The following is a 143,030-nucleotide window of genomic DNA, read 5'->3' on the forward strand; positions in this document are numbered from 1 at the left end:
ATTGACAGATCTCATGTTACTGTCTGTTAACATGGAGGAGGCAGGGTTTCTGCTGAGGAGGTGAAATGCTTTGTCTCTTTACATGCAGTCCATGTGTAAACCATGCAGACAGCTGTGACTTACTTCTGACGTGGTTTTCAGCACAGTACAACATGTCCGCAGCGTGGATGAACTGGTAACCAGAGCCTCGGACCCTCAGCTCTGCCTCGGTGTATCCCAGGACTATTTTACCCCTAAAACCAGGTCAGATCAGTGGATACACATGTGAGTTACAAGCTTAATACCAGAGCAGTAATATCACGAGTTGTAAATGTGAAGCACTTTGCGTCGCAGGCCATGGGAGTGAAATCGAGCTTGTGCTTGGTCCTGAAGATCATGTTCCTCGTTCTGATTCCCAGGATGGCTGGAGGCTGGATGGGCGTGGCGATGGCGAAGAGAGCGAGCTGAGGCGGCGTCCCGGCCTCGCTGCCACTCTGCTGACGGCTCTGACCGTGGAGGAACTTCAACCGACCCTGGATGTTCAGCGCCTGGAAGGACAAACGAACCATCACAGAGAACAAATACGATGTCGAGACTTCTCTTGGTCTGATTTGACCTCTGAGACGACCGGACTTCGTCCCCTCACCCCTCTCGTCTGTATGTGTTTGACTTTAAAAACAGAAACCTCAGGGTTCAAGTTGTGTCAAGTTCTGGATCAACAACGCCCAGCAGCTCAAAAGGAGCCGAAAAGAACTTTCTCCTGTGAGCCGCCCTCCTCTCGCCCTGTGGCATCTCGTTTGAAGACCCCCCCCTCTGCTCTGTTAGCTCTGGTTAATTGACTTTGGTGGGTTTAAGAGCCTGCAGCCATGATGTCAGGAATCTAGCCCTGAATAGCAGGAGGGATTACGAAAAAAAAAAGCCACAGCGACCAGTAGACACAAGTACAAACCTGGCTTACTGCTCACGCACAGAGATGCAGGTTTTCAAAGTCCTCAACGAGCCCTGCCGGAGTGTCCTCGAGCAAGAAAACCAACCTCCTTACGTTCCAGACTTCGACCTCTGACCTCTTTGTAAACATCTTCAGCAGCAGCAGCACCTGCAGAATCCTGCGTGTGGCCTGGGAAGTGCCTTGCTCGTGGGGGGGCCCTGCCTCTTTTTTCCCGGGCAGGTTTCAGGGATTTGCGCCGCTGCTGAACCGCGACATGATTTTCTCCATCGCAGCTAATTGTCTTAGTGAGAGCAGAAGTGGCCGGTCTGGAGCTACCAACCCTGACTAAGCAAGTTCCCCCACTTCTCTGGGCTGTCCTGAGCGGGGGGGATTAAGACCTTTACCCACGACCCTGAGGCTCTCTTAAGGCGGATTACAAGAGTAAATGGTGGCTTCTGATCCCGGAGGGACTCTGAGGTGGCACGCCATACCGCCTCAAAACATTACACAACAACTGGTGTCTGAGTGTGGACGTGGACAGGAGTCAGTCTCGGTTATAGAACTAGTTTTTCTGCTAAATAAGTCGGCGTGAGAGATGCTCCAGTAACGACTCTCTCTTCCCGGTACATGGACGAGGCAAAACCTGCCATTTGCTTTTTAGGAAATACATTTAACTTCCTCTTACCAGGAAGCCGGAGGAGTTGTCCAGCAGACAGCGGAAGCGGCAGATGAAGCCTCGCTCCAGAAAGGAGGAGTTCTCAGGTGGGAGCTGGTCGGGGTTGTAGCTCACGAGGCAAGGAGAGGTCGACTCCGACTCCCCATCTGAGGATATTAAACACTTTATTACTATTTTACTGATTTAATGTAGATACACAGCAAAATCTGTAGTGTTGTTTTTTCAGTGTTAATATTTTTGAGTTGGTGGGTGTTGATTTTGGAGTTGTTTTAACACCACTAGTGTTAAAAAAGCTCTGCAAGCGTTGTCAATCAAGCGAGTTAAATGTTAACACCTGTGACTGAGTTAGATTCACTTCAGGGGGAGTTGATCATAAAATATGGGAGGAGCTTCACCACAAATCTCTGCACCCAATGAACCATAACAAAATCCCTCGGCTCTCTTTATCAGGACAGGTGTGAGACTGACCCTCGGTCTCATTTTAGTGTTAAAAATACACTTTAATGAGTCATAAAATAACACTATGTATGTTAAAAATGAACACTCACAGTGAAAGGGAATAACACAATTTAGAGTTATAGGTGCACTTATGTGGTGTCATAAAATAACACCAAGGGTGTCAAATATTTATCACTGTTACAGAGTTAAAATTTTAACACTTTTCAAAGTGTTATTTTAACTCAGAATCTGTGAGGATTATATAGACTCAGAAAAAGTGTTAAATTTAACACTCTGTGAGTTGAATTAACACTCACGATTTTGCTGTGTATGGGAGTGTGTGTGTGTTTGTGTGTGTGTGTGCAGTTTGTGTGTGTGTTTGTGTGTGTGTTTGTGTGTGCAGTTTGTACACTCCACTGCATCTGCAGATGTGTCGGCTGCTGCTCTACAGTTTGTCCAGTGTGACCTGTTCCATTCAGACCAGATCTCAGCATCCTGCAGTTGAAGGTCACCTCTCGCTGTGACCTCAGTTTAGATTATTATTTTAGAACAGGAGAAGAAACTGTCCGCCAGGCTATTTATCTATCTACATGCACGATCGTTCAATATGTTGGGTTTGATATCCTCACATGGATAAATGTTCCATAACATCGAGACTCATTAGAGTGTCTGCAGGTTTCAACAGGTTCAATGTGAGACCTTTAAAGACCCTGATGAAGAAGTGAAGGACTGGGAGCGGGTGCAGTAAACCCACCTGTAGAGGGGTCTGTGGGGGGTCCGGGGCCGGCAGGGGGGTCGAGGGCCCAGTGCAGGTTCCTCCTGAACTCCTGCTGGTCTTCAGTGTGAATCAGCTCAAACACACTCTGATGCATCACGTCGGTCTAGCAGGAGAATAACAGACTCTTTGTATGAATGTACAGTTTAAACAGTGCAGGGTTGGCACAGATACATTCAGAGGGAAAACGTGACGCTTGAAATGAGATGATGTGAGTGAAGGTGGTTGTTTTGATGAAGCCGTCGCTGCCAGCAGGTCCCCTCAGGGTTGCGTTTGATTCCGTTTGCCTTGAAGTGGAGCCAAGAGAAATCAAGTGTCGCTAAACGTTTAATTCAAATAGCTGAAACGGAGCCAAAGACCTGCTGTGACCCCGATATCTGCCGTCCAGACCCAGCGTGAACCGGCTGAGGACGAGAGTGGAAACACCTTCCCACCGCGGGCCTGGACAGAATGACCCAGAAGGAATTCTGACAGGTTCGAACGACAAGAAGACAAACTCAGCCCTGAAGCAAGAGAGATGAATCACTGTACATCCTGAGATTAGTGCGGCTCCTGTCTTTCATGGTGTTTTTCTGTTTTTGTAAATCTGCTTTATCACAGAGTTTTATCAATAAACAACATAATAAAATCACCTCAAATGATTCCTCTAAAGCAGCGGTCTAAGTTCTCACGTCCTCATTTCAATCTGTTATCGACAGAATACAACAAATCCAAAATACAGATAAAACTGTGACGATGAATCCTTCTTGTCTGAGTCCCTCCTGTCACTCCTCCTGTCTTTCATGGTGTTTTTCTGTTTTTGTCTCATTTAAATCTGCTTTATCACAGAGTTTTATCAATAAACAACATAATAATAATAATTAATAATAATAAAAATGATTCCTCTAAAGCAGCGGTCTAAGTTCTCACGTCCTCATTTCAATCTGTTAACGACAAACTACAACAAATCCAAAAAATACAGATAAAACTGTGACGATGAATCCTTCTTGTCTGAGTCCCTCCTGTCACTCCTCCTGTCTTTCTCGACTTGTCCCACTGTTGTGTCTTCTCTCACGGGTGTAACAACAGCTGTCGACACCTTTTTTGTGTCTTTGTGTTCCGGAGGTGTCCTGCTGTGCCGTGTTGTTTCCAAACACGCCACGCGAGCGGAGACGGACGCTTCACCGAGGATTTAGGTCTGTTTGGTAAATGGGAGGAGACACGCCTCAGGTGGACGAGGATGTGGGGGGGGGGCGAGAGGTGATGGTCGCACCCTTGCCAGCAGCGACAGAGGAGGGGGGGGGGAAAGATGTGTGAATGTGTCCGAGGTTGTCGAGTGTGTTGTTGCGTCTGTATTTAGTTTGTGTGCGTCTGTGTGTAAGTGTGTGTCACAGAAACGCTCAGGCAGACTTTGGATAATTTGATAATCACATTCTCCAAATAGAGATTAGACTGGAGCCTATGGTGCTTTGTTGTGAAGCCAATTGGATTAAACCTCTCGCTCCATATGTGCGTTTGTTTCAGTCCACTGGGCGCTGGGGACGATGCGTTCGTTAACTCCACCCGCCTCAGAGACACCTGCCTCCTCAGGCTCGCCTCTCTGCCGGGCTAAACTAATTCCTCATAATCCAAAACATGTTTATAGTCCAGGCAAAGTAGCCCATTTTGGAGACAAAAATAGAAGTAATTGTAAAATAATTTTTTTGAGCATAGATTATTTCTGTGAGGTGTCCAGAACGACATACTAAAAGTCCTAAGAAATCCTAGTTGAGGAAATATGTTTAATTCTCATCAATGTGTGCATATAAGGCAACAATACACCCCAAAAAGACTATTTTTTTCCTTTACTCCAATCAAAATGAAACTTTACACAATGAAAGTAGCCATGAAACGTAACATTTTTTGTATTACAAGTTTCTTTGAAAATGAATTTATGTATGTATTTGTAATACATATGAATGGTGTTACGCCTATGCAAATTAGGACATATTCAATAAGTGTGGAGCTCATGTGCTTGTCAAATTCATATCAAAAGAAACTTGTAATACAAAAAATGTTACGTTTCATGGTTACTTTCATTGTGTAAAGTTTTATTTTGATTGGAGTAAAGGAAAAAAATAGTCTTTTTGGGGTGTATTGTTGCCTTATTGGCACATTGATGAGAATTAAACATATTTCCTCAACTAGGATTTCTTAGGACTTTTAGTATGTTGTTCTGGACACCTCATACAAATGATCTATGCTGAAAAAAATTCTTTTACAATTAGTCGGTCGTAAAACGCTACTTTGCCTGGACTAGTGTAACGGCCCGACAGTGAGACTATAAAGGGACATGTGTGGTGGAGGAGCAGCATTCGAGAACGAGACAGATATGTGACATGAAAGTTCTCCAGGAGTTTCTACCTGATGGAAACCCAGGAAGTCCTGGATGGTGTGAGAGCAGAAGAAGACGATTCCCTCGGCCGTCACCACCAGGACGAAGCCGTTCAGAGCCTGAGGACAGAAAACACACGGGTCTGTTTGGGAGATGAAGTTTTGTGATCAGGACTTAAACCCAAATGTCACCCGACAACAAGTCACTTCACACTCTGTAAATGCAAACATGGTATTTAATTAAAAATAGTAAATTGACCTAAATCAGTTTTATCAAAATGCTATTAACACTCGCTTTTAGTAAGTTTCTTGTAATTTGTGGTTGGAAATCTCACCAGCTCAGTCTGCTTGAGCTGGATTCATTTAGAAAAAGTACGTTTTTGATAATTGTGCTTTTTTTCTGTGTTGGAATGTAGCTAAGTACATTTATTCAATACTGCACTTAAGTACAAAGTACTTTAAGTACTTGAGGGTTTTTTTCATATTACTTTCTACTTTTACTCCACTACATTTCAGAGGGAAAAATTATATGTTTTACATCACTGCATATGTAATTATATTAGGGCTGGGCAAGTTAACTCGTTTCAATCAAGTTAACTCAAGTGATGAGTTAACTCGATTAATTATTTTATCTCGCATTAACTCAGTTTGATTATTTATTGTTTTATTGTGAAAGTCAGGCTTTTATTTTGTGAAAGTCTGTTGCTGACTGCTGCAGAACAGGAAAAAAGAAAATAATTGGCGGATAAATAATCGAGTTAACTCATCACTTGAGTTAACTCGATTAAAACGAGTTAACTTGCCCAGCCCTAAATTATATACGTGATATATAATAATAATCACAAGAGCCATTTTCCTCTATTGAGTATGCTACGTTTTACTTTTAATATTTCAAGTATTTCTTTTTGTGTTCATATGTTTTTACTTAATTGAAATTTTCACTCCAGGACATGTACTTGTATTCAGTGTTGGGAAGGATACTTTCAAAACGTATTCCGTTACAGAATACAGAATACATGCACAAAAATGTTATCTGTAACGTATTCCATTACATTAACTAATCTGAGTAACGTATTCTGAATACTTGGAATACTTCCGGTTTGTATTGCATTTTTTAAGTGTATGATTGCGGCGTTGTTATAGTCAGTGGAGCAGCAGCAGTTTAAAATCTCTCTCCGCCGATGCTGCGGGCCCGCTGGATGTCCGGCTCCCATCCACTCCCACCTCTGTGCCGGTCCCACCGGAGGCTGAAGCCCCGCCCTGCGCCAAGGCTGCCTCGCGCCGTGCAGCGATCGTTTCGGCGTCGAGTCTATTTTTTGCGCTTGACGCGAGCATATCGCTCCAGGAAACACACTGAAAAATGATTTTAAACGATATTGATGACATATTTTATATGATATAAATGATAAAGCATGCATCCCATAGTTTGTATTCCCCTTCTGTTGTCCTGGAGTTTTAAATTTACCAATTTGACCGATCACATTATTAAATGCCCCCCTCCATACAGACACACAAGCAGTCATAAAGATAAAAAGAGAGGGGGGGGGGGGGGGCGGAGAATACGTCATTTACATTGAACGGAGCAAACAGCGGAGAAGTTCTTGAAGATAGATGACATTAAATTGGGACGCTGATGCAGTTAATGTTGGAGCAACAAGTGACCATATGCTTTTATACTACTGGGTCAACGGGTGATATTATTTTAGCGTCGCTTCAGCGTCCGGTGTGAACCCGGCGTGCCTCGCTGGTCTCCTGCAGAGCCATGACAGCGGAGCTCTGGAAGCGCAGGTCGGTCTTCTCTCACCAGGCGCTGGAAGGGCAGCTTGCGGATCAGCAGCTCCGTAGATTTCTGGTAGTGACGGAACTCTCTCAGAGCCAAGGTCCCGGGCCTGTAACGGTCCCGAGCCGGTCGCGGTGAGGCTCCTTCACGCCGCCGGGGGCCCGGGCGATCTTACGGCAGCCCTGGTCTCCAGCTGCTTCCTGGGGGCTTTGCCTCCGGTGGATTTACGAGACAGTGATTAAACTCGTGAAACAGAGAAGTACCGTCATGTAATCCACTGATTTCAACAATGTAACTGTATTCTGAATACCATCTATTTAATTTGTAACTGTAACGGAATACAGTTACTCATAATTTGTATTCTAAATACGTAACGCCGTTACATGTATTCCGTTACTCCCCAACACTGCTTGTATTGTAACAGAGTAATTTCACAAAGGGGTATTAAAGGACAAATTTAGAAATGCCCCACCCAGCTCCACATGTCACATTGTGTTATGGTAACGTAGAACAATCTGCTGGAGATGTCCTGCGTTGAACCGGAAGCTGGAGAAATGAGTAGAAAGGCTTTAAAACAGGAAAGGAAGGAAGAGAAGGAGTGAAAGCTGGAACCCAGCGTACGTCAGTTCAACGAGAAGTCATGTGGAGGAGGAGACGGGAGGCGAAGGAGGTCACTAATGTATGACTAACACCTCCATCATCTCTCCTCCTCCTCCTCCTCTCCCCTTGTTTCCCTCCGGCCTCGGGGCCCAGCGAGGAGGTGATGACACTTAGTCCCGCCGCCGCCATGAGTCACAGCGGCGTCCTGCCAGCATCCGCCCACACCTCGCTGATGATGATGATGCTGATGATGATAATGATGGTGACCTCTGGAGGAACACACTCTTCATCTAAACAGACACACGCTCTAATACACTGTCCTGAGATTCCACGCACAGGCTGGGTCAAAACTTTACATTTCCATTTGAAACCTCTTTCAAAATCCATTACATGATGTCAAAAATGCATTAGCATCAGGCCTGAAACAAGACGGTTTCTCCGAGCTGCTGAATAATTCACAGTTCAGAGGAAGAGGGTCTCACCCGGTGGTGTGAAGGGAAAAAGCAAAACTGACTTCTTTGAACAAAACCTGAATTGACTTGTTCCCTGGTGCTTTTAACATCAGATGCTTAATGAACATACACACACACTCAATCCAGGATTCAGTGAGGAAGACAACATCTGAATTTAAAGATCCCCGAAAACACGTGTGGATGACGTGTTTCTAAATGAGGCGACGTCCACACTCATGTGCGGATTTCACACACATCTGTCCACAGGAGCCACAGCACAGATTTCAACTCAAATACGTCCGGCAGCGTTTTAGTGGCTCCACAACTCGTAACCGTAGCAGCAGTGATGGTATTAAAACTAACCACGGATTTGAATCAGTGCGTTGATAAATGTATTGATCCCAGAGGAGCAGGTGAAGAGTCAAAGATGAGTCGGTGTGGAGAGCAGCAGCTTCCTGCCTTCAGCTGCTCTGTCCCATTACACACCGGCCCATGAATTATACACAGCCGGTGAACACATGCATTATAGAAGGGAGGGGGGTTTGGATGTGTGTGTGTGTGTGTGTGTGTGTGTGTGTGTGTGTGTGCCGGGTCAGACTAAAACACGTCGACCTCTGCTGCTCTGCAGAAAACACACGGACCAGCTACTTTAATTCAAAATGACTGGTGAGAGAGAAACAGTTTCCCTGTGCTTCCTGGAAGTGTTTCCTGTCACTGGATTGTCATCTTCCAGCGAACACACACACACACACAAACAGACACACAAACAGACACACACACTCACTCACTCTCAGTCCCAGGAGAGAGAGGTTGACCAAACATGAGAGCGAGAGAGAGGGATGCGTTTTCTCCAGACGGATGAAGCTACAGTAAATATTTATACACGCAGCTTGTATCTGTGTGTAGTGTGTGTAGTGTGTGTAGTGTGTGTAGCGTGTGTCGTGGTGTGTGTGTTGGACAGTTCTGGGCGTGGTCCCTCACTGTCTGTGGCATCTACCTTACAGTTTTTGAAGCTTAAATCTTTAATCCAAGACTAATTTGATTATGTATATGTGCAGGAATATCCTTTAACTGTTTGATAAATACAAACCATACAAATACCTGATGGGCAGAAAACATCAGTTAAGATAGATTTGAACTCTTCAGTCTCTGCTCAATAGTTTAAAAGACATTATAATTTGTTGTTGAATTTAAATCAATCAATTTATTATTTATACTGTGCAGGTGGGGGGGGGGGCTCTCCCAGCCGTCACACACAGAGGAACTGAGGACCAATCAGCTAACAGCTCTCACCTGCGCTGATTGGTTGTCTGTGGTGCAGGTGAGGGGGCTCTCCCTCTCAATAAATAATATATTGATTGATATTAATTCAACAACAAATTATAATGTCTTTTAATCTATTGAGCAGAGACTGAAGAGTACAAATCTATGTTAGTTTGTATAACTGATGTTTTCTGCCCATCAGGTATTTGCATGGTTTGTATTTATCAATCAAACAGTTAAAGGATATTCTATTAATGCTGAAATATCACTTCATCCACACAAGCCATCACGACGTTTGTGTGTGTGTTTGTTTGTGTACCTGCAGCAGCAGCTCCCCCTCAGGTAGGTGTGTGTCTGCTGAACCCGGCGTCTTGCTGCACTTGTTGGAGCCGTTGCACAGCCGGCTCTTCAGCGCCACTGCAGGAAGAGACACGGAGACGTTAGTGAAGTGAAGTGGTGGGAAGTAACGAGGTAGAAATACTTTGTCTCTGTACTTAAGTAGATTTTTCACATATCTGTACTTTACTTGAGTATTTCTTTTCCTCACGACTTTTTACTTTTACTCGTTACATTTGAACAAAAATATGTGTACTTTCTACTTCTTACATTCTCAAACTGGCTCGTTACTTGAGCAGCGGAGGTTGGTTCTCTCTCTCTCTCTCTCTCTCTCTCTCTCATCTAGGGTTCAAAATTACACATTTTTCAGTCAGTTGAAATAAATCTTGAGGAGAAACATTTTGGTTAGTTTTGTGTCTTTATAGGCCTACTATAAAAAGCACTTTGCATTTTTAATTTTGGTACTTTGTACTTTTACTTTTGATACTTAAGTACATTTCAACACCAGATACTTTTTATTCTTAAGTACTTTTAATATGAGCTACTTTAAGACTTTTATTAAAGTCATTTTCTGACGGGTGACTTCTACTTTTACCGAAGTCCCTTTCAGGTAAGATATCTGTACTTTTACTCAAGTATGGCTTTCAAGTACTTTATACACCACTGGTGAAGCACCACCGGCCATTTGCAGACGTCTGTGCTGCACCCTGCACTGGATCGAACATAGTGACGGGTGGAGAGTGTTTTCAGGAGACCAGAGGGAGTAACACGTCTCCACAAAGAGACGGAGAGCGACACAGAGGGGACGTCAGGACACAAGATGGAGTAACACCCACAGAGGTGAGAGGAGGGACAGAGAAGCAAAGGGCAAACAAAATGCACACAGAAAAATACACAGAGACAGACGGATTTTCACTGATATTTTACGTTTTTACTCTCACAGATAAATACTGGTGTTTGAAGGGTTCCAGGTTGTTTATCAGTTTCTGTGAAGGCAGACAGAACTCGGGCCCGGAGACCAACACAGAGAGGCCAGCGCTGCTCCTCTGACCCCGAGGACAGAAATCTATTTGAGTGTGTTGAGTCTGAGCGGAACAAAGAGCTTTTCTCAAGCAGCAGTGCTGACGTTAATGGAAGAGGAAACCTCAGACAATGCAGAGGCCGAAGGTTCGACCGGTTAAACTGCTTCTTCTGATCCTGACCCACATTCCCCAGAGGGATCAATACAGCTCCTATCTCGGTGATTATTGTGAAAGTTGTCTTTTGTCCAATTGGCTTGTGGATAAATGGGGCTTCTTTACTCATTTTTAGAGTCATGTATTTGATCCCTCGTATACATTTAATTTAAAAAACAGACTGCTGCCGTTCTCCCTGGTGTCCTCCAGTGTCTGTGGGACGCTGGGACTCGGACTGAGCTCAGGCAGCATCAGGACACCTGACTAGCAACAGCCAATAGGGAATCGCTCAGGAAAAAGGACAAATGGTGACATGGAAATGACCTTTCTATCTTTTTGTCAATTTCTACCACACCTCCGTCAGCACCTGAGCCAACAGAAGTTCACTCTGTGGTGAAATGTGTGTGTTTTCCACCAACGACCTGAACGACAGAACGAAATCAGCCTCACAACGTGTCCGACGAAGGTTTAATACGAACGCTGCTTCACCGTGTGGCGGCTCGCGGCTCGGAGCTCTGTTGGTGTCGGAGCTCAGTGTGGTGGAAGCTGCCGAGAGAAGCAGAACAAGCATGTCGACTATTAATAATGGAGACAGGAGGGGTGGAGGGGGAGGTATCCTGCGCCCTGACGTCATGACCGGGAGGGGCGGGACAAGGGGGGGGGGGGGGGGGGCATCTGTTGGCACAACAAGGACACCAACAGCCGATAAAAACATCACAACACAGACACTCGGCAGGCGTCCGAGTCACGTGTCTCCTGGCGTCTGGTCAGCGTGCGGCGACACAAACCCTGACCCGTCCAATCCGGCGTCTCCTCCCCCCCCCTCTCACCACCCCCCCCTCACCGCCTCCCACTTTTTAAAAGGTCTGTGACCGAAATTAATTTTTCAAAGGTTCAGCCGAGTGGCAGCGGCCGGGGGGGGGGGGGCAACAGAGGGCGATCTGCAGACAACAGAGTGTTTGAGGGCGTTGGGGCGACACAGAGATTTGAGTTAAATATTAATGATAAAACCTGCAATATTTATCTTATTGTTATAATTATCTTTATCTACCCATAAAATTCAAGCTTGTATGTTAAAACCAACGAAAATGACAGAAACTGTCTCGAACAAAAATGTTTTTTTACATTTACTTTCCCTTTTTTAGTTGGGTCCATGTCCCATCTGCTAACATGGGGGAGAAGGTGACTGATACAGTCTATGGTGTGAACAGATATTTAAGTGTCCACAACATGAGTCGTACACGCACACACACACACACACACACACACACACACACACACACACACACACACACACACACACACACACACACACACACACACACACACACAGATTGTCTCCGTGGGTATAAACAACAAGGAAGCAGCATGTGACGGTGATAAAGAACAATAGATACTCGGTGCTGTTACATAAGTACACACTAATCTGCTCTGAGCACTTGGCAGATGGCTTCACATGGAGACAGATGTGGACCAGCACACACACACAGACACACACACACACACACACACACACACACACGCTGGAATGACTTTCAAATATCTGCGATATGAATAAACTTCTCGGCTGAAGTGTAGTTTGTTTTTCGACCAGGCGACCTGAACCACTTGACCTCCACAGAAACGTTCTCCTGCATTTGTCGCCTCACGAGGCAGAAAGAACGTCTGACACCGACTTCACTCAACATCTGTGGCTTGTAATGGATTCACGACCTTAAAGCGAACGGGGTCAACGCGAAGCAGCTTTGTAAAGATCAAAAAGCAACTAGAACAATCTGCTGCGTTCTCAAAAACTCCGGAGAAGGACGGACTCCTCCAGCGAGCCTCGGAGTCTCCTGCCTAACGCCGACCGAGGTGGAAAGGAATCGGTTGCAGGAGTCAAAAGTTAAAAAGTGGGTTCCTGTGTCTCCCAATGCCTTAACTGCCCTGTTTGGTGTATGGCCTTTCCCACTTACTCTTTCCCCAGCTGATAAGGACTTGATAGCATTCACAACTCTGCTGGCCAGGAGGTTGATACTGCTAAAATGGAAATCCCCAGTCCCACCCACCTATACTCACTGGGTTAAGGAGGTGCTTTATTTTCTTAAATTAGAAAAAATTTGACTGACTCTGATTGGTAAGGCTGTTTCTTTTGAGAAGTCCTGGAATCCCTTTTTGTCTTATGTCAATAGCACAAGCTGTCTGGCTGCACTTGTGTTTCTTTTCTTTTATTTCTTTTATTTATTCTCTTTTCTTTTTTTTTTTTTATTGATCGTATGTATCTATTTATTTATTCATTCATTTATTTTTAGTATTACTATTATATTGTTATTATTATTATTATTATTATGATTTATGTCATCTATTCTTTTATTAATGTATTTACTTGCTCATTTATTTATCCTTTCTCTCTCTTCCTCTATCAACCCATCTTTTTATGTTTTTCTTTTGTTTGTTTTTCTTTATTTTTCAACTATATGTGCTCATCTGTTGGGGCTAGGTGCCGGGGGGGGATGTGTGTGGATGTGGTGGTTTTCTGCAAGGTCAGCGATTTTGAGTCACAGGTGATGTTCAGTCTAAGTGAGATCTATATCTGTGTGTTTTCTTCTTATTTACATATTATTCCTATAATGAAGTTTATGGTTAAACTGTTGAATATCAAGCTTGAGTTTCTTGACGCTGCAGATCCTCACAGATAAACCTGCTTTCAGCTTCTATTCACCTGAGACTAAACAGATCTGTAGCTGCTGTTCTCACCTGAGCTCCCCCCCCCCACATGCACTGATTCTCTGTGACTGTCCACAGCTGAACTCTACCCCCCCCCTGTCCAGCCCAGCCTGCAGCATCTTGTTGTCCTTTCTCCAGAAGACCACCGCCCAGCGTCCCCTGTTTGACCTGAGCACTCGTGTGGGACAGAAGCTTCTTGAGGAGACGGAGGTTTTTTGCAGCTTCACCTGAGAAGAAGCTGCTGCTGCGGAGGAAGCTGACGCTGAGCCTCAGGATGGACAGCTTGTCCAGGCTGGAGACCACGTCCTCGGGGAACGGCAGCAGGCCGGCCAGCCGCTCCAGCTCCGAGTTCAGCCGGTCACGGTGGCGTTTGGACGGGTTGGACTTGGCGCCTTCAGCCGGGCTCGGCTTCACTCTGGTTACCAAGGGAACACTGTGAGATTTAACTTGGTTATCGAGGGGAAAAAACATCCAGTTCAAAAAAAGGTGATTGACGATTAATATCAGTCGACTGGAAAACCTTAATGAAGGATGTTAACATCAGCTGGATAAGAATCATCAGGATTAAATTAACCACACATACAATAACACTTTGTTTAGTTATGTTACAAGTGTGTGATATTAAACGATATACACTCATAGTATATTATATTATCTATTATAAAGTCAAATACTTATATTTATACCTCTACTATATATCATATATTATATCATACTCTCTGTATATTCTTTGTATATATAAGTCTATATACATATATTTATACATGTGTACATGTTATAATTATTATTATTATATTACTATTATTATTATATATACTGTTGCTGCCATTATTACTATATACTGCTATTATATTGGTATAATTACTATCATCTATAAATATATATTATGTTATATTATATACTATATATACTGTACTATTTTTATATACTGTCTAACAATAACATTACCATCATATCATCAGTTCTATTAACATCATCTTGCCACTGCACCTTATCTACCTATTTATCTTGTGTTTCTGTTTTTATTCTTTCTACCTCAGTATTTTTTATTTTATTCTATTGTATTGTATTTTATTGTATTCAAAAATACCGGCTGCTATGACGACTTAATTTCCCTTCGGGGATGAATAAAGTAATCTATCTATCTATCTATCTATCTATCTATCTATCTATCTATCTATCTATCTATCTATCTATCTATCTATCTATCTATCTATCTATCTATCTATCTATCTATCTATCTATCTATATAATTGTGTTTATTGGTGCAGCTGTTTGTACATTTATTGATTTCATACTCATTTCTTTTCAATGCAAACTAAACATATATGTAATAACTGATTTAACACAATAATGCCTGTAAGTGACTCATGTTTAAGACCCTTACTCAGCATTTATAAGCTCTAACATGTAAATAATCCTATGATACATGTTTAACAGCCATAAGCACATTGAAGTGTTGAGTGATTTTACATTTGTCTGTTGTAAATGAATATTTCACTGCACCAGTCAAACATGAATATACATCAACACGTGTATCAACAGGAGGTTTAGTTGATTTGCAATGAAAGATTAACACGTCATAGTAATAAGATGATGGAATGAAGTATTAACTCCTTGTTTACTGGTTTTAAAAGTGTGAGAGGAGCCGGACTCACCCCTTCTGAGCAGGTTTCCTTCTCTTCCTCCCCGCGTACATGATTCACTGATTCACACAAGCTGCTCAGCAGAATCCAGTAGAATCCAGAAGTGACTCCGGATCGTGAAGTTAGATTCAGATCCGCTCCAGCGGCTCCTGCTCCATCTCAGCGTCTCTGCCTCCGAGCCCGACCCGTCCACGACGCTCCGCAGCCGGGGCCGAGGCTCCTCCTCCTCTCTGTCCCGGCTCCTCCTCCTCTCTGTCCCCGGCTCCTCCTCCTCTCTGTCCCCGGCTCCTCCTCCTCTCCTGCCCTATCCACGGGAGCGCGCAGTGCGGTCAAAGGTCATGTCAAATAAATTATATTTAAAATAACACTTTAATTTGAACGACAACACATTTACTCACAACTTGTCATGTTACAAGCATAATTACTCGTAGTTATTTATTAATTAATTATATAATAAATTAATCAGTACTATAATGTATTTATTTGATATAGTATTTATAACTTTATGCTTACTATTCGCTTCACTTTTTACTTCACAGAATATAACTTGACATTGTTTTTAATATTTTTTCTGTGTTTTTCAATTAATGTATAGTTTTTAAGATACTTCATAACCTTGTTTAGAAAAGTATGATGGAAATAAAGTTGTATTCATAAGATATTATTTTCTGCAGCACAAGTACTTTTACTTTAGCTCAAAGTACTTCCCTTCACTTAAGTAAGAACTTGATTTGTACTTTGGTTTGTAATGGAGTATTTTTTATGGCTTTTTAATACTTGTCTGTGTTGAATTAATCTTTTTCACGTTATTGTAGTTTTATTTAAAATCTTCAGATTTCTCTACATTTATTCAACAGATTATTACAAATCAAATCTCAGCTCAGCAGTAAAAACTGTTTCCTTCTTTAAACTCAAACTGTCACGCCACTGTTTATTTAACTGAAGGGGAACTTTCTGTGTTTCAAAGTTTGTCAAGTCGAGAGGCAGCGTTTATTCCTTTGTGGCCAAGTTTGCTGCTGAATTAAAAACCATTAAAGGCTTAACTGGGAGCAGAAAAATCATTATTACATTATTACACTGAACGCATGGAGCAGCTGCCAACGGGCCGACAGCGGCATCTAGTGGCCACTGGACGCCATTACACCAACACTTTAGGATTATGAAGAATAAATGTAAAAATAAGATAATATGCTAAAGTGTTTGGATAATCCTGAAGAGTAGAAGACCAACAAGGGCAGATACAAAGAAAGAAAAGGTATATATATGTGACCTTGACACAAAAGTGGTCGAAACGTTAGCGTGTGATCACTTCACCTTTAATACGGTGAGCATGAACATATTGACTCAACATTCATACACTGTTAGAAGCAAAAATATTGAAGGCAAATCCACAAGATATAACAAGTTGAAAAGTTACAAAGTAAAAACCATCATAACAAGAGATTACATGTGAATATGCTGTGCAGACAATGTACAAAAAAAGGATAGTTGTGAGTCAGTAAGCCAATATGATGCTAAAATACACATTATATGATGTATTGGGGTTTTGAAAAAATTAAGAAGACAAATATAGATATTTATATACAAGGTACACAAAGATACTGCATTTTGGAGCCTTGAATTTAAAAAAAAAATAAAAGTACAATGGCTTTGTCTTATTTTTTTTAATCTAGAAGCAAGCAACAATATATATTTAAATTTCTATATGCAGAATATTTTGTGAGTGAAACAGAGAGAGAGAAGAGAAGAAACGAAACGCTTCATTTTGTACTGAGTCTTAAATATTCAGCCTCCGATGAGGAAACATCCACATGTGAAAGTTTACAAACTTTTGCTGAATCGACGACAAAGACGCTCAGTAACTTTTGTTGTAGTTGCTCGCTGCTGATGTTTAAAAAAATCACATGAATTTCACAAAAGAATCTCCAGATATTTGGGGGTTTGTGTGGCTTTATTTAAATTTCCTCTATTTTACAACTGCTTCGGCTCGGTTTTCGATTCTTATTCCAAATCCTTACTTTCAAATACCAAATCCAAATCTGCTTTTTGTGTCTTGAACACAAACAAACAAACTTTGCAGCCTTTTCAGGAGATTCACTGCAGATTTAGTTCATATACGTTTTTTAAAGAATAATAGATCTGAGCCAAAGCAACTTTAAAACTCAATCTGCCTCCAATGTTTTTCACTGCCAGTCCGAGCTTTACTACATTACCCATAATGCAGTTGAACGACCCTCAGAGAAAACAGACTCACGTCACATTTGACGATTTCCAACATGTAAACAGCGTCAACATCCACGACCGGATAATGAAGAGAAAACGCAGATTTTTAAATCGACTGTCAAACAAGTTGAGTATTTTTCAGCTCTTTTAAAAGGTTCAAAATAAAGTGCTATGATAATATAGAGATAAAAGTTCCGCTACATTAATTAAATTGTTTGATTCTTTGACAAACAGCTGGATAAAGTTCCCAGGTCCAAGTCTGACTTTGCATGTTGCTGTGAATTTACATGTTGGAAACCACCGATCACGAACTCCCTGTGTGACGTGAACGCAGCACGACGCTAGATTTTCTACGTGAAACTACAAATACAATCATTCTGGTCCATCTCTCGTCGTTCTCTGTGTTTCCACAAACTATAGAAATCAGTGAATCAGTAAATCTGAGTCTGATTTGTCCCTTTGGTATCCTCGAGTATCAAGCGTCACACATGGCTGCACTGACTTGTTTGGGGTTTTTAAGTCAAGTGTTCAAGTTGGTTGTGAGCACTCTGCTAACGACTGCTGCAAGTGACTCTTCACAACTAAGTGTTTGTTATCAAAGGTTCAGAAGTGCTAAAGAAGAAAAGTGATTTTACGGCTCAGTTCTGGATGAAGCGACCAGGAGTGACACAGCGTCTCTTTTCAATCTAAGTGCTGAGTAAAGATCCACAGACAATCAAGAAGAGCTCGTTTAAAAAGGCACTTGACGTTTCCAACCCTGTTGTGTGTGTTTTGTTTTACTTGCAAAGTGTTTTCCATTTTTTTTCCTCGTTTAAAATATACAATAGCTGCCTTTCACTGTTTTACTTCTGCGTTCTCGCCGCCGGACGATCAGCGATGCTCCCGGTCTGAGCAGGAGCGTTGATACATAAAGCACAAGACACAGAGGGAAGAAGAAGAAGAAGAAGAAGAAGAAGAAGAAGAAGAAGAAGAAGAAGAAGAAGAAGAAGAAGAAGAAGAAGAAGAAGAAGAAGAAGAAGAAGAAGAAGAAGAAGAAGAAGAAGAAGAAGAAGAAGAAGAAGAAGAAGAAGAAGACGGAAAGCTGAGAATAAAATACAAGTCCACTGTCGCGATCAGTATCGGAAACATTCTGGTTTTTCATTTTCAGGTTCTGCTATTTGAGGAAGTGTAGTTCGGCTTTAAATACAATATTATTGAAATAGATATTTATTATCCATTTAATTTGGGCTTTATTAAAATAATAAGTCATTAGAATTACTTTATAAGAGCATCTTGTTTTTTTTAAGCATCTATAAATCACCAAAACCTGTAGGAACTTTTCTCTGATAAAAGTCTTGTAGCCTCGTGTGAGACAAAGTATTTGTGAATTATTTTCACTATGCTTTGGCAATAAAGGGAATAGTGCAATAAATCTTTAAAAAAACTGGCGAGTGAAGTTAAGGCGAGGGCGAGTTTCACTTTGGTTTCAAACACCAATTTCCACCACACCTTTTCTCTGCTCATAGTCCGGATGGAAAGGCTTCTTTTTTAAATTGCAGTTAATTGACAGACTGTCCCTTAAAAGTTTCAAACAGTCTGTCGGGTTAAGGCACTGTCTACGTTTGTTTTTCCTCTATAACAAGAAAACAACGACACAGAAATATCGAAGAACAGAAGAAGAAGAACTGGCTCAGTGAAAAAGCTCCGACTGCTTTTAAAAAATCAGCTGGTTTCACTCAATCATCTTTTTAAAAAACGGTCTGTTAGTAGGATGATGCTGTGATTTTGTTGTGCGTTTCTTTTTTCTTTTTTTTATATATATATATATGTATATGTATATATATATATATATTTATACATACCCTGTCTGCAAAGCAAATCTCCCTCAGTGGGACAGTTAAGAGTTGAAATGAACTTAATCGAGACGCAATTTGAAAAACAGCAAAACAAGAAGACGTCAACACATTTCATCCTTCTGAGAGAGTAGAAAAGAGGAAGAGCAGGAGGTGGTCTCAGGGTCCGGCCTCGGACTCCACGTTGTTGATTTGATCCACTGTGTGAGGGACAGTGAAGCTCAGGGACCGGACCGGAGAAACATTCGCCCAAAGCAACCAGTTCTTAATCCTCCTTTGAGTCTTTTCTCATCTTTAAACATCTCCAATTTGCACAGAGAGTAGAAGGGGCTCACTGCTGCCCCCTTGTGGAGAGACACCACCCGCTGTTCACTCGGCAGAATTCGCTGCTTTTTTTCTCCACCACAGTGAAATTACTGAAGTTATTGTCTCATTGGTCAACACTGAGGACAAGTGGGACGATTCAGAAGTGCTGTGTGGTGATTGGCTGACACCAGCTGAGCTGCAGCCAATCCTGTGTCAGTGTTTTGCCAAAAGTACTATTTCTCAAACTTTGCACAAAACAAATCACTGATGAAGTTTTTTTTGGTACAATCCAATCAGCTCCAAGAAAAGAGTTCACTCTTCTTCCACGAAAACAAACTCTCCTCCTTCCTCTTGAGACGTCTCCTCCTCCTCGACCACAAACCAGACGTCCTCAGACAAACTTGCATTTTTAAAGCTTTCATCACTCGGTCCTAATTGGGAGAAGAAAGAAAAAGAGAGAGGGGGACGTGTCCTGTTTTCTCTCCTCATCCTTTTCAGGGGCACGTTTCTGTTCTTCAGTCTATTCCGTTTCATGTTTAGAGACAGGAGTCTTTTTGTTTTCCCCTCGGCCCTATTTGTTCTCGGAGTAGTACAAGGTGTCGTCGGGCAGCGAGGGGAACGGGAACCCTTTGTTCCCGAGGACTGGACGGCTGTTGATCTGTGAGGACGGACAATGACAGGTGAGGACGTCTGACAGCTTGAAGTGTGGAAACAAGAAGATGATAAAGAAACATCATAACTAAAAGTCAGTTGAAATGTTACGTGTTCATAACAACTACTACAAGCAGATGTTTTAATGATGAACGTACAGATCGGTGAGTTGTTTCTGGAGATTAAACCTTCTCCTTAAAAACAGATTCTTACCTGCGTCTGTTCGCTGAAGTTGAGATACTGCTGCTGCTGCACCAACAGGCCGTTCAGGTCCAGGCTGCCGGGCACTTGGCAGGACAGCGGCGCCTCACCGGGGTTTGGTAACGCCGGCATGCCCAGCACCGAGCCTCCTCCCTGGTAGAAACAGGCGGGATGGGAGAGGATCTGGTTGTTGCCGGTCGCGTTCATCTGCTTGCAGGCGCTCACCTGACCGAGGGGCAGGCCGTTCACAGGCACAGACACGGGGGCGTTACCGAACATACAACTGCTGGAAGGGGCCAGAGGAGGCGGCTCCAGGTTCTGCTGAACAGCAAACGGTACAGGGGGGGTCTCGGGACTCCTGAACACGGGTCTGCCGTTGACAGTGGTTTGTGGCGGATTCCTCTGAAGTCCTGACATGTGGTTGAGGCCGGCGCCCATTTGCTGGCGTCCACCGGACAAGAGCTGCTGCTGCTCCAAGAGCTGCTGCCAAGACTGTCTCTGATTCTCACTGCTGTGTGTGTGAAGTGCAAAGTGTCCCTGCAGGCAGCTGGACGGGGGGGCACCTGCAGGGAAACCGGGTTCCACTGAAATATTCTGGGTGTAACTCTGAGCAAAGTGGTTGACTTGGTTGGAGTTTTGGACGGAGGAGTTCCATCGGTTTCCCTGAAAGTTGAACACAGGGTTTAACTGTCCGTCTCCGCTTTGGTCCTGGAGGCCGATGGGCGCGCCGGGCATCATCATCTGAACGTGGTTCGGCACTTGGTTCGGGTGAAGCTGATTGGTCTGCCTGAACGCTCCCAGGTTGTTCTCCTTGGCAGCGACTTGGAAGCTCCTCAGTTCGTTGTGTGTCTGAACACAAGAGTCGGCCAGCGAGGGGTTGAAGGTCACCGGGGCGCCGACCATGCCGAGGCCGACAGCGGTGGGGAGCATCTGCTGGGAGGCGATCTGCTGGAGGGTGGGGCCGTTTAAAGCAGAAGACCCCAACTGAGGGAGATCCATGTGGGTGAGTTTCATCGTCTCCAGGACCGGCGCCGTTTGTCCGTTCATCATCGGACCTCCGTTTGAGATCAGCTGGCTCTGAGGCTCCAGGGGCCATCCGAAGTTCTGCTCCACAGCCGGGCTGGGGTTCTGGATCGGGTGGTCCAGGGCGGAGAGGGAGGCTGGGAGGTCCAGCTGACCCGGCAGCTTGAACCCGCCCTCCTTCTGCAGCTGCTCCTCCACGTACGACAGGATGTCGTTGTTGAGGATGTCGTTCAGGTCCTCGCTCATCTCGGACGTGTTGGAGCTCATCCTCAGCAGCATGGTCTCCCAGCTCTTGATCTCCTCCGGCTCCACGTCCAGCGTGCCGATCACGTTGCCGTCCCCGAGGATCTGCTGCAGCGTCTCCATCATGTCCTGAACCATGGCCTCCGACTTCACCAGATTCCCCGCAGGTTTGGGTGAAGCGTGCGGCCAGATGTCTCCGGGCACGCTGACGGTGGCGTGCGTGTCCTTGAAGGCGGCGTCGTTGAGGGAGCTCATTGTGATGCTGTTGTGTTCACAGTAGACGGACTGGTCCTGCCTCAGGATGCAGCCCAGCATGGAGTTGGGGCTGACGGAGAACTCGTCCATTTTCCTCTGCTTCGGGGTGGAGCGCATGTCGGGCATGTCGGGCATGTCCACGGTCGGGGTGTTGTCGTACAGCAGCGCCTCCCCGGTGGTGAAGCTGAACGGCAGCTGCAGGCGTCGTTTACGCAGCTGTTCTTCTCCTTCTTCATTTCTGCAGAAAATAGAAAAAAGACTGTTCAAGCAATCATTCAAATTGTATTTGTATAGCCCACATTCAGAAATCACAATTCGTCTCATAGGGCTTTAACATGGTGAGACATCCTCTGTTCTTAACCCTCAGCAAGAGAAAGAACAAACTACTAAAAACCCTTTTAACAGGTAAAAATATGTAGAAACCTCAGAGAGAGCCACATGAGAGGATCCGTCTCCCAGGGAAAGAAATGCAACAGATGTCAAGTGAAGGAAAACATCATCGGGATTAAAGTTTTTTAGCAGCATGGATGAGGGTAAACATTTTTGAAGGATAACTTCAATACTGTTAAAAGAAACAATAACAGAACGAGTCTTCTGCTGTTTATTATTTCAAACTGAATATTGTGGATTTCAGGAGACGTTACAAAACAATTAATCCCAAAAAGTTTGAATAAAAACTGATCAAGCGATTAGTGATTTGAACAAGTAATCATTGTGGTACATGATGGGAAGTTCCCTCCGGCTCTCTGGGTGTTCACTCACGTCAGAGCTCTCTGCCGGGCGATGATAAAGTCCGGTTTCGCTCCTTTGAACACCAGCCTGGCGTTGGCCTGGACCCACACCCACACCCCAGTTTTCTTCAGCAGTCTGAAGACGGTGAAGCCGCTTTCTCCGGTTTTTATCACTGGACAAGACACAGAAAAACAGTCAGAGATCATCACTGTCTATCCATGAAATCCTATTTTACATATGTATATCTTTAAAGAGGTGCCACTCACAGACGTGTGGCCGTTTTTGTGGGAACTTACTTTTTATGTGGTTATCAGCGCAGTACATCATGTCTGCAGCGTGGATGAAGTGGTAGCCTGAGCCCCTGGTGCACAGCTCTGTCTCACTGTATCCTAACACCACTTTACCCCTGTGGACGAGAAACACAACAACATGAGAGACTCATCTTGTTGACTGTCTTAGAGCTCAGATTCTCAGTGATGTGAATATAAATCCAGTAAAAAACTTTTTGCGCGGGTCACTGTGCTGTGTGTGTGTGTGTGTGTGTGTGTGTGTGTGTGTGTGTGTACCTGGGGTCGATGCCCATGGGTGTGAAGTCAAGCTGGTGCTTGGACTGGAAAATGAGCGTCTTGCTGCGGATCTCCAGGATGGACGGCGGCTGCAGCGGCGTGGCGATGGCGAACAGAGCGAGCTGCGGGGGCACCAGAGTCCCGTTCTCCGACACTCGGTTCTGACCGTGGAGGAACTTCAGGCGGCCGCGGAAGTTCAGGGCCTGAAGACGGACACGAGACAAGTTCACACACAAGCAGAGGCGAGGACGAAGGCGTGCGTTCATCTACGTAATCGACGGCGGTTACCAGGAAGCCGGAGGAGTTGTCGAGGAGGCAGCGGAACCGGCAGCAGAAGTTCCTCTCCAGGAAGGAGGAGTTCTCTGGCGGGATGGCCTGGGGGTCGTAGGTCATCACGCCGGTGGTGATCTCTGCAGAGTTCTCACCTGTAAATATGATATTCACATCGTTAGGGACCTGGCGTTGAAGCCGGGGCCGGCGTTCCTCTCATGGTCACTCACTGGGACTGTCGGCGCCGCTGTCCGATTGGCTGGCGTTGGGCTTGAGGGCGAAGTGAAGCTGTCGTCTGAACAGAGCTCGGTCGTCCGTGTGGATCAACTCGAAGACGCTCTGATGGACCACGTCCGACTGAAAACACAATTTACTTTTATTTTACAGAATCAAGCAGAAAGGAGGTAAATTTATGTAACGTTAAAATATTCTTATTTCAAGTTCCGTACGTTTTGTTTGGTTAAAATGTCAAATGCGCGTGTTTGCGTGAGTCTGACGATTCAAAGTCCCTCAAAACTTCACACAGAGGCTTTAAAAAATAAAAGAATCCAACTGTATTTACCCTTATCAAGTAGATGTGACCTTTGCATGTCAGAGGAAATCATGTGACTCCCCCCCCGAGAGGGTAAGTGACGTCTCTGTCTTTCACCACTGGCTCTTAACGGCGAGCACATGTGATCATAACAAATGTTAAATAATGGAACGGCAGCCCGTGTGTGTTGGTGCACATGTTTCAGACTGGCCCTCCTCCAGGCCGCCCTCGGCCCTCGGCCGGGTGGCGAGCTCCATCCCGACCGGTGTTTGCACTGGCGAGCTGCGTTCAGGACCGATGATGTGAGTGTAAACACGCCGCCGCGGGAACAATGCCCCGGCGGATGAATGCCACTGATTTAAGGCTGGAAAACACAGAGAGCCTGTTGTGCTCCAGGAGCGAGGTGCTGAGCGGACCACACCTCGCCGCTCGTTCTCTTACTCAACCGACGGCAAACAAACCAGAGACAAAGCCGCTTGTCGGCTGGAGCTGAGAAACGGCGTCTCCGAGTTCAAAACACGCCTCAGGTCTGGATTTGTCAGCACGAGAGGTTTGCGAGTTGTTGTTTTGAAATCACTGCAGAGACAGAATGAAGCGCCTCAAGTAACCTCAGAGCTAATTTCACGTTTCATCTCCTTGAAACTCAAAATAAAGTACAAACTGCACATTGGCAAATCGACAAATCGGTTTCATCAGTTTCCTCTGCTTCTATCTGCGGTGCGATCTCGCCCGTCTGCTCTTTATCTGCAGCTGGTTTCTTCTCGTCCCCGCTCTGTAGCTGCGCTCCGAGCCGCTCTATAAATAAAGTTTATAACAGTGGTAAACAGTCGAAGCAGCTGGGGAATCGTTTCCTTCCCTGATTAGCATCCTGACTTCAGATCGTCGTGGAAACGCTGCGACCTCTAGTTTTTTATTCTCCCACGTGTTACCATGAGTTATTTTAAAGGAGCAATAGAGTGTTTTTTTAAATGTTTTAGCTTTTTGGCCTCCATTTTTTGTCAATGCAACATTTATAAAATGTTTATATTGTCGTCTTCTCTGTTTTTTCTTTTTTCCTCTAGGTCTGAATCCCGGGAGGAGGAGCGTGGGTGTGTTTGGAGACGGTCACAGCCTCTAACGGACATAAGGAGAACAAAATGTTCACTGCGACAGACTCAAATCTGTGCGACTGTTATTGTGCAAGAACACGAAGTGAAAGTCGCTGCTTCACAGACGGTTGGAAACCTGCAATCTGTGCAGCGCTCAGATCTTTTGGAAAGGACGTTTTATGAGGAACAGCAGAGTTCAGGAGGTCGATGAAGTGAAAACACGAGGTTGTGCAGGGACGAGTTATTTCCGAGACCGGGCTCGTCCTCCTGCGGTCGGAGAGTTTTTTTAAAAAACATGCTCGACAGCATGTTTTCCTCCACGTGACCTCGAAGCCGACACAAGATTTCCATTCAAAACAAATCTCCCAAATATGCACGATCGATGTCCCACTCAGCGGAATCTCTGAGAAACAGACTCTCATGTGTTTCTTGTCCACAGGGGGAAGTGGGTTCAAGTTACAGTAAGACACGGCTGTACACAACTTCCTCAACCCTGAAGAAGAACTGCAGACTCGGACTGTTGGTGCTTCTACCTGGTGGAAGCCGAGGAAGTCCTGGATGGTCGGGGACATGTAGAAGACGTAACCTTCAGCCGTCGCCACCAGCACGAAGCCGCTCAGCGCCTGTGGACCAGAACACAACATCCTGTCAATTTAAAGATGAAGAAGAATGAAGCCAATTCGAGAAATTAAACTATAATAAAAGGCCCGTGTTGGATATCCAACTGCAACTAAAGTCAATAATGAGATTCAATTCCTTTAAGTCTATAAATGTCATCGATCCACAGACGGCGTTTACAGATCCCTGGTCGTCGCGCTGGAGCTCCTCCGATCCAAACACATTTATTTTGGTTTCATCTGACCAGAGAATGTGCTGCCAACATTCATCCGGCTGCTTTCATGGCTCTTTGGCAAAGCTGAATCTTGCAGTTTCGTGCGGCGTTGAGAGCTTTTCTCTTGTGATTGGTGGCACGGCTCCTCCTCCTCCCGCTGACCTCGGCTCCAGCTGCGTTTCAGCTCACGTTCGGGAGCCGACAGAAGCTTTGACACGTCTCACGTCCACTTTGTTATCATGTGGGGCCGTGTTGCATCGGACAAACCGTTATATGAGGTGTTACCTGGAGCAGCAGGTCGCCCTCGGAGAAGCTGACTCCGTCCATGGAGGTCATCTGGGAGCAGTAGGGCGTGGAGGAGGAGGAGGAGGAGGAGATGGTCGTGGAGGCTGGAGTCAGAGCATTCTGGACTTTCCCCCCAAACATCAGGTTCCCGTCACTCGTCCAGCTGGAGCCGCCCTGGCTTTTCTTCATGGTGGCTGGAGGTGAAGAGGAAGGAAACATGTCACACTTTGTACATTTGGAAAACGCAGAATAGGGAATTCATCACCATCATCATCATCACCATCATCATCATCACCAGAATCAATATTTATATCTCGTCTTTCTGCTGTTTTGCATTTTTTAATCTCACAGTTTATTTTCCATTTGCATGTCTCATCCACAACAAGAAAAACAGGAAGTGAAACAACTTTTACTCTTGTCCACAAATCTGTGAAACAAGCGGAAACTGTTTTGTGAGACTGCAACATCGACGCTGCAGCTGAGCGACTGATCTGTGGAAACCAAAAGTGTGAAGTGAGAACAGCAGAAATGAGGAACATCTCTTCTCTCTATCTGGGTGGAGCTGCCTGATGTTTCCTGTCACTGACACTGTAGCTGAACCTTTCCTCCTCTTCCTCCTCTTCCTCCTCTTCCTCCTCTTCCTCCTCTGCCACTAATCGAGCGCTTCTCATCACCGAGAGAGAAAAATAACTGACCCCAGCAGCCGAAAATATCCTCTGAGAGGAAGCAGGTGGATCTGAACAATTCAGGTGATGATGGAGAGATGAGGAGGAGGACGGACACATTTGTGGAACTAAATGATTTGTATGAACATTTCATTTTCGCTGTGCTCTTCTTTTCCAGCATTAGAGTCATTTTTTGATCAAATCTATTCTCAAAATGTCCGACTCTTTGGAAAGAAGTCAAAGGTACAAGTGTGAGGTATTTCAATCAGCTCCCAGGGTCACCGCGACCTTGAGCTTTGACCACAAACGTTCGATCATTCCATCCTAGCATCGCACTGAACGGTTTTACCAAATTTGAAGAATTTCCCTTGAAGCGTTTCTTGAGATATTGTGTTCACAAGACGTGGATGTGAGGACAGAAAACATACTGCCTCCGGCCACTGGGTGGCGCCAGCGTGGATGACGCACCATGACAATCTTGGTTTTTAAAGTTACCAAAACTAATACGCTGAGATGTGCAAAGTAAAACGTCTCTCTCTCGCTCTCACGCACACAAGCACATGCACACACACAAACACACATATACACACACACACACACACACACACACTGTCTCTTGGTGGAGGCTAAACAAGGATAACAGGCAGAGCCACAAAATTACCCGTTGGCCTTGGTGTTTTGTTTTTTTAGTTCTTCCTGTGGACTGAGCTCAGCGGGGAGCCGCAGATTCTGGAAGACGAGACTTCATGTGAAGTGGTCGACGGACGAGACTCCATCGATCTGGTTTTTACACGAGATCGTCGCCAGTCATTTTCAGAATACTGGACAATAACTGTCAGATTAAAAGTTATAGGAAGAATTGTTTGGAGCTGTTTCTGTAGGAAGCAAGTTATGAATGGTGCATTATGTTTGAATTTAGAACAACTGAGGTGAGGTTGATGTCACAAATAGATGTTTCATTTGGAGTAATTCTATTCTTAAATAAACTGAGGATGTTTTATTTAGAAGAACTTGATTTTATTCATGTCTCATGCAGAGAAGAAACAAAAAAAACAGTGTGAAATGCTTGTTCGTGGCTTTTTTTATTCTGAGAATGTTCTCTAATGACATTTTCAGTGATCATCACTAAAATTTGTACGATTTTTACATTTTACCTGCACTCTTGTCTGTTTCTTGTATTTTTTAGGTTCCTGGTCAGTAAGACTTTCTTAAACTGACAACTTAAAGCAGAGTTTGTGCTTTAAACTCTATCCAGTGCATGTGGAGTAGCGGCAGATTAAAAGGACACTAACTGGTCAAATATAAACGCAGAAGATTTATGGTTTTGCAAAAGACTGGTAAAGACATTTCTTCAGTCGATGTGGTTTTTTAATTTCTTCTCTTCCACTGCCGTTTCAAAACGATGGCTGACATGAGCCAGTGGAAAACGGTTTCATTTATTATTTATTTCAGTTTTGGAGCCTCTTTAATCAGCAGGGACAGATGGGAGACGTCAAGAAGTTTGACGTTTGAGAGCGAGAGCCTTTTATTTAGATTCGTGATTCAGAGAGAAACTGTCATTTCTAATCTTTCATGATCTCTGAGGTTTGTGTCGAGGCCCAAATGTTCCCTGTATTTTTTCTGCTCGCAGCTGCAGTGAAACAGAGGACAGGAATATTTATTTCCACATTTCTAGGCTGCAGAGATTCAGTATGAAGACACTTTCAATCCAAGGGCTTTATTTAAACCAAACAATCCTGGTCATTTAGGAGCCTTGACACAAATCAAACTTCTCTCTAAACCTCGCATGAACTCGCTCTCAGTAACGAGTGTGAAGCTCTGACGCTGCAAACCCTGAGGCTCTCACATACGCTTCAAGACTTTCTCTCTTTTACCAACATATGGAATCGACTGAGCGGAAACTGCAGCTGTTTCACACACAGCACCACGGAAAGAAGGATATTGAAAAGTCAAAGTTTAAAGCTGCAACTAATAATCATTTTCTCTGTTATTAAATAGTCTTGTTTGGTCTATAAAAAGAAATATATATAAAAACAAAGCAATGATGGTGATTTTACTGTGGTCTAAATATCATCCTTTTTATTTGAGATCGATTTAAACCGCATCGTGCAAACAACAGTCTCCTGGAGGCAGATGAGGGAAATGCTCTGGTGCCACCACACGCAACTTAAAGACGTCATCACAAGCGAATGTGATCAGGCGATAGACAGAGCCCACAACAAGAATGAATGTTCTAACTTATTTGGTTTTCATATTCAATCATTAGAGGCCAGTTAGGGGTCGGCTGCAGGACGAGTTAATCATATTTCCCAAAATGTCAAACTATTCTAATTGCGACATCCTGGTTGAGCCACATGAACGCAGCGACCACATGAACTGGTAAATATGATCAAAAACCAGTGACAGAAGAGAGTCTGTCGGGGCTGTAAAAGAACCAAGAGAATCTGGTAGAAAAAGACAGAAACATGCAACAGAGGAACAACTGAACCAGATGGGTCGGTTCGGACAAGAGAGCAGAGATGGAGGAACTTTAGCGCCGTGGTTAAAACCTGACACACGCTCTGTAACGCTGCTTCCTGCGTGAGGAGGACCAGGTGGAAATACGTTTCGAAAAGCATTTACACAACGGTTGATGTTAGAGGCCGTGCCAGGAAATGTAAATTCTGCGGCTGCTGGTTCAACGTTTGCAGAAGAATTACACAGAGCTGCTGGATTGATCATAAAAATATGAAGGGAACACGTAATCTGAGTTATGGAACCGTTGGAACAATTTCTGCTGGAGAAAGAAAAGAAGGACGAGGGTTTTGTTTTGGTGGGACACATAAATCCACCAGTTAAAGAGACGGAGAGAAAAAAACATTCAGTATTTTATTCTTTATTACACTGAGATGCCCTCTCGTGCTGATTTACACCGCTGTCTGTTTGATTTACTCTGATTAATGGTGCTGCATACCGCTCACATTCCCAAAGCTTTGTTTCACTGGTTCCACACATGTTGGCGGACGGCCACCCCGAGAGCTCAGGCTCCAGAAATCCTGTTACTGATGCAGCAGCAGCAGCCGTGAGTTAAATCCAAGAGAAAGAAGAGGAGATGAAATGACGAAAGTTGCTTTCATGTGATTCTCCGACTCTGGAGAATCGCCGGGAATTTTCCAGAGAAGCTCAATGTGAGGACAAAAATCAGTTGCTCCGGACATTTCCAGAACGTAACCTGCCAGCCCCCAAGGGAAATGTCCAGAAAAGTTGGAAAGATGATGAGCCAACTCTGCTCCTCAGATCTGGAGGCCATTTTCCTCCCAGACGTTATCACATAAGTTGCATGAATGTTGGTTTGATCCCTGAAAACACACAAACCAAGACAGAGGAGCACTCGCCCGACGCCTCTTTGCTTCTCAGCTGATGATCAACTCCTTAAGGGGCAGAATTTATCCCAAAAAGCTGCAGAGGGATCACATTTTACAGCTAAACTGTCAAATCAGTTTAAATAAGGAAGGACAACTCAGATTAATTTACACCTTTTTTGTTTTTTTGGGATGGAAACTTGACGATTATGATTTCAGTCGTATAAATGTCAAACATTCTTGCACCTGCTCTGAATTTTTCAACATTTATTTTTCATAAAACAAATGCAAATCTACATTCTAGGCCAGATCTTTGCTGAAAAGTCTGTTTCCTTACACACAGACAGGTTTTAAAAATCTGCTCAAAGCGTGCAAACCTCCCGTCTTTCAGATTCCGAACCTGTTGTGATTTCCCGTCTTGTGTTGTGCGTCAACATGCGAGCTTGAGTAACAGCTTCATGTTAAAACAGACTCATTGCCCCCCCGCGTGCTGCCAAATGTTTTACTGCTCCCACGACGCGCTCGGCTCAGACTTTAACGTGATTTATGGCAAAGCACAACAGAGCCAATAGATTTCATGCAGTCTCACATTTCAAATTTAAATACTGAATCCTCTTTTCTTCCGCCGGCCGACGGCAACACCACAACCTGGGCTGTTTGCTTAAGAGATCCCACGGCTAATAATAATAATTATCAACAGTAATGATACATCGTAAATGCAAAAGTCACTAACCAGAGCTCACAGATCCTGACAGCCTCTAATTACAGTGGAGAGAGAGATACAGTGTTTTATAACTAGAATGGCACCAAATACCACACATTCATAAATATCAGTCCTATTAATAGGCTGAGTTTTTATATTACATCTATTATTCCGTGGACAATCAATAAAAACGCTGATTCAGATCAATGCCTATATTTCATCTGCTTGCCCCGTGTTCCACCAGGTTTTGTGGAAATTTGTTTTCCGTACTTTTTGTATAATATGGTAATAATACCAAGATAGACTTGAAAAAATGTTTATCACCAATTTCTACTTCATTCTTATGAATTCTTACACATCATTTCCTCGAGGATCCGTTTACCTAGATCCTCTCTGACTAAACCTGTGAGATCACCTGGTGTGGTGATGTGCAGCCACACCTGGTGTGACATCTCTTCTGTAACCCGACCGCACACACACACACACACACAGACACACACACACACACTCATTGGAGATGCAGGAGTAACGGACAGCTCTTACACACAATATCATTCGTCAGCAGACGACACCTGGGGACGAGATTTTAAAAAACACTCCTCCACCGGAAGAAAAAGTGACATTTACGGTCATTAAAAGTGACGAAGGTCCCGACAGAGACCGAGCAGGACCCGACTTGCTCTAGATGAGACTCTTCAACACAGTTTGGATAATGATAACAAGTGCAAATACGAAACAGTCGTGCATATGCATAGAGAAACAACATGTGGTGTGTGGGTTGTTAACAAATATCGAGTTAAGATGTATGTTACCCAAAACTAGACACCAGGATTTTCAAGAGTGTACGTCTTTGTCTTCGGTTTCATTGTTGCCTTTCTGTGGTTTTGGTGTAAGTGTGTGATTGGGGGGGGGGTGTCTGTATGGGCATGCCCGGAGTTAGGCGTCTGACGCACACACTCGTATACACTCATAGCCGAGGGCGATCTGGTTTAGTGGTTGAGCATCACAGTGCAGGAACAATGAGATATTTCAGTACAGAGGGGAGATGGTGAGAAAGAAGTTTGATTGAGATAAGGCCGACGAAATGAAAGAGGCGTGGGAGGTATAAATAGAGAAAGTACGACACAAAGGGAGAACGAAGAGGCAAAAAAGACAAGATGGCTTCTGAAGGAAAAATCTTAATTATTCTGAAAACTACATAAACAGAGACAGAAAACCTGGGAGGACGGACTTGGTGCCCGGAGGGACTGAGGCTGCTCTCTGACAATACAAACCACTTCATTTACCCCCTCTACCACGAGTGTGGAGGTTTAACAGGGAACAGCTGACTCCTACCAGCCACCAGAGCCCTCATAAAACAGGAGAACCCCCCCCCCAGAACCACCACCACAGCCCCCTCCACCTCTTCTCCTCCCATGTCTTCACAACGAACACGAGGCCCTGGAGCGCTCAGTCCGTCCCACTCGCCTGTTTTGTTTTCTGATCAAAAAGCGTTGCCAACAAAGCCTGTTTATTCCAAATGCTCTTGTGGTTCCACGCTGGACTCTGATGGAGCTCAGATGTCCCGACAGTGAGTTTACAGGGTTGTAAAGGAGCTAAAAGTGCTTTAAGAGAGTTTGAATATTGACATGATGGAGACCTACCTAAACGTTAGAGTGCAGCTCGGGCCAAACCTTATAGTCCAGGCAAAGTAACCCATTTTGGAGCCAAAAATAGAAGTAATTGTAAAATAATATATAATTTTGAGCATAGATTATTTCTATGAGGTGTCCAGAACAACATACTAAAAGTCCTAAGAAATCCTAGTTGAGGAAATATGTTTAATTCTCATCAATGTGCTAATAAGGCCCGGCAACAATACACCTCAAAAAGACTATTTTTTTCATTTACTCCAATCAAAATAAAACTTTACACAATGAAAGTTACCATGAAACGTAACATTTTTTGTATTACAAGTTTCTTTTGAAGTGAATTTGACAAGCACATGAGCTCCACACTTATTGAATATGTCCTAATTTGCATAGGCAAACACCATTCATATGTATTACAAATACATACATAAATTCATTTTCAAAGAAACTTGTAATACAAAAAATGTTACGTTTCATGGTAACTTTCATTGTGTAAAGTTTTATTTTGATTGGAGTAAAGGAAAAAAATAGTCTTTTTGGGGTGTATTGTTGCCTTATATGCACACATTGATGAGAATTAAACATATTTCCTCAACTAGGATTTCTTCGGACTTTAAGTATGTTGTTCTGGACACCTCATAGAAATAATCTATTCTGAAAAAAATTCTTTTACAATTAGTCGGTCGGAAAACGCTACTTTGCCTGGACTATTTCCCGACTGAGCCCGAGGGAGAATGAGCCGAACCGGACCCGAGCCTGATGTTTTCCAAGATTACAGTTATGTGCAGATCCTGCCAACACGAGCTCGAATATTCATTAGCCCTGTTTTTAAGACCTAGTACATCATATTTGAACATATTTAGGGAACTATATTTCAGGTTATTGAACTTGAGATGTTTTAAGGCCCTTTGGAAACCCTGTTAAAACATTTGTAACAAAAACTTGCTGCTTCCCTCTGCAGTGATATGATAAGTTGATGCTTTTCTTTTTAATTTATATTCGGAGAAACTAGATCCTTAATGTTGGACCTTTTGATTCCTGGTAAGAACAAATAAAAGCGGTGGAACTGAAACCCACAACGTGGCAAATCCTCTCGGGCTGGTGCGAGCCCCTCAACCCGCCACCCCCCCCCCCCCCCGTCTCCTCTCTCTCTATCATATTTATCATATTTGCGAAAACACCCGCCCTCCTTCTCTCTCTCCTCCCCCTCCAATCCCTCCATCTCCCAACACCCGCTCTCCGAAGCACTTTGTGGTTTCTCTCCACTTTGAAACCCAAGAGCTGAATGGAGTCATTGTTCTTCATCGCTTTGGACTGCAGCAGGATGGAGGAGGAGGAGGGGGGAGGCGGGGGAATGTGTGTGTGTGACAGGAGATCAGCATCACAGACACTCATGCTCTCTCTCTCTCTCTCTCTCTCTCTCTCTCTCTCTCTCTCTCTCTCTCTCTCTCGCTGCAGGTTTGGACATGAGCGGTGAACAGGACGTCGAGCAGCACAGAAAAGGCCTTGTCTGCTTAGGAAATGGAGAACGGGTTTCGGGTTCGAGCGCTGCCTCCCTTTGCTCTCGGCCTTTAAATCATCTCTGTGTTTTTAACGTGTATCATCTGTTGTCTGAACTGTGTCGTTTCCTGTTTTTCTGCCGTGGCTTTGATCGGGGACATTTCGCTCAGTTTGGCTCCCACACAGCGCGGACCACATGTAATACACACTGGAAATAAATCACTCTTTATCCCCCGTAGTGGGCGCTATCGCACACTGTCGCCATGAAATACAACCCCCACATATTTACAACATTCTATATGTACAGATATAACAAAGATACGGAAAAATGAAATGATGTTTGTAATGATAAGTGTTTTATTAAATTCTGTGAAAGTATATTTTAGATGGAAATAGAATTTGAACTGATTATTTATGAATTAATCCCATCTGAGAATGACAGGACTCAATTAATTCCCTGTTACTCCACATATTTGAAATTAAAGCGTCGGATAAATGCAAGTAACATAAACTTTTATGAATTGATCCTTTCATTTAGTCTCCCCTTTATAAACTCACTCACAACCCCAGTCATCCGAAGCCTTGTTTTCTAATCTTTCTCATCGCACTTTGTTTTCTTCCTTCACTGTTGTTGTTACTGCAACTTCCTTACAAACCACAACTATTTCACCGATGGCCGCGCCCCGATGATGAGCCCACACAAAGACAACAACCTGACCACGGGAGAGTCAATAAAAACCATTATAACCTCGAAGCCTCAAGTTGCAGGAAACTTGTCCACAAACTGCTTGTGTTCACGAGTTGTGTGATAAGTTATGTCCAGAAAAGTGTTTTTTCTCTCTGCAGAACATCATGACGTCACAGTGACGTATAAATATATAAATAGATGTGTCATCACATTTTTGTCATAATTAGCGCATCAATTCTTGAGTTATAGCCAAATTAACCTGTTTCGTGAGGTCAGCGATCTTGAACTTTGAAGAAATTCCTTCGAGGCATTTCTGAGTCATCGAGTTCAACGGAGCAGACAGACAGACAGAGAGACAGAGAGAGAGACAGACAGACAGACAGACAGACAGACAGACAGACAGACAGACAGACAGACAGACAGACAGACAGACAGACAGACAGAGAGACAGACAGACGGACAGAGAGACAGACAGACAGACAGACAGACAGACAGACAGACAGACAGACAGACAGACAGACAGACAGACAGACAGACAGACAGACAGACAGACAGACAGACAGACAGACAGACAGACAGACAGACAGACAGACAGACAGACAGACAGACAGAGAGACGGACGGACGGACGGACGGACGGACGGACGGACGGACGGACGGACGGACGGACGGACGGACGGACGATGATTCCTGCTCTCAGGTGTTTTCTGGGATAATCTGCCGACTCACACAGTTGTCCCTGTCTCCTGTGAGGACACTCACTGAAAATGTGTTTTTAAAACAGCCAATTTGTCTTTTTAAACCTTACAGAGATATTCAGTTTAAACGTAGAGGACCAGGGTAAATACTATATATACTCTATATGACTGCCCCTAGTGGCTGACTACAGTACAGTGTGTTTATAAAACTCCTTTTAATGTAGAAAACAACTGTAATGAGAAAACTCCAACATGTGAAGATGCATATATTTTACAATGCATGGTGCTTGAACAGTTAACCCCCCCCCCCCCACCCACACACACACACTTTAACCTGCTGACCTCTGACCTCTCGCATGCAGCGATAAGGCAGAGTCTGGAGGAGACGTCTCAAAGTTTACATTCCTCTGTCTGAAGGGCAGGTTGCTCTGTAGTGATACTGCACACACAGCCCCCCCCCCCCGACACCCACACACACAGACACAGGGATCATACCAATCACTCATTAAATAGAAGGACAACCTGAGGAGTTCAGGGGAGAAAACACTGTCGTTCCGATGAAGCTCGATTAGACAGCTGTGGTAACGTTCCTCCGACTGGTGCAGTTTCACTTTCTACACGTGTCCCTGACATATTCAATTCACAATATGAAGAGCCTCTGACCTAGACCTTGACCTTGACCTTTGACCACCCAAAGTCTACTCAGTTCCCCCTTAAGGCCAATAAGCTCCTGTGACCATTAACAAAGATAGAAAGAAAGAAAGAAAGAAAGAAAGACAGAAAGACAGAAAGACAACAAAGTCTAGAAGCTCAGGAAGGTACTTTCTTTAACACAACAGATGGAAATACGGCTAATTTGCTGTAGCTGTTGCATACACACACGCACACGCACACGCACACACACACACGCACACACACACACACACACACACACACACACACACACACACACACACACACACAGACAGAGCGTCGTTGCGTGCAAACTTTCAACCTCTGGCATCCTGAGCTGAGAAAGGAGAGGAAGGAGGCCGGCGGAGGAAAAGACAAGGGGTGAGAGAGAGATAGAGAGAGAGAGAGAGAGAGAGAGGAGGGAAAACATTCAGCGTGATTATTGTGTGAAAGAACACACACACACACACACACACACACACACACAATGGCGATGGCTGCCAAAGCCTCTTGATGCCTTTACTGGGTTTTGGGAGGTTTGCATGATTACATGTTCTCCAATTTGGGACTGCTAAATGTCATTATACAGTAGATACTGATGAGGGGGGGAGGAGGACGGAGATGGAAAAAGAAAGGAGGTAAAGAGGGGAGGAGGGAAATTTAGTTAGAGGGGGATGGAAACAGGAGAGAGGTAGAGGGAGGAATAGGGGGTGAGGGGGTGTTGAGTAACAGCCAGTAATCTGTAATGGAGTTTGAAGCCTAATGTAGCTCCGGTGCTCTTATCGCTGTCGTGCCATGGACCCATTGAGGACAGGAAACCACTGCCCCCCCCCCCCCCCCCGACACACACACACACACACACACACACAGTAATCAAGCTGGAAGTAGTGGGAAAGGTTATCTTCGTATAAACAAGTAGCCATCTGCACCAAACCTGGTTTACAATGTTCAACGTACAGTTTAAATACACTCTAACATACACGTCAACAGGCTCCAGGTACAAGTTTCCACACAACAAGTACACAACTCTCTGCGGACACACCGAACACACAAACATGGTCAACGTGAACATTCTCCTCCTGCGTCTTCACCGCTCGTCTACACTGCACCGAAACAAAACCTCAGACACGTTTCAATCCTCCGTCCAAACCCACACGGCTCCTGTCCAGCCTCGGTATACTCACCCCCTCCCCCTCCCCCCACCCCCATCAAAAAGCAGCAGATAATTTGAAATAATAATGAGCTCATGCCCGGGAATTTGCAGGAGGGGCTCACACTTAACCTCCATTCATTAATTCTCTCCCTGCAGCCGTTTGTCTTGATCTAGAAAGAGGCGGCCCAGTGGGGCTGACTAGGGGGGGGAATTGGCAAAAATGTGACGATTCAATAGTATTGCGATATTTGAGCCACGATTCAATAGTATTGCGATTCTGCGATATATTGCGATGCTGCAAGTATTGCGATTCGATTCTGCGATATATTGCGATTCATGTCCCCCATATTATTCAAAGGCATTACACAAAATGAGGAAAATAAGACTGCTCAACTCACTTCAAATGTCACATTTAATTCTGTGAACAACATTGTCTTCTACACATTAACTGAAGTGCAAAAACTTTGTCCTTGAACCTTCAGGACACAGGACCTTTGTAATTATTTTCTGAATAGGAGACCTCTCACATGAACACTGAGCTCCCAGCACATAACTTACAATTATTTAAATACAATACAGTCACATAAAGCAGACATAATAGAGTAACATAAACCTGAGAATAATCATATAAATAAGAGTAACCTAGAGCTTCAATCAAATTGAGAAAAATAAACAAATGTGCACTGCTAGAGTCCAGTCCAGATGGCTGCAAGGTCATGACCCAAAATGTTAAATTCATTTGGGAATATTGGCATTTTTGTTCAGAAAAAGGAGTTGGTCAACATGCTCAGAAGTTAAAGTTCCTCTGGGCCGTTACTATATCTCCTGCAGTGGAGAACACCCTTTGAGCCATAGGAGAGACAGTTATCACAAGTTTAGTTCTGACTGATGCAGTAATCAGGTGATTCACTGTGATCTTCATCGGGTCAGTAACTTTTATAAACATGTGACCGAGTGCCAGCTTCTAAATAAACAAACTACGATACCTGGATACCAGTCAGTAAACCAGTACGAGGACTGCTGAGTCAATAACCAGTCAGTCAGTACCTGGCAGAGCCGCTGCCTGTAGCCCTGAGTGCTGACTGACAGGCGCGCTCAGCAGCAGACAAGCTCGGCAGGCAGCCAGTGGAGTTGCGTGTCAAGAGTTTATTTAGACAAGAAAGAGAGAGAGGGAGAGAGGGAGAGGGAGAGAGAAAGGGAGAGAGAGAGGGAGAGGGAGAGAGAAAGCAGTGTGGGGTGCGGGCTTGGGTTGGTGGCAGGCTGTTCAAAGATGTTTTGCTCAAACCTGAGAGGTCTCACTTCTGTCAGAAATCAAGATCTGAATGGACACAGCCGACGGAGCTGATCATCTGATCGGCCTGATGTAGAGTGTGGGTACAGGCCTGTCATTGGCCGTCGGCGTCACATGCACTATTCCCCCGCTGTTCCACTTCCTGTCTGTTACCGTTTTCAAAGCCGCCTTCGTTACGGGAAAGAACAACAACCTCCGAGCTGCAGCCTCCTCACTTAAAACGGCAAATAACTCATCAAAACCAAACTTAATAAACACTTACACGACTAAAAGTGTATTTGACGCCTACAATTAATTTAGTTTGACCCATGGCCCATCCAATAACATGGAGATAGTTGGTGTTTATGACCTATACTGCAACCTGCCACCAGGGGGCCATATTCAAACATTTTGGCATCACCATTCTCCAGCAGTGTCAAAGTCTGGATGCGAAAAACTCACCTTGTATAAACTGTGTGTGTCTGTGTGAGTGCGCAATAACACAGACACTTTATGCACGATATGCGCGCACACACACACACACACACACACACACACACACGCACACGCACACGCACACGCACGCAAGCCAAACCGTGTTAATTCATTCACACATGTGCATTGTCTCCACCTATAAACTGTAGATGTGCGAAAACATGCACAAAACACACACCTCAGAAACGACAGATGTGCTCTGTTCCTGGAAGAGGTGTGTGTGTGTGTGTGTGTGTGTGTGTGTGTGTGTGTGTGTGTGTGTGTGTGTGTGTGTGTGTGTGTGTGTGTGTGTGTGTGTGTGTGAACTTTACGTGGAAACACTATCAGTTTGATCAGAGGAGTTGGCTGGATCTGATGTGCTTTGTGCAGCGTGCGTGTGTGTGTGTGTGTGTGTGTGTGTGTCTCATCATGTCAGGTTTCTTCTGCCAAACATTCTCTCTTTTTTTTCTCTCTCCCTTCACCTTATTTTCGCTCTCTCCTCTTTTTTAAATTCATTTCTCATGGCTCTCGCCCACCTGCTCGCCCTGTGTGTTTTTAATGTTAAATTTAATAAAATATACATATATATATATATATATATAATATTATATGTACTGAACTTCTCAAGCATTAAGTGAACTTATTTCTTCTCTGTGATTGGACTTTGTCCCACAATATATCTTGGTAGTCGTAGATAATTTAAGTGTTTTGACGCCACTTGATTCATTTAAATATTCAATAAACTAACGTCAGATCAATCCTGATTTAGACGCTCGTTCACTGAGGTTTTCTCGGTATCGCTGAGGCCGTCATTTATCAGACGAGTGAATCAGAGGAAAACCCAGCCGACCTCAGCAGCTTCCTGCCTCGGGTCGGCGGTGAAACCAAGTGGAGCTTCCGTACGATGACATCAACGACGCCTGGTTCAGCCGTCCCCTCGACGGCAGGAGTCTTTAAGGTGGACGGAGAAGATACAGTATGACTCAGATTAAACAATAATTCATTCAAATCAGGATTCTCTGGAAATTTTGTTTACACAGAACTGACGTTATGGAAATTGTTCAAAATAAAAAAGTTCAAATATGCAAATCTTGGGTTTTTAGACTAAAACTGGCTGAATTTGAAATGTACTTCAGGTGGTATTTTTTGATTTATTTGCATTTTGCTCCTCTCGCTGCTTCTCAAGTCACTGGACGGAAATCTCAGAATAAAACAAAAAGAAATCAAATGAATCGTCATGTGAACAGACCTAAACCTTGAAAACCCTCGCAGGTGACGCCACGTGTTGCTGGTGCCACAAGGAGGAAGTGGTAGCACATGGCTGCCGCTGTGGTGAAACACACAGAAATGCAAGTGATGGTTCATTATTTCCATCGCTGGTGTCAGACAGTTTCCCCCTGAAAGAAGTGACCGCGTCTACAGCTCTACACCTGAAGAGGTTGTTGTTACAGCCGTTCAGCTTCTCTTTCTCAAATCCTCCTTAATGAAGTCTGAAATACCAAAGGGAAATACCAAAACCCATTAAAACCTCATCACTTCCTCTTTTATCTTCGCTTGAGGCAGAAACGGCACAAACTCTCAGGGTGTGTTTGCATTTTGGACAAATCTCATCACTTGAAAAACAAAACCCACAATAAACCGGTTAATGAAAAGCTGAAACTGAGCCAGTGTGATGGTGCAAATGAGGATTTCAGTGAATTTAAAAACACCTTGAGAACATTTTTTTCCAAAGCACAGAGTGAGTGAGAAGCTTCAGCTGCAGAACAGCAGAGAGAAACAGCGCACTGATTAGGGACCAGTGTTGTGTGTCTGCTGTTTGCTCCCTGCAGCCTCGCCACACAATCAACTCCAGACCGCACATCTGCACAGCTGTGAATGACACGAGGGAAACCTGACCCACAGAGTCAATATTGCTCTTTTATTAAATATTAGATACCATCCACCTCTGGTCACAGCTGGAGGAAAGCAGGCGGGATAACCTGAAACCAGACGCTCCACTTCTTATTGACCTAAAAAAGGTTTTCTATCAAATAACCAGTGAGCAGGACTTGAACAGCTCATGTTTCAGATTAAGGAAACACTGAATACGTGAACGTTTTGTTTTGCTGGGTATCAGTGGAGCATATGTGATGTCTGCAGCTTCAGTACAAACACAACGCTGCTGCTTTAAGCTCCAATAATCCAGTTAATCACAGCAGATTTCCATCCTTTGCTGAACATGTTCACTTCAACACAGAGCAGGTTTGCAGCAGACGTGCAGCAGCTCCCGGTCAAATGAACTTCTCTCAGAGTCCGTCTAGACGTCATCCTTCTGCAGCCTCCCTCACATCTCGCCTGTAGATCATCACAGAGCTCCACAGCTTTTTATATTTAAAAGATAATGTTTTAATAAGCAAAAGAAACGGCTGTTGATTTAAGATTGAACTCTTTCTCAAACTCAAAGGAAGGTTCTGTTGGGAAACAACTGGCAGATTGAAAAGGGAGAAAAAGAAGAGGAAGAAGTCTTCACCTCCGACAATATAATGTTTGAACCACAAGGACGTTCACTTGGTGCATTTGAACCAGTTCTGAAGGTGTTGATGCTGGTAGTGATACCATCATGTTACCACGGCAACCACCTGAAGTGCTTCATACCCCCAACTGAAAAAACGCCCACGTCAGACGGCATCTACAAACCAATCAGAGTCGAGCAGAGGTGGACGCAGCCCACGTAGGTGATGATGACAGGACGTATGCAAATATACATCATAGTTTTTGGTGATATACGCCCCCTGGTGATTCAGTGTATGTCTAGATCCATGATTCACTTCAAAGAGACGATATGAAGGAAACATTGAGTGAATACGACCGTTTCTCCCTTTATATGGAAACTTAATTTCTATGTTCTTTAAATGCAGGTTTTCAAAGGTCTTTACGCCTCTTTTCCCTTACAATAAAGATTCAGGCTGAACTGGAACCATCAACATGTTGTGTTGATTGTCGGTCACAGTGAAGCCTCGGACACACACAGACACACACAGACACACACAGAGACACACAGAGCTGCAGTACATCTCAGAGTTACACATGTGAATGCAGACAAACAGGCCGGGTGGGTTTGTTCCAGCACGTCTGCAGGAATGTTACTCAAGTCAAAGTACTCAGTGACTCAGTACTACACTCACTACTGATACCATCACTCCAAGGTCAGGCCAAGGTCCAAACCTGCCACTGAGCAAGGCAGCAACTATTTGTTCAGAAAAATACAGTCTTACAGTGTTTATTCTCTCTTAAATGTAAATTGAGTCATGCAGGTCATTGTTCATTCACTTAATCTTTCTTTTTCAGAGCGTGTTAGTTTCTTTACATAATGTTTGTCCTGTTTTATCTTTTAAAAGTGTGAAATATCCAGTTTTATTTGTCTTCAAGTTTCAATAATCATTGTATTAGTCTTTTTGGGCATCATACACAACGTGTTTTGTAATTTCTTATTCCGTCTCTTCAAGAATCTTTGCATTTAAAGATCTCATTCCAAGACACAGTTTGAAAGTTTAAAGTGACGGGCGATGAACTGTGTGAACTCTGATCCGACTCTGACAAGCATCTGAAGAGCAAAGACACTTTTTCTGTCGACATCAAAGTGAAATCCAAACACCCTGAAGCTCCTCACAAGACAGAACCAGAGCTTTCCTTTAATTATTATTGAGCAACGCACATTGGGAATTCATTTTCTTTTCCTAAATAGATTTATAGTGTTTTGGGAATGAAACTCTTCCAATGTAAACTCTGGCTCGGCCTCTTCACGGAGCTCTCCCAACCTAAACAGAGCAAAGTGGGACCGGAGGCGAGCCGCTCGTCCCCAGACGCAGGAGCAGAGCCTCTGGATGGCATCACAGCAGAATCAGGCTCAGGAAATCACCAGCCGAGCGTGACTCTGTGCCTGTGCGGTCAGTAAACACTGCTGGTTGAGGAGGGGAGGGGCCAGCACGTTGGCCGGGGATGGCATGGGAACGTTGCAGGAAAGTTTGTTTTCCATCAGCGAGTCACAGACTCTGGAGATCCGTCGAGGTTTCGCTCCGTACGTGCGGGACCACGTCCAAACCCACGTCACCGACTCCACCAACCACAGAGGAAAGAAGTCTCTTCAGCGGCGTGTCCATCAAACGCAGGCAGAGCCGTTTGTGGCTCTGATGCATCACGGTCCAAGATAAATGTGCTCGGCTCACATCACACGAGACAAATCACTTTGCATTATCCCTTAAGTGTCCGGCCAACAGCACAAAACTCACAAAACACAGAACAGCAGTAAATCCTTAAGCCTTCGAATTGTGGAGTCGGTCTGAAGTTCAGCGTGGGCGTGGTTTGTCTGTGAACAGGGCGGAGCCATCGTCCCCCTGTGGTTTGTCTGTGAACAGGGCGGAGCCATCGTCCCCATGTGGTTTGTCTGTGAACAGGGAGGAGCCATCGTCCCCATGTGGTTTGTCTGTGAACAGGGCGGAGCCATCGTCCCCATGTGGTTTGTCTGTGAACAGGGCGGAGCCATCGTCCCCCTGTGGTTAGTCTGTGAACAGGGAGGAGCAATCGTCCCCATGTGGTTTGTCTGTGAACAGGGCGGAGCCATCGTCCCCATGTGGTTAGTCTGTGAACAGGGCGGAGCTATCGTCCTCCTGACACGCCATGAGAGGAGTGAATGATTTCTGATTTGTATGTTAATCATCTGAGAGTCTGAACCAATCCTGCGATCCTGTTGAGCAGCGTGAACTCCTCCTCTTCCTCCTCCTCTTCCTCCTCCTCTTCCTCCTCATCTTCCTCCTCCTCCTCCAGTAGTTTGTCTCTCACCTGTTTCTGCTGCTTGAAATACACACTCTCAACATCAAGTTGATTATTGACACTTTTAACAGTTTGCATTGTGACTTATAAAATTGATTTAAAATTGAACTTCTCATCCCATGGTCTCCTCCACATCCTGATGCACGATTCCTCCCATGAAACGGTGAATCTGCGTCTGTTTGGTTTAGTTTCTGGGCGACACCTCGCGACACATGAGCCACAAATCTAATATGAGACACCGGATCAGTTGGTCTGAGCCGGGAATCTCTCACCTTCCCCTCCAGCGCGGCCGGGCAGGGCGACAGGTTTTTATTTGTCGATCCCGACAGGCTCTTAAAAATACACAACACATGGCTAAAAATATTTCTGTCGGAGTGGACTGCCGCACACACGGACGCTTTCTGCTTCGAGAGCTCCGTCAGCTGCTGCTACATGAAGCCCAACAGGAAACACATGATAAGCTACCTTTAAACAGTCGGGGGGGGGGGGGGGGGCGGACTGCTTCATGTGTGTAATTGCCCTGCAGCTTGTGTGCATGTACACAGCTGCTCGCTCCACGGTTTATTGTTGGTGAGTTAAGGTCACTTTGACTAATTCATGATTGAAGCCAGACTTTTCCTCTTCTGCTGCAAAGAAAAAACACCTGTGGCAGGTTTGAGATCCGAGTCCGAGCTGAAAAATACATTTGATCTGATCATTCGAAACAGGGGAAGTGTTCGAAAGGTCCTGTCCACACTGATGTGGAGATTTAACAAAATGTAATTCTGAGGTTGAGCCTCTCGTTCACACGCAAAGTCCCTAAAACTGAGATTCTTCTGTTTACCATGTTTAACATATCATTGATATTTGAGAGAAAATAAAAGATGTGCATTTAAGCTTATTTTCTGTCTTCAAGCTCCATATATATATAATTTAGGGCTGGGCAAGTTAACTCGTTTTAATCGAGTTAACTCAAGTGATGAGTTAACTCGATTGTTTATCCGCCAATTATTTTCTTTTTTCCTGTTCTGCAGCAGTCAGCAACAGACTTTCACAAAATAAAAGCCTGACTTTCACAATAAAACAATAAATAATCAAACCTGAGTGAATGCGAGATAAAATAATTAATCGAGTTAACTCATCACTTGAGTTAACTCGAGTTAACTCCATTGAAACGAGTTAACTTGCCCAGCCCTAATATATATATATATATTTGTTTGGATCTTTATTAACTTTTTATTTATAGTAAAGTTAATGATTAAACTGTAAAATAAAAAGCGTAGATTATATTTTTGTCATAAAGGTTCGATAATGTTACCTTAGAAATCATTGCTAATTATTTAACACTTGCATCAGAAATCTTTCGATCCCTTGAATCTGCATCAGCTCCCTAAAGCTCCAGGTTCAATGTGTTAATGACCAAACTGCTGCATCTGTGGCAACTTTCAGCTCGAACACAACATGTGGTTTTTGTTCAAATGTGGATAAAAACAGATTTAAAAAAACAGATCTGAAGCTCTTTGTGAGTTTCGTCCCTGATTGTGTTCTACTATTGATTTAATCATCTAAACTCAGGCTCTTGTTTTTCTGCCGTGTCATAACTGAAACAGAATCTCTGACCCCAGATGAGTTTCACATGTGTGTGAGTTGTGTGTGTCCTGCAGGGCCATGAGGGGGTTAAACCCTCCGCAGTGTGTAGAGTGATTACACAGACCCAGTCATTGTTTTGGTGTTTGGGCCCAACAGCGAGGACGGCCATGTTTGTCGACATGTCTGAACCAGCTGGAGGGAGGCGCCGGCTCCTCTTTCATCTGCACCGGTTAGGTATGTAAACACGAGGAGCAGCGCCGCACACAATCTACCTGGAGTCACCGAGAACTGAACGTGTAAAGACACAGGACCAACCCATTCATTGTATATTTCATTATTGATTGAATTGAAAGAATTTCCTCATCACATTTGATACACAGGGTTTCTGCAGGGGGATGTGGAGCCAGATCAGTGCCAGGAGATGGATGCATGGATGGTTCAAGCATGCAAGAGTAAAGAACAGATTATTAAATAAAATGTCACCACCCAGGAGGTGATGTTTTCGTCTGTATCTCTTATTTAGCAGGATTCTGCAAAAACTACAGGACAGAAGTCAGAGAAGAAGCATTTTGTATGTGTGGATCCGGACAAAGGACCAAATTAAACTTTTAAATAAAGTCTCTGCATAAAACAAGAACTACAGATTAAACAACTATTGTCTTTTTGCACCAATAATCCAAGTATCCACATTTCTACTTTTGAAACCTCTGAGTTTTGATTTAATCCATGCAACAAAATGACTTCATGTGTGAGACGCTGCTTGTCTTCTTGTCGTGATAAAGTTTGCAGCACTTGAACTAATCGTATGTGTGATCAGTGGCTTTTCAGGATCATTCATTTCACTGCGTTAATAGTTTCTTTCCATTAATTATAATCCCCTGATGTCCCGTGTTGATCGTATGTGTCATGGTGAATCCTGCAGCAACACGCCAACACCTACAGCCGGGGTTGTCGACTATAAACTGTCTCACACACACACACACACACACAGGTTTCAATTTCCTGCCGGAGCATTTGGATCGAACGGCTTCAGAAGTATGCAAACACACACACACATTTGTCACCAGGGAACTCAGCGGTAACAGCTGGTGCGTTTCAGTCAAGGCCGGCGGCTGCTGGTGTCACCACCAAATCAGTTTGTGCTTTCAGCCTCGTTAATATCGTGTCTAGTGTTTGGTCCATGTCCCATCGCCACCAGGGGTTAAGTGACTGAACGCAACCTTGATTGGACAGGAAAACACTTTGTCCAATTAGTAATCAATTATCTGTGCCCATGCCAACAATCGTCCAATTAGTAATCAATTCATTGTGGCCATTGCATCTTTTTCCGTGAGACAGTTTTCTGCTTTTCTTTGTTCTAAATGGTTGGAACGAGACATTTAAAGACGTGGCCTCAGACTTCAGGAAAGAGACAGAGCCTAATTTGATCTGGACAGACGAACTCCATCCTCCTGTGAGCGCTGGTGCTCTTTTATAGACTGTGACACCCGCTCCTATTCAGCGACGCTGCTGCTTAGTTACCAGTGAGCTAATCTGAACCTATGACACCGCAGCTGAGAAATGTCCACGGACATCGGGAGCATCCCCGGGTTGTTATGCTAATGAGGGACTGAAAACATTTAGTCATGGACGAGGCTGAAAACGCTTCAAAAAACACAAAAGAAGTAAAAACAGATTTGGATCAAAGTAAAAGCAGTGAGCTGGAGTTTGAGCGCTGCCGGCTGCGTGTTGTGAAACTGCACAATGTCAAAGGTCTCTGTGGAGATTTCACAAGACGTCTTCCTTTGTGTTGATTCACATGAAAGCGAAGCTGAGTCGTTCTCGCCGTGTCTCACACCTCCCAGCTCTCAGCTCCGGGGAGACAGTTACTTTTTGCTTGTATGTAGTTTTGGTTTCTGGCGTCCGATCACAGTCGGTGAAGAGACGCAGAAACACGAGAAAACCAACAAGACACTGGAAGGAAAGGAAAAGATCAGATGGTGACGCAGTCTTGGTCAAAGAGGCCTTTTTTTTTTTTAAACTGTAAACCATTGTGTCTTCTTTAGTGTTGCACATCTCTATCAATTACACATCTTTAATGTCAGAGATTACAAATATTCCCAGAAACGACAGCTGGGAAAGATACGGCGGGGGGGATCTGTTACAACAGGCTTTTTTCTTCAAGTGTTTCCAAAGAAAAGAGAAGAAGCAGACGATAGAAGCAGCGATGCAAACTGCTGATTACATTAACGCGGCTCAGGCTGGTGTCAGCGTGGCGTCGGCCTCGGAGCGGATCACATTTCCTGCTGCTGTCGCTCACATTCGTCCGTACGTGTTGAAAAGCTAAAATGAGCCGTGGGACGATGAGTGAGCAATAAAGAGCTGATGAGTTTCTCCCAGTTTGACTTGTTTCTGGTGGGTTTACTGCGTCGTTCACGATGTGCAGAACCTTGTTAGACGCCGAGTTTCACATCTGGAAACGCTTGAGCTGGAAATGTACATCTACGTGCACGTGTAAAAAAAAAAAAGTCTCTGGCTGAGTGAAACACAGACGCAGCGTCCTGTTGACTTTACTGGATCAGGACAGTGTTATTTTTATTTAGCCAAATTCTAACCTGGTTATTTTGAGTCAGAGTTTTAGACCACGTGACACATTATCATAGATCTATAACTAATAGTAATTCCAGAAGAAATCCCATCAGGCTCCAGGGTCTGTGTAACGTTGGAGTATAAGAATAAAGACTTTAATTCTCGTAGTATTTATGACCTGATTCTAATATGCTTGACTATTACAAAAGAAAGTTATATAAAATATAAAGCATTGTTAAATAACCATCTGCCACTCATCCTTCTTAACCCTCTAAAGACAACGAACTGATATTCTGTTCCTGCAGCAAGAAACCATGAATATTTCATCCGCTGCTCGATCTCTTGGGTTTCTCTTGTTTTTCTCCGGCCGACTTGAATCTATAATTTGAGATTAGTTGTCGGTGCAGGTATCGAGTTGTGTTGAACGGCAGCTCGAGTTCCCACTGCACCAAAGTGTCTCTTGGCATCTCCTTGATTCCTTAATGACCTGCACATAGTTGCCTCGCTGCCTGTGTAAACTCTCATTCATGGGGAGGAGGGGCGGGGCCCAGAGGCTGCCAGTAATTTTCCAACATAAAGATCCGACCCAACGCACTTCCCTGTTATTAAGAACAACAAGGGCCGCTGCAGCTCCAGACGTGCAGCGTGTGCAGGGAGACTCAGTATCTGACCTGCCTCGCTCCTGATTGGCTGCGTAACGAGTAGGAGAGATAGCTGATTGATGGATCACTCCACACAGTTTCAAATGGACAGAGAGAAGGGGGGGGGGTGCGTGGAGCGGAGGCAACAGGTGGACGGAGCGACCGAGGTTGAAACATGAAAAACGCAGCAGATCAGCGGCCGGCGGTTTCTGCACGTGGTGCCGCAGGATTTACAGCCGCGGAGAGACTCGAGCGCAGGAGAACCAAAAACACAGAGCGGAAAAACAGGTGGCGAGAGCCGACAGCTGCTGGAATCAAGACTGTGAGGAGTAAGAGCCCGGTTCTCTGGCCCCGTGTCGTCCTGTGCTCACTGAATAAAGTCTCTAACATTTCATAATTGATCTGCAAGTAGGTGGAGAGCAAGCAGGCGGCAGTAAAGCTGTGAAGAGCTGAGGTCACTAAACACGCAGATCTCAACACGTTCGAGCTTCTCAAACTAGAAAATAATCTAAACAAATAGAATATCGAGAGGGAATCAACACTTTTCTAACTTGAGTCTTATATTTTCATAGTTTGAAGCACAAAAAACACCTAAAAGGAGCATTTAGATAGATAGATAGATAGATAGATAGATAGATAGATAGATAGATAGATAGATAGATAGATAGATAGATAGATAGATAGATAGATAGATAGATAGATAGATAGATAGATAGATAGATAGATAGATAGATAGATAGATAGATAGATAGATAGATAGATAGATAGATAGATAGATAGATAGATAGATAGATAGATAGATAGATAGAGAGATTACTTTATTCATCCCCGAAGGGAAATTAAGTCGTCATATTATATATTATAATATAATAGATAGAATATTGAGGTAGAAAAAATAAAAACAGAAACACAAGATAAATAGGTAGATAAGGTGCAGTGGCAAGATGATGGTAATAGTACTGATGATATGATGGTAATGTTATTGTTAGACAGTATATACAAATAGTACAGTATATATAGTATATAATATAACATAATATATATTTATATATGATAGTAATTATACCAATATAATAGCAGTATATTGTAATAATTGCAGCAACAGTATATATAATAATAATAGTAAATATAATAATAATAATAATAATAATAACATGTACACATGTATAAATATGTGTATATAGACTCATATATACAAAGAATATACAGAGAGTATGATATAATATATGATATATAGTAGAGGTATAAATATAAGTATTTGACTATACAATAGATAATATAATATACTATGAGTGTAAGAATATGTAGACAGAGTGTGCAAAAGACAATATTATTGTATAAAATGATATATAATATCAATATGGTTTATATGAACACATATCACATATGATGTGAAGTAAGTGTATATGGAGCGGAGAGTAAAACACATGCTACGCTACAGTCTTCCTGGACAACTGCACACAAGACTCAGAAAACGCAGCTGAAATGCCTCAACTCAACTCGAAAGAAGCCTCAAGTCGGTGATTCCCAACATTTTATGTGTTGAAATCAAAGAATGTGCAGTTGTGAGCCCTCATCACATGTGTGCGGAGCAAAGAGGGATTTTCCTTTGGTTTGGAGGCTCGTTGGAGGCTTCAAGTGGTAAAAGTATCTGATTCTCAACGAGAAAAAGTCCAGAAACAAGAGAACAGTCAGACGGAGTAAACACACTTTGATGTCGCGGATCTCTTTAATCATATTTTCATCCCTGGCGTTTTTCTTGGGACCCATTTATTGGCTCTCTGCTCCCATGCTGCAAACCTTTGGCCCGGTTTCATTCCAGGTTATCCAGTTACATTCAGGGACAACAGCTGGTGGAAGAAACACTCGGAGGAAACCGATTTTCACATATTCCGAGCGAATGAAAGCTTTTACATGATTACTTATAGTTTGAGTATCTGCTGCTTTACCAGTCAGTGTGTTGTTTACTGCACCTCAGTGAAGTATAATATTTAAGTCTATTACCAACTCTTAACGTGTCTTTTCAGAAAGTCTTGTTGAACTTTCTTCCCGGAGTCTTATGGATACAAGTTTTCAGAAGACGAGCTCAAAGAGCACGAAGACTTCGTCCACTTCCAAATCCAACATGGGGCATAAAAGAGTCTTTAGGCTGCGCAGCAACATACCTGTCAATGAGCCTCACTAGGAAACATGATATTTGACAGGATAAATCATATGAGGAAGTTTCGTGGAGCACAATAATCACTTAAATCGCTTCAAGATGGACCAGTGAAATAAAAGAACTACACCAACATCGTCCAGAAGACAGTGAGTTTAAACCCATCAGATTAAAGATCATTTTTAATTCAAAACATTTGAGGTAAACAAAGAGATATTCTGGCTATAACGGCTCAACGAACGTCCAGCAGAGAAGAATCCAGATCGATAAAAAGTTCCCGTTTCTGCACAAACTGTCACTTTGTTAATTATCATCATTGTTCGACGGCGTCTCCGACAAATCAAACCGCTTGGCTGGAGCCTCCCGCTCCGTATCAGGGACCTTCACAAACAGCTCAGCAATTATCCAATGAAAGGAGAGACTAATTCTGAGGGACACATTTGGGTCGATAAAGAGGAAGTGGAGTCAGGAAGCAGCTTGTTCCTCTGAGGAAAATGAGATCATGACGGTTCGGTAACTGTATCCTGACTCTGGAAATATCTGAACCACCACACTCTCGTAAAAAAGGGTCCTGGGTAAAAACATGACCCTTTGAGAAGCTCCGAGGAGCCACGACACAGCTTCTCCTCCTTCTACACATCTGGAACTATCAGAAAATCCCCCCAAAATGCGTAATGATTCACAAACATGTGGTCGCAACAGCTTTTTATTTTAAACCAATATGAGATCATGCTAATTTCCTGGAGAGTCTTCAAACACTTAATATTTCTAAACTCTAAATACTTAAAATTTTAAGACTTTAGATTTGTTATCTCAAGTTTCTCAGTGATGAGGAGCCTCAATTTGTGGATGAAGATTGTGATTTTAAAGAAATACGATATTGAAATCCAGCTCGGGTGTTAGCCTGTATGCTAAGGTTTGGTTGTCTTCTTTAAATAAATCTCACTTAAATCAGATTCACGCAAACAGCACCGATTTTATACCGTTAATGAAACTGTTCTTGCAAGAATCAACTTGTTAACCATAATTCAGGAAAATTTAGCATGAAAATGTATTTTTTTTGTGGCTTGAGATTTACTTAACAGTAGAAAGAGCTGGAATTGCCCTTTAAAACCACTGTCAGCTACCTATAACTTACTGCAGGGGATTCTGGGTAAAAGGTCAGCCTAACCATTGCTAGTCACTGTGGACGATTTTTTTTATTATTCAGTCATGCGATAACATGCAATAATATATAAAAATCCACTGTGACGTGCACAAGCTGCTGCTTTTCACTGATCTTTGATTGGAAATAAATCCTGCAGACTCCCTATTACCCTAAATGTTTAGATTTTTAAACTTCCTTTTCTAGTCGTATTCTGGAGACGTTTGCTTTATCTCCTGTTGGAGCAGGATCTTCTTTTCTGTCCCTGCGTCCTCTCAGCAGTATCGCAATCGAGATTCAAGACAAACCACAAAGCGCAGAGCACAGCGTGTCCTGTACTTCTTCTTTAAATAACAACGCCTATCTCTCGAGCGCGTCCGAGCCCCCGCTCAGCCCTGTTTGGCCCCAGGACTGTGGCTAGAGCAGAGGTTAGCAGACACCTTTCACTCCACCGCCACTTCGCCCCGGGCGCTTCCTCCCGCCCTGACTTCCTCTGACAAACATAACTTCCTATAAGACACAGAGGAGAGATTAGTCAACGTGTTTTACAGGTTTCCCCTGATTAACTGACAAGCACGTGGAGCTCGGCGGCGAGTTCCAGGCAGAGCTGCACGTCGGGCCGAAGCTGAGATTAATCTGCACTTATCTGCTCCACGCTGCTTTTCATTAAACCTTCACTTCCCCTGCTGCTCTACTTTCTGGAGTCTTTCTCCGTCATTCATGTCGATGCGTTAGTGTCCTCTGAGCGAGGGGACAGAAAACCTCTGCAGGGTTTATATCTGTGGACGTGTTAGCTGACAGGTGCTCTGTGGTTTGGAGGTGAAAAATCTAAAAAGACTCAGTGCATCATGGGTACACAGCTCAAAACAACTCTGTGAACTTTACTTTAGGTCAAAGCTGCAGAGAACAGTCGACGTGACCTTTAAAAACTGCATTTATCATTTTCTAACTTTGATCCCATATTAAAAAAGCTTGTTTTCATTCACAATTTGGTGAATTGACGTCTTATTCCCTTTATATATTAACAAACGCTTACCACTCTTTTCACAGCTCTTTGTTTGGGTTGTTTGTGCATGGTTGGCAGTGACGGTTGAGCAGGACGGACGATGCAAATCATTTTTATAGTGGAGATAAAAATCTGGCTCACTAGTAACATCTCCCCTCGAACGGACAACAGAGACAGAGACATGACGACAAACTGCAACTGCTCCATAGAAGCAGATGTGTCAGGTGCTGGGATTTGTGGGTAAAACAAAGTGAGTAAGGCTTTAGTCACCGATGGGGAGCGGACGGATGAAAGAGACGGAGGTTGTTTGATTGTTCTCCAGCTTTATGATTGTTCTCTGCAGGAGGAATAGAGCTCAGCACAGAAACAACATCGTGGCACGAAAAAAACAAAGCCCGCCCACCACACTGTGATGTCACTGACTGGGAGGACGCTGTGAGGAAGAGTCATGCGTGTTTGATCCATGTGTCCCAGAATCCCTCTGGTCTATACTATCTGTATATTGATTTCCCTCAATAAAGAGACATCATCATGAAAATACAAGTATTTTAATCCCTCAAAGTTTTCAGTGAATGTCATAAAAGAAAGAAAAGAAAACTACGAATTAAAAAGATATAAATTGATTTGTTAATGCTGAAGATAAAATACGTAGACAAACCAGAAATGAAGCAGCAGCAGCATGTTTCTGCTGATCACCACACACACACACTGTGGTCTTCCCCAGATGCCTGGGCAGGTTTCTACACGAGCGTCTGTCTGCTGTGTTTTGACTGCGACCCAGCGTGCCGACGGTCTGCAGGTCTGATGTTATCACCCTGGACCCACTGAGACACACAGGACTCCTTCCAGACCCTTTCCAGATCATATTCCAGGAATCAGACCACAAACAAACACGTTTTTCTTCTCTCGTGCATCATGACCTCATTTGTGACCTTCGACTGCACTGACACATCAGCTGCATGAAGACTTCCTTCAACGTTTACATAAGTCTCAGGTATTTAAAATGGTTCCCATGTTCTCTCCCTCCTCTTGCCTTGTTTTCTGTTTGATTCTGTGTCGACAGAACCGGTTTGTGGCAGCGTTGTAAAGGTCTCTCTGTTGGACTTTGTCTCTCCTGCCAATACAAATATTGATGCTCATACTTCACTGACACAACCCAGTTCTTTAACGCTCTGTTCTCAACCCGTTCACCCTTCACTGAACAAGCTGTTTATCCTTTCCCAGAAAACAATGAATGAAACTAGTCAATGACATCTTTGCAGAAAGCGGAAATGTAATATATACTTTTAAAAGCGTGTAACAACAAATCTAATCTGAAAATCTGTGATTCACAGTTATGGAGTACGTGCAATAAAACAGGTCATATTTTAAAGTTTAACAGAAGGAAAATTAATCTTCAAAGTCCCAAATATTGCAGGAGACCAAAAACCTGCAGAAATCCTGGGTTTTGAGATGCCTCACTCAGCTTCACCCAGCTTCACACAGCTTCACTCAGCTTCACTCAGCTTCACTCAGCCTCACTCAGCTTCACTCAGCTTCAACCAGCTTCACTCAGCCTCACTCAGCCTCACTCAGCTTCAACCAGCTTCACTCAGCTTCACTCAGCCTCACTCAGCTTCACTCAGCTTCACTCAGCTTCAACCAGCTTCACTCGGCCTCACTCAGCTTCACTCAGCCTCACTCGGCTTCACTCAGCTTCACTCGGCCTCACTCAGCTTCACTCAGCCTCACTCGGCTTCACCCAGCTTCACTCAGCTTCACACAGCTTCACACAGCTTCACTCAGCTTCACTCAGCTTCACACAGCTTCACCCAGCTTCACTCAGCCTCACTCAGCCTCACTCAGCCTTACTCAGCTTCCCTCAGCCTCACTCAGCTTCACTCAGCTTCACACAGCTTCACACAGCTTCACTCAGCCTCACTCAGCTTCAACCAGCTTCACTCAGCCTCACTCAGCTTCACCCAGCCTCACTCAACCTCACTCAGCTTCAACCAGCTTCACTCAGCCTCACTCAGCCGCACTCAGCTTCACACAGCTTCACTCAGCCTCACTCAGCCTCACTCAGCTTCACTCAGCTTCACACAGCTTCACTCAGCCTCACTCGGCTTCACCCAGCTTCACTCAGCTTCACACAGCTTCACTCAGCCTCACTCGGCTTCACCCAGCTTCACTCAGCTTCACACAGCTTCACTCAGCTTCACTCAGCCTCATGAGCCTCACTCAGCTTCAACCAGCTTCACTCATCCTCACTCACTCACTCAGACTCACTCAGCTTCAACCAGCTTCAACCAGCCTCACTCAGCCTCACTCAGCCTCACACAGCCTCACTCGGCTTCACCCAGCTTCACTCAGCATCAAGCAGCTTCAGAAAACATCTCCAGGCACTTTGGTTTGACTGCTCCTCAATTTAATCTCAGCTTCACTCAGCTTCACTCAGCCTCACTCAGCTTCACTCAGCTTCACACAGCTTCACTCAGCTTCACTCAGCTTCACTCAGCTTCACTCAGCCTCACTCAGCTTCACTCAGCTTCACTCAGCTTCACTCAGCCTCACTCAGCTTCACTCAGCTTCACTCAGCTTCACTCAGCTTCACTCAGCCTCACTCAGCTTCACTCAGCTTCACTCAGCCTCACTCAGCTTCACTCAGCTTCACTCAGCCTCACTCAGCTTCACTCAGCTTCACTCAGCTTCACTCAGCCTCAGGACGAAGCAGGTCCCATCAAACGCTGTTAAACCAGCATCTGTTTCCTGAGCGGTTTATTATCAGGACTCGTGCCAAACAGTGAATCTGCAGCAGGACTTGCTTTGTGTTTTGGAGGTGAGCTGCTGATATGTTACATTTATTTTTATGCGTGTGTGTGTGTGTGTGTGTGTGTGTGTGTGTGTGTGTGTGTGTATGAATGGTGTGTTTCATGTCATTGCACAGAGTCGGTGTGTGTGTGAAACCTGGGCAACGACCACAACACTGGTTTCTGTCTGTCGACGCCTCGGAGCAGCCTGCCAGGCAAACGGCAGGAAAAAGCAGAAGAGGGGAGAAGTGGACACTCCCTCGATTCTTACAGAACTAAAGTTTTACTCACAGTCTAGAAAACTTAGAGCACTCAAAGTCCACTTACTGGCTTCTTCTGGAGCTCTTGACCAGATTAAATTGAGGAGCAGTCGAACCAAAGTGCCTGGAGATGTTTTCTTAGCTGTTGTTTAAAAGCACTACAGTATCTCTGACAGCACGGTGACCCTTGACCTTCAACCCCCTCCTCCTTCCCCGGCCATGAGACTGGCCCGAGGTCGGGCTGGGGGTTTGGTGGGTGGGGGTGGGGGGGGGGGGGTGTCATGGGGTTCAGATAGAGGAAGCTCGACGACCTCCAGCCAGTGGAATCTGCTGGGAATACAGAGCGCAGCCTGAAACCGTCCGCTGGAAACACATCTGGAAAATACATGGAGGGGGAGGGGGGTAGTGTGTGTGTGTGTGTGTGTGTGTGTGTGTGTGTGTGTGTGTGTGTGTGTGTGTGTGTGTGTGTGTGTGTTTCCCGAGGCCCAGCAGAGGAGAGGGAAGTTCAGCCGAGCTATTATAAGACCACAAATTACGGCTCTCCGCAGCCAGAAATCTCCTCTGCTGGGGCCTCATCAGACTTCACTCCAAAAACCAAACACATCCACTCTGGAAAAATGTGGAAACCTCAGATCCCTGCGCTGTGGATTTCAAGAGGACCTTCATCACAGAGCACTGATCTGTGGGCAAATTCTTCAGTGACACACACAGACAGAAGGAACAAAAGATTCTCAATCGCCTTCTTTGCCTGAAACCGTTCAACGTCGAGCTTTCGTTATTTTTTGACATAGTCGTAAAAGGTTGTTTTTCTTATTTCTGGTGAAATATCACCTGTCACTTTCCGTTTTACTTCTTTTATTTACATGTTCTACTTCTTTGTAGTTGTTTTCTAGACATTTTGCAAGATTTTCATCTCTTTTCAATCACTTTGCATCTATTTGCGGCAGATGTTTGTCTCTATGAGGCCATTTTGTCTGTTTGAGGCAGTTCTGCAGCTCTTTTCAGTTGTTTTGCAATTGTCTTGTGTCATTTTGCAGCATTTTTGTATCTATATGAGGCAATTTAGCCTTTTTGAGGCCATTTTACATTTATTTCAAGTCGATTAGTATCTGTTTTTCGTCCCTTTCAGTTTATTTAGGCCAACGATCATTTTCACAGTTGAAGCGAAGCAAAGAAAGAGTCTGAGACACAGACGCTGACAAACAGAGCCGTGTCTGAACATGAGGGAGGTCTGGTTCAGAAAACGTTCAGAGCGTTAAACAATGCCCGTGTTGTCAGCGTCGGCCATGGGATCAAACCTCCAGGCGTTTCCCAGTGGCCTGTCCGCCCCATCCTGCGGCTCGGCCCCGGGGTAAGAGACAGGGACGAGAGGACGGACACAGAGCGCTCCTTTCTCAGCCACTTCCTGCCGCTCCGACATGCCGGCCTTCCCATGAGCCTTTACACTCCCGGGTCGTCTTTGTTCGCTGACAGGCATGCTGGGAAATTCTCCATCGCACAGACTCTGACTCGTCACAATGAGGGATTCACCAAGGCCGCAGACGCTCAGTCAGTCTGTTCCTTTGGATCTGTGAATGTCGTTATTTCTCTTTGAGCAGACAAATGAAGTCACTCCTCGTCTGCGGGTTAATGACCAAAATGACCCATAATGCAACACCCAACCCAAATGTCGGATGTTTACATTTAACATTTAGAGTTTTAGCTTTAGCTTTTTTTTTATCAAAAAATAGCAAAACTCAAGCAGTGAGAGCTCAAGTATTTCAAACATATTAATTCAGGTGTTTATTACCATTAAAAAAGCTCTTGAGCAGCTGAGCTGGATCTAGAAAGGAACCTATTAAACCAATCAATAATCTATATTTAACAGTTTAATAGTCAGACTGAGCTGCCGTTTAGTTTCTCTCTGACACTGTTTTCAGATCCTGTGTCTGGAAGGAGGAATTGTATTGCTCTTAAGTAAATGTTTGTCCTGGGAATGGAGGGAATATCTTGATTTAATTTGTGGTCAGTGTTCCGCTGCTGTTTTCTCTGAAGCCTGCAGAGCTCCGACTGGTTCGGGTGTTTTCCCAGCGTCGGGAAATCTATTTTAATTGCGATGTGGGCAGCGAGGCTCATTTATAAAAGGCTGTGCAGCTTTAACAGAGTCACGTCTTCACTCACTCAACCCAGAGGTTTTCTCGCTGTTGCATCATTGGTGTCACATGACGAGTAACAAAGCCACGATGGCCGATTAAACCAAATGATTTTCTGATCTTTTAAAAATCGCTTATCGCTTTAATCACATTAGCAAACATGTTTTAGGGCCACAATCACCCACAGTGGCTTCATATCTCATATACATTTGTGTGGTTTGTTGATAAAAGATTGTCTTTTTGGCAGATATCCATCCAGACACTTCCACCTGCTGTGCTCTTAACCTCAAGGAAGCTCCTTGTATTGTTTATATTTATTCATGTAACTTAAATACAGACATCAGGTTTTCTCAGAGGCTGTGTTGTTTATCATGAGGGAAAACGGGCAGGAGAGACAGAGCAGATCTTCATGTCTGTGCTTTCTTTTTAAACCATTGTTTTGACCTTTTCAGAACTTAAAGCTATGAATCAACATCTAAATTCTGGGTTTGTCCACAGAAAGATGCTAATTTTCCCAGATGGCAAGAATGGAACAGCTCAGTCTGCGCTCTAAGAATATCGGAGCCACTTCCTGTCCTGTCGCTGCCCCGGCTCCCAACATGACCTCACAGAAGATCGCCCATGTTCTTTCAGTCCAAGTAAACACATATCTGCTGCTGATCTACAAACATCTCTCATAGACAGACGAGGTAAATCTGCATCTCAGTTCACCAGGACTGGGACACACACACACACACGCACACACAAACACACACACACACTCTTTAGTTTAAGAAGACGGCTTCATTTCAACCTTAATCCTTGAGCAGCTGCTTTGTATCAGTTTTACCTTTTAAAACTTGTAAACTCCATTTTATGGACTTGCTTGATGCTCGATGTCTTTTATTTTGACTGTTTGCACGATTATTTCTATGCTCCGTCCTGGTGCTTTTATCCCTCCACACTTTTAATAATCACCCTTCTTTGATGTCTTGCTTTTATTTGACCGTTAAAGCACTTTTATGTTTAGTGTAATAAAATCAATACGCTCTATTATCGCAATTAGAGCGAAGCAAAGACAGAGATCCACAGAAGAACAATCAGTCAATATTATTATCCCCATTATTAGGCTGCAACATTTATCAGCACACACCAGGTGAGACCTGGAAAACGTGTACGGTTAACGACACTGTACTATCTATGAGTACTCCACGGTAAATAAATATGACTCTAAAGGAAAATACCCAGAGACATGATTCACTGATGATAAACTAAAGTTAAGGAAAAAAAATCTCAGGAAATTAAGGAACAACTATAGGTTGAGGAAAGTCACTTTTCCGACCATAACAAAAGTTACTTTATAGTTTGGACGCTTCCTGGTTGATGATTTATTAATTTATTGATCAACCAATCTGCTGCCAGCCACGTGATATGCATACTCAGGTGTGTCAGTATAGACGGGAGCTAAAAGGTTGTTTCAGTTATAGAACTCAAAAGGTGTATGAGAGTGGATGTAGCCTGGAGGTGCAGAAGCCGACCTGTCATTACACAAAACCTCAAAAGCATCGGTAATGAGGACTTTGTTCAGACTTCACATCAAATGCAGAAACTAACATGCACCACAATGGGCTTTCACCGCTTCTGATGCGTGCACTGTAAAAGAAACCTTTGAAGGACCAGGTCAAATTGGGGGAACTGTGTGTTGGAGGGTTTCATGAATGGATAGAGCCCTGAGTTGTCCTGCTGCAGACCTGCCGTGCAAACAAGCCGCCTCCCACCTCCCCAACGCTGTAACTACACACTGGAGACCTGCAGCGTTTGTTTGAGCTGGGGGGGGGGGGGGACCTCAGACGTCGGAGCCGAGGAGGAAAGGGCTGAACAGTCGGAGGAAAAGGGGCCCCGGGGTGCTGCAGGGGCCGCCACAGGAAACGGGTGTGGCTCGATGGGAGAGGTGACGGATCGGGGGCCAAGAAGCGGGCGTGTTCGTATGTGTGTGATCTCAAAAGCTATTATGAAGACTGGCATTTATTTTTCATCTCGTCCTTTTTGATAAATCTGTTCTCAACCTGTAATAACCTGCGGCAAGTGTGTGTTGCAATCAGAAAGTAAATGAGCGGCTACTGGGCGAAGGAGTTACAAAATAAAAACACTGTCACATGCTGAGTTAGTTATTCTGTGCAGATCCAGGGGCGAACGTGCCAACAGGGATTTTGACTGTGGTTTGGATTATCACACAAAACGCTCCAGTACCTGTCAAAATAAAAGCACAAGCCCGGCGGGATGTTGACACAGGGATGCAATTTATAAAGGATCAGGGATTAATCCGTTAATTCCTTTCTTTGTTAATGGAATTTTCCTCTTTTATAATGGTAATTCTTTTCACAACATTAAGATTTTTAATTTACAATAAGAGCACATGACTTTTCTTTTTAAACTTCTGTAAAATGTAATCTCAATCGTTGACTATTTCTTCTCATCTCCTTTCAAAATAAAAGCCCTGGGTGAAGCTGCCACCTAACCTCATCACGACACTTGTGAAAGTAACCAGACTCCCGGGCGCATCTGTTCAGTCGACACTCAGCGAGCTGCCAAATAATTGATGGATCCGAAGCAACGTTCTCTGACGTCTGAAGACAAACTGAGATCAGGGCTGAAAAATGAAATGTAACCTGTAACTCCAGAGAAGAAGAAACTGCTCAGTTCAACACATCAACAACTATCCTCTGTTTTCATTCAGAATCCCATTTACTTCATCTGTTGACTTTTCTTTGTCTGAATTCTTCCCTCAGTAATGATGTCAGTTCAACGTGCTCCATGACGTCAATTCAATCAAATCAATCAATCCATTGTTTAGTCTAAAAAAATGTTGTATAATGTAGAATAGAAAGCGTGAAACTGGACAAACACTCCGTCGACCACCAGAGGGAAAGCTTCTGACCATCAAAATAACAGTGACAGCATTTTAAACTACAGCACAGAGCAGGTGCACACTCACATGTTTACACACACACACACACACACACACACACACACACACACACACAGTGGACCCTGAGTCTTAACCCTCATAAAGTGGTAACCTCTGAGGGTATCTGTACATTCAGGCCGAAATCCCCACCGGGATACGAGCGCAAGTACAGTGTGTGTGTGGATCATCGCCGCGGCAACGCGTACAGAGAAATGCTCGCCTCCTCTCGCTCCGCTTCACACCTCCTGTTGCTGAGGAGGACGGCTCCGAACACACGAGGAGCCAGAGAGGGCCACATTTCATCGTCCTGCACTGATGTAACCTCTCAGATAGTGACACCACACACACACACACACACACACACACACACACACACACAGACACACACACTGTAAATAGGAACCTCATCTTTCAGGCGTTCTGGATCTAATTGCTGCTATTTTCAAAAGAGGTCGCAGAACAATGTGAGGAAGCTGGATGGAAACTGGAATAACCTCCCAGCGCCATGTTGACAGAAATAGGGCAGAATTATTATTTTTTTTATAAATAACCTCCCGGTTCCCAGGGGAGAGATTTGTCTCTTTTTTTTTAAAGAACCTAGAAGTTTATTTCTTTTTCAAGTAATTATTAACAGAGATTTACAGCAACATTTGGAAAACAAACAGTTGGCTGGTTTTCTTCTTAGCCATGTAATCTTTGTCTGGTAATTCACTTATTCTACTATTTTTTTGCAAGTACAATAGAAGCTCTATTAAAAAGATAAAGACGGATTAATTAACCTACATTATCTGTAGTTAAAAGTATATTTATTCTAATCTGTTTCCGCAAAATGCAGCATTTGTTGTATTAGGTTTGAGTTAAAGGGAAATGGAGCGATTCAAAGAAAAGTGGAGTAAAGTTTGTATTGAGAATATTTAAAAAAACGATTAAATGAATCCAGGAGAAAACGTGGCGAGAATCAAACAACCAACTCCACTGTGCTCGTACTGGAGGTTATCGAGGCAGCAGCACTTTTATACCTGATACAAAATGAAACTGATAGTAAATGCACAAGTAGAGAAGAGTCGAGAGGCTTCAATGGAAGAATAAGTGATCAAATCAAAGTGATGCAGCCTGTGAGATAGGAGAAAACACATCTTCAGCTCCAAAGGTTTCCACACTCACCATTGAAGAAGCTCTTGACCTTCAGGTAGCCGACGCTGAGGCGCAGGACGGACAGCTTGTCCAGCCGAGCCCTGACCTCCTCGGTGAAGGGCAGCAGGCTGGTGAGCTTGTCCAGCTCGCCGTTGAGCCGGTCGCGGTGGCGTTTGGACGGGTTGGACTTGATGCCATCGGGAGGTGGAGGTTTGGGGCTGCGGGCACAAGAAAAAGGACTTGACAACGAGAACAGAAGGTTCATTTAGGACATAAAAACAAACATCTACAAGAAAATAGAAGCGCTTTTTTTAAAAGGTCAGTTTCCCTTACAAGTCAGAGCTTGGGTTTGAGACTGAGAAAGGTCACGATGAGTGCAACCAATGAGCTGGAGGCTAAATATGTTCTGTAAACTGACGTCTGTGTGCGTCAGTGCAGCAGCAGCTGGAAGACATTGAAATAACAAGCAAATAAAACAACAGAGAGACACATAACTAAATGTGCGTTTTAAACAATTATCCCATTTATCGATTATCATTCATCTCATCTCATGAATTAAAATGATTCACAAACCCATGACTCAAAATCAAAAGGTCAGAAAGTTCCCAGAGTACAAACTGACATCCTGGATGAGTGTGCTTCACTTAAAAAGATTAAAGATGAGATAAATCAGCAAATCTTCACAATCCTCAATTTTTGGAATAGTTGCTGCACAACATTTAATAAGGAACATGGATATTTCACGTGTGCAAATTAAGTGAAGACAGAGTCGTAAGTGCCGGCCCTCTGTTTGATTTTAATAGACATCCCTCTGTGAAAGAGCTTCTGGATGTTGGGGAGTAAAACGTCAGCTGAGTGATCAACAAACGAAGCCCCGGCCTCCTGGACTCTCCAGAGGCAGAGCTGGAGGAGCTCCATCCGCTGTAACCATGGGAACCAGGTGAACGGCCTGAAGTCACCTGCTCAGGGACGTGTTGTCACCCGTGTGTTCCACTCCGCTCCAGAGAGAGAGAGAGAGAGAGAGAGAGAGAGAGAGAGGGGAAATGGACAGTTTCCTTCCTGAATCAGATTTCCTTTCCACCATTTAAAAAATTACACAAAACACAAAACTGAAAGTCCAAAGACCAAGTTCTTCTGCCTGCAACTTCCTGCTGACTTGAGACAGAGCAAATGTTTTCAAGGGAGCAAAATGGCGGCACTCATAGCCGAGATATTATAATTGGGGAAAACGGAAGGAAACCAGCCAAAATAAATATATTCAGTTTACTGTACTTGATGAATAGAAAAAAGGAAATACTGATCTGTGGTGGGGTGATGGTCTAGTGAAGCGGACAGACTGTTACATATTTAAATCCTGATTAAACTATAGAGGAAGGCCTGATATAATAAACTCTATTCATAAACGCTTGATGACACCTCGCAGCTCCAGTCTACTCTTATTGGTTTCCATATCTGCCTCGGTGCCGTGGCATGTGTTCTCCAAATAAATTCCTGACACGTTTTTGTTGTTTTAACCTGTGTAATGTGGTAAATAAACCCCGCGGTGGCTGAGGCTCCGGCTGCAGCTCGACGCCGACGGGACAGATGAAGATCAGCGGCAGGTCTGTATCTGTAACTGAACTCCGGTGACCGGCGGTAAACCCAGCGGCTTCTCGTCTGTAACTCAAACCAGACCTCCGCTGCACAGAGGGGCGTTTCTTTTTTCCCACAGAAGGTGCGAGGCCGGCCCAGGAGACGCCGCTCGTTTGGGGTCAACCCGAGCTCCATGGAGGTTTTCATACAGTCTGATAGACCAGGGCTAGGTCGACCATTGAGTTTAGATTTGTCAACCATTACATTTTCATGTATTCAATTCCTTATCAGCTCAGAAATCCACTAGTGACTTCTCCTTTAGTGACTCGTGTTCTTCAGAAAGTTGATACAAGAACAGAAATGAGTCCTTTAAAGATTCCTATCAGTTTCACACAATTTCCACTGAGAGGCACAAGTCATCATCTTTACTTCGGCTTTTCATTTGAAGAAAGCACAGAAACGAGACTTAGTTACAAATAAAACAAATAACTAGATCCGTCTCTTTTTTACCTTTTATTGAAGATGAAGACGACCTTGCAAAACGACCTTAACGCCGGCTTCTGCCATTCAACACACACAGACCCTGGCTACCCCCACTGACAGACTCTGATTCTATGACTCATCAACGGTGCCTTCAAGTGTCAGACTGTGCAGCCTGGAACGAAACTGTGAAAACAGCGAGGACCAAAACTTCTTTCCTCGTTAAGGCTTCCTCTGAAATAATATAAATTTAGAGGATGGCTACCAATGAGTCTGAAGAAGAAATGTGATCCACTGGCCAGTCAGAGACTTTTATCTCCGGTCGGATCTTTGCACAAGTGAATCGTTCTGGACATGTGCACAGAAAGAATTGTAAAATACATTGAATCCAAAAGAGCAATCAAAGAGGTTACAGGCAAATAAACGTGTCAGGAGAACTCATGCGTCGACTCGCTGGAGCTAAAACCTTCAAAACCGCTGGGCCAAAAACACAATTACCAGAAGAAAGCCACCTTTCAAGAAGAAAACCACCTTCGTGAAATGTTTTAGAGCTTTTTCTATTGTTGAGAGCAGACAGCCTATGGGAGAACAGTTGTAGAGGGAAGGTCTGAAGTGTAACTGCAACACAAATGTGTAAAATGTGGACACTGGCCCTCCCTCCCTCCTTCCCTCCCTCCCTCCTGTAAATAAGACATCTGCTTCCAATAATACTCCAGAACACGACATATCTGAAATCAAGGCGAGATGGCTATCGCTGCATTCCTGACGGCACAACTCCCTGAGAGAACAATGAGCGACCAGTGTTGTTGCTTCTCGCTTTATCTGCTTAATCTGTCCTGGAAGGGGCGTGTATATACGAGTGTGTGAGTGTGTGTGTGTGTGTGTGTGTGTGTGTGTGTGAGAGAGAGAGAGAGAGTGTGGAGTTGTGTTGGATTTGAAGAAACACTCCCCTGCGTTCACACAAAGGCACTTTGTCTCCGACGGGGAAACGACACCTTAGAGGAACAAAGGAAACTGAATACGATTTTGGCATCTGCTCCCTGCCGGAGTTATGATACAGGAAAAAAGAGGAGTGTGAGAGCTCCAGTGATATCAGAGCCAGAAACAACACAGCCGATAGGTCATCGGGTTTAAAGCTGATTGATACTCGATCAATACTCTACTAATACTAACATCGTCTTTTACATAAAGAAAACAAATGATTCTCTGCTTTATGTGTCTCTATATGTGTCTATATGTTTAATGTAATTTCAAATTAATTCACATTTTTATTCACATTCAGCTTCACAAACACTTTGATCTTAACTCAACAGCACGTTAATATTAAATACATAAGTCCACTTATGATTCAAAAAACTAGAGGTGTCTGTTTTTGGCTGATCTGGCTAATTAAATCTCTGGAAATTTAGGTATTTAATCACTTTGATGCAAAAATACTGGAATATATATCAAATACTACATAAATAGTCTGAAAATCCTATATTACCCACATTAATAATAACTAATATAATTGTTTTAATTGTGTTTACTCTGATTAAAGTCAGTGTTTATAACTTTTCTCATCCATAAATATTAGAAATTATAGCCGCCACTGTTGGAATGAAGCAAAGATGATTAGCACAACGCAGGAACTAAAAAACATCAAAATAAAACCATAAATAAAACAACCAGTGAGTGTGTTGTGGCACTGGCCAGTGTCATAACAGCCAGGAAGTGGATGTTGGGTGACCATCACGTGTTGGTCATGAGAGAAGCTGTGTGTCTCTGGCTGCCGGCCTCAAGACGCATCAGCAGAACTTGAGCCAGGATCACGTCAAGCGACACAAAACAACAACAGCACACAAGGAAGAGCAGGAGTGACCTTTCTGTTCCTGCTCTCTTTCATTCAATCTGACAAACAGAAATCATCTAGCACTTGAATTCATCTGCAGGGAAACACTGAATATAAACTCATGCATGTGCAGCAATGCTCCACATTTCACTGTCAGAACAAAACAGAGATCCACTCTGGAAAAAACGTCCACTTTTTGTTCTTTGATGCTTCTTTTCATTTCATCATTCTGCAACTTGGAAACCTCATTTGATCCCCTACCATCAAACATCAAAAGGGGAACTAAATGGATATTCCTGTTTTGACTACAGGCTTTTTTCCCCGTAGGGATCATAAATCATCACATTTCAAATTTCAACTTTTATTGGGCCCATAAATAAAAAAACGAATAAATGTGGTTTTGTGCCCATCATGACCAAATCATCGTACACTTCCCAGGATCAGAACTGGCTCTGATGCACATCACTGCATTTCCAGAGTTGTCCCTCAACCCTTTAGGTCCAGAGTTGAGTAAATCTTCTGCGGCATAAAACAATATTTCAGACCATAGCGAGGACTTGAGAAAAGCTCTTTCCTCTGTCAACATGACAACACAAAGTCAGCAACATAAAGAATTTCTTTCCATAGTTTACTGTGACGGAACCATGAGTGTCCCCTGCGGCACAAAAAGCATTTTCCCCACAGACCACCATCATCAAACTTTTAATGGGACACCTTTGACTGCGAAAAAGCTCAATTATGACTTTTAGTTAATCCAGGAAACAGCGTGTATAGTGTATTTATAACCTATTGTCTGAAATGCATAACGTGCAACTGATATCAGATATCAGCTGGCAGCTTTCTCAAGTCCAATATCTGCACCGCACCTTATACCTGGTGGAGCTCCCTCCAGCTGCTTGCACACGGGCAATGAAGCTCGGACATTTTCTTGGAATTTTGCGGAGGAGCTGTATGTGAGAACGCAGATGTCTGAGTGAGTTAAGTTGGTGTGTTGTTGACGTTTCCAACGCACACGTACAACAAGACGACGACAACTGAGAAGGCGCCGCACAAAGATGTGATTTCCACAGCAGGATTTCCACGTCATGTCCTTCCTCCTGCTGCTCTAGACCCGGACAATCTCCTGCTCTTCATGTGTGAAAGACAAAATGTCCTGACCCAGTTTTCTGGACATTTCCCCGTCTGAACACAGCTTGTGGCTCTGGTGGCTCTGTTGGCTCACTGGGCAAATACCAGTATGATATAATGGCTTTCCTTCGCAGCATATACATGAGCATAGTTTTGGAGTGTCACGTTCATAAGTCATGAAGGGTGAATGGTTTGTGTCCATATACTTTACGTCATGTCGTGGGTCTTTGACGGCTTTTGTCTTCTTACTTAAAGTTTGTTTTGCACATTGTTGTGACGCTGAACCACGTTGAATTGTCCTTGTTTCCTCCTCGCAGACATTAGCATAGATTTAAATGTTCTGGTTTCACGGTGCAGTGTAAACAAAAAGGTGAAGGGCTTGAGGGTTTGCTGCTGGAACACCCGCCTCCAGTGCTGCCTGCCGGTTAAACACACTCCTTCTCACACACTCATAACTCACTCACAACACCCCCCCCCCCCCTAGAAAAGAAAGGAAGAAAAAGATAAATTCCCAGAGAGTAAGTTTTCCTAAAAAACCGAGGCGAGTGAACATGGCAGACTTACGTAACCGTTTGCGTGACACAGAACTATGTTAATTTGAGTCAAGGGAGGGAGGAAAAAAACAATCCCGAAAAAACACACAGAGAGACAGAAGGAAAGACAGGAAAAAGTATGTTGTGGCAGTCAGAGGAGGAGGAGAAAAAAACACAGAGCGAGTCTCAGATTACGCCATCCTCCCTCCCTCCCTCTCTCCCTCCCTCCCTCCCTCCCTCCCTCGTGGAAACATTGCGTGAGAGTGCTCTCGCTCCGCGTCCTGATTATGATTAATGCAGGTAGTACCACACACACACTGAAACCACGGTTCTGGCAGGGTTCTCCCAGGGTTCTCGGCTCCAGCCTGTGGTTCCGAGTGGAGCAGTTAACACTCGGGTCCGGCTTGTTAAAGTTAGAAAATCACAAACTGGTTAAAATCACAGCGAGGAGGAGGCGGGCGGCAGGGAAGATTAAAGCAGCTCTTAAGTCCTGAAGGAACCAGGATACTTCTGCTGCAGCACGGTGCTTTAAAGAACACCTCAAAATACTAAGTGCCTCTATAGAACCCATCTAATGTTCTTTACAGAACCATGAATGCTCCCAGTGGAACAACTGTGTGCTTACAAAAAAAGCTCCTTAAAGCAAAAAGTACCGTGAAAGGTTGAAGTTACTATAGAGAACCCCCCAAAAGGATCCTTAAAGAACCCATCTCAATGTTCCTCACAGCAATAACGGGTCCTAGGATGTAACTATTTTCAGCGTGGTGCAATAGAGAACCCACGGAGAACCCATATAAAGCTCTTAATGGCACTAAGTGTTTTTTAATTGCATGGCCCATCAGAGAACAAAGTAACGTGGAACGAAGGGAAGAGCCCTTGATGCTGCAGATAAAGGATCAAGGCAGCTCCATATAAGGGATGAGCACATCAGTCAAGATGTTTATAAAGGCTCCTCGTTAGTCAGTGGCAGAAATACTAGTCGGCTTTACTATAAATGATCAACTTTTCTTTATTGTCACCATTAACAGTCTAAAGTATGGAACCTGTCTGAAAGTTAAGACGATATGGAGGAGGAACCATTCTACCATGGTACTAAACCCCAATGAGGGTTCTAATACACAGCTGTTACACACACACACAGCCCTTGAAGGTTCTTGAAGAGGGACTTTGCACATCTGCATGTCACCTGAGGGCCACCGTGTGTTGTCTGACACACCTGGAAAGGAAGTAAGTATCTGCAACCTGCAAAGGGTTCTGTAAAGGTGTTTTCCTTAAGGTTCTGAGGGAGTTCTGATTGGTCCGGAGGTGTCTGACTTCAATTCCCTATTTCACCTGGGTGCTAGTGGGAGATTAAAACCCATAGCCGGGCTTCCACTGAACAAAACCAGGACTGTGCAGCACATGCCGCCCTGGAGAAGGATCTGCAGAGCAACAGTGTGCAGCAGCAGTTCTCAGATTGTGGTCTGGGGCCCTCCAGGGGACCGAGCAGGGGAATCCAGGGGGGGACGAGATGCCATGTGCATGTTTACTTAAATCACAAGTAGAACCATGAGGTGGTGTCATGATATTCCTGATGTCCACCTCCCCACCTACAGGGCGCACTCACCTCGGCGCAATGCTCCTCCAGGAGGTTTCATGAAAGGAGATCTGGGTGAAATGGGGTTTTTTTTTTACAGCGTGGAGTCCATTTGCACGAATCAGTCTGAGAGGGCCAGCTGTCTCACATGGTATAATTAGATTTAAATAGTACTGAAGCAACAGTTTTCTTTTATTTTCCATGCTGGATGTGGATCGGCCTGCACGGCTGTTGGACTTCGGCACTTCACATTACCTCTGGTGTGGCTGGCCAACATTGCATAACCACAGCAGGGGGAAAATAGACTTTATGGATCGAGCTCAGGACAATGTAGCTTCTATTGCAAACACAGAGCAGAACTTCTGAGCTGCTGCGCCCTGGTCCCCATGCAGCTCAGACTGTAATGCAGACTGACTGGAGGTGTTTGCACAGCTGCAAGCACCTACACACAGAACGCTCTCTGCACAACGCAACTGGACGACTCACACAATCCAATGAAGACGTTATAACTACTTCGTAACTACTACTGGCGTTATAACTCGATTATAAGCTCATCCCGGAGGATCACATGCAGTGTGGGGGTGTTCACACAGACAATAAGGTCATTACGCACAGACAAGTCTTGGTAAACACGCTTTAAGCAGCCCGTGGGGTGTTAGTAGGGTTATTATGGGATGTTACTATGCTGATTATCATGCGTATTGTGGTTATTGGGATCATTACAGCAGGGATTACAGTGGGGTTTCTGTTGGACTTACATTTTCTGAACGGGCTTCTTTCGCTTCTTGGCCGCGTAAAGCGCCGTGCTCGGCAGCATGGTGCCGAGGGGACCAGGGGCTGGGTCCCGGGTCGCCAGGGTCCTCACGTCCAGACCGAGGGGACCAGGGGCTGGGTCCCGGGTCGCCAGGGTCCTCACGTCCAGACCGAGGAGACCAGGGGCTGGGTCCCAGGTCCTTACGTCCAGACCGAGGGGACCAGGGGCTGGGTCCCGGGTCGCCAGGGTCCTCACGTCCAGACCGAGGGGACCAGGGGCTGGACCCTGGGTCGTCAGGGTCCTCACGTCCGGACCAAGGGGACCAGCGGCTGGGTCCCGGGTCGTCAGGGTCCTTACGCGGGGACAGGAACCCGTCTCCTTCTCCTCCTGGTGCGTAAAACTACTTTTGTTTTCTTCAACTCCTCCAAACGACGGGAAAAGACGCAGGTCAATTTGAAGTCAATTACCGTAACTCTCAGAATCCCCGCCGGCCGCTTCCTCCCGCGTCGGTTCCCCGCAGAGCCCCGCACGTTCCACGCGTTCCAAAGTAAAGTAAAGTTAAAAAAGTTCCTCGGAGGGATTTCTCTGCTCCGGTGTGATTTGACAGGGCTGGTTCTGCTGCCGCCGCCGCGCGCTCCCGACGCGGCTGGTGCGTGTGCATGTGTTTGTGTGTCACTGTAATAACGCGAGAGGAGAAATATTTAAGGTGGAGCGAATGTGGGCTAAACGCGACTGGCAGCGCAGAGCAGGAGGGACCAGAGAACTGCGAACCCACCCGGACGACCTTAAAAACAGTCTCCACCAATCACAGCACAGCATTTACACGAGTTTTAGTAAAAATTATGATAATCTAGTAAACGCTCATAGTTATAAGAACAACAATCTTTTATAAATAAGCTTTTATTGTAATTTTAACATTTTTTTTGTTTTAATTAATTATAATAACTATAAATACAATACAAATATAATAATACTCATACCTTTTTAATGTATTTGAGTAAGGAATTATACTTTAGTAAGTAGTAATAATATTACATCATTTCAAATAATAATCATTTTATTGTAATACTTATAACTTTGTATATGGTTTGTAATTAATTGATCATGATCAGAAATTATTAAAGAATAATTCATTCTACTGTTATGGGCCTAAACTCTTCACATCTTAAAAATTAAAATATGAATAAAAACCAGACTCCAGTCGGACACAAGAGCGTTCAGCTAAAGACAGTAAGCTTTAGCTTAGCATCAAATTGTGTTTACATTAAACTTCAGTTTTGAATCCAGATTCAGAGAAACTGAAGATAAAGATGAAGATGAAGATGAAGATGAAGATGAAGATGAAGTTCTCCACCTGCACAGGTTGGTTGTATCCCATCATTTACATGAGTAGTTTCTTGTCGTATGCAGCTGTTACCTAGTTCGGTGTAGTTTGATATATTTAGATTTCAGAACATAAGAATGAAGCTGCACATCAGTCTGTGCTTCATGCAGAGAACTGTAGACATGAAGAGACAAAAAAGAAACGGAGAAATAACCACAGAGAGACACAAATACTTATACATACGAGACAGTTTGTGATAGAAAACTAATTGTAGAAAATCTTGTTAAAATATATCTTGTAAAACTTGTACTGCCAAATACCCAGGAGAACACAACTGGTCTTGATAACTCTTGATTTTATGATTCCCACCTCAATTCTTTTTTCAGCTCCACTATTGGCCACGACAGGAATAGACCGAGGTGCTTGTACTTGATAAACGCTGCGTCCTCCTACGCCCTGTCATCGGGAGGTGAACTCAGGCTTTACACAGCCCTGCATTTGAAGGATTCCTGTATTGTTCATTGTGCTCTGTGTTGTCAATGTCAGCATAATTTATCTTAGTGCCTGGCGAGCGACGTGCTCCAGCACGCCACGCAGCAAATATATAAAACAACTGAAAGGTGCACAAAGTCACTTCTCATCACCTGATCCCAACGTCTGAGCTCATACCTTAAGCCTTAAGCCTTAAGGTATGAGCTCAGATGTTGGGGGGCTTCACTGGTTCTGTCGGATCTAAAGTAAACTGGAATTTACTGTGATATCTTGTCATGATGGTTCAAATTGGAAAAAATAACAAAGAATGGCATGAAACAGAAGGAGTTGATGGCTCGCTTTGAACCACAGGAAATCGAGTTCAGGCTTTTTAATGTTTTTCTTTCAAGTTTAAAGCAAAGGCTGTAAATAAAGATGGACAGTGCATCTCCACTTCCTCCTCTCCAGGAATGAAGCCGAAATATCCTGGATACAAACGATAGTAATATCAGTAATATCGTTCAAATAAATGGATAGAACAACAGGTTTGAGGTGCAGCTGAACCTTGGATTCTCCCTCCAGGCACCTGACGATGATGGTGAAACCTGCGCAGACGGATTTACATTCATTATGTAAACCATTCCCTGTAAAGACATTTTGGTCTTTTCTTCTTCCCTGTAATTAAAATTGACTTCTCGTTTGCGACTGTTTTGCGTATAAAACAGTTCCAGGTTGGCCTCATGGAAGCGCTGAGGGGGAACTCTTGGCATCCATGTTGCCATGGCAGGATGTTGTGTTCAACACTAAACACGGCAGTTACAAGTCAACAGTTATCTGCGATATGCCACCCTCTGGCCCTATTAAAATGCAACCTTTGTTAAAATACACCCTGTTTTAATACAGTTTGGCCCAATCGTTCAGCGCCTGGCAGCCGTGCTCTCGCTCATTTTTCTTTATGAGACAGCCACAGCCACAGCACCTTTTTCTGTTTCTGCAGCTCAGCTTTGTTTCCCTGTCTTTTCGAGATGGATTTTGAGAGTTTGATTCTTGCCCGCAAAGCTTGAATTTAACGGCTTTGTTATCTCCAGACGCTAATGGAGCCGCGCAGTGGTTTCGCTTAATTGAGACATCCACAAATTGATTTATAGCTGGTAATTAAAATAAATGACAGTGCTTTTTTGAAAGGATAATAGCTAACTTTGGTCCTCGGCTGACAGCATGATTATGAATCAGTAGTTTTGGTGTGTTTCTTTTCTCTGATCAGAACATGTCCGCTGCAGCAGTTGAATTAAAAACCTGTTTTTGAGTTTTTTTTAGCTTTTGGCTTTCACTACACAGGGAGCAGAGGCCGTTACGAAGCCAGAAGCTGTTGTTCCTCATCATTAGCTTGCTCTATGACTAAAGTGCACCAGTTTATATATTTGGCAGCACCAAAACAGGCTGAGGAGCTGCAGTAACTTTCCACCGAGCCACCGCAGGTTGCTGCTGCGTTTTATTGCAACATGCAGAGGTGGCATTAACACGGCTCCCAAAACTCTGACTACAGCTTGTGAAATTTGTGTGGTTAGAGTTTGATTCAAAGCAGAAGACGGTTCCCACGTAGACCCTCTCTCTCCCGGGCCACAGCTCCATAGAGCGGGAAGGTCGTGCCTTGCTCAACAGCACCTCGGCATCTGATAGTTCTGTTTAAGCCGAAAGACATTTAGTGATAATAATACGATTTTTCTTTGGAGTTTTCTTCATCAATTACAAATGAGAACGCATGTAGGTGTGAATTGAGATCATGATTTTTGATGTGATTAATCTTGCTGCCCTGAAAATCCCTGTCGACTTGTAGATGCATATGGAAGTATCCAGTTCCATTTGGCCACAGAGTGCAGAATATCTACGCTCCTCCGAGGTTAAATCCCTCTGGTTTTATATTTATAAACAGTATTATTTGACCTTGGGCTGTTTTCTGGTTCCTCGGACAGCTGGCAGAACTATGGAAGAGTCTTTCACCGTCTGGTGCTTTGACACAGACATCTCTAAAATATGAAATGGCACAAAACATGGTTCGACGGTCAGGGTGAAGCTTTTTAGACATCCGTCGTCTCAAATTAGCACCAGGCCACCGACAGAAGCAGGGATAAAGGATGTAGATCAAGATATGATTAAAGGTCACAGCCTCTTGAAATTACAGGTCTGCTGCAGTCGTGTTTTTTCCATGTCGGGCCGGACTGGATGGGCTCGGACCTGCGGCTCATCCTTCAGCCCTGGTTAGTGGTGAGAGCTGTGCAGCCGGAGGAGATGCGGCCGGCTACAGCTCTGGTTAATAGTCGTATCCTGGATAGGCGTGTTCTGGTAAATTGGTGGCAGATGTCGTGGAGTTTGGACGCAAGCGGGGACTTTCAGAGGCAGAGCCGTTGGTTTGTAAATAACTGTGGAATCAAAACTGGAATTTAGAAGATACACTGTTCGTACATGTAGCTATTTCAGTTAATTTCGACTCAACTTTGACTCCTATAATTAGAACTTTTGTAGTTTTCAAAGTGATTTTTTTTTAACTAAAAGCAATTACACAGTCTACTCTATGTTCTGGTCCATTTAAAAAACATACACAACATCTCAGCCAACATGGAAAAACTAGAGCCCGACAGATGGATTTTGGGCAATAAAAACAGATTTTAGGCAATAAAACATATTGTCAATGATTCCTGTGATGTTGTTTTCAAACTCTATAATAGATAACTTTAAATAAAAAGAAAGCACAAATACAACCACATATATAAAAGAAGATCAAATGGTAAATAAACATAACATTTAAACCTGAATCACTCAGTTTCTGTGCATTATTCTGGAGAATAGTATTGTTTACACGCTGATCTCTGTGAAAGGCTCATTTTGGCAGATTCTTATAAGTGTTAGACACTTTTACTTTGACAATGACAACACCTGCGCTCCCATGACAGGATTTCCTTTCTGCCTTGGACTCGGATGGAAAGGTTCGTACTTTCATCGCTCCTCTGACTTATTAGTTTTAGGTTGTAATAATAACATCAGAAGTTAGTGAATATGTTATATAATGTTGTTTTAATGATTTAATGTTAGTTTGTTGTGTTGCCAAATATTGTATTTATGTAAACCTGCATGTGATGAAGAGGTGTGTCTGCTGCGTAGAGGTGTAGCTACTGCTAGCATGCTAAGCGCACATGTTAGCTGAAAGCTAAGTAGCTACTGTTAGCATGCTCACCGCACATGTTGGGTGAAAGCTAAACTTAAAACAGATCAAAGAGGTAGAGAAACTTCATTATAGTATGTTCATTAGGGCCCGAGCACTGCCTGACAGGTGAGTCCCTATTGAAATTGTAAGGATTATTATTATTATTATTATTCAGGCAAATTAATTGGCTTTGTGAGGGCTTTAACATGCTCAAATTCTTACCAAAATTTGCAGAAAGTTAGAGAAAGTGGTGAAAATTTACGTATTCCTGAGGAATTTTCAATGTGCGTCGCAAAATGGCTCAACGGTGTAATTATTATTGAAGAGAAAAGGTCTGATTTTATATTATAAATTATATTATGTATTTTGGGAAATCAGATCTTTTTGTTTACCCCAGTTTAACCTTTTAAAGGGATCAAACTCTGTAAATAAGGAAACTGAACTGATTCTCATTTACCACAATAAACTAAACTTAATTATCACATAAATATAAAGTAATGTGATCTTTGGAATCAGTCTCACTGATGCTAAAGAGTAAAGATTTAAGCCCAAACTGGAAATGTTAAATCTTGAGTTTCTGGTGTCTAAAGTCCCAATGTCATGTTCTTGATATCAGAACAGAGAATAATCAAATCCACTTTTTTTGACCTGAACGAAGGTTTATTGGAAAAACTGAGAATGAATTCGTGAAAGTGGAAAAAAACAACATCTCATCACTCAGATGATGGAGTCTGATTTGTTTTTTTGAAGTCTGGTGTCAGATATCTGTGAGCAGATGAGTCACTGTGAAGGATCTTGTTTTCAAGACCTTCACATTAGTCATTGTTTACTGGATGAAGCCGCAGGAGTTGACAGCTCTTTGGGGGGAAAAGGTTCCATAATCCCTGAAGAAGTTCTGCAGCTGTGGTGTTAGATAACCAGACATGTTAATACCCCATCAGGTATCAAAATAGATCTATAACGTTTTCAGTAAAAGTATTGGTACTGATATGACTGAGAAGAAAAGAGTTTGGATTGCAGTCAAGCGCATTCCCTGTTATTTCCTGCTCCAGTATATTGTAGAAATGCTACTGGGAGATGGGCTGTAGTTCTTATCATAGTGGTGCGTGTTCATGTTTCTAATGAGTTTGGTTTTAATTATCTAGACAGGACTCAGGTCTCTAGTTTCAAACATCACCTTCCTGTGTAAAGGTCCCGACTCAGGAGCAGACAACCCGCTCCTGATGCAGATATAAGAGGCTCATTCTAAAGTAGCAGAAAAATGCACTGATTGTTAGTTTCTGGAGCCAATAGATCCTCCACACTGGTCCTTTAGGGGACAATGTGCAGTAGAAACAAGTGAAATTTAATCACCTTGTTTGCTTGTTCCAGACTAAATAAAGATAAAGACAAGTGGAGTGTTTTCTTCCTCCCACGAAACCGACAGGTCGACTGTAGCTCTGCCAGTCGCTGTCGTCTCCCTGTCATGAAACCGTCTGGACCTCTGACCCCACAGCCTCAGACCCTGTACTTTAACCCCACAGCCTCTGAAAACCTCTGCTCCTATTTATACCACAGCCGATCCCTGCAGCTCGTTAAAGCTCCTCCTGTGGCTGTGAGCTTGTAAGCAATTTGTTTGTGGGGAGAGTTATCAGGCAGAACGCTGCACGTCTGTTTGGATGAACGCGTCGGATCACACATTCAAATCAGAGTCCAGTGTGCACTTGATCTAGGATTGTTTTTTTTTCTATTGGTCAAACTGGGACAGTGTTGATGATCACTCGCTATTTGAGCTTCACTTCTAATATCTGCAGTCACGGACCTCAGGCTTCTATCTAAACTAAAGATAACATTATTTTGTCTTTGTGCATTTTGCTCGACCGCCACCTCTTCACTAGATCCTCGTATGACCTTTGGTGGTTTTAACGCTTCAGCCGACCTTGACCTTTTGTCTCTGTCTTCAGATAGTAAGCTGGCGTGTCTCTGTGCTCAGGATCACCAGTTCAGCCAGAACTCCTCCACCACTGTTTCCCCACTGCAGCCCTGGTTCCACCAAACAGTAAGTGAACGCATCACTCAAAACCAAACCCAAAAAACACCACCAGTCACGGGTCATTTAAAACCTGTTATTCAGCAGCAGGAGAAGAAGAACTTCAGATCTGAGTCTTAGAGGTTTAACCAGAGGAGGTTACGTGTCTCCTTATTTTGAGCTCGTCCATTTATAATCCCTCATTAAACACTTTATTTATATGTAAGCACTTTACAGAGATGAAATAACACCAAACAGGGATTCAATGAGAATAAGGCAGCAGAGAAAAATAGAGCGATAAAATAGACCCTTTAAATAAATGAATAGTATTTGTCGGTGTAAATAAAAGCAAATGTCAGCCACCGTTAGGCATGACCTGTATTAGTGTCACCCCGTCAGGCTGGGATAATTAATGTGTTTCCAAATCATAATCTGCTTGCCGTAGGTAAAAACAATGATAAAGTAACATTAATTTGAAGTTGCATTAAACATATTTTGTGAGGACATATTTCTCAAATTGGTTCAAAATCCATATATCTACAAACATTTAATTTCAGGTTAACAGAAAAAGTGTACAGTCTAGAGCAAACGTAAAGTTCCAGTAGCTGACAATAGGAGGCTGTGGTCGCAGCAGCTCTCGCATCACAATGTGTTCAGCTTTATGAAAATGAATCATAGCATTGTTGAGAAACCTCTCCTGGATAAATGGGGGTTGAACAAAAACCTCATCGCCAACCTGGGAAGTGGACATTTGTTTTCTGAGTATTTATTTGGAAGAAGTTTTAATCCATCATCCTGCTATGTGACTAACCAAGCATGCTGGGAAATGTTTTGGTCGTTGGCCGTCTTTTCCAAACCCTGAAGTTTTGATGACTCACTCCTGGACAACATAAAACCTGGTCTGGAAAATGAAGCGGACGTTTCTGTAGCTGCTCTTCAATAAAGTTTTAATCCAAATCTGACCGAAAGCATTGAAACCAAATGCCTCCTAATGAAAGAATGTTTTATCTGTCAGAGATTTAATTTGACGAAACTCAACACAACCAGGTCAGTTTTCAAGCTGCAGGCCCCAAACCACCCCCCCCCCCAGTGTTTATATATTTAGTTGCAGCTCCTCTCTCAATACATAATTTTAGCGTTTAATCTTATTTAATCACAATCCTCGCTGTCGCTAAATACTGGAACTTCCCAGTTCTGCCATAAATCTACAAACACAGTTTACGTGGCACCAAGCTGCTGTTTTCTAGGAGCAGTTTGTCCTGATCGTCCTTGAATGCAGCATCGACAGCTTTTCGTTTTATATTCGGTTGAAATGTTTGTGAACGCCGTCGAGCGGAGACGTTGAGACATCTCGCACACACACACACACACACACACACACACACACAGTGAATCAGCTCGTCTGGCCTCTCCACTCATCTGGGGTTGATTAAATTCACCACCTCCCTACACACACACACACACTGCCATTGGTTTTAAATAAATGGGTGGGGGGTGTATCTAGGACTACACACACACACATACCACACAGACTTATGATTAATGTTACCGTGGCTCCCCTTGAACTCATTCACCCTTTCAAAATAAAATCTGTGGGTTCTTTCTCTGCTCTATAATAATTAACTCAGTTTTACTTTTCTAAACCGACTTTTCAGATTTATCCTGCTGATCCTGACTTAACAATAACGATTTGGAAATTCAGTTGTGCAGAGCATTGCACATATTCTCTACACAACAGGACTCAAATATGGTTTAGTTTCAGGATTAGGTAACAATAGTTTGTACTTGTATTCCTTAACAAAGCTGGAGATATAGTTTTAATTTGTACCCTGGTCTCCAATGGAGGATGGAATCCCACTGGTTTTCACTGTGGAGGTCAATTAAACCTAATTAGCCTAAACTGTGGCTGCAGAACCAAGACTCTCTCTCTGTTGGACCCAACGGCTGCACTGAGCAATGATGCACCTGTGCTGGTGGAGTCTGGCCTGTGGGTCTTCAATCAGGGGAAATAAAGTGATGAACTGGTTAAGACAGACGCCATCAAACTGCATCAGGGCGACTTACTAACTATGTCCATTTACTGTTTTAATTCATTGAATTGGGTTTAGCAGAAACATAGTGAATCTGTGGAATTTCACAGCTTGTTTCAGGGCTAGTTTATTTCAGGTTTAACTTTACAACCTGCAGGGTTCTGACGGTCAAGAAAAACCTGGAATTGTAAAATGTTTATTTCCAGGCCTGGAAAAGTGCTTGAAAAAAATAAAATCCCAGGTTTATAAATATATATGAGTAGTTCTCACCTCTGCTCTGTGATCATCTTTCAGCTGCAGCACTCAAACTGTAGTTTCTACCAATGACCAGCAGAGGGCGACCTGGTTTGCCTGGTGAGTAGAGACTGCAGCAGTGTCCTTTGAATCTTGGAATTCAAGATATTCATTATTTCAACTGATCCATTAACTTTTTTCCATTTACTATTTACAATTCTCTCCTCAGATAGTTGACATCCAGAGGGAACCTGAAGACGTGGAGGTCGTGGTGCCCCCTGAGGGTCTTGGAATTCAACAGATTCGTTAACTTTTTCTGATTTTAAAGGTGTACCAGCTGAGAGAGGGTGGAGCAGCTGGAGCAGAAGGTCCAGGTGCTGGAGGTACAGAAAGTTATAACACAAAATGCTCAAAAAATGTGAGGATTCCTGAAATTATTTATATATTAATATGTGTTTCTATACAGGGACCGGACAGTGCCTGGGGGTGCTGGTCAACCCTGTCCGCAACAGCTGTGAATGAGCTGTGCACGGTAGCCATTGAGATGGTGGCGGGGGCTACAGCTGATAGCAGGACATCTTGTCAGCTTAATTTTTCCAATAGGACCTTTTAGCCCTGGAGGAGCTGGTAAGTGGAGACTGCAGCAGTGTCTGTTGAATCTTGGAATTCAACAGATTCATTAATTACTAGAAATGCTTTATTTAAATACAAAACAATTTACCAATATACCTTTGTCTCCTCAGATGAGGGATCAGTCTTGTACAATACAGGTGGAGGACGAGGAGATGAAGGTAAGAAGCTGGAGGTACAGAAAGTTATAACACAAAATGTGAGGATTCCTGGAATTTTTTTATATTAATATTTGTTTCTACACAGACAAAGCAGCAGATCAGGGCCATCTGCAAATTCCTCCGTCCTTGTCCGTGTGGGACGTCCTAAAGGGATGGTGTCTGATGAATGTTGCATTAGATTTTTGGAAAAGCTGAAAGTTTACGCGACCAGTCAGGACCTGGTTTGCCTGGTGAGTAGAGACTGCAGCAGTGTCCTTTGAATCTTGGAATTCAACATATTCATTATTTCAACTGATTCATTAACTTTCTTCCATTTACTATTTACAATTCTCTCCTCAGATAGTTGACATCCAGAGGGAACCTGAAGACGTGGAGGTCGTGGTGCCCTCTGAGGGTCTTGGAATTCAACACATTCGTTAACTTTTTCTGATTTTAAAGGTGTACCAGCTGAGAGAGGGTGGATCAGCTGGAGCAGAAGGTCCAGGTGCTGGAGGTACAGAAAGTTATAACACAAAATGCTCAAAATTTGAGGATTCCTGAAATTATTTTTATATTTATATGTGTTTCTATACAGGGACCGGACAGTGCTGGGGGGTGCTGGTCAACCCTGATAGCAGGACATCTTGTCAGCTTAATTTTTCCAATAGGACTGTTTAGCCCTGGAGGAGCTGGTAAGTGGAGACTGCAGCAGTGTCTGTTGAATCCTGGAATTCAACAGATTCATTAACTTTCTCTGATTTTAAAGGTGTACCAGCTGAGAGAGAGGGTGGAGCAGCTGGAGCAGAAGGTCCAGGTGCTGGAGGTACAGAAACTTATAACACAAAATGCTTCCAATGACCAGCAGGGGGCGAAACAGCGGGCCTGATAAAGGAAGGCAAAAAGAATGGCAAGGCAGGCGATGAGGTAAGAGGAGACTGCAGCAGTGTCAGGTGGATCAGTCTGTGCTCGGCATAGTCGGCTGCCTGCTTCACTCTGTCTGTGACTCACATTATGTCTGTTGATTCTTATTAATCTGTCGAGTATGGAAAACTTGATGCAGTCATTAACTTTCTCTGATTTTAAATTTTCAAGCACAATTCATGTGAACTCTGTCTGCTGTTATTCAAATTAAGTTTATTATTTGCATTTTATTTGAAGCTGCTTGTCGACAAGCTCTTCGGCGCTCCTTTTGAAGATCAGAACGAGGTTTTACAGGCACTCCCGTCCATGTCCATCCAGGATTCCGAGGTTACCTCGTCTGCCTATGAGGCTCAAGCACGGTCCATCCCGTCCGTGTCCATCTAGGATCCCGGGAACGCCATCCAGGATCCCGGGAACGCAGCCACTAAGGCCAAGGTAGGGTGTCTGATCAATGTTGTTATGTGGTTTGCTGCTGTGTACTATATGTAGATGTAACCGGTTACAGCTCCTAGTGGCGCTGGGGTCTTGAAAAATATTAGAAGGGTCTTGAAAAAGGTCTTGAAAAGTATTGAATTTAATCTCAGGATTGTTGCATATACCATGTAAAAAAGCGCTATATAAATTCAAAACCATTTACCATTCTCTCCTCAGATAGTTGACAACCTGAGGGAAGTGGCGGCCCAGGTGCCCCCTGAGGACATGCCGGCCGTGCCCGAGGCCTTGTTAGTGTCTGATCAATGTTACATTAGATGTTTCGAAAAAGTTAACGCGACCAGTCAGGACCTGGTTTGCCTGGTGAGTAGAGACTGCAGCAGTGTCCTTTGAATCTTGGAATTCGACATATTCATTATTTCAACTGATTCATTTACTTTCTTCCATTTACTATTTACAATTCTCTCCTCAGATAGTTGACATCCAGAGGGAACCTGAAGACGTGCTCGTGGAGGTCGTGGTGCCCCCTGAGGGTGGTGACGAGCAGTGACAACAGAAACAGAAATTTGTCACTAGTGAATTAATATTTGTTTGATATACAGGGACCGGACAGTGCCTGGGGGTGCAACTACTGGGGCCACGCGTTAGTGGATCTTTTAAAGAATTTATTTGTGGTGGTGGCTGGTATATCTCTGTGTTGAGGCAATAAACTCCAGACCAAAACTGTAAACATCTTGTCGGCTTCATTTTTCCATAGTACTTTGTAGTTCCCTGTTGGGGTTCATTAAAAGTTAGTTGATGTACGGCATGTTTTTAAGGATGTGAGCATTGAGTGTCCGTAATGTGCTTTGATCTGAACCAGTCAGAGCAGAAGAGAAATTGATCACTGGGATCCCAATCTCGTAAAAGGGAAATAAGCATCCTGGTTTAAATCACACTTCTGATGAAAACATGAAATCCAGGCTGGTGTGTGGCAGCTTTCACACAAACTTTAAGGAAACAAATTAAAGCTACACAGTGTTTGGACTAATGTTTCTACTCCTTTTTTCCTGGAGTTTCTTATATTTACTTCAGAGAATTAGAGAAAACCAGCATATCTACAAACTCGATAAAAGTTGTAGAACCGTCCCCAGAACAGGAAACGGCTCCAGGAAATGAGCGGAACCTCCAATCATAATGAAGTCTTCTCTTCAGCCTGAGCTCCAGGTTAAATAAATCGCTTGTTGATATATATTCACATTCCGGTGATGATCTTGTGGGACAGCCGGGTTGGAGAGTCCAGGCTGCCAAGACCCTCCTCTGGAAAAGCCTGCCATACTGGCGAGAAATGACCCATCTCTCCAGGGACGTCCACAGCGCTCGACCTCTTTGAAGTCCAACCTCAGAACAGTTTGGGCTCATTCTTTCCTTGGCCCCTGAGGCGATGTTGTTATTGAGAACATAGTTAGCTCAAATTGATTTGACAAATGGCAAGGGGGTGAGTCACCGATGAAGTTTCCCACCTTGGCAGAGTACCGGGCTCCAGGCTGGACTGAGTCCAGGCTAAAAACTTAACCTGGAAAATCCCAAGTCCACGAAATTAGAGAAATCAAGAAGCTTAAAGGGAAAAATACACTAATTTTTGAACATCAGGTGGTGTTGATTCATCTTGAGTTTCCGGCTACTCTTAAAAAATGATTTTATTTCCCCTGGTGAGTCATGGAAGACAGATGTTTTTGTATATTTAGATGTCTGTTAGTTTGAAGAGGCTGGAACAACAGATAAAGAACTTCTTCAAGAGGACTAATAATAGTCACAGCAACCGCAATAGGTTATTTTCATGGAGTTCATTATCAAAAACTACAAGAACTAACTTAAACTTGAAGTTCAAAGTTGCAGAAAACATAAATATTCTCCTTATACAAACTGGGATGTGCCTCTCAGGGCTAAATGGGATGTTTACGGATGTTTAAGTGTTTCATGCTTGTGTCTGAGGAATTCAAAGAAATGCACGATACTTCCAGAAAGGATGGTCAAGAGTCTTGTTATATATTCATTGGTTGATTTATTTCTGACCTTTGATTGACCTTTGACCTGTGAACTACCAAGACACACGTATCTGAGAACGATGGTGGGTTTGACTTGTCCTACAAATAATCCTGTGCCGGTCGATTTACTGTTTTTATTCATGCTTTGTGGCATTAAACCTGAGAAGCAGAGGAGCCGCAGGTCTGAGGTGAGTGACCGGAACAGGTCAGTGTCACCAAGGTGATGAAAACATGTTTGACCAGTGCATTGCCCGCAGCTATTTAGCTTTGTCATCCGTTCACCCACACGCCATTGTGTCACCTTGCAAACAGATATAAACTTTGAGCGTGTACCTCTCACCTCATTAGCATGGTCGCAGTATTTGTCTCCACCTCCAAACCTTTGTAAACGCAGTCGAGCAGCATCAGTCCAGTTTGACACATCTAACAGGTTGTTTTTACACCCACACTTCTCCTGCTGTGACAAACCTGAGCTCTTAGTGGAATATTCGTAGAAATATGGAAAAAACATCTGCGCAAGTATAAATAAATGACAACACCGACTGACGGAGCTCAGGAAAGTCATCACGAGAAAATGTGATAAACCTTCTCCAGCTGTTCTAAGTATAAGTAGATAAAGAAGGGATTGGTTTCACATGAGCTGTCTGGTAAACTTCATTTCTGCACTCGTTCCTTTTTCTATTTGTTCTAACTTTTTGTATTCATCTAGAGTTTAGATATTCAGTTTAGATTTTTTTTGAACAAAGATATTTGAATTTTAGTTCTGTTAATAACCCAAAGACAACAACACAAAATCAACACTTGGATTAAAGTTTATCTTCTTTGTTCTGTGACAACTTTCTGTTTGGTTTGGCTCAACGAATTTGAGGCCAACAGCCAAAATGGCACCTCTACACAAGAACGGACAAACAACGAGGCTTCTATCCCCATTGTTTCATTTATTAATATTAGAAAATATTCAAAATAAAGTGCATGATTAAATAAGAATTACTTTGTCTAAACAAACCTTTCATTTCAATTATAACACGCAAGGAGCCTAAGCTAAATTTGACCCCTTTTGTCCCCAAATGACCCAAGTGGTTAATTTTCTGCCCTTTAAGCTGAAAAAATGCTGTGTGTGTGTGTTTGTGTGGGTGTGTGTGTTTGTGTGTGTGTGTGTGTGTGTGTGTGTGTAAAGGCAGTTCATTAACCACGTCACACGGTTTTATTTGGGGGTTTTACGAGGTGATAAACACACAGACACGTCGCATTACTCTGCTTCTCTGTGGATGTCTTTAAATAATTATTGAGGTAACATGAGCTCACTCCTGCGATAGAGGTTTAATTGATTCTGTATATCTACGATCAAATTACTTTTCTTTTATATTCCACGATTATATTTCCCTGCCTTTCTTCATAATATTGTATTCCTCTTCTTTTCATCCACATATTAAATGTTTTAAATTGTCCTGAATATTGTACATTATCAGTTTACTGCTGTTTTCTGTAAAAGTCTAACTTTCAGCCCCATCTGCTGTCAAGAGTTGGTATTGCAGTCAGTTTTCCAATTATCTTGCTTTTGGGCTTTTTAAGTAGGAAGAATTAAAAGGATTAATGAGGATTAAAGCTGCAGTAAAATGAGGGGAAACGTTTTAAATCCTCTCAGAGCTTTGCCAATTTAAATTTTTTTTTAAGTGTAGCTCTAATAAATCACATTTACAAAGATAACGCATATTTTTTGTTATCAGTTATTTTATTTATTGAAAAATCCTGTTAATACATAAAGTATTTACAGATTTGGTACAAATATTCACTTTGACTCAAAGAACTGTTAAGACCAATGAGGTCAAAGGTCAAGGTCACACTGACAACCTGTTCTTGTAAACACTAAATTTAAAGATAATTTCTCCACATTCCACAGATTATTTTTAGCTCCACATGTTCTGAGCTGTTTTACTTTCAAATAAACTGTTTCATTTCTCAAGTCTTCTTTCTAACAACAATAAGTAATTTTCATTTATAAACGAAGCTTCTTTAAATCAATCCTTCCTCTTTCAAAGTCTTTCCCTGAATGAGTTTGTCACCAGTGCTGCTGTGGAGTGCTCGTGGTTGAGGGGAAAGTTGAGAGGAAACAGAGTTTTGACAGACAGTATTTAAGGCTCTCAGAGCTGAACTGATAAAAGTTGAACTATCAAAATCAAGGCTGCAGTACCCTATTTCCGCCACTGGGTGGATATTTGAACTTCAGTCACATTGGTATCAAATACAAAGCATGTAAACTTCATTTAAATGTAAATAAGTAAAACTACACATGAACTTTATATGTAAATTGAGTTGAGAACATCCACTTCCATTGAAAAAGTGAAACAATTGATTTTCTGTTAGTATCACTGACTTCAGGTTTACATGATCTAATCTTATTGACTATTTCCAACAGTTGATTCATAACAGCGTCAGCATCCAGTCTGCACTTAGTTAAGATCTTAAATATGACAAATAATGACGACCAGGGCGGAAAAGTCCGCGGCAGCCAGGAGATGCTGGGAAATGTTTATCAGTGACTGGGAAGTTGGCTGGAGGAATTACAGGAGCTGTAAACCTGAGGAAACCAGCAGCATGTGGAGGATTTAACTGGTTAGACAGTGAAGCACTGGTTCTTAAGGTTGATCTGCTTAACTTTGATTGTTTGTTTATTATAATAGAATTATGTGAAGCGGCTTCTACAGGTTGTTTTATTGCCCAGCCCCAATTAAACTTAAGAAGCAATAGTTCTGATTAACCTTAGTTTCATAAACTTTAGTCCCAGTCATGGACGACTTAGTCCATGTGGTCATGGGGATTTTCCTCTGGTGAGAATCTACGTAGAAAAATCTCTACACACACACTCCAATGTTGGTCCACTGTTTTATTTCAGTTCATATTAACACAGCTCAGGAAACCATCTCCTGTTAGAGTAGATGAGAACAGCCACGTTTAATGAAACCCCACATGGAACTAAAAAGTCCTATTGGAAAATATGCAGTTGACAAGATGTTTTGTAAAGACAGTTTTTTATTCCATCTTCCATTGGAAACATTAAATAGATCTTTCAGGATGACAAGTATATTTTGACATGTTTTACAAACCAAGTGCTCAAACTGCATGACCCCTCCCTTCGTTGAGGTTCTATTCTCCTACGACGAGAGCTCCTCGGCCATCTTCTCTGCCTTCAGAACAACTTCCTCGATGGGGCCGACCATGTAGAAGGCCTGCTCAGGCAGGGCATCGTACTGGCCTAGAGAGAAACGCGTGCAAAACATTAGTAATGTAAAGATATTCAAGCATGCAACAGTAAACTATTTCTTGCACGAAGCTCATTTACCTTCAAGAATGTCCTTGAAGCCCTTGATGGTTTCCTTGAGGGGCACCAGCTTGCCCATGTGGCCGGTGAAGACCTCGGCCACCTGGAAGGGCTGTGACAGGAAACGCTGGATCTTGCGAGCACGAGCCACAGTCAGCTTGTCCTCCTCAGACAACTCATCCATACCCAGGATGGCAATGATATCCTGCAGGGATTTGTAGTCCTGCAGGAGAAAAGGTGGAAATGTTACACGGACGCTAACAAAGACAAACGGCGTCACAGAGCGTAAATGATCAAGTCCCACACCTGGAGGATTTTCTGTACGCCACGGGCGATGTCGTAATGCTCAGACCCGACGATGTTGGGGTCCATGATACGGGAGGTCGAGTCCAAGGGGTCGACAGCGGGGTAGATGCCCAACTCAGCGATGGCACGGGACAACACGGTGGTGGCGTCCAAGTGAGCGAAGGTGGTGGCAGGGGCGGGGTCAGTCAAATCATCAGCGGGCACATAGATGGCCTGGAGGAGGGAACAGACATTTAGTCTTTAATAGTAATACTCCATAAAGAAGCTCTACATCTTTCATCATCACAAGTCCTGGTCCTCAGAGTCACTGTTTACCTGCACAGATGTGATGGATCCCTTCTTGGTGGTGGTGATCCTCTCCTGCATGGTTCCCATGTCAGTGGCCAGAGTGGGCTGGTAACCCACAGCCGAGGGGATGCGACCCAGCAGGGCAGACACCTGAGAGGGAAGCAGATGAAGTGAATTACATAACCATTAAATCAAGATATAAATTATAATATTTGTTCCGTAGGTCACAGACCTCAGAGCCAGCCTGTGTGAAGCGGAAGATGTTGTCGATGAAGAGCAGCACATCCTGACCCTCCTGGTCACGGAAATACTCGGCCACGGTCAGTCCGGTCAGAGCGACTCTGGCACGGGCGCCAGGGGGCTCGTTCATCTGTCCGTACACCAGCGCCACCTGATGGAGACAGAGGTTAGTGCTCAATGTTTACTTGGCTCTTTTATAGCGACAGTTTTGTTTTTAAATTGTTTTCCTGAATCTCACCTTTGAGGTGTCGTCCTTCAGGTTGATGACACCTGACTCAATCATTTCATGGTACAAGTCATTTCCCTCACGGGTTCGCTCTCCTACACCGGCAAACACGGAGTAACCACCATGGGCCTTGGCCACGTTGTTAATCAGCTCCATGATCAACACGGTCTTGCCCACGCCGGCACCACCGAACAGACCTGCAGCCGAGAGGGATGTTAGCACGACTTCTACAAGTGGCGAGAATTTAAACAATCTGTGCAGCATTTAAATTTAGCACATACCAATCTTTCCTCCCTTAGCGTAGGGGGCCAGCAGGTCCACCACCTTGATGCCAGTGACCAGGATCTCCTGCTCCACACTCATGTCGGTGAACTCGGGGGCCTCAGCGTGGATGGGTGCAGTGCTGGGGGAAGATGAATCCAGTTATTAACAACTCCATCAAACTCCAAATCCAGTCGTCTCATTCTCAAAGTGAACTCACTGCTTGGTGGAGATGGGACCCCTCTCGTCGATGGGCTCTCCGATGACATTCATGATCCTGCCCAAGGTCTCTGGACCCACTGGGATTCTGATGGGGGCCCCGGTGTCCAGGACCTGCTGTCCACGGACCAGACCTTCAGTTCCATCCATAGCAATGGTGCGCACCGTGCTCTCGCCTAAACACACAACATGACAAGTCAGTGCACACGTCTCTCTATCTCTCTCTCTCTGCAGGAGTCGAGGGTTGAGATCCGGGCGGCTCACCGAGATGCTGGGCCACCTCCAGGACGAGCCGGGCCTCTCTGCCGCTGACCTCCAGGGCGTTGAGGATGGGGGGGAGCCCCTCATCGAACTGCACGTCCACCACAGCCCCGATGACAGCCACGATGCGGCCGGTGGCGACGCCGGCAGCTGCAGCTGGAGCAGCCACATAGTCTCTGCCTGAGAGGGAAACACACACACACAACTCAATGTCAAGTCAATGCTAACACCTGAAGAAAGACTCCGCGTTAACACAAGTGAAACACGGAGGTTTACAACCGATGTTCACTTGACTCCTTCAAGCTGGATCCCAGAGGAAACGCACCCCGATGACCCAGGGATGAATGAAGGGTTCGTGAAGCTAACGTTGCTAATGCTAACTTCCAGCAGAGGACACCGCAGGGAACAGTGTGTGTTGACACTTTGTCATGTTCCTGATCTTCTTCTACACAAACTCACTGGATCTGTGGTGAGAACACGTCTTTACTCAAGCTGCTAATCTCCCAGCAGGATCCTGGCAGGACGTCAGAGCTAAGCTAGCAGGCGGTGCTATGCTCACATGTCATTACATAAAGGTCATTGCAGCTAGCAGGGTAAAGACACAGCCTGGTCATGCATGTTGCCTGTCATGTATGACCCGGAGCACGTATGGACACATGTGACACCTTCACATGTTGGTGTTCTTTCTACATATCTCATCTTTTTGACGTTTCCCGACTCGGGCCTGCAGCCGGCGTGTTGCTAGCAGCAGCTAACGTGTTGCTAGCAGCAGCTAACGCTAGCACCGTCCCTGCCCTGTCGTGACAAGCGCCCAGATTACAGCCTTTTCCCCGGGTACGAAGCACCACGGTGCCGGCACTTACGTGAGAGGACGGCCGGGGATCCGACCAGGGCCTTGAGGGGCTGGACCCCGGGCTTGAGAGCCTGCAGGGCCCCGGTGCAGCAGCGTCCTACGGCTCCCAACATGGTCAAAATGGCTGAAGGTGGAAAGAGACGGAGGAACTCGGGGCTTTATAATGAATGGGCGCTGGGGTGCAGTGCGCATGCGTGCGACGTCAAGGGGCAGACCGAGCATGCGCACATGTGTCGCTGAGCCAGCTGACACTGTGCCCTCCACAGACCAACCCCAGTCTGTGCTCAAAGTGACCAAGGAGAGGTTGTTCTTCTGCCTCACAAGTCTTCTTTTTATTTTTTTTAACAATCTGTTTATTGAATTTTTTACATAATTAACAAACAAACAATACTGTTCCATCAATAACAATTACAGATGTAATTTCAACATACCACAGAACAGATACCAACCCCCCACCCCCCTCCCTCCGGCACCTAGCCCCAACAGATGAGCACATATATTTGAAAAATAAAGAATTGAAAAGAATAGATGACATAAATCATAGTAATAATAATAATAACAATATAATAGTAATACTAAAAATAAATGAATGAATAAATAAATAGATACATATGATCAATACTAAAAAAAATAAAAAAATAAAAAAAAATTAAGAAAAAAAAATTAAAGAAATAAAAGAAAAGAAACGTTCAAAAAAAGTTATTAGCTCACAGCGAGCCTCACAAGTCTTCTACCTCATGGACAGCTTCTCCCTGTCCAGCTGTCCCTTTCCACAACATGTGGACACCATGTCCCAGAATCCACTGGGAGGCCGAGGGCGTGTTCTGCTGCATGGACCCCATTTGTTCTCCAAATCTGGACGACTTTGTCTGGGTCACCGTCACCAGAGAGAAGCTGCAAAATGTCTGTAGTGATAAGATGCATGGTGACAGACACGTAGGGAGGCTGGGGTAGATACACACGTCTGTAGGGGGGGGGGGGGGGGGGGGGGTTGTGTGTGTTTGTGTACTTCATTGATCCCAAACTGTAAAACCAAACTGAATAAAGTACTCTATCTAAAACTCCTAATTCTATTCATCATTATCAGAATCAGAACAGAGACATGGGGAAAGTCAACAGTTGCCAAGGTGCTCTGTCAAAAAGTGTATCCCCTGCTACTACAAACAGTCCATATAATACATTTCTTATATAAAATATTTAACAATAGGCTATGAGAATGAATATATATTAATATAAGTTGTGTACAATGTCAGTATTTAGTGTGGAACTGAGGAACAGCTCAGATGTAAGCCAGAGATGTGACTCCATGATATGGACAGCAGAGGGTGCTGCTGTACCAAAAGAGACAGGACGTGGAGGTGGGTTCTGTGCAGGTGTAGGAACATGTGTGGCACACATTGAAGGCTTTTTCATTTTGGAAGCCTTATATCATGCATGTGTCAAAGCCTTTGTTAAACCATAGCATAAATTATATCTATCTCTGTGCAGCGTCCTTGAGCAGACACAGATGGCAGAGTCGTGTATTGTGTTACTTTTCAACCCTTCACCAGAGGCAGGGCTCAAACGAAACTTTGATTTAACTTACAAAACAAATCCTTTGCACAATAGTCTGCATAATACTATATAATTTACCATTTATTATAATGTGATCGTATACTGTGTTTAAAACCCTCATACAGTTTTGGATATTACTAAGATTGAACAATACTTGAAATCCTTCTCCCCTCAGATGACTATCGGACTCTCTGCAGGCACAGACGCATCTTTACTCGTCTGTATTTGTCTGTGGAAACACACAGCACATATTTGAATTGGGCATTCTGTGCAAAGTAAAGTCTGATGAGTGACGGGTAGGATTACTTTATGCTGCTAGGCTACTGTGGTCTGTCGTGCAAGAGCATACTATATATTTACTAGATAAGTCAACACCTCTGAATGTCACCTAATGGCAAAAATCTTTTTTCCAGTTTTAAAATTCTCATTATTTAAGTAACACTTCATTTGAGCTCTTTTGATTTGTCACAATCAAAACATTTCCACTTCAGGAGGTGAGCATGTCGCATGTTTCAGAGAAAAAGATAGAGCTGCGTTATGAAGTGAGCAGAACTTTCCCAAGCAGAAACAGCTGTGACACACAAAAGGAAAGGGGGAACCCAGCAAGAGCAGTTTAAGCACTGACGAGGTCATGTGATAGTGTGTCCTTAAAGTTTCTATGTATTTGTATATGCATGTTGCTCTGTGTTTCGACAGGTTGTGATTGTGTTGAGCTGCTGTTACTGTAGTTACAATGATTAAGTCAAATTATCTCACAGCGGTGTGCGAGGCCAAGTTATACAAGAAACAACACGTTCCCTCGAGTGATCCAGTGCAGTGGAGCCTGGTTTGGTCTCATTTGCCTCAAAAAAAGGTCTGTTGACCCACATGATGAACAAACCTGTGGAACTTGCTCTGGATTTTGGGGTAATATTTCAGAAATAAATGCTCCACCTGTGGAAGGTCTATGTCAGTTTCTCCAAAGTCGTCCTTCATCCTACTCGGGACCGTCTTGACGTTTGCATTCACACATGCAGCCACTGAGCCACGGAGAAAGTCCAGAGGTTTCCTGGAGTTCAGTGCAAGTCAGAAAACAGGGAAAGTGCCCTGAGACATGCTGCTGTTTATAATGGTGACACATGGGGTTGCTGCCCACTCCACTGAAGATCAGGTGTTATTCATGTTCTCTGTGCCGCTTAAGAACATGCATTATCTAGTAACAACAGTGGTTAAGCCAAATGTCATAGGAAAGATACCCGGAGGGGTTTGGGGAATATCAAAGAGTTAAGTGGCGGTTTCTGCAACGTCTTCAAAGACAGAATGACTCTCCTCATAACACCTTCTCCAGGGAAAGAATTTGCGTATAAAAATTCAAATGCACAACAACAATAAAATCACCTTATTGCTCCTTATTGATGGCTTTTAATGGCGTTTGCAGCTTCTCAGAACGTCACTGTGCTGGTTTATGTTGGGTTTGGGTCATTTATTCCCACATACTCACTGATGAATATCACAGACTCTCTGGGTAGTTTAGACACACTGTGGCGTATGACCTGTTAACTCCCACAATGCAGCAGGGCCAACGTGTAGACGCATTATTTCAGAATTGGAGAGTTAGATAAGTTGTGTTTTTTGACCGGGATCATTTCACCCACTTCACACTGCAGACTAGATCAAAACAGACACAAGGTTAAGATAAATATTACAGATTGTTCTTGCTTTGCTGATTCAAAACGCCACATGAAGGAGAGGGAGCTGAACCGGGTGTAAGCTGCTCCATCTTTCACTGGGAGCATTCTTGACTGACAGCTCACCTGTCCTCGCTTTCAGTAACGCAGCAGGCAGTAAAAACACACATTGTCATCCCTGTTGTAGAGTTATGTGAGACCAGCTCCAGCTTTTATGGCTGCAGACCATCTCACGGGACCTAGGACTCCTCTGATTCAGGACTACAGGAATGATAATGATAAGAATAAGGAGTTATGAGGCTTTTCTTTGGTGCTAAAAAAGCAAATGCACCAGGTTTCAATAAAAAGTGGACTGATTCAAAAGGAACGCACGGTTACAACCTGTTACATCCGCCTTTGATGAAAAGAGACTTCATCTTGTGGTAATGTTCAGAATCTGACTTCAGGTGGACAGGATATAAAAGTAATGCGATGTGGGCAGATGCCTGATCTCTGTATTTGGCTTTAAATGCTCCGGTGGCTCTACCTTTAACACAAACAGCATCTGTCATGTTTACAGTATATCAGTGAACAAATAACAAGCGACTGCTCTGGTTGTTTTCACAGGTGAATCATGGAATGCAGCCCTTGCAAGGTGTGTTGCCTCAAGGTATGAAATCTCAAATCCAAAGTTTTCCATGTGTCTGGATCACTCTGAGGGCAAAGCCAAAAAGACATGGATGTGTAATTGATGTGTAATGTGAACAGTGTTGTTTGTAGTGATGCACCCACGGAGATGCTGTATCACCCACTTGGCTGGACTGCAGTGTCATGGCCTCCTTCAGCTCATTATGGCCCACAACTATATTTGTTTTTAGCCCAAAGAAAAAGCTAAAGCTGCCCGGCACCAACCAGCAGAGCAGCAGTTTACAGGAGCCAGATATCTGGTGCAGAACAAAAAGAGAAAAGAACAATCCACATGAATGTTGCTGCATATTGTCAGTGTTGCTTCTTTATAAGTTCACTATATCCAATGTGTCAGTGTTGATTTCACAGCTTGTTACTGTTGCTCCCAAGTGCCAAAGTTCACGAGTTTACCTGCAGGAAAATGAGCTGCCAGGCAGAGATACAACCAGGAGCTGAAAGCCTGAGGTGATTGTCTTACATATTGTTCCGGAGCTTGTGTTTTCATTGCTTCCTTTCAGCAGGATTACACAGAACTGATTTCCTTGGAACTTGGTGGAAAGATGGGACATGGGCCAAGAAAGAAGTAATTAAAGTTTGGCACATTCTGTAACATTAATTGCATGAAAGCAGTTTTGCAGATTTCCCAGGTAATAATTCACGGATCTTGATGAAAATAAAGGAGAACAGATATGAATTTGTTCCCTTGGTTGCAGCTGGATCTTGGCGGAGAGATATGCACTCTACTGAATTATCTGCATAAAGTATGGAGCTGAGGTGGTTAGTTTAGCTTAGTGTAAAGGAAAGCAGCCTGACTCAGCCTTCACAAGACAACACAAGGAAGGAAAAGGCTCTGTTCACTTCCTTTACACCTGATCTCTTGAATCCTTGCATGTGCTACCAGCTGATCGAGATCAGTGAATCCCAAATGAGTGACCATATTTTGTTTATTTAATTTATATTTGCGCGGAAATATAAGAATCATTCCAGGTGTAGTGTCTGTGACTCTCAGTTTGCACCCTGTGTCAATCAGTGCAACCAGGGTTTGGTCTCTGTACACTGTGGAGTCTGGCAGCGGGGGTGTGCCTGGCTGCTGTTCATGAGGAAATAGCTGGAGCTGTTTTATCTGTGTCCAGATTAAATGAAGAACACAGTTCAGATAGATATTTATTATCTTCTACGGAGGAATGCTTTCATTGCCATTTGTCTGGCTGTTAGCAGGACTATGCAGATGCAGGATTTCTTTTCACTTTCTTTAAAAAATGTGGACAATTCAAACAATAGTATCTATGAACAGATGAAATTTGGTGCAGATCTGGATAATGATCTGTAGGAATCTGATGTCAAAGTGTGTGTGTGTGTGTGTGTGTGTGCGGGGCTCTGTCTTCTGAAGTGATTTCTCTCACACTCGGCCCCAAAATGGGAGTGATCTTTAAAAAGGGCTGGCCTTCCTTTCATATAGTGCGAGCGCAGAATGGCTCCACTTATGAGAACCAGGATCTCAGACCTGTGACTCCGCTCTGCTGCTGCTGCCTCCACTGAGCAGCCTCTTCCCTTGACCTCGGACTCTCCATGACTTTGACGCTCGGCACATGGAAGCAAACTAACTTTGAATGAAGAACCTCGCCTGCCTGTTTGCACTTTCTGTCTGAATTCCTTCACAGCCAGGAGAGCTATTCAGAGCTGATCACATTGGAGACCTAAGTCAGCAACATTGTGAGTTATGCATGCCTGAGTCTCCAATACGCAAGCTTGTTAAAGCTTGTTCTCTGAGTAGGTGCAGGTTTTGCAGAGGATAATAAAGTGTGAGGACTTGTCTGGGTATTTTTTTTTAATCCATCTCTGTCTTTTCTTTATCTCTTAGGGGAATCATGGTCCCCTCACTGCTCTGGCTCCTGATGCTGGGGGGGCTTCAGGGTCTTTGGGCACAGGAATATGATGAAGACTATGAAGAAGAGGTGGTGACCATCAAGAAAAAGACCAAACTATATCCCTCCAACTCCATACCAGAAAAACCCAAATGTAAGTCTGAAATACTCTAATTTTTAAAATGTGATTTTCTGCAGAACCTTAAAGTTGTTGTTTTGTTATTTAGAAAAACTGCAGAAGTTCAATCTGTGTGAAAAAGGTGAATAAATAGAACATGAAACTCCACGAGGACTGAAAGGTGCACGTGGACTGATCATATCTCTCAAGCTTCTCAGAACCATTCATATCCTGTGTGACTACTCAGCGCTCTGCTACCCAAATGTTACACTCGCTCAGAATCCTGTTTCCCCAGGCACATTCTCCCGGAGACATATTTCCGTGAAGATTAATGTGATTTATCCTCAGCCTATATTAGATCTGCAACCTCCTTCCATTACTGAAGGTTGCTGCAGCAAGTTCGGTCTCTTTTCTTCCCACTTCAAAATGATATGTCACATTCATGAAAGCCTAAGTGGTCAGTGAATCACCTTTAGCTCCTCTGGCTCTGCAGATAAAATGTCCCCTTGACTTAGAAAATATGTTTGGCTATGATAATATGAGTGGGGTCTTTGTGTTTAGCTGGATTTGAGAGTAATGGTTTCCTATTATATCAGTTTAGCAACAGAACATTGTGTGCATTGAACTCATCAGTCAGTCAGATGTGTGCATAGAAACCAGTCTCGTGCCAGAAGGTTTACGTGATCACAAACGTGCAACTTCTCTTTCCTCTCAAGCGCTCAATGATGAGAACTGCGGATTGGAGTTAGCCTTTCTGATTGACAGCTCAGAGAGCGCCAAGGACAACCATGCCCAGGAGAAGGACTTCGCCTTGGACGTGATGAACCGCCTGCAGGGCCTCCGGCTGCAGACCGGCCGCAGCCTCACCTCCCGTGCGGCGCTCCTTCAGTACAGCAGCCATGTTATCATAGAGCAGACCTTTAAGCAGTGGAGAGGAATCGAGGACTTCAAGGCCCGACTCGCTCCAATCGTGTACATCGGTCATGGCACCTACACAACCTACGCTATCACCAACCTCACCCGCATCTACCTGGAGGAGTCGGACGCCAGCAGCATCAAGGTGGCCATCCTGCTCTTCGACGGCATCTCGCACCCCAGGAATCCAGACATATTCTCAGCTGTGGCTGATGCCAAGAACCAGGGCGTGCGTTTCTTCACCATAGGCATCACACCCGAAGCCAATGAGGCAGCCAACATAAAAAACCTACAGATGGTTGCTAGCACCCCCGCCTCCCGCTACCTTCACAACCTGCAGGACAGAGGCATCGTGGAGAAAGTCATTAAGGAGATTGTGAGTAAAAACAAACGTTGGTGTCAGATTGCATGTAAAAGTAGAGGTAGTGGCAGTTCTAGCTTGAATGCCCAACTAAGTTTGGTGTTCTAGATTCCCCCCCTCTTTAGGCTTTAGTGGAGGGACCTGAGGTCGACCTAACCCTGCCCCCTCCCATCGTCCCCTAGCTCACAAACTAGAACTAGGGCTTCCACCCCAACAGGGTTTGTTGACCCACATGTTGACATATCATCGACATGTCAATGAGCGATATAAAACTAATCGTCTGAGAGTAAACATTCTCTTGTGTCGCCGGGCCCGGCACCCCTGGCAAGGTGCCGCCCTGTCACACCTCTCTCAATCTGCCACTGCATGGAGAGTCCATTCAAAGTCAGCTTTTTAGTTTCTTAATATTATACAAGTCTGATCTGGTGGCTTCTAGTTGTTGCATAAAGAATTACTGAGTTAAGTTTGCCAAACTGATAACTCTTCTCTATGCTGCTACTGTTAATAAGAATAATATGCTTCAGGATTTATGACTCTAGACTCACTTGAGGCAAGAGTGTGTAAATCCCTTATATTCAACTCTCTAAATGCATTTTCATTAAAGGTAGATGTCAGCGATAAATATAAATGTTTTGGTGAACATCACATGTTCAGACATGAATTCTGTAAAATCATTTTTCTCGCATTAATGTGTCTACATTTCTTTGGCAGTGGAATTCCATGTATGTTTGATAATTGCTTTTTACCTGAGGATAGAAATTTATGGCAGGAAGCTTCCAAACGATATTATGGAGACAGATATCTATCAAATGATTAAAGTTCCTTTGACCTCTCCATGCAACCCACTGGGCCAAAGGGTTAGTTAAGCTCTCAAGACCCAAATAATCACCAAAATAAAATGTAAAGCTATGAAATTCATCTTCAGCCGCACACAGAGAGTGACACAGACAAATGTAATCGTTATTTTGAATTCTTCCTCTGTACTGGTAATAAATTTCCCCCAAAAACTCGAACATGTGCTGCACACACAACCGAGCTGTTGGCTGTAACATATGCTTTGAATTTAAACTCTTGTGTGTGAAAATTGGCTGCATTAAGTACACGAAGGAGAACATGCGTGCACGCTACACTGTGTGAGCAGCAACTTGGAAATCAGGCTTCATGTTGACACAGGTGGTACAAACCTGCATGATAAGGGAACATTTAATAGAAGCCAATCAGTGCAGCAGACAGGCTGGACTGTGCTGGCATGCAGGACCCCAGCAGCAGCAGCTTCACTCAGACGTTCATATCATTCCTTTGTACAGGCAGCATCTGTATGTCATAAGCACGAGTCTCCGTCCCTGAGACGAGGAAGCTGTCTTTTATCTTCGCTCGTAGCCCTCGACTGCATTGGTCCATCCTCCAGGAATGGACAGACTGTTGTCTTCAGACACCACAGGATGCTCAGGCTATTCTACTGAACATTGCATGTGGTTTGTATTTAGTCTCAGTGGAATATGGAACATTCCCCCTTGTGTAAAGAATGTGGTCAGCTTTGAAGAGGAAAGCCACCACCGGGGTGAGAACCAGGGCTCCGGCGAGATCCGTCTGCTACAAGAGCGAGTGCAGGACACCAGTCCGCACGCAGGAGGACATTTGATTGAGCGTTGCAGTGAACACGTTTGATTGGGTGTATGTTTAGCAGCTTGCACGTCATGGGCTCACGTCATGTTTCTGTTCATCAACAATATGGAGCTTGACGTTGTTGTGTTTCTTGCTCTACAGACGGCGCTGGCAGATGAAGGGGTAAGTCTCAACACTGCTGTCTCACCGCACATATCTGGATTTGTTTCTCTGAGGCCTGTCTGACTCTCACCTGTGTTTGAAGTGTCCCCTGGCCCAAAGCACGTGTGTGTGCGACAAGGGAGAGAGGGGCCCCGGCGGCCCACCTGTAAGTATTTGTCTTACCCAGAATTCATATGTTCATTGGTAAACAGGAATGAGATAAGTTATGAGAAGTTCTACATCGTCCCCTGCCTCATAAGACAGGAAGTTAAACCGATACCACATTGAGCCAGTCAGCTGACACATTAACTAACATCATTGTATTTACTGACAAGTAATCGGGTCCAACAAGCGATAACCATCAGTGTCAGGGACACAGTGACAACAAAGCAGTTCAGTTACGAGATTATTCTCCATTTTAAAATAAATGGTTCTTGATCAATGATTGTATGAGTTAAAGATTAGCGATTCAATTCAAATTCAGCAGTTAAATATTGTTAAAATATTGTTTCACTTCCCTGCAGCAATGCAAGTTAAGCAAATGCCTCACATTCCTGGAACAGTTTAGAGAGAGCAGGCCTAAACACACGAAGGATTTATATGGGGAATCAGCAGAATCATGAAACAACCCACTGGGGATTGTGTGAGGACACATGCAGAAGAAGAAGAAGTTACATGCATGAATTTCTTCGCCTGCCAATGCCTTGTCGAGACTGAGAAGCTCGACCACAATGAGACGTAGCGGTTTAGCTTTGATGTATTTTCACTGGATGAGAAGCGAGTAATTACCCCTTGAACCTAATGCTCTGAACAAAAGCTGTTTCACATCAGGGGCAGCAGTGACGGAAGCAGTGGATGCAGACAGACATGCAGAGAGGGGCTTACTTGAAAGATGAGAACATTCTCAGTCCACACCACACATGCACGAAAACAGAGAAGAGCCAGACAGTTGCTCGGGCTCCCAGACCCTGTGGCCTTTATCTACGATGGACTTCAGATATATTGTTTTCGACATGCATGGAGAACAAGAGGAGCTCTTTCACTGCTGAGCACGAAGCAGCTGAGCTTACTGAAATGAGTAGCGTGACATTTTGGGACATTATTCACAGTCTTGCATGTTAGAATCGGCTGTAAGTTGCATTTTAACATCACACTGTTCAAAGGCATTCTGATTCTGCTGCTGCTCCGATTTGCACCTTCCACTGGCTTCTTCTCCATGGCAACGGCTTATGTTCGATTCCTCACCGGGTGGAGTGAAAACTGTCTCAAACTGAGGAGGCTTATTGGACTGAGGTTGTATTTGAGGCTCATATTATCAAGGTAATTTGCGTGAGCTGTTTGTTTTAAGATCAAACACCAAACTAAACTGAAAAAGGTACAAATTCACCAAAACATCAGTCGGTTGTGCTTCTTTTTTTAACAATACATTTATTGAGTTTTACATATAAGAAACATACATTCAAACATTTATAAACATACAAACGTTTATGAACACCCCCCAACCCACAATCAAACACTCAGGGTAAAGAAAAAGAGGCAGAAATCAAATAACTTAAAATAAGATTAAATAAAATAATAATAATAAAAAAAAAAAAATACATATATAAAATATAAGAACAAATGGAAGTAAATAAAGACATAATTATACAAATACAAATAAATTAAATTAAATTCCAATCAATCAAATTAAAAGCCTAGATAAAAAAACATTCTCTTATTCATAATATTAGTTAGTTACAAATAATATATGTCCCATTAGGTGCTGCTATTTTATTCTGTTTCAATCATTAATTTCCACTTGGTCGCTTTCCAAAAATTGCATGAAGGTGTCCCATATTTCCTTGAATTTTCGGTTGTGCTTCTTAATGTTTCATAAATTAAATCCTTTTCCTCACAGGGTAAGAAGGGCCGTCCTGGAGAAGACGGAAGTAATGGTTTAAAAGGATCGAAGGTGATGCCTGCTCACTAACCAACAGTTGTTGTTAAATCAAACTGAATAATTCTAATCTGCTGCCAAATATCTAATATATTTCCTGATTAAAACTAGAATCCTTGTTTTTCTTAGGGTGAGGGTGGTCTCAGTGGATTTCCAGGTCGTGATGGAACAGAGGTGAGATCAAGTGGTTGATGAGTTATCAAGTGCAGATGATTTGAGTACAAATTAACAAATCATGTTCCACAGACGGGTCTCATGTGGTCTGTGTTTTGGTTGCTGCTTGTCTCCTCCTGACTTAACATGACTGTTTTGCATTCACAGGGGAAATCAGGATACAAAGGAGAGCAGGTATCGTATGGATTCTACTGTAGATTCTCAGAATATCTGCTGATGGTTTTTCAAAGTATAGAGTTCCCATGCTGAAGCTGGAAGAGAAAATGAAGAATTATTATGTTTTCCAGATGCTATGATAGGGATTTACCACACAATCATCACAGCAGCTTGTTCTCCTTCGTACATCTGTGTTTAATGTCTACAAGTATCTCTAGGTTCTTTCCCTTTGAAGGAATTTAACCCACAAGATCTTTATTACATGAATCCTATATTATTAGTCTTGGCAAACCAGATCCTTCCTGGGATATTAAAACTCATTACTCCAAGATAACCAGTTGGAAATTGCACGCTGGTGGAAACTGGTAATTAGAAAGTATGGAACTATATTTATAAAGTGTTTTGTTCTCTTACAGGGGGAGAGAGGGGAGTGTGGGACACCTGGAATTAAAGGAGACAGAGTACGTTACCCTTTAACCCTGTTTTATGTTGATTTGAGTTCGGTACACCCATCTTTATATTCAGTCTATGGATCTGCCCAATCTCACTTTTCATAATAAATAAATACACATTATAAGGTAATAACATTTATTTATGGAGTGAAATGTTGTTTTATGACTAAAGTTAATACTCCATACCATTTCAATCTATATCTGTATTGATCACATTATCGCCGAACCCTAAGAGAACCACTTAAAGATGAAGGTATTGTTTGTGATCCTCATGGACGAGGAATTTAATTTCTTCTCTTTTCCAGGGTCCTGAAGGAAATGTTGGCCCAAGAGGAAATCGTGGTCCCCAGGTGAAATCTACCTTCCATTTATCATCACTTCCTGTTGACTGACACCTGTCAGGCTTTCCATTTTAGCAGGGCACATAAACAGTTCACAATAAGATTCAGTTACTGAACTTTTTGAAACAATGGCTGAGTGATTCATTGATTTTCACAGCTGAAATGGCAGCTGGCACGAGCAGACTTCTGCAGATGTTTTTTTCTTTAAGTTGCCATAATACTTCAATAAACACTGCTACAGCCTGCAAAGATATGGAAAGATTGACAGACCTGCTGTGGTTAGGAAGCTGTGGTTGCTCAGCCGCTTTGTGCTAGTTTTATTTCAAATACTTGCTCTGCGTGTAACACTTGTTTACACTTCAGGGTTTGCCTGGTCCACATGGTGATATCGGACCTGAAGGTGTGATGGGTAAAAAAGTAAGTATTCCTCTGTGTGATGCTTTTGAAGTCATTGTTGAATATGTATGAGGCGTTTACAAAAGATAGTGAGTCAGAGTTTCCTATCGGACGGGTCCTTCCTCAGTATGCATGTGTTTCCCCTGCTCCTGTTTCTCCTGTCCAAGTTCGTTGATTAAAGCGAACCTACAACATCCGTTTCGTTGGATGCAACCCTTTTCAGGTCTGGGTTGAATTAAGTCTCTTTTATAGCTGTATGAAAAAATGTGAAAACCTCAAAGATAATGAAAAACACTGGCACCTGAGAGAGGTGACGAATTCAAAGTGTGGAATAAAAGCGATAAAAAAGACATGTGACATATTAAAGTGTTCTCTCGGTTCTGGAAGGTTTTTCTCACAATAACATTACTCACGAAGTTGACATTTAAAATGAGTCGATCTATCACATAAATAATATCACAGATGTTAAGTAGCCCTACGAACTAATTGCTTGACCATATATTTAAACACACTTGTGAGTTATGATCCAACCCCAGTGAAACATTTGGAAACCTCTCTGAAGTACCTCATCTGTTATTACCCTGTCAGCCTATTTGTCTGTCCATACGTTTTCAGCCCCTTCTCCCGTCTTATAGCTGCCAATTCCGCCATGAGCGCACACTCCCCACCAAGTGTTCCCTCCTTAATTATTTTGGAAGAATGTTCACGTTGATTGTCTGGCTGTCATCCTATATCACTTGAATGGCAGACTAATGTCTGGCTTTAAACATTGTCCCAACCTGCCTGAAAGGGCAAGGGAAAGAGAAAAAACGTGTCGGTATGCACCTACGAACAATTCCACGCCCTCTCTGCGTGTCTTAAAGTGCCCGACTGCTGTGATTTATAGCTTCTCTGGAAATAATTGCATTTTTTAACAATAAAGTCTTGAAGGAATGAAAGGACCTATATTACGTTTCCAACAACCTTTAAAAATAGCTGAAAATTACAGGAAGGAAAAGGAGTTTATGTAAGGGTGGAGCGGAAGACAGTAGAAGAACCGGGGCAGTTCTACTGTTGTCACCTATATCAAAAGGAAGCCAAGAATCAGATGAACACAGCTAGTGCTGCTCTCCATGCATCTCTGTGTGTGTACTTGCCCACATCTGTCCCTGCCTGTCTTTATAGGGGGAAAGGGGACTTCTTGGGCCACCTGGAATCCAAGGGGAAACTGGGATCGGCCTTCCGGGATCCAAGGTGAACTCTGCCACCCTTTTGTTGTGGATAATTATGAAAACATGAAAACATAATCATCCACTTCACACACGGTTGGCAACCCTCTCATTCTCTCTACTCCACAGGGTGATGTTGGTTTCCAGGGGCAACTCGGGCTCCCCGGTCCTCCAGGGCTTGGCGAGTCGGGACCACCGGTGAGTAAGATGCCAGCAGTGAGACTGAGGGTAAAGCTGCACGTGCCAGGCAACGTCCTCATTGTTGTGCTGCACTGGGTGAAGCTAGTTAGCCTTTATGAAATGTAAAGTTGCTAACCAACCGACTGACAAACCAAAAAGGTTGTTTTTCTCTGTTCCCCATTATTTATATATATATCTATCTATCTATCTTTTGTTTTACATCAGGGACCTCAAGGGCAACAGGGAGTCCAAGGTGAGAGAGGACCACTGGGAGAAGGTCTCCCTGGCCCAAAGGTGAGTTAGGGTTCATGTATTTTATGCCTCATGCTCTTGCACTAAAACCTTTGAGCCCTTTTGACCCCATTTTCATGCATTCATTCTCACTTCAACCACCAACCCACTGACCTGCTCAAAGGCCTCATCTGGGCTCCAGATTGCAAGGTCGTCATGAAAGGAAATTGACAACGTGTACTGTTACAACGGCTGACAACACGGAGGTTTCATAAATTCACATGGAGCAGTGCAGCACGGCTCTCATTACCTCATGGAGAGACCTGGTCCATTGATCGTCCTCAGTAGAGGACACGAGCACAGACCGGCGCTGACACCTCGAGACATGACAGAGGGAGTGACTCAGAAAGAGAGGAAAGATTGAGTTTGTGCGTCTGTGTCTTCTCAGGATGTACACACACACACACACACACGCACACACACACACACACACACACACACACACAGGTGCACATGGGCAGAGACTGGAAACACAAGTACAGTTTCCATTCTGCAATTAGGACACAATCTTTCCCCATCAAAGTATGATTTTTATCGTGGAGAGGTTCTGAAACAAACATTCATGTGGTTTATCAAACAGTTCAATGAAATTAATTAAATCACTAACTTCTTTATGAGTGGTGTCACAGGGCGAAGACAGATTACTTTGTAGGTTTATCAGCCTCATCTGTAAAGTCAGACAAACCCTTTTGTTGTTTGATGAATGCAGACAGTAAAATGAAGGGTGATTAAGTCGGTGGAATTCCTTTAGGTCATGAGGAACCTCATCACTTGCTGGCTGAGCATCAACAGATAGACTTTACATCAGAGGCGCAGTAACTTGAGTTCAGGTTCCATTCTTATTCTCCCCACTCGCTCCAGGCCTTCATCCAATTGATCATTTCTCGACTTTCCTCGTGGGGATGATAACAGCTAGTTTTCATCCCCCTCTCCCCCTGTTAAAGATTGGCCTGGGGGGGGTGCTCGTTTTTTTCCCTCAGCACGAAATCTGACCGCAGATGGCGTTCTTGCTCTAAAGCACGATCCTCGCGTGACGTGTGTCGACAAGCTCCGGACTAACAGGAGCTCGTCAGCAGTCTTATCCCTCTTTCCACATCATGAGCACCTGGGTGTGTGAGCCAAGGTGAGGCATCACAGAGTCAGGACAATACATCTATAGCTTGTGAAGATGAGAAACACACTCCTGTGTCCTAATGTGACCTCTGAAGACGGGGGGGATTTTCTACAGGGACTTGAGACATCTCTGCATTTTGTATTCTTCTTACTATCAACTGATCTAATTCCTCACTGTGTTTCCACACCTGCTTTTTATGTTTTCTATTCTGTAGATCCTCTACAGACACTTGAAGACAGATGCAGTGTGAAACTTGGCCTGGAATCATATTTACATAATTATTCTCTTTATTATGAATTCATGAATTAGTCAATAAACCACTGAGAACGCACCGCTACTTGTTCTCCCTACTGTACAGAAACTATCATGCAGATATAAATATGCCTGAGGCTTTTGGCCCAGTTACACTCACTGAGAAGGAAACAACCACACACCTGCAGCGAGACCGGCTTGAAACCATCGACTGTAAATAACGAGCAGTTTCCCAAAAGTGAAGTCAAAACATCCCCATTGACATCTGGTGGCTGGTGCAGTACAGCTCACTAACCCAGCCTCCTCCGTGTTAGTGCATGGGACACGGACCAAACCTTATTGCTGTTTGCTGCGTAATGTGAATTAAACTTCCTCATCCGTGAACATGCTTTGCAGCGGAGTCATAATAATAATGATGTTGCTGATTCCACATCTTTCTCTGATGATGCTGTGACTGTGCTTACATTCTGTGCCTTCATCTGGTGAAACCTTTGTGTGTCTTCACAGGGAGAGCGAGGCCTGGACGGGCCACGAGGGCCCAGAGGACAGACGGGCGCTGGGATTAAAGGAGACAAGGTAGAACAGAAAGCTGTGAAAGTCCTTCACACCGGCACGAGGACAAAGCTCGAGTGTTGTTGTGAAGAAGGCCAAACATTTGGCAGAATCACCAACGAATGCCTTCAGCTCTGTGTTATATAGGAGGTCACAATCTACATGAATCAAGGTTAGAGCTTGGGTGGTGAAGGAGGAGTACTGATGAATGTTGGAACGTCTGCAGCTGGATTCTCTCCACCTCAGATCTCTGCAGACATCTGGGAATCTGACAAAGACTTGACTGGTAGAGTTAAAAATTAGTTTGTTAAGTTCCGTCATTCATCTAAAGTCACTGGAAGATGATGTGAACATTGAGAAGGGAATGAAACCGGCTCCCAGAGAAAATATGGGTCTGTTGAAACACTTGCCAAGTGTTGTGATGACAGTTTTATCGTAGCTGCGAGTGGAAGTTCATCGGGATAATTGCAATGTTTTTTACGTGGTAATGACAAAGCAGTTTGTTTTGCACGTTAACACAATGCATTTACAATGTCGCTGCTGCTTGTGACAGACGCAAGTATTGAAACACGCAAATTGAGTTATGTGTATATAAAGATTTTACTGCGTGAAAGTACTCATGCTGTGCAATAAACAGCACATATTCATTACTGAGCCATAAGGAAACACACAGGATGTTGGCAAAGGAAACAGGTGCTTTCCACACGCAGTAAATCACTGGAATGTGAGTACGATTGTCTGTCAAGCTTTCAACATTAACATGCAGTTGTTATTATTATCTATTCTTTTATCTCAAGGGGGGTTTTGGACCTCCAGGTCTTCCAGGACCCCTCGGACTTCCGGGCCTGGGCATACAGGGTGAGAAGGCAAGTACTTTACTCATGAAGTGACTCCTGCTGCTCGTTATTACTAAACTCCTTCAACCTATGGGACATTTCACTTCACTGAAGCTTGTATGAAGCAGAATTATGTTAGGCGATAAAAACTGATAATAGTTTTCAAAAGGATTCTTTCAATAGATGCTTTTTTCTTTAATTAGAAATATTATATTATTATTTATTCATCACTTCATCTGTTTATCCTTCCAGGGGGTAGAAGGACCAAGGGGGCCACTAGGAAGCAGGGGCCCACAAGGGGAGGGCCTGCCTGGATCCAAGGTGTGTACACACATGAAATAATACTGTTTCAGGGGCTCCTGAAATGTGTCACTACTCCCCTAAGCCATTGTTAAAATACATAATAATTATTTTGTCTTCTCAACAGGGAGACCAAGGGTTGCCGGGTGAAGTTGGCGGTCCAGGGGAGAGAGGGGCTGGAGACCCTGGAGCTAAGGTCGGTCAAAGCACTGTGGCTGAATTTAGCATCAGCAACAATCGTCTTTACTTTTTTAGACCTAAAAATGTCAACGTATCCACAAATGTGTCCCCAGGGCGAGCCAGGATCCACAGGGACGTCGGGTCTGCCCGGGCTGCCAGGAGAGGACGGGGCTCCTGGACAGAAAGTAGTTTGGACATTGTTTCCTCCGATATGAAGCCTGTATATGTGAACTCAAGTCAGGTCAGTGAATGCTTACGTGTGTTTCTGTCGTCAGGGGGAGCTAGGGAGTTCAGGTCTCAGGGGCCTAGAGGGGGCACCTGGAATTGGCACTCAGGGGGAAAAGGTACAAAATACACAAGGGACATTCCCTGCACACTGTTTTGCTCGTCTTGCAGGAAACCTTTGCTGCTCTATGCAGGATAAGTGAAGCCACTGCTCACAGATCACTGATTGTATTCCATCTTTTAAGGGTGACCAAGGCCAAAGAGGAATAAGAGGTTTGTCAGGTCCACCTGGCATCGCTGGACCCTCAGGACCAAAGGTGAGATAGAGACTGAGACCCTGTTCTGTGTCTGTTGGAATATAAATGGTTCAGTTAATAAGTTGAACAACTTGTCTTCCATCATTCTTCCTCAGGGGGAACCAGGAACACAAGGCCGGGGGGGGCCTCCTGGTCCACAAGGACGTTTCGTTGTTGGACCCAAGGTGACTACGATCGGAGCGTCTCCAGGGACTCTAGGAAACAGGCTCCCTGTTACATGCACATTTCATATTTCTAAGAGTTGGCATGTTCATTGTTTATTTCTTGAAACAGATTAATTTCATATGGAACTATTGTATTTAATGGCATTCGCAACAATTACTGTGGTGAATGGGTGAATGTGCATTTACCCTTTCACTGTATATGACTCTAACTTGTGATGGATAAATGTAAAATGTTTTCCAGGGGGACCTCGGCCCCAGTGGTTCTCCTGGTCCGATTGGGGAAAATGGCTATGGACTCCCTGGTCCGAAGGTGAAGCTCAGTATAAACAACAATTAAAACACACACTTGAAGTTTTCATTTTCAACCAACAAGTCCAAGCATGTTGTCTGTAGCCTGTGTTTGGAAAATCTATTATCCGATGAAACGTAATGAGCGGCAATTTTCACCCTCGAGTTAATTTCCCACCGAGAACAGAGACGATGACAAAAAGGATTAGAAAAAGGATCGTAAACATAAAGTTACATCCTTTTATTTCACTGTCGCACACAAAATAGCAAAAACAGCACTGGTACTTTCACAATGTCTTTGTGTTTGTTTTGTAGTCAAATGATTGACTTCTCTGTGTCTGGTTGCTGCAGGGGGACCGTGGGAATTCAGGCCCTTCAGGTCCATTCGGTCCCAAAGGAGACGGCTACCCCGGCCCCACGGTGAGGAGCCGAGTCAGCCACTCACTGTCCACTCCTTAAATCTCTACATATTTAGATCAGTACTCTGACAGCTGTGTTCTAACGTAGTGTCCTGTGTTCTTTAGGGCCCTCCTGGTCTGCCTGGACTTACAGGAGAACCCGGCCAAGAAGGAGTGGGCGTCCCAGGACCAAAGGTGACGACTTGGTTCTCTGAGTCCCAGAATAATGTTTGACGAGTCGGAGCATGTTGGTGGCATAAAGTGATGCTTTTCATTTTCATTGTGTTTCATGTGAGGCCAAAAGTAGAAGTGTTATTCTGTGTGTTCCAACTGGAACCTGAGCCAAACCAAATGTCAGAAACTGTAAGATCAATTAGAAAGCTACTATGAAAGGTTTGGTCATTTGTTAGAGGAAAGTAATTAAAGGAAGCAAGATTTATAGGAGTTCATTTGGCTGATGGATTGTGCAGCGTGGAGGTGGTCATATGTCTTCTGTGGTCCTTCCTCTTTGCAGGGGGATATTGGTTTCCGGGGGCTGCCTGGTTTACCAGGACCTCCGGGCGAAGGACTCCAAGGACCTCTGGTACTTGAAACAGATTTTTCTTGTGTCTAAAATGATTTACCTTTCGACTTTTCATCTATGTTTGTAGCTCGTAAAAAACTGTGTACTCTGTTTCTGCAAACACAAAGACAATATTCACAGGAAGCCTTCAGTCATTTCATCTGACACGCGAGCAGATGGTCGTGATTGAATCATATTCTCTGCAGAATTGTGTTTAGCTGCAGTCAGAGTGAAAAACGGTTCTTCATCTGCTGTTTGAACATGCCCACCGCAGGGGCCTGATATTCAAAGGCTGCCACTGCATTTGCTCCGGGTATTTATCATGATTTTCCCGCAGCACTCTGACACATCGGTGCAGAGCGAGAATCTCCACAGACATATGTGTCTGGTGAGAAGCACTTGGCCTAACGGGTCTAGAGGAGGCGACTCTCAGCGCCCGTATGTCCACAGATATCACATCCACACTCCCTGCAGGCTTCAGACCAGCGCCTCTGCAGGACCGAGCCCTGTCACGGCCGGGCAGCTGCAGGCCGGATTTAATTGAGGACTCAACTGATGACGTAATATGAGGCACAATGAAAAAAACTGAGAAAAAGGTGGTGTCAGAAATGACTCAGTATTATAATCATCACCTCGTAAATGATATTCTCTAAAAAAGCCTTTAACAGATTTATTTTACATCTGTCCTCACCGCTCACGTGGCCCGGGGCAGGTTTGCTCATGGGCCCCAGAGTCGGAAACCAAACCTTGGAGGAGCTCCAGACAGTTTTCATTACACGTAATGAATCTGAAAAAACTTATTTTAAATGAAGGAAGAAGCTCTTTAATTTAACCTATTTCTTTTCAGATCCTATTCTTGTCAGTGTTTGTTGTGCTGTACAGTTCAACTCGTGTGTCCTTGCAGGGTAACCCTGGGCGACCTGGGCCATCGGGGCCAATGGGGCCACATGGACAAGGAGTTCAAGGGCCCAAGGTTTGTTTATAATGATCAATGAAGAATAATGGAGTTTATCGGTCTCATTTCCTCCCCTACACACTCATATTGTTCTCAGTAGTTTAAAAAGTATTTAGATATATAAGTATTCTGCTGTATCTCTGTGTTTCTGTCCCTGATATGGTTGAACTGTGTTTGATTCAGGGGGAACACGGGGCCCAGGGTGTGACCGGGCCGAGGGGGCTGCCTGGAGAGGGCTTTCCTGGAGCTAAAGTGAGTTTAAGACTTCTGAACGTGGGGTTGTGTGTATGAATTCCTCTCTGATCTCTGACATGTTGCCATGCAGGGGGACCGGGGCTCGGCCGGGGAGAGAGGGTTGAAGGGAATCAGCGGTGACATGGGAGATCCTGGAACCCCGGGGCAAACAGTGAGTGATGGTCTCACTCTCGTTATCACTCGTTTGAGCAAATATTTAAATTGAGAAGGTTGGAAGAATTTACTATCTGTATCTTAGGGCCGATCTGGTATTAAAGGTGAAGCTGGACTCACGGTGAGTCTTCTCATATGTTCAAACACATTTTCATTCTTATCCTCTCATGTTTATCAATGTGCTCATAGCATGTCGCTGTGTTGGTTTCAGAGAGAGGACATCATCCGAATGATCAGAGAGATCTGTGGTAAGGCATCTTCTGCCCTGTTTATTGACTGAGCCGCTGTCTCATGTTATCTGTGGCTCACAGGATCAGATTCCACAGACTGAACCTCGTCAAAGTGACATTTCATTCATGATCTCATTGTGTGGTTCCAGGATGTGGGATCAAGTGTAAGGAGAGGCCCATGGAGCTGGTGTTTGTCATCGACAGCTCAGAGAGCGTGGGCCCAGAGAACTTTGAGATCATCAAGAGCTTTGTGAACGCACTCGTCGACCGGGTCACGGTGGGACGCAACGCCACCAGGATCGGCCTGGTGCTGTACAGCCTGGAGGCGAAGCTGGTGTTCAACTTGGCTCGCTACGTCTCCAAACAGGACATCAAGCAGGCCATCGGAAAGATGTTGTACATGGGAGAGGGCACGAACACGGGCACGGCCATTCGTAAAGCCACACATGAAGCCTTCCACAGCTCACGTGCGGGCGTCAGCAAAGTGGCCATTGTGATTACCGACGGCCAGACGGACAAACGGGAGCCGGTCAAGCTGGATATCGCGGTTCGAGAAGCACACGCCGCCAATATTGAGATGTTTGCTCTGGGGATAGTGAACACCACAGACCCGACACAGGCCGAGTTCCTCAGAGAGCTGAACCTGATCGCGTCGGACCCGGACGCCGAGCACATGTTCCCCATCGACGACTTCAACACTCTGCCAGGTGAGACCACTTCTCTACAGTTGGTGTTTATCATTACCACACCCCCCCCCCCCCTTGTTCAAATGACTGTATAAAAAAGTGACAGCCCGACTAAGCATAAAGTATATTTGAGGCTAATGGGAAAGTCCCATTCAGAGACACCACAGGAATCCTGCAGCTTTGCCCCTGACCTCTGACCTCTCTCTGTGTCTGTGTGTCTCAGCTCTGGAATCCAAGCTCGTCAGCCGGTTCTGTGAGGACGAGAACGGCGCCCTGATATACAACAGCATAGCTAACGGCTACAACGGCTATGGAAACAACGGCTACAACGGCAACAGGAATGGTGCTAATGGGAAGTTCGCCAGCCTCGGAGGCCAAGTGGACAGCACACGACACGGCATTAAAGGATCCAGCACAGCACATGTACGGAAGATAAGAATGTCCATTCATTTAATATTATATCTGTTGAAAGGGACAAAGTGTTTCAAAGTGTTGTCTGGTTTCAGGGAGGAGGAGGAGGAGCAGGAGGAGGAGGAGGAGGAGGAGGAGGAGGAAGAGGGCAGCATGTGCACACTGAAACATCAAACGGGGGAACGGAGCGTGGGGACACATTTAACCGTGAAACAATAGATCCTTCCGGAGGGGACTCCACCAGGAGGAGAGGATCATCCTCATCATCTTCTACAAATGGAACCACATCATCCTCAGGTGGATCTGTATCAGCCCCGAGGCCGGCGCTCCCCAAAGGTACAGAAACTCCATCATACTAATATATTTGTTTTACTTTAACAGCCAGCACATGTTCCGACATGAAACACTCAAAAATCCATTCCTCAGCCACAACAGAGAGTTTCACCAGTCAAGAGAAACTCCATCAATTAAAGAAAATGAACGAGTGAAGCTGTTGCCAAATGATGCGGATGCTTCCAGGGCTACACACACAAAACCACTCAAACCTCAGGGATATAATTAAATCAGTAAAATCATTTGTGTTTCATTACTGCACCTGCTCGGAGGTCAGGACATTTTCTTGAAATGTTACGGGGTGGGGGGGCTATGCAAAGATCTGACTCAGTTGCTCTGGACATTTTCTGAAACTTTTCCTGCCAGACTCTAGATAAAATGTCCAAACTCTGGAAGACGTCCAGGCAAGTTCGGGTCTGAGGTCGTTGCATCTGATGTTTATCTTAAACCGCCCCACACCAATTACTATGTGACACAGTAATAATTAGAGATGGAAAAAATGGGGAATTGGCAGCAAAACAAACTGTCTGCGAAATGATATCATGAGGAGTTAACATCCCAGTGACAAGTGTCGACAGTGAAGATCCATGAAAAGAAACGTAGTTGAAGCCCTTGAGATGCATGATCCTTCCATGATTGGTCAAAATCTGAACACGCTGAAGTGAACGTGTGACGGGAGTAGGGTTGCAAAGGGGCGGAAAGCTTCCGGTAAATTTCCGGAAACTTTTCAGGAAACTTTCCATGGGAAGTTTAGCTCGGGAATTTAAAAAAAAATAAATAAATACACAAATTAAACGCTGAGCAATAAAAACATCATTCAAAACTCTATTTTAAAGATGTATGGAACGTTGAGTTTCAACCCTCCACTGTGCATTCTTCCATCACATGCACAGATAACTCCCAGCATCTTCACTCTACAGCAGGGCTGTTGAGGCCTGCTGTAGAGTGAAGGACTAGTCAGGTAAGTTTCCATGATATTACTGGAAAAATATATTAGCATGCTGATTGAGGATTGTTCATCTGTTCATCTAGCCTATTTCCATTCATTTATCCATCAATTATAAAATATTTTTACAGACGATTCCAATTGTTTGGCTAACTATTTATATCTCTGGCATTGCATTAGTGTTTTTTTACAAACTTTGTTCTCATCTTATTCTACAGAACAATGCCACGTGCACTCTCTCATGTGTGGAGACATTTCACTCCATCCAATGTAGAAGGAAAGGCTGTGTACATTTGCAAATACTGTGCAAAGACCTATGTTAAGAATGACACAACGATGCAGAAGCATATAGTCAAGTGCCCAAAGTTTCCTCAGGACTCAAATCAGCCTATGACAAAACAAAATGTTTATATTTATGTCTGTATATGACAAGGTCAATACAGTTAGTATAAATCACCCCACAGCATTTCCAGTTTATTCCCGTTAATTCCAGTTAATTTCTGTATATTCCCTGTTAATTCCCGTTAATTCCCATGGAAAGTTTCCAACTTTGAATATTCCCGGAATTTTGCAACCCTAGACGGGATGAACACGTTCAGGAGCTTCCTGCAGCAGCCCCCCCACTGGAGGAGTGGTAATCTCCTGCCTCCAGGTTTGTGATGAGTGCTTCGTGATTGACAGGCTCTGTGATGAGGTCACGTAGGTGAGGAGCAGCGAGGACAATCATTTCTGATGTTTCGCTGTCAGGAAACAGGTGTTGCCCCAAACGAGAACAACTTAGCCGCGCCACTATTTGGAGGTTTTTTCATTTGTTTCCCCATCGTCCTCCTGCAGAGACCGTCCCCTTGGACCCACGCTGCGGCCTGGTTCTGGACCAGGGCACGTGTCGGGACTACAACATCCGCTGGTACTACGACAAGCAAGCCAACGCCTGCGCCCAGTTCTGGTACGGAGGCTGCAACGGCAACAAGAACCGCTTCGACACGGAGGAGGAGTGCAAGAGGACGTGCGTGATCCCCAGGTCCACCGGTACGCTCTCGTGACTCATCCCCGCCATATCTTCATTATGTCATTCACACCTACCCTGTCCGCCAGCTGGGCTGACATCACCTCCTCATTTCCTCCTCTCAGCTTAAGAGTTGTTTCTTGTGTTTGTGTTTTCCAGGCGGCTGAGAGGAAGCGTCTGCTGTAGATACCTCACGGAGGAGCAGCTAAAACCAGCCTTTCTCGCTGGGTTATGTAAAGTTCTTGCATAAGTGATGTTCCATATCACCACCACGTAATAGTTCCTGTCGTGTCCTCCTGTCAGATCAGATGAAGCAACGCTACGTTTAATAGATACCTCCATTGTTTTTATTGTTTAATATTAGCAAATACTGCAGGAGAAACTCCATCGCTCTTTTCTCAGGAATTCAGATGATCAGTGTGTTTCCACTTCTCCTGTGATCACACACAGTGCATCAATCTATCAATCAACAAACCGTTTCTTTACTCCTTGGATCGGCCGCTGCTCGAGCATTAATCACGAGAACCAATTAGACACGACTGAGACTGAGCCTCTCATCACGTAAATCAATACAATATACTTTGTTCTTATAGAAAGTTACTGACGCTCTTTGGGATAATTTTGTGCATTTGAATGTTTTGTTTAGTGTTTACATTGTTTCACTTGTTTCCTCCTCTACATGTCTACACACACACACACACACACCCACACACACACACACACACACACACACACACACACACACACACACACACACACACACACACACACACACACACACACACACACACACACACACACACACACACACACACACACAGACTGCCCTCTACTGGCCAACACATCCTGTGAACTGAACCAAGCTGTACGGATGAATTCATATTGTGTGTTTTTTTTTCACGTTGTCAATAGTTGATGTCAAACATTTGTAATAAATCGGATCCAAACTAATATGTGATTATTATATTATGTATTATAAGAATGAATATACTTTATGCATTAACTTCTAATTAAGGGACTGTATGAAAATCCAAGCAAACAGACGTGTGTGTATATCCGCTCATTAGTCGAAGGAGTTGAACCAAAGCAACAATATTATTAATGAAATATCACTTTTAAAAGATAAAGAGGAGAGAAAGGAGATGTTTATGTTTTGAAGGAGGATAACATAAGAATAACTCAGAGGTTTTCTTTTTTTAACTAGTCTCAAGCTTCCTGAAAACGTTCAAATTCCAATAAAACACGAAGATCGTTGAAGTTTGCTTCATTCATCAGCTTCAGGGAAGTGGCCGAGCTGCTCTCCTGCTTAAATTAGATGTTAGACACTCCTCCACAAGTGGCGTAGTGTGATCTATTTTTAGAGACGTGAGCTAACTCTACACACTCCTGACACTTCACCATCAGCAAATCAATATAAACTCTGATTCATCTGCATACATCAATCATGGCCTTTTCCTTATGGACAGTTTCAACATCTTGGATTAAAACGCTCAGCCGTTTAGTGATGGTAGTGAACGTTTTAAAATGCAGACACACACACACACACACACACACACACACACACACACACACACACACACACACATACACACAGAAGCAGCTGGGCTATGATCCATCCAGCAGGGAGTGGGGGAGTGATCTGATTGGTGGAGAGAGCTGCTTGGAGGTCGTCACCTGTTTCTTCAGGCAACTGCTGCGTTCAAACTTTACTACGTTTCTACGAACATTTTTAGTGCAAAGTGATTCTGTGTCTCATTTCAGCAACGTCCCAATAAGATAAGCTCAAATAAGATAATATTAAATAGATTACAATTAGAATTAAATAGATAGAATGATTAAAGATAGAATTCGTGTCACAGAAATGGAGTAAATAAAATATTCATTGGACTTTAAAAGTTAAAACATTGTTAGTTTGGGGTGGGATTTTTGTTGTTGTTCTGTTTGTTTTGTTGTCTGTTCTGTTTTTCTAATGTTTGTTCTATAAAATGGTTAAAAACCAATAAAAAGAATATAAAAAAAAAATAAAAGTTAAAACATAATAGATTTTCTCGAGGGGTTATTTCCTGGAATCCATATCTGAGCTGAAGACCAGATCTACAAGATGAAAGTGACTGAAGTGATAAAAGTGATTGAGAGTACGTTCTAAATGAAAAGATGATCTGCAGCCGCAGCTCTAAATACACCATGATTGGTTCAGAAGCTATTTGAGGACTTTGACAGCATTGTCTCCGTCCCCCTCCTGCTACATGACACTGGGCGAGCTGAATCATGGTGGCTCCTCTCCAGGCCCAGCAGCCAGTTGCTTCCTTCAGTCTGTGGCAGCAGCTGTGATTCGGCCCAGTCGGATTCCTCCGAGCTGCAGCGGGCAGGGGGCTATATTTAGAGCGGGACAGGATTAAATGTCAGGGTCTTCACACCGGGAACCTTTTCTGTGCTCTCCCTTTTCCAGCCAGGACCGACTGCCAGCAGGACCTGCGGCCGTCTCCTCCTTCCTCTCTCCACAGACCTCTCGTTCGCCTGCCGTGTCCCCTCCTCGCTCACCATGGACCCCAACGCCATCAAGGAGGAGCTGCGCCTGTTTCAGAGCACGCTGCTCCAGGACGGGCTGAAGGAGCTGCTGAATGAGAACAAGTTTGTGGACTGCACCCTGAAGGTGGGCGACCGCAGCTTCCCCTGCCACCGGCTGATCATGGCCGCCTGTAGCCCCTACTTCAGGGAGATCTTCTTCACAGAGGACGGCAAGGAAGTGGAGGACACCAAGGAGGTGGTCCTGGAAGACGTCAACCCCTCCATCCTGGACATGATCGTCCAGTATCTCTACTCGGCCGAGATCGATCTCACCGACGACAACGTTCAGGATATAATCGCTGTGGCCAACAGGTTCCAGATCCCTTCTGTGTTCACTGTGTGCGTGAACTACCTCCAGAAGAAGATGTCCCTGATCAACTGCATGGCCATTTTCAGGATGGGCCTGGTGCTCAACTGTCCCAGGCTCGCCGTGGCCGCACGCAATTACATCGCTGACCGCTTCGAGGCCCTGTACAAAGAAGAGGAGTTCCTCAGGCTCGCGCCCCATGAACTCTTCGCCATCATCGGTGGCGACTCGCTGAACGTGGAGAAGGAGGAGCTGGTGTTTGAGGCCGTCATGGCCTGGGTCCGCCACGACAAAGACAAGCGCATCAATATCCTGAAGGACGCTTTCGACTGCATCCGCTTCCGTCTGCTGCCGGAGAAGTACTTCAAAGACCGAGTGGAGACGGATGACATCATCAAGGCCGACCCGGAGCTGCAGAAGACGATCCAGGTCGTCAGGGACGCCTTCACGGGGAAGCTCCCGGAGAAACCTCTGAAAAAGGAAGGGGAGGAGGGAGCCGACAAGGAGGCAGGCGAGGAGGAGGACAGCCCGTTCCCCGGGTTCCTGAATGACAACCGCAGACACGGCATGTTTACCCGTGACTTCATCGTCATGATCAACGACACGGCGGCGGTGGCGTACGACGTCAGCGAGAACGAGTGCTTCCTGGCGGCCATGTCGGAGCAGGTGCCTCGTAACCACGTGAGCCTGGCGTCACAGAAGAACCAGCTCTACATCATCGGCGGACTGTTTGTGGACGAGGAGAACAAGGACCTGCCTCTGCAGTGCTACTTCTACTTGGTGAGCAGATCCTTCGTCCAAACTCTGGAGAAGAAGCTGAAGAAGACTTTGGGAAATCTTGATGAGAAGATAGAGATCACTCTCATATCTGAGATTAACCATCACACGTACCTTTAATACGAAGCTGTCGTTGTTGGACAGACCCTTTAAAACATTGGGAATATAAAGCATTTAAGACACAGAAAAGAAAAGAAGCAAAGTGTACGCGAAAATGTGTGTGATTATTTATTCAGCACACAAATCACAGCGGTTATTTAAACTATATTAAATATAAACTCAGTACAGTAAAAGTTCTGAGGCGTCATCATCAACTGATCAGCAAAACTGACAATGAACCAAAATCTGAGATTCGTCATTATGTTTTAACCAAAAAGCCTGAAGAACATTTAGAGAACGACAGAAAAATGCATCTAATTCTCAATAAATATGAATCTAAGTTTTCCTATTATTAAGACATTTCCCAACAGGTTTCTCCTCTTAGGTAAATATTAAACGAGTAGGTAACCAAATAAATCAGAGACTCAGATGATTCTCCGACCAGAATAATTTAATATTTCTATAGTATTTTACAGCCTAATCAATATGTTTTTAGCATGTAGGACGGTGATTCACTTCCTTCTTTACGAGGAGACAAAGAGCTAATGGCCACTTAGAGGGTGTTTTTTATCGTGTTTATTATTATCGTCTCTCTCTCTCTCCCCAGTTGGACCCGCTCACCTCTGACTGGGTCGCTCTGCCGCCCATGCCATCCCCCCGGTGCCTCTTCAACATCGGAGAGAGCGAGAACCTGCTGTTCGCCGTAGCCGGGAAAGACCTGCAGACCAACGAGTCTCTGGATTCTGTCATGTGCTACGATGTGGAGTCAGTGCTCTCTCCTCCCTCCTTCCATGTTTCTTACTGTCTGTCCGAGTCAGGAGATAATTAACTGCAGGAAGAGAGCGTCTTCAAAAAAAGTAAAGACGTGTTGTTCAGGTTGATGAATCCTGACGTGATCTCGGCTTTATAATCCACTGTGGTTGTTTGTTCAGTCATTATCGACACATTCAGATTGATTTGACTCATGATCCCATGTGTGAAGCATGTTCCAGACACTTCAGGCCCTTCTGTCCTTATTGTGGCCCGTGAGTCTAAAGAGCCTCGAGTGACGGTGTGACCTCCTTTCTTCAGGAAGATGAGGTGGAGTGAGAGCAAGAAGCTTCCTCTGAAGATCCACGGCCACGCTGTCCTCTCCCACGGAGGACTGGTCTACAGCATCGGAGGAAAGACGGACGACAAGTGAGTGTGTGTGTGTGTGTGTGTGTGAGTGTGTGTGTGTGTGTGTGTGTGTGCAGGCAGCAGCTGTTTGTCATCTATCATCCTCCCACACTGCACAATCACCCTGCTGCCGTCCATGAGGATCTGACATGTTTCTACCAGGGACTTTTAAAGATGGAGGACATAACATGGCTGTGGTATTGGTCTTAAACCCCGCCTCCTCCGTGTTAGTCAATGGGACATGGACCACACTAACATGTTATCCCTCCCTTTCTCTTCCTCAGCAAAGCTCTCAATAAGATGTTCGTGTACAACCACAAACAGTCGGAGTGGAGGGAGGAGGCGGCCATGAAGACGCCCAGAGCCATGTTCGGAGCCGTCGTCCATGACGGCAAGATCGTGGTCGCCGGGGGGGTCAACGAGGAAGGACTCACTGCGTCGTGTGAAGCTTACGACTTTACAACAAACAAGTAGGATTCTGCCTCCAGCTTTCTTTTCTCTTCTCAGTCTGGTTAGGACATTTTATTTGTTAAAACATACAAACAAAAATATAAATTTCAACAATACGTTCTGAAATAATTTTTCCTCTATAAAGACATATATAGTGTATTTAGTGAAACAAACTGTTATGATAAGGAATATGAAATCTGATTTAATGATGTTAAATTTGCCAGCATTAAATCATTATGTCTTATTTCTTTATTCAATATAACTTTGGTCGCTTTGAGCCTCCGTATTTTGTGTCTCATCCACTCAATGTAAAAGGGTGAATTTTAACCAAAGTTCAAAAGAGGCAGCGAAGGCTCCATCTTCCACTCGACCTTCTCTGAATGCCACCTCTCCTCAGGTGGGAGCCCTTCACAGAGTTTCCCCAGGACCGGAGCTCCGTCAACCTGGTGAGCACCGGTGGCGCTCTGTTCGCGGTGGGCGGCTTTGCCATGATCCAGATGGAGAACAAGGAGCTGGCTCCCACAGAGGTCACTGACGTCTGGCAGTAAGTCTGAGTCCACGGTCTGATGTCTCCTCGGGGGGGGGGGGGGGTTGTGCTGGATCTGACTCTGACGTGTCTGTCCTCAGGTACGAGGACGATAAGAAGGAGTGGAGCGGGATGCTGAGGGAGATGCGTTACGCTGCCGGCTCCTCCTGCGCCTCCATGCGCCTCAACGCTGCCAGGATGGCCAAGCTGTAAACAGAGTCGCTCCAGAAACCTCCTCCTCCTCCTCCTCCTCCTCTCTCTCTCCCTCCATCTTTTCTCTGTGAAGTTGACCTTTGACACTGAACTCAGACATTTCTTATCTGCACTGTAAACACTCGGCTCTGCACCGTCCCCACAGTATCAGAAGAGAAGCCCCGGTTTAGATGAAACCTCGCAGCTCTGTTTACGTCCTTTCTAGCTCTTCTTTTATAAAATAAACTGTTTTGATTTCGTCTCATCTATAAAAATCATAAAAAACATAAAACACACCTGCACTGTGTTTGTAGATTCTTTGTCCTTTTAGGTAAACAAGGAAGTGGGTTTACAGCAGGTTTAGACTCTGTATTTTAAACCCAGGTTAATAATATTCAAACACGTCACACACTCATTCATGTGTGTGTCAACAACTCTGCAGGTCGTAGAGAGAGGAGTGTGGGCACTCGCTGCACTTTTAACCTCACTGCGTTTTCATTGGTGCTAAAAGTGAATAATTAGGGTTAAGAAGGAGAAACAAACGTATTATTTGATGCACGATTCTCGATCCTGATCCAACATCACGATCCAGGATGTGGTCGCAGAGGCAAATCTAGATCTGCACCATAAATCCCATTGTGTGAGACATTAATGTGATGAAGAGGAGGAAGGAGAAGCTCCATGTGTTGTTGTTGAGCCCCATGAGACAAACTGTGATTGGATCTTGGCTACACAAATAAAGTTTGATGTGATTTTATAATGATTAATATGTTTCCAACGAGTCTAGTATGAGATAAATTCTTTCACATAACTAAGAACAAGTCTAGGCTGCGTCGGGACAAACATGACGGATCCCCAGAATATCTTCTATCTTGTAGGATCCTTGGCTGAGGAAAATGTGTCAGCACAGGAATTTGATTGAAAATGGGTGGATTCCTTGTTCAAGAACATACATCTGTGTTCAGGGTTTAAAACACTAGATGGCACAATGTTTACTCTGAAACCAGGGCCTGTCTGTGCCAGATTCAGATAATGAGCTGGTGAATCTGTTACTGGACTTCACCTCAAACCAGATCTGTGCAGAATCTCTAAAACAGACCCTTGCACTTTATTGGCTCAGGCATGACACCAGGAAGTCGGAGCTTAAGCCGAGAAACAACAATGGGCTTTCAAAGTGAAATAAGCTGGAGTTCCCCCCTGGGTGTGGAAACTGGCCGAGTGGGAGGAGGAGTATCGGAGGAATGGAACTGGACAAGAGACCAGGGGACGCAGAAGGTTTGGACTGAAGACGCTGTCGCTCACAGTGAGTAGAAAATGATTTTTTAACTTTATCCTTATCTTGAGATGCTTTTTATGTTTACAGGTGAAATTGTTTAAAGGGGAACAAGCTCCCACAGAGTGTTAATGTCACCTCACATCCACAATGAGAGCAGCACTGACGGCTGAGGATGCCAGAACCGCTGTCATATCCACATTCTGTTTGTTTCTTTCCCACTGAGTTTGCTTGATTGTTTGCTTCTTTGCTCGTCTGCTCGCCTCCGGGTTCTTTCCTCCTTCCTGCAGCAGTAATCACCTCCGACAGTCATGAGGGAGGTGAGGGGGAGAGGGAGGGAGGATTCGCTTGAAGCCTCCTTGTTATCTCATGTATTCATCCACTCCAAACTTCCAATATGAATAAGCACAAATAGAGAATTTGTTCATTATACTTGAAAATGCAAATGAATATTCTTATATCTACAAATTCCACAAAAGTCTGTCTGTCTGTCTGTCTGTCTGTTTGTCTGTTTGTCTGTTTGTCTCCTGAACCTCTTTTCTTCACACTCAACATATTCCCAGACACTTGATGATGCAGCAGCAGGTGTGAACCCAAAGTTCCCACTTGTGGCCCAAATAGCACAAAACAAACTCGGGACACCTTTGGAACCTTTGGAACCGTTGGAACCTTTGGAACCTTTGGTTGACTTGCGGTTTAGTTATGACCCAGATCTGGCTAACGTCATTCCACTCAACATGTGGGTCAAACCAAGTTCGCTATGTGTGTTCAATGTTGAATGATTTGGTTTCTGCTGAAAAAGCTCTGAACAGCTTAGTTATTCTATAGAGATTTAAAAAATGTAGATACAAATACATACATTAAGCAATAGGACGTGTATTCTATTTGTATTTTTTATAAAGAATTCAATGTGGTTTAAATTTCAAGGCATTTAAGCAGTTGAATAAAATCTATAATTTCCTGTTCTATTAATCTTCATATTGTATTTTATTGTAAATTTAAAAAATGTCATAAAGTGTTTGAGTTTATAATCTGTTTGAAAATGAATCAGTTAAATTGTTTTAGTAAAAAACGATGGGAAATTGTTTTTTTATTCCAGAATGGCGACCATCTCCAACCCCAACTGCACGTTTTTGGACGAACAGTTGAAACGCTATTTCCTGCCCGTCACCTACTCCGTCATCTTCATCGTGGGCCTGGTGGGAAACGTGACCTCCATCGGCGTCTACCTGACGAAGCTGCGTCCCTGGAAGAGCAGCAGCATCATCATGGTCAACCTGGCGCTGACCGACCTCCTGTACGTACTCAGCATGCCCTTCCTGGTTTACTACTACAGCCACGGGGACTCGTGGCCGTTCGGCGACATCATGTGCCGCTTCGTGCGCTTCGGGTTTCACTTCAACTTGTACGGCAGCATCCTCTTCCTCACGTGTCACGCAGTTTTCCGCTACGTGGTGGTGACGAGGCCTTTGAGGGCCGCGCAGGTGCAGCAGACGTGTTGGGGAATCGTTGCGTGTTCGTTTGTTTGGATCGTCACCGCCACTGAGGTAACTCCCATGTTGTGGATAATAAAGTCTGAGAAACACGACAACAAGACGTTCTGTATGGACTTCGCCAGCGTCATAGGGCAGTCTCCTAATTTGCGCTGGTATAGCTGGCTGCTCACTACGCTCGGATTTCTACTCCCCCTAGTGGTGGTGTTCATCTGCTACATCGGTATCGCGAGGAAGCTTGCAGAAGGGCCCGGCGCGAGCACTTCCAGTCGGATGCGAGCGAGTCGTGTGACCGTGCTGATCCTGGTGGTGTTCGCTGTGTGTTTCCTGCCGTACCACATCTTACGTGTGTTGCGAATAGAAACTCAAGGTAAGCCAGAGACACCGTGCTTAGCCGAGCGGGTCATCCACGCCGCATACATCATCTCCAGGCCTCTGGCTGGACTCAACACGTGTTTTAACCTGGCTCTGTACACTCTGTCAGGTGTCAAGTTCAAGGGAGCTTTCCTCAGCACGTTCCACTGGAAGTGTTGGCTGACCAGGGCCCGGTCGCTGCTGCACAAGGCCTTCGTCAGCAGAGCCGGCACTGACACCACTGCTGTGTGAGCACCACCTGTCCAACACCTGCATCACTCCAGCTGCTGTCAGACCGGAGGTTCTGCAGACTTTCTCCATCTGGCTATAAAAAAAAAAGAAAACCTAGAGGAGCCGATGTGAGAACGAACACGTTACGTCTTACGCTCTGGAGATTTCTGTGTTGGTGTGAATGCGTCTGAGCGGAGAATCTCCTGCTGCTTTGTTCATGTGAGAAAGACAAACTCTGTCCTGAAACTATAGTTCTGCTGAGGTCATGTCTGAACACGGCTTCATCTGACAAACAGTGACTCACTCTGATGTGTTGAATCACAGATTGTAAATAAACTGACCTATTAGTGTCGGGTAGAAAGAGTGTGTCAACCCCTACGTGTAAATACATAAAAGGTAAAAGTTTGCATGTTAGCTTAGACTCTGTATTTAACTGTCAGAGTTATTTACCTGAATATGATATATAATACAATGTAATACATAATCTTTTGTTTCCTATTATAATCAATAACGTAAAGTTGTGCACGTTTGATGATTAAACTTTTAGTCTTCCCTGTTGACGTATAATGTGTGTATGTCCTTTGCATATCCTAGGTTATACTTTTATTGTTTGTGTGAATAAAGTGATAACAGAGCTATAACCTGGGCCGAGATGCAAACTGATGGAAATCCTCATTGACTCCAAACCATAAATATCTGTGTCTCACCTGTCGTGTGGAACAATGAGCAGATTCAGCACATTCACAATTCACACTGACATTCAAACAGCTGTAAACCATTAAACTCATAAAAACAATACACAAGACCTATATAAAGCAGCATTGTTTCTTATTGTTAAACTTCAGATTATTTCTTTTTAACTTGTGAAGCACCTTGTTTCTGTATTTTTAAAGCAGCGATATAAATAAAGTCTATTTTAGAAGGTTTTTTATACGGTGGAAAATATGTTGTTCATACCGAAGCCACTAGGTGTCTCTGTGGCCCCTGTATGAAGAAATGGCGAGGGACACAGCCGGAAATGGGAAATCAAACCCGGAAGTGTAGAACCTCCCCTTTTTGTTAATGGAGCTGGATGTTTTCTAAATGGGTAAATATGCTTTAAAACGTGATTATTAATAAAAATGATATTAATTAAAAGTGTAAAATGTGAACTGTTTGCTTCCTCTCTGTTTTCAGATCCAGAACATGTTCGCTGAATAAACTGGAGAAACTTTTACCCTCTGAAAACAATGCAAGTTCACTTTTAATACTTTGTTATTGTTCCTGTTGTGGAACTTTCTCTTATAGAAGCTAAGTTCATGTGCGAAGATTTAACAGTTTCATTAACCGAGGACTGAGGTCAGTTTGTTTTTAAAATGCAACTTTAGTTTGTGTACTTTGGTGACAAGAAACATTTATTTCAGCTTCATTTTCAAAAACATATGTAACTTTGGCCACTAGGGGTCGCTAAGCAGCGGTTAATGAACGCTCATGTTTCTGAGAAGCTTGGTTTTAATTAGTTAATTGATATAAAAACAGAATGAACCCTCATGATGCTAGCTGAGTCTGACTCGTGATTGGTTCAAGATGGCAGCGTTTATATTCCGGCTTCATTATGGAGAGTGGGAGGAGGTGGAGACATGTCGTCCATCTGGATTTGCAGGGTGAGGTTGCATCAGATGGTACTTTCTTGAATTTAGAATTAATCATATCTCACATTGTGAATTTCCTTCATTCAAAATCCTCTGGAAACAGCTGGAAGTTCAGTGTGACTAAACATCTCCTGCAGCTTCTGATCTGTGAAACCGTCTGGTTGTATCGAAGCACTTAGCTGCGTTTCTCTGTGCAAACGGATTTATCTTCCCCATGAACTAACATCTCTCATTTCCAAAAGCCGACATGTGCAGACAACTCAGGACCCAGTGGGTTGGAATCCGACTTGTGTTGATGGCACCGATACTGCAAAGTACGAGTCTTAGTCAAACAGCCATTTGAAACCTCCTGGAACAAAGTCTCCCTGTCAACACAGACACATCCTGCGCAGATAACGGAAGCTTTTACATTATTTGTTTTTCACTGGCTGCTTCATCCTTGATTACGGATGTTTCTGCTGCGCTGCCTTCTCCTGGTTTATGGCTGCGATCAAACAAATATGAAAAGCTCTGGCAAATAACAAATATAGAATTTGGACTAATATTTAAGGAGTCCATGTACACAGAGGCGTTATCACAGGCTTATATAATTTCTAATCTTTATCTGTTTTATGTTGTGCGAGTAGAATGTAAGCTGCGGCTGGGGATAGAACGGCTTTTTCAGTCTGTGGACATCACCGTTTCCTTTTCTGCCCCCGATGTCATCGTCACGAACCAAACGTCAGTGGAAGAAACAATTCTTTGATGTTCTCCAGGGTCTGTGGGAATGTGTTGAAACAGATTGCTTTTCTACTCGAGTGCAAACGGAAGCGTCAGTCGTGTGTTTGTCGGATTACGGAAGCAGAAGGCGTTCAGCCGGCCACCGGGCTGCTTCTGTTCTGTGCTGCACCAGAGTCATGGTCAATTGAACTTTAAACGATCAATTTGTGAGCGAAGAGCCTGTGATCAATGTCCTAATGGTGGAAATACCAATGTTCCATCACAGTGATGTAAGAGCGCTGGAGCTGGCTCTGACAGGCTCTCCTCCAGAGCCGGCCTCCGTGTGCGTCAGTGTGTCTGTGTGTGCGTGGTTATGGGAAGAAGTCGTCACGCCGTGTGAGGATTTCAGATTTTTATGGTGAGAACATGCTGTGAAAAAAGGAGCAAAGCAAGAACATGTGCATGTACACTTGCGTACCAGAGAGGCGGTCAGGGACAAATTTACATCACTGGATACTGCATGTTTTTTATTTTTTATAACACATTTCCTGGAAGAAATCGCCCTTGATTGTTTCTGCAGCTTCGTCAGTCAGAAAGAAAAACACAGAGCAAACTAAAGCGCCGAGTTTGTGCTTTGATATTCTTATGAAGCCGAACACCACAGAGCAACCACAGGATTCCACTGCTCCACCAAGGATCACAGACATGACACAGATCATCCAAAGAGTCGTTCGTCCATTTTGAAAAGATACTAAATCTGCCCTTCGTCATCAGACACGTTAATTTTTTTTTTTGATATTTCTTAGCGAAATTCAGGAAACATTCTCGCTGCTTTGAGAACATTCAAAGCACTGGCTAACATATAAAGAAATAAGAACAGCCATAAGAATACAATCAAATACAAAATGTTTATGTTGCCATGACAAATACATCCATCATAAATATTAAGACACCACTGGGCAGTCCAACAAAGCGTCATGAGAGCAGGAGGTTTGGCCGATTCACAGCAGAGGCGGGACAAGGAGACGGAGGGAGGAGCACGATGAGTCAGACAGCGACCAGTCAGCAACTGGGTGGGGTTAGTTCTGTGTTCTCCTCACCACTGCACCACCTGGCTGCTGTAATCCTCCGTGGTGGCCTCATTCTCAAGCACCTTCACCACGTCCTGCTCCTCGTCTTCCTCCTCCTCTCCTCCTCCTCCTCCCCCTCCTAGTCTCCAGAGCTCGGCCAGATAAGTCCTGTGCAGCTTCTGCCTGTGCTGCCTCTCCTGCCTCCTCCTCAGCCGCACCTCCTGGTGCTGCCTCTGGCGGTTGTACTGGTAGCGCCGCAGGAACAGCTCCTTGGCGTACTCGTACAGCTCCATGTCGAGGGCGTTCAGCCCCTCGATGCGCCACCGCACCTTCTCACTGATTCCCACGCTGGCCGCGCGCGTGCTGTTGATCTGCGTGAAGGCCCGGATGAAGCGCAGGCCAAACGTCCGCTCGAAGAGGAACTGCGTCTTGCGCTGGAACTCCGTCAGGCCGTAGAAAGCCATGTTGCGCAGGTTGGCCTTGGCGCTGGCGAGCAGCACGTGGCCTCGCTCCAGCTCGCTCATGGAGGACATGTTGTAGCAGCCCACCAGGCTGAGGTCGGCCAGCATGCGGACCTGGCGGTTGTTGGCGAGGTTAGACGGGCAGTTCATGAAGTCTGCCAGGGGCACGCCGGTCCAGTCCTCGCCATTGTAGCACGCAGGGAGCTCCTCCTGAGTGGGCGCACGGCCATCGCACATGTGCAGAGCTGTTTTCCAAGTGGCCCCGCGCTGCACGTGCTTCCACTCGCTGAGGTAGCGGGACACGGGGTCACGTAGCATGGTGATGTAGTAGAAATTCCTGCAGAGACAAATCAAGAGATACACAAGATGAGATGTCCAGCACGCACTGGTGGGGTCAGTGGTTCTATTCCTGACAATTGGGCAAGGCATTAAACCCTGAACTATGGGATAAGTGAGTGATGGACAAAGCACCATGTATGAATGTGTAGTGTGAATGGGCGAAGCTGATCTGTAATGTGATGCACTCTAAGTGCGTGTGGAGTGAGAAAAACACTTCCACCCGGTGAAGGAGGATGAAACTATACATCAAATATCTCATATCCTGCTGCAGTTTAAACAGAAATACAGACCAGAGGAAATATCACCCTGGAGGTATATGGAGCGACTGAAAGTGTGATTAGGGTTTAAATGAAAAACAGCATTGAGTGCGTCTGTGGGCGTTAGAGAGCAATGCAGAACAAGCGTGTATGTCATTTAATATCCTGCAGATTTGAAATGATTTTTGTTTTTGTCTCACATATTTTCTCCTGTCTACCTCTGGTGATATGTTTTTTCTTCCTCTCAATCTCCAGCACCTTTCGTGTTTCTGAGTCACTCGGATCTGCCTCAAACGGCGCCTCACAAATTGCTGTAACGCAGCCGCACGGAAACCTTTCAGCAGCTTCCTGCTCTCGTCTTTAGAGTTCAGTGATGACCGGCAGCGCGGCGAGGTGACTGAAGGAGTCGGCGGCGCAGACTTTCGAAAAGGATAAACAACATGGATGAAAGGGAAGTTGAAAAGGTTCGTCTTGTGTGCAAAGATCACCACGACCTCGCGGTGTCAGACAGAAACCAGATATTAAGTTCACATGAAAAGCCAAACATTTGATTTCTTTCGGGTTTGTTCTCTCCGCGAGCTTTCAGTCAACAGCTAAATAAAGAATTCGGATTCAAGGAGGTTTTGCTGCAATGCTGCTTGGGAAGCTTTCTCTTTTAAACCCTGTAACATGAATGCTCAGTGCATGATGCAGTCTCCTTCCCACTTGTTACCAGTATAAATCAACATGGTTAAGTTTGTGTTAACAGATCAAAATTAATCAGCTTCCTGTGATTATTCTCAGTCTTTTATCGAGTATATCAAGTGTTTCTTCTGTATCCTAGTTCGCGCTGAGATGTCGCTGTTACCACAGTTCCCAGCAGATATCAGCGTTCTTTGCTCAGAACTGTAGATGCAGATGAACAATGTTAGGTTCAGTGGAGCCAGACAAAAAAAAGATGTCCGAGGTGTATTGAACTGTTTAGAACGGGTCGTGTGTGAGGGAGAGTTCGGACTATATTTACCAAGCAGATGATCGAAAGGAGCGGCTGCTGTGGTAAAATACACCGATCTCTATCAGTTCAATCTTTCATTTCTAAATCTGACGTGCATTAGATGTAAAAAGCATCAACCATGAAACCCGGAGCTTTTACAACGAGAGCATCAATGCATCAGCTTTTCAGGTCCACTGCTAAACTGAGAAATTAGATTTATTGAGGGAGTCGTGTTGGTGAGGAAAGCCTGCACCACCAAACAGCTTTGAAAGCTCCATAATTCAGCAATTATCGGCAGGCGGCAGATATCAATCAGTTGTGATGTTTACTTAAGTGAGTGGCAGGATGATATCATGGCAGAGCTGGTCCGCAGACAGGCACACCCCCCCACGGATAATGGCCTTCCACAGTGGAAGCTAAGTGAATTACCCGGTGATCTTCGCTGGCTTGAACGGACAGCACGAGATGGATGGATGCACACGAGCGCCTCACAAAGAGGCCTTTGTTGTACTTCCTGGAAAACAGCTCACCCTCTTCCTCCTCCTGTGCTTATCGTCTCTCTGTGCAGCTCAACGCCAGACGGCCAGATCAATAAATGTCCGTGCAGCCCCACCTCTCTGTGTCTGTGCTGTCATTGACAAAGAGCAGCAAATGTCACCGCTCTCCTCCTGCCCGTGTCGGGGACAGAGGCAGGGTCACATTATGAAGGTCAGCAATAATTACTCAGTGGAGGAATTGTTAAGTGTTTTTCATTCTGGGGAAAAAACTGTAACAGATCTCTGTCCCTCCTACAAGGGGGAACTTGGTTTGGGGGAACATTTGCACATCGGGTTGCCAAAAACACAACACTGTCATATTATCACCTTTTTAAGTTGCTATGCCTTTTGCCTGAAACAGTTTGTGAGTTGAGGAGGATTTCCTGAGCTAAAACAACTCCCACCATGCATCTCTCTTAAACATCATCTGTCACCCGTCCCACTTTATTCCACGCCGGTGCCTCAGCTCTCTGCTCGTCTGCTAAATGGCTTCTAAGTCTTTTGGGCCTGATAAGGACAAACTGGGAACGACTTCTATGTTCTCGTATACCTGATCGATCGAGCCCAAATCTCATGTTCTCTGGCAGACCAGCAGCTTCTCCGTCTTATAATAGGCAGCGTCTCTGTCATCGCACAACCATGCACGTGTATGTGATCATGCAAAGCTGTTCCATGAATGTAAAGTTAAATCAGCTTGTCGCATTCTGCCACCGATCAATCCCGAGGCCTCGTTGGTGCCCTTCTCCCCGTCAGTCACCTTTCTCCGCACGGCAAACCTGCAAACAAAATTGATCGCCCTCTCTCCGTCTCTCTGCCTGATTGTCTCTCTCTCACTCTCTAAATCACCATCAGAAAGCTACAGAGGAAACTCGCTGCGAAAGATCGATATCTGCCTTGTTAATTCACTCACTAGCATCAAGGACATTGCCAGTCTCGTGATAAAAGCCCCGATGGAAACTATTTATGCTGCTGAAGCCGCCCGTACAAAAAGGCTGCGGATCGACAACAATCGCATTCATCTTATCCTTGTGGAAAATGACAACACATCATGTTGCTTTTAGTTGTTTCTGAGGAGCAGTTTCACGGCGTGTGTGTCGCCAATGAAGTTTCTCTAAGTATCACGTCTCGAGGCTTTTCTAGCAGCCAAGTCGCAAGAAGAAACAACTTTGAAAACAAGCACAGGACTGCACATGGATTTCACACCAGAGTCAGGGTGTTGATAACTGGCACAGTTGGAGCAAATCCATTTTAAAGGTGTTTCAAGAAGGATCCCTTAACCTCTCCCTACTGTCCTACAAGGAAAATCTAAACCCCTTGGTCATTAACGCTTCAGGCTTATCTCCCTAAAATCTCTTTTTAATGTCCTGTTGGTTGTGATAATGATGGAATTGCAAAATGTTGTATTACGTGAGTCAAAACAATTCAGGGAGCCCACTTAATAATTTTGTATTAAATACTAACGTCCTGTCGTCATCAGCTACCTGTGCTGCATCTTTCATCTGTCCATAGTTCACGCTCCCATCCTAAACGTTACCCAGTTGTAAGCAATATTATCAGCTCACAATACTAGATTAAATACACAGAGAGTGAGGAGAGGAGCGATGAGCACTGAGACCGGCACTGTGATCTTCATCGGTCGCAGATATGAGATGCTATTTTGGGCAAAAAAAGGAAAAGCCCGAGGGATGCTGGTGCGGAGACGAGGGAGCACAGAACGCTTGCAGAAGGATGAAGTGTCCAGGCATGCAAGGTGTGAAGCTGTGGTTTCACTGAGAACTAGGTGACAGACTATGTTCCGGCTGTAGCCAGCAAACACTTCAACAAATTGAATTATGCAGAGAATTTCAGGGTTCAAAACAAAGTGAGGTATCATCTTTGCATCTTCCTCTAGAGACGGAATCATCCATCTGTATTTATTCACTTTTGGCTGCCTTTCAGGTAGAGACGTTCTCCCAGAGTTCCTCGAGTTCACTTGGTTTTCAAACACAACCACGCGAGCGCAGCGCGGAGGACGTCCACGCACACAACAACCTGGCGTGTGCAGCTTTAGTAGCTTCGGCGTCTTAGCCTCAACCTTCGCTTGACCTCTTAATCTTTGCAGCTTTGTGAAGTGTCAGCTAGTCCTCTAGGTCCGTGCAGCGATGGAAAGGATAAATGGGAGACCGAGCTCTGCAAAGGTCACTTCAACCCATACACACTGTATCTCTGAAAGGCAATCCTCAGTTTAGAAATACCTCAAGGCTGCTTCCAACCGTGTGCTGTTTGTTTGACATTGAAGCTTTGAAAGTGGTTTACAGCTTTCATCCTTCCAATAAGTATTACTCTGTAAAATCACAAAAAATAAGATTCTCATCACACAGCATATAAGACGTACTTGGTCAATAACAACCTAGAAATCTGGTGGAATAAATGAGTTTCCTCTCATTCAATTCAACAGTTCTATAATAATCTATCATCCGTACAGTAACTCGGCACAAGATAGGAACCGTGAGGCCTTCTGATTGACGGCACGATCTGTCCAACAGAAATTGTTTTCTTGTCTTTAGTCAAAACAAACACAATGTTCTGTATTTTAAAAAGAAAGGAATTTCCCATTCAGCCGACAGGTTTTGTACAAATCTGGACTTGTGGATTAATCGCCCCCTTCCTCCACCCTTGTGTAATAAAACCTGTCTTCAACTGCCCCTAATCCCCCCAGGGACTGTGGAGATTAACCAGATCCTCAGAAAATCTCACATTTCTCAATGCCAGACGTTCCTCACTGTCATGAGGGAGAGAGGGTTTGATTCACCTCTTTATCTAATTCCTCTAACTTCATCCAATATCCAACCACAATGAACCACCTCTGCAGAAGCGGATCGATTTCAATAACATCCTTCATTCCTGCTCGTTTCTGCCCCAAAAACTTAAATGATTGTTAATTGTTTCCCGTCAAATAAGGTATTTAAAACATAATCTCTTACTCTTATCTACAGACTTTCTTGAAGAGGTGATGATAGTTGGAAAGCATTAAAGGTCAAAATAACAATATCTTAGTTTAATATATAATTGTAATCAATAGCAATATCACAAGGTTCAAGGTTGTTGTGGTTACTGGGAGGATTTGAGGGAATTTCCATTCCCACATCTCACCAGTGTGTCAACAACACCAGAACAAATACAAATAGTTAGTGCTGACAGAGCCAGGCTTTATCAGTTCATTATCGTATTCACACACGTCTCCACACTCTGGTCTGTTGTTTGAAATGTGTCGGATCCAATCACTTGTACTGTAAACAGGAAGCATATGTTGTGTCTTCAGATGGGGCTTTAACACTGACATGGAAATGATTCAGTTGCCAGAAGCCACGACACTAGAGCAACGTGTCAGTGTCGTGTGACAATTATTGTCAGAGGATGTGTTTCATTGCTTTCTGGAGTTCGAAACAAACATAAATGAATACCATATTGAAGAGAAGCAGAAGGGAGTAGTCGTATCACAAGAAGACTATAAACCCTATAAAATCTACAAAACACAAACTCCCTTCTTCCTTTCCCCCCCTACAGGAAATTCAGAGGTCATTCAACGATACATGACGAGTCTCTTTTCTACAAACATCCAGAGATGAAGCTAAAATATCCCGGATACGAACGCTGCCATCTTGCCCACTTGGAGCCAGAGTCTGTGCAGCAGCGATTTGTGGATCATGGAGCTGCGGTATCAAGATCCCACTGATACATGTGCTCGACCATCAGTGAGTCAATTAAGATTTTTATATCATCAAATATCTAATAACCAAAGTTATCAGGAACATGAACCCTTGAACAAACATCTATCTAATGTGACCTATACTGCAGCCAGCCACCAGGGGGCGCTCCACAGGGCATATATATCATCCATCTTTATATATCAGCGTTTATTTATTAATATTATTCTCATGCTGCTGTAAATCATGAGATGGAGGTGCTCGCTTTAATACTGACACTGTTAAATAACCAAAGGCCAAGTCATGCAGGCTGATAAATCTGATGCAGTCGCACTTCATCAACAGGCCGATGAAGATTTACTGTTGCATGAGTGTGAAGCGACGTACTGCAGCACTACCCCACCCCCCCCTCCCGCCTTCTTCACCGAGGTAAACCTGGGACGTGTAACATGAGAAATATTGACCAAAATCTAAAAGTATTCTCCACCTGAGGAGAGTTTTCAGATTTATCCGCCCACAGTATATCACAACATCAGGCTGCAGCACAGGCTCTCTCCAAGGACCCGTACATTCACTCTCCACTAAAAATAAAACCCCGGTGTCAGGTACTGTACATACTCCCACAAGAAGTGACGAATCAGAACTGTCTCCTAATGCAAGACAAGTAGAGGATCTAATTCACCAGCTTCACATCTTCAGGAGGAGATTACATGATTGTTACAGCAGCAGACGTCAAAATGAGGTGATGACAAGAAAGAGTCGATTAAAAATAGACAAGAAAATACAGAGAACATTTACAGATTCAGGACAGACAGAATATTATGTGAGGAGAGAGAAGTACAGGAGGATTGCACGAGGATAAACACATTTATATATACTAGGGTTCGATTCAGTTACAAATCGCGATTCTTGTGAATGACGATTTTTAAATCGCCATGCTCCACCCCAAATCGATTTTTTTTAAAACATAATTATTGGTTTATACTGGGGGGGGGGGGATATATGGGGGGAGCCACATCACCCCAGAGCATGTTGACCAGCTCTTGTTTTTGCACAAGAATCTAAACATACCCAAGCACTAGCTTTGCATCGCCTACATGCAAACAACAATAGCCTACTTTTTGTTTATTTCAAAGTTTATATTTTAAGTAAACTTTTATTCATTCTATTTAATTTACCTTTTATTTATTGTTTAAAAGTAGCCTAAGTGGCTTACATTTCTTAATCAGTCAGTTTGTGTGCAGTTGACAGGGGCTATACAATATTAAGGCACATTTTTATTTATGTTCTCTATTGGCTGCCCGGCAGTCATTAAGTTAATGTTAATATTTGAAATAAAACTTGTAAAGCTCTAAGTGAATTTGACTGTGTTGTATTTGAAGGTGTGATTCAACATTTTTCCATGATCCAGTGTTTAAAAAAAAAAAATAACCAAAAGAAATCCCAGGAAATCGTAATATCGAATCGCAATACTTACAGAATCGCAATACATATCGTATCGCCACCTAAGTATCGTGATAGTATCGTATCGGGAGGTCCCTGCCGATTCCCGTCCCTAATATATACTGATTCAAGTACATAGAATTTTGATTGTAATAGTTATCAAACACACTGCACTAGCCATACCAGATACCTGAGTGTATTAAATAGAGCAGCGGTACATTTACTGCAGAGTCATTCAACTTTTCCTTGCTCAGAGTAAGAAGGTGTTCTCTACAGTCTGATTTGAAGGCATCAGATCCACAGGGAGCAGTTTCTTTGATTTCTGGTCATCGAGGGTCCCATTATTCACACAATCACTGTTCTTGTCACTTGTAGTAACAATACTGTGCGTTTGTCAGCAGCCTAAAAAAAACAATGTCTAAGCTGAGAGTCTGACTCCACAGTCCAAAAGAAACGGGGACAGCAACACGGCAGCATTACGCCCAAAGCATTAAGAAATTCTCTCTGCTTCTAACACGTTTGCTAAATTACATACATCGCTTTCTGAAATCTCTGCATATGTCTCTCTGAAGCCGAGGATTTAAAGTGACTCACTGAAACTGCAAAGGCAGATTAACGTCAGAAACTTGCAACCAGACTTTTTCTTTCCGATGGTCTGATGTGAATTTCAGAGAAAAATGGAGGAAATCAAATATCTGGAAAACTGCATTTAGATAAAACCGTGTTTTTTATCATAATTTCCTCCCTGTCCTACTGCGGAAGCTGCTTATTTCTGCATTTTTTCAGGCCCATTATACCATTATCATCATTAGTATACAGGGAACCGTCGCCAAATTAATAGCTGGACCCATTTTGACTGTGCCCAGAATGAACTGAGCTAATTGGACTGGTCCTGAGGCGTGTTTCAGCCGGCCTGCGTTCTCTGCCCTAATCTGAAATAATGAGGTCAGTAATAAGGTGACACTCTCTGACTGCACAGTGTGAGACCAGCTGCCAAGGACGAGCAGCGCAGACCGGCAATTGAAGCAGGTTTGACGTCTGGCCTTACAGCAATTTTGTAGCCCGCTGCGATGTGAATGCTGTAGCCACACGCTGCGAGCAGAGCCCTGCAGGAGCCTCTGACCAGTGGCGTGCCAATCAAAGGCTACTTGAACCGGCCACGTATTTTCTTAGAGTTTCTGGGGAATCTGCCAGACGTGTGATTGAATGCAGCATATGCTTCTTATGTCCCGATCAGTGTCCGGACCACAGCTTAATGTTTGTTATTTACTTTCAGTTTCACATTGTCATTTAGGGAGCGCACTAAAGAATTGTGTAAACATACGTGTCACCTCAAGATTCAAGATACAAGATTTTTATTGTCAAATGAACAGAGATAACATGAAGTTGTCACTGTCAATGAAATGCTTGGGTCACACACTCTCTTTAAGCAATGCTCAGTAATTTCAACCCAAAAAAAAATAAAAATAAAAATAGAAATAGTATAAAATAGAATAAAAAAGAATAAAATAGAATAACAATGAAATAGAATATCAAAATTTAAAATAGAAAATAATATATATACATCTAAATATATATCTTTACAGATGAATGTTCAATTTGTGCAGTGGTGCAAATATTCAAATATGCTGTCGTCACCACTACGTGGGCTGCATCTGCCGATACTTGACTCTGATTGGTTGTAGACGTGCGTGTGCCTGACTGTTAATTTTTAGGAATTCAAATGGTATATCTAGTTAAAATATCTCAGTGAAGAGCCTGAGGGCTGAGTTAAGACTCTGGAACACGTCACACCCTGCTGCATGTGGCCTGAAGGTGAGCGTGGGCGTCTTCCAGTCCCATGAGGTTTGATCCCTGACTGTCTGCACTCCTGTTGCTATATGTGACTCGTATCAGAAGAGTCAGGATCACCGTATGAGCACTTTTTGAAAAACACTTTGCACGATTATGTCTTAACCTCAGGTACCGAGTATAAAACAATCTGGATTATAAATGTATAAAAAACTCTCTCAAGAGCATTGGGATCAGGGCTGAAATCCAAACAAGCGCCTTTTAAATGGTAGATCGGAGGAGAATTAAATATTGTATTAAGCTGAGCTGTAGCATAAGTTGATACAACTCACTGATGTGCACAACAAGCACAGACTCAGCTCCATCGCTACCTCGTGTGCGTCACAGTCCATCATGATGGGAACAGTGACGACAACCAGGTCGGATAGAACTGCAGCATGAATAAGCTGATTGAATGAAACTAAAACTAAAGAAGGGTCCAGTCAGAGCAGCGTCATGGTCCCTGATCATTTATTTAAGTAAACAGACAGAAAATCCACAAAGCATTGAGACGAGAACACTTAATGTGACAGATCCGTGGCTGTTGAACAAGATATGACTCACAACGATAAATTCATGGGGACAGAGTGAGTTGTGACTCAGGGGGCGTTTGGCTCCAATCGAGCCATTTCTTGAGCCTGTCCTCTAATATATATAAACCTAGCATCTGGTCACATGTGAAGACTCCACTTGTAAAAGCTATAAGTACGTATGAGTCATCACAGACGGAATATTTCCTTTATGTTAGAAGGATTTAAATGTCGACATCACAACCTGTGTGGTCAGACAGAGCAGATCGAGAATCGTCCCTGATGGAGGACGACCCTGACCTCTGTGGAGAAGGAGAACTGCCCGGATCAATGAAGTATCACGTTATCAGGGAGTACTTCTCAAGATGGCCCGGTGCAGTATCGTATTATATCGGATCTGTCTGTGCTGCGGTAAGCCACAGACGCGTCCTCCTCGGTAAACACCTACAGGAGTTTGTACAGCTCTCATTAGCTCAGTGGATGGAAACATGAGTCTGTAATTGTTTTATAGCAGGGAATTTGGTGCAGAGCCCAGATTTGGTCCCATGTTTAGAAATGACACCAGCCCATGTCAGCAAAGGGCCGATGTTAATGACCGCTGATTTCTCACTAACTATATCATTGAGTTGACATGTGGTGACTGGATTGTTGTCGATTCTCTCACAGTGCTGACACGGCTCCGAGGCGCCTCTTCAGAACTATTTAGAAGCATTAGATTAAGTCTGATGGCTGCCGTGAATGGACCCACCCCCCCCTTAACGCTCTCTGTAACATAAGGAGATTTGCTCTTTGAACCGACTCCGAGGCAAATTGGCTTCAACACGCGGACGGCACACCTCAGAGGACCCTGCCCTTCTTAAGTGATTTACTCACTTAAGCTTAGCTCCGCTGGTTCTGTAATTACAGGAAATTGAATCAGACCTTCAGGCGAGGAAACGCTCTGTCTGCTGGCTGCTTCCACATGCCAGGTGGCGAGCATGTTAACACCACGGCTTTAACACCCTCTGCTCCCTGCGTGACATTAAGAGGAACTGGCATGTGTGGCAGAGCCCTGAGGAGACAGAAAGACCAGGAGAGATGGTTCCACAGAGATACCTCTGGTTTCATGTTGACAGAAGAAACCCTCTGTGACATGAGTCCTAACAATGGTCACTGTCCATCACTTGTTCCTCAACTCATCAGAGAGATGTGAGAAATGCCCAAGGTTGTGTTGTCAAAGAGAGCTTTTGTCAAACCAACAACCCAGAACCTAAAGGTGATGCACTACAAATTAGAGAAGCAGCAGATTGTTGTGTGTGTGTGTGTGAGTGTGAGAGTGTGTGTGAGAGTGTGTGTGTCTAAAGTTCAGTGTGTGAACAGGTGAAGGAGATGGTTTCCTCCAGTCTCATGTCCTTCATTGACAAAGGTGAATGAAGTATGATGTATGAATGAATGGAGGTGCAGGGGACACCTCACCTCTTCCTCCTCTGAGCGCTCTTCTTGTCCCTCTTGTTCATCACCACCGGGACACAGCTCGTCAGCTCGGTCCAGTCTGCGTGCAGCCCGCAGCTCCAGCCGGTGGAGAACCGGGAGAAGAGCCACGACTCGGCCTTCCCGGGCCGGTGGCAGGTGCACTTCCTCTGGCCGGGCATGCAGTCGCAGGGCTGCTCCAGCTGGATGTTCTTCACCAGGTGCCGCCCGAACGTGGTGCCACCGGTCTTCTGGATGTGGAGGAACACCATCACGTCGTCTCCTCGGATGTTGAAGTCGACGTGTCGGTCCAGGTGTCGCTCCGTGAAGTTGAATCTGGCGGTGATCTTCGAGGGCAGGTCCTCGTCCGCCTCCAGCTCCGGGTAAACCAACTGGAACCCGGCCGAGTAGCGCTGGAACCGCCCCTGGTCCTCGCTCCTGAAGTAGCAGGTGTTGGAGTCCGCCGGGCACACGTACTGGTACCCGATCATGAGGAAGAGCACCGCCGCGATGGGGATGAAGATGAGTCGGTTGAACTTCTCCTCCATGGTGGGAGCCTGTGAATCACGAAGACGGTGATGTGAGCTCCGAGTCGCGCTCCTGTTCCGCGCGTCTCATCCTGCGCGTCTCATCCTCTCCAGACGCGCGCAGCTCCGGCTCGCGTCCCGCACTCCGGCCTCGTCCTGCACCGCAACACGTCCACTTTCCAAACTTCAGCTGCCTCCGACCACTCACCTACTCCATGGAGAGTGAGGACATCTTGTTTCGAACCGTGTCACTCAGAAGTCGCCTGCGTAAACACAACCTCCAGAGGCGTCGGTGCGTAACGGAGCATTCGCGCTCGTCCTGTCAGACACCACCACTGATCGGTATCTGAGTCCAGAGTAGAGCCAACACACCGCGACTTCCTGTCCTCACTGTCAGAATAAAGCAAGTATGTGGAAATAGGGTCGATCCAGGGACGGATCTAGAGGATCACTGGCCCCATCTGAAACCTGATTGGCCCCTGAAATGCCCTCGTCCTGTCGTTAGTCAGAGTTTTTATTCAACTAGTCACTTAAGCTGTTTTCAGACATGCCCTGAACTCTGGAGAATCTCCTGACGTTCTCCAAAGGGTCTGCATGTGTGAACGCAAACATCCAAGGTGGACTTTCTCCGGCCAGCCCCCCCCTGTTAAAACCCCAGAATGTCCGAAAGAGGCGATGTGAGAACACAGCGGGAGAAAATAAAAATAAAGAGAAAGTCTAGTTTGAGGCTGAAGCAAAGCGAAATGTTTAAAGTTGAAAGAAAAACACATTTTACTGAATGTGGAGTAATACTTACCTTTACTTTACTGGTCTAATCAACCATAAGTGATGCACAACCAGTCTTTACTTGGCTCTGGACAAGCTCAGTGTCTTCAACCAATGAAGTTGACCAGTTCATCAAATCGACTGGAATTAAAATCGTCCGATTGAAGTCAGGCGTGCTTTTATTTTGATGACCAGGTAGCCTCATGTTTTATTCTGGGCAGCTTGATTCTGCATCCACCAGTCAGCTGTCCTGGCAGCCTCATCCTTAAACACACACGCACACACACACAACACACACACACACACGCGCACACACACACACACAGGTAATCATTAGAGTGGCCTAGAACAAGTGGTGGAAGAAAATCACTAGAATAACAACAGTATAGGAAATTAAAAGAACCCGGAAAAGGTATTATAAATGATTTTTAATGAATTATTCTCATTATTGGGGCATCAGGACTAAAAGAGCTCTATATTGATACAGACCATTTACCTTTTATTTGTTGTGTATTATTTATAATATATATTTAGTTACTTGCACATATAATATAGTGACTTAAGAGTAGGAGAGTTACTGTTACAGCAGTGTTATTTATTTCCTTAGTGTTATATTTATATTGTTTTATACAGGTTGGTTGTTTGTCGATCATTAATAGAGGAGAGTGATTTCAGCACCATGGACAGTGATCAGGGACAGATTCCACAGATTCCAGAGGTGTGTGTGTGTGTGTGTGTGTGTGTGTGTGTGTGTGTGTGTGTGTGTGTGTGTGTGTGTGTGTGTGTGTGTGTGTGTGTGTGTGTGTGTGTGTGTGTGTGTGTGTGTGTGTGTGTGTGTGTGTGTGTGTGTGTGTGTGTGTGTGTGTGTGTGTGATTGTGTGTCTCTGTGTGTGTGTGTCTGTGTGGACACCAACACACCTGAACACGTGATGCAGAACAGTTGAATTTACAGCAGACACTACAGGCATGTGAGCTCCAGTAATGGACGTCCTTTAAGCCTGCTCTGATCAAAAGCTTTTGTTATTTTGCTTTAAGATGCCCCCCCATCAAGGGATTTAACCAGGGTGCGCTTTGGAATGTATTCTGTTCAATCCTCTTTCAGCACTCTGACAACACATCCTCTCTCTTGCGCTGACTCTGACTTAATCGTTATGAGAGTTTAGTTCGCGGCTCACCTCTCTAAGAGAGGGTGAGGGGGGGGGGGAGTGAGAAGACTCTGCGTCATGACAAGAAATATCTCATTTTCAAAAGGTCATGCACACGTGGACAACATTTTTTGGGCTCAGTGATGATACCGTCCTGTGTCAGCCTGCTCTTTACCTGTAAGGCCTCTTCCACACACGATGTGATCCATTCAAAAAACGATCCGTCCCTACAAATGGCATGTGGATTCAAATATGAGCAGAATCCCTGATGGGAAAGAATCTGCATTAATGTTTTGTGCAGTGAAGCTGGGATATTTATGAGATCCCCGACGCTCACTACACAAGCCTTGTGAGAAATAACCCCGGGAAAGTGCTGATTCAGCCGGTGGAGCAGTGTACAGGCCGCGCATTAATGGAACTGAAGCTACCTGGAAAACACGATTGGATTGGTTTGTGATTTCTCTTCATCGGGTTTTGTCTTTTTCATTTTCAGCGAGGCCTGTGTGACGCGGCCACAAATGCGTGTATGTATTTTGTGGTGATTGGAATAAGTAATGATTTTATAATGAAATTGAGAGACTTTCCGACAGTTCACTTTTGGACTCTTGCAGTGGGACTGCCGGTGAGCGGAGAGTTTCTGTGTATTTCTCTCAAATGAGCAGCCTGAGCAATTATTAAGGCAAGCAAGTGGAATGTAAAGCTGCTGCACAAGAAAACTGGAGGAAAATCATAAGAACAAAAGCACTGTGGGGTATGAAAGAGAACATCCTGTAAGCTGCTGCAGATTCATTCAGTAGTAGAGCATGAAAAATGATCCTAAACTTTACAGTCCCATAGCATGAAGAACCCATCTTGTATGAGACTGTCCTGTCTTATTATCACCCACATGTTTAGCAACATGTTGTAATCGTGTTAGGCAACTTCAGTCTAAAAAAGCCAATGGTAGATGTTGATTTCTCAGCCTCATTCTCAGTCAAATTTCAGGAAATTCCCTGTGTTCACCAGAAAGAGCCGGACGGACAACCTGTAGCAGTATGTTAAACATCGTGATGCCGTGTTAGAATTAGAATCTCTTTGCAAATGCTCATATTTAATATAATAAGTGTTTCGTGGAGAAACTCTTCACCTTTGTTGACCGTCATCTAATTAGACATCACATTAAATAGTAACATCTTGACATCAGTGGAGAACTGTTAACTTAACTTAACCTTGAAGTCTGATCAAAAGGGTTTTCAGTACTTTCCTGTTTAGAAAGATGAGATGCTGTGTGTTTACGACCTTCATCTGATAATTGTTGTTCACATTGAAAAAAAAACACCTTGGCCGTCGGGGCTCTTTGGCAGAAATGTAATTTCTTTATTTCCACGATGGAACGTTTTGCTTGTAAGTCCCATTATTAGATACCATGCAGCACTTTTGGCGGTTTTCCTTGGCTGCATGCGGAGCGAGTGTCTGATGAAGTGTGAACTCTACACCGCAGGGATCCACCAGCAGTCCCCAACACCTGCAGCGTGGTGTCGGCCCCATGCCAACCTGTGCCGGGCTCTCACACGAGCCTCATCAAAAACACTTAATCAAAAGGGACACGCTCTGCACTTGGTCCAGCATAAAAAGGAAGCTGCTGTCCCACACTGTGCACTTTGGCAGCTTGACAGAGAATAACCCAGATCGGTGCGAGGACGTGTGAGAGGAGGCCGGCGATACAATCTGCGTTTTGGAGCAGGAAATTGAAGTCTTGGGGACACATTTGATAGTGATGTGCAGTGCCGTGGCCTAATCAGCCTTCCTGTCTCCACCATCAGCACTGATGGATGTTTATCGCCTGCTCCAACACAGCCTGCATGTCACTTCCTGCAGAAGTTGATACAAGCCCCTGAATGAATGTCAGCGGTAGAATTACTGTCATTTCTCTCATCAAGCTTTATTGCTTGTACCCCAATATTAAGGTCACCTTTCTCTGCCTTTGCAGATTCATTCAGAAACTGCTGTGAAATGTCACTACCACTACTAACAGGATTGCATTTATATAGTGCAAAGTTCACAGAGCACTACATGACGCACTTCTCTATCAGGCGTCTCTAACACTCCTACACTCCTGCGGAGGATCCCTGGAGATTTAGGTCCGGACATTCTCCGCAGTTTGTCTTTCACACATAAACAACGCAGCGGGACGTTCAGGTGCCCCCCCCGGGCTCTCACTTGTACATTTATAGTAACATTGAGAATCAGGATTTTCTTGCACAGAATTTAGATCATGAATCTCTCTCTTTATCTGCAGGTTTTTCTTCTTTTACTCGCTGATATTAATTAATATAAAATGTAAAAATATGCTTTCAAAATGAGAGTTCAATCAATTGAAAGACATTAATTTCTCACATTAACTGAATAAATGTGGCTGATTCAGGAGGAGGCTTTAATGCTGGCAGTCTCAAGGACAGAATAAGAACAAAAGCTCAGTCCAGGTAATACACAAACAGTATACAGAGATTAGGAAAAACAAAAACTTTTAACAATTATAATTCATGACCTGGTGAAGAGCATATACAGGAATGCAGTATGTGCTGTATTCTTGAGGAGGGGTTACGTGTGATTAAAGGGAACACCAGGGAACACCAGGGTGGAGTGAGATTTAAAGGATCCAACAAGGCAGCAAATGAAATTACCTCAGTGTGACTTTTTTTAAGAGCAA

At 44.1% G+C, this 143,030-nt stretch overlaps 7 protein-coding genes and 2 long non-coding RNA genes across 9 annotated transcripts in view; 5 read left to right on the forward strand and 4 right to left on the reverse strand.

The window, feature by feature from the left end:
- Positions 1-15,159, reverse strand: part of LOC132996936 (aryl hydrocarbon receptor-like) — a 23,861-nt gene extending 8,702 nt beyond the window's left edge. Inside the window, exons 1-8 of the mRNA XM_061067307.1 lie at positions 15,119-15,159; positions 13,688-13,875; positions 9,563-9,660; positions 5,179-5,268; positions 2,776-2,902; positions 1,593-1,729; positions 322-527; positions 124-233 (exon numbers count right to left, since the gene is read on the reverse strand). Coding sequence (XP_060923290.1) covers positions 124-233; positions 322-527; positions 1,593-1,729; positions 2,776-2,902; positions 5,179-5,268; positions 9,563-9,660; positions 13,688-13,875; positions 15,119-15,159 — 997 coding nt within the window. The remainder of the gene's footprint in view (positions 1-123; positions 234-321; positions 528-1,592; positions 1,730-2,775; positions 2,903-5,178; positions 5,269-9,562; positions 9,661-13,687; positions 13,876-15,118) is intronic.
- A 3,847-nt stretch (positions 15,160-19,006) lies between these two features.
- ahr2 (aryl hydrocarbon receptor 2) lies at positions 19,007-70,616 on the reverse strand. Its single transcript, XM_061067170.1, has 12 exons — positions 70,438-70,616; positions 69,975-70,357; positions 62,127-62,314; positions 26,146-26,339; positions 25,562-25,651; positions 23,639-23,765; positions 23,427-23,563; positions 23,139-23,341; positions 22,869-22,978; positions 22,603-22,744; positions 20,332-22,078; positions 19,007-20,125 (listed from the first exon to the last, which is right to left on the reverse strand). Exons 2-12 carry the CDS (start codon positions 70,031-70,033, stop codon positions 20,039-20,041), a joined length of 3,084 nt encoding a protein of 1,027 aa, XP_060923153.1. The 5' UTR covers positions 70,034-70,357; positions 70,438-70,616; the 3' UTR covers positions 19,007-20,038.
- A 4,534-nt stretch (positions 70,617-75,150) lies between these two features.
- Positions 75,151-80,034, forward strand: LOC132996810 (uncharacterized). The gene is made up of 5 exons (XR_009677134.1): positions 75,151-77,005; positions 79,300-79,359; positions 79,469-79,622; positions 79,706-79,866; positions 79,983-80,034. It is a non-coding gene; the product is annotated as an uncharacterized LOC132996810 (long non-coding RNA).
- Positions 80,035-80,119: 85 nt separating this feature from the next.
- Positions 80,120-80,663, forward strand: LOC132996811 (uncharacterized). Its single transcript, XR_009677135.1, has 3 exons — positions 80,120-80,260; positions 80,370-80,523; positions 80,605-80,663. It is a non-coding gene; the product is annotated as an uncharacterized LOC132996811 (long non-coding RNA).
- Positions 80,664-86,258: 5,595 nt separating this feature from the next.
- Positions 86,259-89,507, reverse strand: atp5f1b (ATP synthase F1 subunit beta). The gene is made up of 10 exons (XM_061066750.1): positions 89,373-89,507; positions 88,513-88,689; positions 88,250-88,424; positions 88,050-88,171; positions 87,781-87,965; positions 87,535-87,693; positions 87,330-87,452; positions 87,015-87,227; positions 86,730-86,931; positions 86,259-86,642 (listed from the first exon to the last, which is right to left on the reverse strand). The coding sequence occupies exons 1-10, from the start codon at positions 89,473-89,475 to the stop codon at positions 86,542-86,544; spliced, it is 1,560 nt and encodes a 519-aa protein (XP_060922733.1). The 5' UTR covers positions 89,476-89,507; the 3' UTR covers positions 86,259-86,541.
- Positions 89,508-95,117: 5,610 nt separating this feature from the next.
- Positions 95,118-113,739, forward strand: LOC132996969 (collagen alpha-1(XXVIII) chain-like). Its single transcript, XM_061067340.1, has 35 exons — positions 95,118-95,268; positions 95,949-96,523; positions 98,276-98,296; positions 98,379-98,441; positions 100,173-100,226; positions 100,341-100,385; positions 100,533-100,559; positions 100,958-101,002; positions 101,299-101,343; positions 101,698-101,751; positions 102,895-102,963; positions 103,068-103,136; positions 103,344-103,412; positions 105,283-105,351; positions 106,125-106,193; positions 106,416-106,484; positions 106,591-106,659; positions 106,757-106,828; positions 106,919-106,987; positions 107,114-107,185; positions 107,281-107,349; positions 107,591-107,659; positions 107,989-108,057; positions 108,162-108,230; positions 108,550-108,618; positions 109,502-109,570; positions 109,736-109,804; positions 109,878-109,958; positions 110,046-110,081; positions 110,172-110,208; positions 110,340-110,897; positions 111,100-111,299; positions 111,383-111,623; positions 113,401-113,595; positions 113,732-113,739. The coding sequence occupies exons 1-35, from the start codon at positions 95,118-95,120 to the stop codon at positions 113,737-113,739; spliced, it is 3,615 nt and encodes a 1,204-aa protein (XP_060923323.1).
- A 2,375-nt stretch (positions 113,740-116,114) lies between these two features.
- On the forward strand, positions 116,115-119,670 carry LOC132996825 (kelch-like protein 41b). Its single transcript, XM_061067185.1, has 6 exons — positions 116,115-117,227; positions 117,931-118,088; positions 118,395-118,502; positions 118,766-118,951; positions 119,329-119,475; positions 119,559-119,670. Exons 1-6 carry the CDS (start codon positions 116,115-116,117, stop codon positions 119,668-119,670), a joined length of 1,824 nt encoding a protein of 607 aa, XP_060923168.1.
- A 2,352-nt stretch (positions 119,671-122,022) lies between these two features.
- Positions 122,023-123,021, forward strand: LOC132996935 (2-oxoglutarate receptor 1-like). Its single transcript, XM_061067306.1, has 2 exons — positions 122,023-122,785; positions 122,900-123,021. Exons 1-2 carry the CDS (start codon positions 122,023-122,025, stop codon positions 123,019-123,021), a joined length of 885 nt encoding a protein of 294 aa, XP_060923289.1.
- A 3,311-nt stretch (positions 123,022-126,332) lies between these two features.
- LOC132996886 (heparan-sulfate 6-O-sulfotransferase 3-B-like) lies at positions 126,333-138,470 on the reverse strand. The gene is made up of 2 exons (XM_061067251.1): positions 137,911-138,470; positions 126,333-127,198 (listed from the first exon to the last, which is right to left on the reverse strand). Exons 1-2 carry the CDS (start codon positions 138,450-138,452, stop codon positions 126,427-126,429), a joined length of 1,314 nt encoding a protein of 437 aa, XP_060923234.1. The 5' UTR covers positions 138,453-138,470; the 3' UTR covers positions 126,333-126,426.
- Between the last annotated feature and the right edge of the window lie 4,560 nt (positions 138,471-143,030).

This window comes from Limanda limanda, chromosome 23 (genome assembly GCF_963576545.1).
Source record: "Limanda limanda chromosome 23, fLimLim1.1, whole genome shotgun sequence".
NCBI classification, from domain to species: Eukaryota; Metazoa; Chordata; class Actinopteri; order Pleuronectiformes; family Pleuronectidae; genus Limanda; species Limanda limanda.

What these genes read in the sequence shown, in the direction of transcription:
- atp5f1b (XM_061066750.1), bottom strand. Translation starts at nt 89,475, where the DNA reads ATGTTGGGAGCCGTAGGACGCTGCTGCACCGGGGCCCTGCAGGCTCTC. An exon ending in GGTCCCATCTCCACCAAGCA is followed by an intron (nt 88,172 to 88,249) that starts GTGAGTTCACTT and finishes ATCTTCCCCCAG; the next exon opens with CACTGCACCCATCCACGCTG. An exon ending in TGAAGGACGACACCTCAAAG is followed by an intron (nt 87,694 to 87,780) that starts GTGAGATTCAGG and finishes TGTCTCCATCAG; the next exon opens with GTGGCGCTGGTGTACGGACA.
- LOC132996886 (XM_061067251.1), bottom strand. Translation starts at nt 138,452, where the DNA reads ATGGAGGAGAAGTTCAACCGACTCATCTTCATCCCCATCGCGGCGGTG. An exon ending in AGCGCTCAGAGGAGGAAGAG is followed by an intron (nt 127,199 to 137,910) that starts GTGAGGTGTCCC and finishes TTGTCTCTGCAG; the next exon opens with GAATTTCTACTACATCACCA.
- ahr2 (XM_061067170.1), bottom strand. Translation starts at nt 70,033, where the DNA reads ATGCTGCCGAGCACGGCGCTTTACGCGGCCAAGAAGCGAAAGAAGCCC. An exon ending in GGTCAAGAGCTTCTTCAATG is followed by an intron (nt 26,340 to 62,126) that starts GTGAGTGTGGAA and finishes CTTCACCTCCAG; the next exon opens with CCACCATGAAGAAAAGCCAG. An exon ending in GCCCGGCAGAGAGCTCTGAC is followed by an intron (nt 22,079 to 22,602) that starts GTGAGTGAACAC and finishes TATTTTCTGCAG; the next exon opens with AAATGAAGAAGGAGAAGAAC.
- LOC132996825 (XM_061067185.1), top strand. Translation starts at nt 116,115, where the DNA reads ATGGACCCCAACGCCATCAAGGAGGAGCTGCGCCTGTTTCAGAGCACG. An exon ending in TGCAGTGCTACTTCTACTTG is followed by an intron (nt 117,228 to 117,930) that starts GTGAGCAGATCC and finishes CTCTCTCCCCAG; the next exon opens with TTGGACCCGCTCACCTCTGA. An exon ending in GTCATGTGCTACGATGTGGA is followed by an intron (nt 118,089 to 118,394) that starts GTCAGTGCTCTC and finishes TCCTTTCTTCAG; the next exon opens with GAAGATGAGGTGGAGTGAGA.
- LOC132996969 (XM_061067340.1), top strand. Translation starts at nt 95,118, where the DNA reads ATGGTCCCCTCACTGCTCTGGCTCCTGATGCTGGGGGGGCTTCAGGGT. An exon ending in AAGGACTCCAAGGACCTCTG is followed by an intron (nt 108,619 to 109,501) that starts GTACTTGAAACA and finishes GTGTCCTTGCAG; the next exon opens with GGTAACCCTGGGCGACCTGG. An exon ending in CGACTTCAACACTCTGCCAG is followed by an intron (nt 110,898 to 111,099) that starts GTGAGACCACTT and finishes TGTGTGTCTCAG; the next exon opens with CTCTGGAATCCAAGCTCGTC.
- LOC132996935 (XM_061067306.1), top strand. Translation starts at nt 122,023, where the DNA reads ATGGCGACCATCTCCAACCCCAACTGCACGTTTTTGGACGAACAGTTG. An exon ending in GTTGCGAATAGAAACTCAAG is followed by an intron (nt 122,786 to 122,899) that starts GTAAGCCAGAGA and finishes ACACTCTGTCAG; the next exon opens with GTGTCAAGTTCAAGGGAGCT.